Source organism: Ambystoma mexicanum, chromosome 10, assembly GCF_040938575.1.
Source record: "Ambystoma mexicanum isolate Mex_15411 chromosome 10, UKY_AmexF1_1, whole genome shotgun sequence".
Taxonomy (NCBI): Eukaryota; Metazoa; Chordata; class Amphibia; order Caudata; family Ambystomatidae; genus Ambystoma; species Ambystoma mexicanum.
Window position 1 is genome coordinate 1,194,773,647 of NC_090932.1, and position 144,179 is coordinate 1,194,917,825.

A 144,179-nucleotide genomic window follows, 5' to 3' on the forward strand; every position below is an offset into this window, starting at 1 on the left:
CTGTGTGTTAGTGTGTAGCGTCATATGTTAACCCACTTCCTTGGTCTCTAGTTTGTAGGTAATACTGTGATTGTACAGCTGCACACAAGAAAATGTCTTGGAACAGTTTGGGACTAGATGCTGTTTCATGTGCTTCCTTTTTACAAAAGTTGACAGCGGTAGAAAGTGTAGTTGGACCCACGGCACAATGTGTCTTTGTGGCTGCAAAGAAAGTAATACAACAAGAAACCTAATGGGGGTCACCTCGGATTGCTGGAGAATGGAGGAGCTGCTTTGGTAAGAAATGCGTCAATAAAATGTGAGCTGTAGATGTTTGTGTGCCGGTTGACCGCTGTGGGCACCTGTGCCATTATAACATTCAGTACACTGAGGGTGCATAGACATAGTAATTGTGTGAAAGGGTATACAAAGGGCAGAACAGGGAATGTAGCAGTGTACAAGTGCACAGAAGATGTGGTGCTTTAGTGTACGACTTGCGTTCAATGTTCGTCTTGCCTTGTATGTCTGCATTTGAAGGGGGTGGGGAAGAATGGCAACAAAAGAAAGTATGACAGTTGCAATTTACTGGGAATGGTGGAGACATGGCAGTGTAACAGCATTGTTTTTACTGCCGTCACAAAGGTGCATCTAATGTACAGAAGGAAAGTGAGTGGTAGAGTACATTTTTAAACATGCCTACCGTGGAACATGTTAATAAATGTTATTTGTAATACACATGTGATGTAAAGGTGTACTTACATAATTTTGGCAAATTCCATGCTTCTATTGGGTGGGCCTGAAATTGCAGTATACAGCGTATGGGATTGTTGCAGACTACCTTTGGGGCACATTGGCAGAGGAACTGCTGTGTAAGTTATGTATCTTTTTATGCTAGACTTCTATACAATATCTGACCTTGGAGCTAAACATGCTTCCCCCTCAAGGTTGTTTTATAATGAGCGTGTGTCCTGTTGAAGGAGAGGTATTTTAGGTTTCGATTTCTGGAGATGATGCAGGAAAAAAAGAAAGGAATCTGCCAGCAACGTGTTTCGATTGTAGCATGTATTTACGAATGTTGGCAGTGTCATTACGGTGAAGGTAGTGCAACGTACAAGTTGATATGATGGTGCCGTACAAATGGTGCAGTGAATGCACAGATGGCAAAATATATAAAATTATATGTGCAGTGTGTTACAAGGCAACGATGGGTGATGTCAGACTGTGTTCTCTGCTTCAGAGGACGTGGGTGGGTGGTCCATCGTACACAGTTTGGTGTCGTACTGCATGACCTTGTTTGGAGCTACTGTTCAAGAAAGAAAAGCAGTTATTGTGAACGTTTGTATAACATTGTAAGGCAGTTATGGGCTTTAAATGGTGTTTCCTTTACACAATAAAAAAGGGAAACAGAAGTTTAAAAAGTTAAGCAGTAAGGCAGTGGTTGCAACATGGCTGGGGAGCTGTGATCTGTGCACTGCAGTTACATATGGGTTGGATATGTTTCTTGGAAATGGTGTACATAACAATGAAAATGACCTAATGGCCTACACGGTGCCAGTGAAAAGCAAGAAGCCAAATGTTGCAGCAATTACGACGGTTACGTAAGATGTATTGATGTAAGCATGAAGTTGCATTGTTGCGATTGTGCAGATTGTAGGGTAGGTTACTGTTGTGTTGTTAATTCAGTGTGTGCACTTATGATAGGTTTAGGTGACCAGTGTATGTAGAAAACAGGTTATTTATTCTGTGGATGAAATAGCAGGCAATGTCAACTGTAGTGGCTAACGTGCAGATGGTTGTGTTATGTGTGGGGTTAGTGGTACATGGATAGATGTTTGTATGTATAGTTCTGCAGTGCAGCGGCAATAGTGTGCAGGGTGTACAATGTTTAGTGTGTGGTTGGAGGCCCTACAATGTAGAGGGTGTAGTGAAGCATGTAATGTAGGGCGTAGGCAAAAGCTGCATAGTGTAATATAGGTGTGCATTGTAAATGGTGATGATGGTATGTGTATAGCAGAAATAAGTGCACTTATTGCACTGTGGATATTGTAGAGAAGTATAATAGCAATCATTGCCGCCTTACTGTTTGTATTGAGGAAGACATGCACTGTGTTTTGTGTATGGAGTGTAAAATCTTGTGGTACTGATTGCTGCATTATCTGTGGGCAAAGAGAACAGAATATGTTAGCGCAGGTATTTCGTTATTTTGCAGTCCACTACATAGCATAAATGTCTTTATTTTGTGAACCCTCATAACTAGTACTTCCTAAGTACTATTCTTTGAACCAGTGTACTGTGCAATCAGTGCAGTTCCTGTGGTTCTTTGCATAATCATTGGGTATGTGGGGAAAAAAAATCAATGCTGGATTAAAAAAACCTTCGAAATATTGTTCCTGCTATGGTGCACAATGAATGATAGTGATGTTTGGAGTGGTTACAGCACTTTTTATGGTGTACTCTTGAAGTAGGAGAAAATGTAATGGGGTACAATATCTGGACTATAAATGTTGGCAGGATGGGTGGCGTTGTGTAGCAGGTGGTGATTTGTAAATGTTTACCTGCTTCATTTTTGTACCACTGTTTGATTATGCGTCTGGTTGCTGCTGCTGGTTTGCCAGTTTTATAACATTGTTCTGTGCTAGTGCAGAATTCTGACGGTAGTTATGTACCTGTTTTGCGTACTGTAACTGCTCATACTTTGGAAGTGTTTGACGCTATGTTTGTAGCACAGTAGTTGTTGAAGGTTCAGTTGGGTAGTTGTGATGCTGCAAATAGCATTTTTTGTTTGTTTGTTTGTTTATTTGATATATCGCAGAACCAAACCCGCAGGTAGCCGGGCGCACAGATTACATGGATACTTGAGAACTTATTTACTTTGTTACAATGGCAAGCAAGAAAAGGCAGTAGGACAGTTCAACAGCATTACAGTCTGAAAATACATACTGTTTAAGCCAGGTGTAAGAGGCATAAAGAGTTAAGTAGCAGTCACCATAGTTTTACAGTCCCGGTAGGGTCCAGTGAATTCCTAGATGCTAGTCGTAGTAGTCGGAGGTCAGTGGGGTCAGGTTAACAGTGGGCATAGTCAGGTGTTGTTACCCAGTGCAAGTAGTTAAAGTAAAAGAGGGTGGTCACGTTAGATGTCATTAGATCGTGTCCATGAGAGAACCTTACGCCTGAAGCTTAGGTAGGGTTGGTCCTTTCTGAGTTCTAAGGGGAGTTTGTTCCAGGTTTGGGCAGCTATGACTGGAAAGCTGGCACGGCCAGCTGTACTCTTTTTATATCTAGGCACCATCAAGGTATAAGAGTTAGTCATTCTTGTGAGATTCTCTTATTAATTCTGCTTGCTAGATACGGAGGAGCTGTATTATTGAGGCATTTAGATGTGAGTGAGAGAATTCTGAGGGTAATCCTGTCTTTGATTTTTAGCCAGTGGATGTTCTTTCTGGAGGTGGAGACATGTGCTCTGTTAGGAATGTTTAAGGCTACTCTCAGAGCGTTATTTTGGAGTGTTTGGAGTTTGTTAAGGATATACTTGTTAGATCCCGCATATAGGGCATTTCAATAGTCCAGTCTGGAAATGATAAGTGCATTCGCTAACATAATGCAACTGGCCTCTGTTAGGAATGGTCTGCATGCTCGGATCAATTTATAGGTATAGGCTGTGGATGAAGCTAAGGAGTTAATTTGTTTCTTAAAGGTGAGTGCTGAGTCCAGATAAACCCAGAGGGTTTTGACTGCAGGCATCACTTTAATGACATTGTTGTCAATGTTAAATGAGGAATAGTTTGGGTCAAGTTTTTTAATCGCTGCCTCTGTGCCGAGGAACAGAATCTCCGTTTTATCATCATTCAGACAGAGGCCATGGGATGCCATCCATGCCTGAATGATGAGATATATCTTGTTTACCAGAGCTGAGTCTTCCAAGAAGTTGCCCGAAAGGGGGATGAGGATCTGATTGTCATCTGCGTAGTTAGTGTAGATGACACCCAGTCTGTCCAACTTGTCAAACAAAGGTTTGGTAAAGATGTTGTACATAATGGGAGACAAACATGATCCCTGGGGGACACCGCAGGAGACTTGGATGGGATTGGCAGCTGCTAGGGGGGAGAAGACTCTCATTGTGCGGTTAGCAAGGAAGGATTGTACCCAGGTTATTGCATCACTTGAAAAATGGGCAGCGGAGCCAAGGTGGTTGCATAAGTCTGTATGATCAACCAGGTCGAAGGCTGCCGAAAGGCATGGAGGAGTAGCATAGCTGTTTTTCCATTATCCTTCAACTCGTCGATTTGAGTTTTAAGATCAATCAAGGCTGTTTTAGTGCTGTGAAGGGGGCGGAAGTCGGATTGTTGTGAGCCTAGAAGGTTGTTGGTTTCGAGGTAGTCCTGAATTTGCAGGTAGGCTACCCTGTCAATGATTTTGAGAAGGAGTGGGACAGTGGTGATGGGTCTGTAATTTGTTGGGATGGACGGGTCGAGAGTTTGTTTTTTTAGTAAAGGTAGGACCCAAGACTGTTTGAGGTATTGGGCACAAGGTTGGTCTTGAAGGAGGCGTTGATCAATTTGGAGATGAAGGGAGCTAGGTCTCTCGCTGCATCTTTTATAATTTGAGGAGGGCAATTGTCTCCTTTGCAATTGGAAGGCTTTAAGGAGAGTATATTTTTTTCTGTCTCTAGTATGGTTATTTGTTTGAAGCTAAATAGGTGAGGAGTGTTGTTGGGCTGGAATGTGGGTGGGCTGTACCTTAGGAGTAGGCTCCGTGGGAGATAGCAAGACAACTTTTTTGACAGCAATTCTGGTTTGAAGAGAGCTAATTTTACCTGCTGGGCATTTTGTATAATAGTGCGCCAGAGTTTGTTTTTGGGCGTGTTATCAATTTGCGGAATGGGTGATTCCATTTCCTGGAGGATGGAAAATAATTCCTTTGTGTCAGATTTGGCTTTAGCCATTCTGTCGTTGTATGTGTTCTTTTTAGTACTAATAATTTCCTTTTTGTACCATTTCATTTGGAAAGGGTGGCTAGCTTAATTTTGTTCTCCTCGGTGGGCGAGTGTCGCCAGATTGATTGCAGTTTTCTTTTTTGGGTTCTAAGGTCTTTCAGTTGAGGTATGAACCAATTGTTCAGGTGTGAGAGTTGTTTACATTTACAGATTTTGGTGGGGGCAAGTAGATCTAGTGCCTTTGTCATGGTGCTGTTATAGGTTTCCACAAGTAAGGCCGGGTCTGTGATATTGACTACATTGTTAAGAGTGGGGAGGAGGTGTGGAAGGAGTTGTTCTACTGTGATGTCTTTTTTACTTCTGGTGCGGAGTGGCGGGCCATAATTATAGGTTTAGGGTGGGTAAGGTCAAGTGAGGCAGAGAATGAGATTAGATGATGGTCTGTCCATATTTGAAGAGTTATGCTAGTGATATTGATTTTGCAGTTTAGGTCTGTAACCCAATCTAAAGTCCTCCCTTTAGAGTGTGTAGGGGTAGTGACTTTTTGCGTTAATCCATAATTGTGCAGTAGTGTGGCGACAGATGTGGCATGTATGTCATTACAGTCATTGAAGCCGAGGTTGAAGTCTCCTAATTATAGGATTTGCACGTGGTCTTTTGTGTTGTTAGTCAGGATGCTAGTTGGGTCGTCCTCGAAAGTTCCTAGGGGTCCAGGAGGTCTATAGATCACATAAATGGTAAGAGTGTGGTTGCATGAGAGTTGGAGTTTGGCGGTGAGAAGTTTACAGGACTGAAAAGGCATGGTGGTGGCTAGTCTAATGGGTAGGTTGGCTTTGTGGATAATAGCTAAGCCACCTCCTTTGGTATTAGGTCTGTCAACTCTTAGCATTTGGTAGCCATCTGGTAGTGCTAGCATAATAGCAGGGCCAGCTGCCTCATGGAGCCAGGTTTCAGTTATAAATAGCAGGTTAAGTTTTCATTAATTAGGGTGTCTAAAATCTCAGTGGCATGGGCAACCATGGATCTAGCATTGATGAGGGACCCAGTTAGCCGAAGGATACTGGTTGGCATGAAAGTGAGGTGTTTTGTCTTTTTAGTTAGAGTAGGTACGTGAGGTGGTAGCAGCTTAGTGGGCGAGGCACCTAGATAACACTTAGGGTGTTGAGAATATTTGTTTGATGGCTTAGTTAGGTTGGTATATCCCCTGAATGCATGGTAGGAAGATGGTTATATGATATATGATATATGATATATGATATGGCATTTGTAACGCGCCTATACACAAGTGTTTCAAGGCGCAATGAGGCAGGGAGGGGGGAACAAGGGGAAGACAGACAACGATCCTACTAGGCCAGGTGTCATTCAGACCGCGCAAGTGCAGGGGTAGGGTGAAGGGAAAAAGTGCAAGGGGAAGGGGGAGAGGGGGGGAGTGCAGTACAAATAAGTAGAATAGAGATAAAATAATAAATAAATAGGGCCAGCTGGTGGCAAGTGCAAGGTAAGTGCAGACAAGTGCGGGGGGGGCTGTAGGGATACAGAGACAGTCCCGCAGTGCAGGGGTTGCCAGGGAGGCAGTGCAAGTGAAGAGTGACTGGGCCCAGGACCGAGGTCGGTGAGAGTGGCCCAGTTGCAGAATCAGTGCAGTTTAGGTGAAGAATTTAGCAGGGGAGAGGGAGAGTGAAGAGGAAGGTTTTGAGGTGCTTCCGGAACCGGAGATGGTTCTCCTCAAGTTTCAGGGAGGCAGGAAGGCTGTTCCAGACGGAGGCCCCTGCCACGGAGAGAGATCTACCCCCAGCTTGTTCATGTAGATAGGACAGTCTAGCACTTAGTCTCATGTTTCTATCTTTAGGTGGGCAGGAGAGAACGAGTGCAAGTGCCAGGATAGAGAGGAGACGCAAAGCAGAATGTACTATGTACTTTTGGGAAGCTTTCATTATGGTCGTGGGCAAAGGGTAGCTGGGTTTGTATATGCAAATTAGGCTATGACCTGGTCTTGCAGGGCAAACGTGGTTTGGGCAGCGAGCTAGAAGTTAGGTAGGTTGGGCGCATGTAATAGTATTATGATTTATAGAGGCCTAGTCATGTGCAGGTTAGACCCGGTACTGGACATATTGCTGACTTGACAAGTACGGGTATGCTATAAGTTGCAAGGCAAGGTCGAGTGTAGTAACTGTTTCGGCTAAATGCACTGTGCAGGCAGGTGGGTGCCGATATGGTAATAGGGTCTATCTAAGTTTGACAGTCACAGAATAGGCTAAAACACTATGCAGGCAAGTAAGAGCCAATATGGACGCAGATTCTATCTAGGTTTGACTGTCACAGAATAGGCTAAAACAGTGTACAGGCAGGTAGAAACCAATATGGACGCAGAGTCTATCTAAGTTTGACAGACATAGGTTTGGCTAAAACACTATGCAGGCAAGTAAGAGCCAGTAAGGCCACAGGGACTGTCTAAGTTAGACAATCACAGATTAGACAAAAAAGAAAAAACATTGTGCAGGAATGTAGGAGCCAGTATGGTAGCAGGGTCTATCTGGGTTTGAATAATCATGGATTAGGCTAGAAATCAGTGTGCGAGCCGCAATGACTAAGGCGACTGTTAATACTGTTATTTCCTATGGGTGCTTTCTCAATAATACAGGAGCGGCAGCAATACATCTCAGGCATAGCATTGCATTGATATGCATGTCGGTGGTACCAGGGTGTAGGTATGCCAGTAGTTATTTGGCATGTATAAGGTGCATGCAGGATACAATGTGAGAGCTTAGCAGGCAATACAACCGTGAAATCAAGCAACAGTGTACACGTGCAAAAGTCCGGCACGTGGGCAGCAGAAAGAGTGACTTTCAAATAGTTCCTTGGAATGTGCGGACAACAATCTGATGGGATGGACAGCACAACAGAGATTCAGTGAGAAAGGAGGTATGAGCATGAAAGAGTGAGTAGAGAACGGAATCTAAATAGTCAATGTTAATCGTACTACTTGTACTCACGTGGCACGGGTTTATAGCAGCATGACTGGCCGACATTAGAAATTCCTGTGGATCTTCTTGTCGGTTTAAAGTGAATTTCACCATTCTAGCACTGTAGTCCATTTCGTGCCTTATTCCCGAGACACTGTAAATGGTGTCAGGATTACTTACTGCCTTTCTGTGAAGGACGAGCATTTGCATACACAACTGGTCTGCACCATTTAAATAAATGTTTTCAACAACTGCTGGTATTTGGAATAGAACATTGATTGTTACATTTGCATGGCAATTAACACCTGTTGTTTTGGAAAATTTGAATGGTCCAGGTATGTCTGTGTCTGAGCCCTTTGGTGGAAGGGTATGTGGTTTCTTTTCAGAGGCATTTTTTGTTGTGGGTGGAGTTGGGTATGGTTTATCCATTTTACTCCTTTTGTGTGTGCTTTTGGTAGTTGCTGTAGTATGAGTTTCTTTCAATTTCTTTGATGGTAGTGTGGCGAAATCATTCAGTACTTCTGATGGAATGAGCCTTCTTTTCAAACCTTTTGGTTTTTGAGGAATAAGGTAATTTTTTAGATGGGGTGTGTACAGTGCACGTAGTCTATTGTACTCTATGATGCGTGGAATTTCTGCACTGAGTGCAGTTGCATGAAAATCAACTTGATACAGTCCTTCCAGTGTATGTAGCCGTGACAGTGGTGCATAACTCATGCCTTCTTTGAAGAATGTGTTGCCACTATCAATCAATGCTTGATCTACGTTAGACCTTGCGATTTATGAATAGTTACTGCATAAGCTAGCAGGAGAGAAAACTGCTCTCTGCGTATATACATGTCTTTGAAAAGAAGGAATTTCGCAGTTATGCGTCCTATATTTTTGATTTCTGAAGGGTTATCAAACTTGATGTTTACAAACTGAATGCTGATGTCCCGTGTGTATGTCTGGAAGCTAACAACTGTACCAAGTGCTCCATTAACTAAACGTTGCTCTGCGTCAATATTACGCTTTACCATAACTCTACAGTTGACACATAAAGTAAAAATGTTCACCAAACCAGCTGTTTTGCAGATGGAGTTCTCCAAGGCTTGGGGTCATGCTATGCCTTGTTCATCATACCGTTTATGTCCAGTTTGTCTGTGGCATGAATTTGTACTAGCGATTGTTTTTCTTTTTGCAGCATTGTTGCATTAAATTGTGCACAGCTTGCTAGAGTTGGCATTAAGGCCATACAGCTGACATTTTTCTGAGCTAATTGTTCCATGACATCAGTAGCGCATGTGTTACACCTGTACAGCTCATGGATGTGTCTACTATTGTGGGTATACTGCACCTCCTTTGCTAGTACACCAATCCGTATGTTTTTTTAAATGTTGGCATAGGTGAGGTCTGCAGACTGACGGATGTTTTGAGTTGGTTCTCTTTATTTGAAATGTTGCCAAAGATTTGCATTCACAATGCTTCCAAGACTTTTATGGCACTGTTTGTGTCCTAAGGTTTTGAAGATAGGTTCACCTTTGACTGGTTCCAATTGAAGGAGATCTCTGAAAACAATGGGGGTCATTCCGAGGTTGGAGGTTAGGGATTACCGGCGCCTGTAAGGGCACTGATGGCGGTAATCCCTTACCTCCGTATTCCGAGTTCCCTTTGCGGGTCCCTCTTTACCTCCTGCTTTTAGCAGCAGTAAATTACGGCACCCGCAAAGTGACCTTGGAGTAAATTATGGCACCGTAATTTACGGTGCCGTAATGACCTCCTTCCCCATTCCCATTGAGCCCTATGGGGGCAGAAATGGGGATGGGGAAGTGCTATGGTGAATGGGGAATTACCGGTCCATCCAACCTTAGAATGGACCGGAAATTACTCCATTCACCATGCCGGTATTCCATGGAGTAAATAGCTTGGTTGCCAACCATGGATCTATTTACTCCATGGTGTAGTCCTAACTCGGAATGAGGGCCAATGACTTGTTTTCCTCCAAAGAGTTCTTTGTAGTCTGCTTTGAGTACCTCTTGCAATATGAGGTGAATCAAAGCCAACATTAGTTTGGAGACCATGCTCACCTTAGCCATTAGGAGCATTTTTATTTGTTTCAAAACCCTGCGTAGCTCCATAGCAGATTCTGCTGAAAGTTTATAGTATTCTAATTTGTTTGGTGTTCCACTGGAAGGAGTAGCAATCAGTGTACAGTGACTCCACCTATGTTGTAGGCAGCCAAACCTGTAGAGGCGGTTATGACCGCAGAAAGGTTGTTTTTTGTTAATTGTTGGAGGTATTTACTGATCATTTGTTTTAAGAATGTTTTACCTGATCCAGCTTCACCACTTACATACATCAGTAAAGGTTTGTAGTTGTCACAGGTGAAAGTTTTACTATCATGCTTTATACCATGTACAATGGTTTCAATTACTTCTACAAAAATGGTACGCTGTTCATTGTTTAGTTGGGATTTTAAGTACTTCCAACTCTTCTGTAGAGTGCTCATACTGAAGCATAGTGGTGGTTACCTCTGTCATGGCTAATTCTGCCTCATTCGCTATGAGTGGCTCCCCAAGTGCTTCTTGGCTGCCTGTTTGTGAAGGTTCACTGCTCTCAGAAGTGTCTACAGTTAGTTGTACTTGAGGTTCTTCTTCTTGTTGGTGTTCACTGTCCAATATGGTTTTATACCATGTAAAGGTTTCAGCTATAATTGTACTTTCAGTGTCTTTGACAGCATCTTCATAGGAGGTGTAGGTGACTAATACATCTTCTTCTTTTCTGCATGGTTTGAAAAGTTGCAGTAGAGCCATTTAGTACAGTACTTTGTGTTGAGGAGTTTTTAAGGACAACTTCATATGATTAATTAGGCTGCATTTGGTAAGTCTCACCAGGCTGCCTTCACAACTTACCACTCTGTATCTAGCTTTTTCTTCATTTGGTGTAATGTTGTTATTGTATGAGAGGTTTTGGGCTACATGGTACAAGCACAAGGCTTCTAAAGTACTACTTCTGTTTGGGTAGTATGTGTACAATAGGTTGTTCTTCAAAATGTCCTGGCTGTTGGGATCTCTTTTGGCTATTGTTTGTATGTCTTCCTACAATTTAAGTACTCTTCTTCTGAATGCAGCAGGCACAAGGATTAGCCACGCAATGTTGTCAGATTTCCCATATAAGGCATTGGGATTAAGTGGTCAGCAGCTTAGTAGCTGCCACATTCTCTATGGGACAGCATTTTAATGCCAAAGCTGTACAATTTTTGTGGCAGTGTTTTGTCAAAGGATATGTCATTTCAGAGGTCTTTGTAGGCAGTGACGTATCGTGCAACAGAAGTGGAGTTGTCTGCAAAGTACTGTATATCAACACTGGCGTTCCATAAGAGGGCAATAATTGCATTGTAATCATTGATGTACTTTGATGCTTTGCTCCTTTTTATGCACTATGTGTTTTTTAGGAGATTTTCCTTTCACACTGTGTCGAACCGAAGACATGAAGCTGTTTACTTGGCCTGTTTTTGAAATTGGTCTCGGGAAACCAAAGCAGCATTTGGTGTAGTATTTGCCTCTGTTCTTATATTTGCGTTGCCAGTACTTGCCACATTTGTTTCTTTGGAATTGTAAAATTTGTGCTCGTAGGTCACTATGGGTACTTTCCAAATGGATTTCGCAAGTGACATATTTGTGAATGAACTGAAAAACAGTTTCATCAATTTCCTCACCATATTTAGGAACATTTTTAATCCACAAAAGCATGTGGATGTGTCGTGCTCCTCTGGCTTGATATTCTTTTCTCCAAAAGAAGTATTCCACTTCTCAGAGGGGAGGAAGTGCTTTATTGCAAATGAAGTGCAGCATGCCAAGGAAGTGATGATGAAAGTAGCACGAAACATTTACTGGATCGAGTGAGAACAGCTCTCCTGGTGTTTTCATGTCTACACCTGTTTTGTTTTTGTTTGCTATGCATAGGAAAGTGTGCAAGTCTTCCCATGCATACTCAGCACACCTTAAAGTGACAAACCATGTAGGAGGGCCAAGGTTGCATAGCATACAACGTACAACTGCGTGTCGTCATAACCAGTACTCTTTCATACCACGCATGTTTGTCAAGAGATTTGTAACAGTAGACTGTAAAACTTCATCCTTCTCTTGCACCTTTTGAAGTAGTTGGGTAGCAGACATGTTTTGGAAATGGGAACCTGTTTTTAATGTGTGGGTAACTCCATAACATAGCATTGCTAGTTCACTTTCAAAGAGCAGATGGAATATGTACTCCACGTTCTGTCTAACTCTAAGGTCTTCAGAATAAATTTGTAAACAGTGGTATTCTGATGCTGTTATTTGTGTGCTTCTTTCATCATATCTTCCACCTTTTCCAGTGGGGAATAGTAGAGGAAAGGCTTGTGCTTCCACACTTTTTTCCCATATACTGATTGGAGCTCCTTTGGCTTACCGCATTTGATATGTTTCTAGTGCATTGTCTATGGTGTCTTTCGAGTGCAGTGAGTGAATTGTGTAGTGGTCTAAAATACTGGAGGCTGCACTAGGATCTAGCCATTTAAGTTGGCCACTTGTTGAGCAGTCCTGAATTATTTTGGTTGTTTCTCTCAGGTTTTCTTGAACGTTTATTTCCTTATAGTATTCATTGTTTTCTTTAAGGTACTGCAATGCCTCTCTAGGTTTGCCACAGTTTTTTGTCTTTTGTAGGTACACCATTTACCAGGATAATCAAAGATGTGTGTATTGGCCTTTGCACTCGTAGAGTGTCTACATTTACTTTGAGATCTAACAGTAAATAGACTACTTTACCACAAATGCCTTTCAGTAATTCGGTGGGAGGTAATTTTGCAGTTTTTGGATGAAGACGTTTTATTGCTTGAAATGGGTGCACTGTTTGTTTTATAATGCTCTCATGCAAATTAAGCTGCAGCACTGCGCTTAGCAGTGGAAATAGTTCCAAATGATTACTTATTGCTTGTGAAGGCCTTTAGTTATTGTCAAGTTTTGCAGTGCAGTATGTGCACAGTATGGAGGTGTTGGTAATGTCGTACTTGTTTTCTGTTAGAAGGTACAGAGCTAATTGAAACCATTGGGATTCCTCATTGCCTTCTGTTTTCTGCATTATATCTACTGTTTTGGTGCTCTTTTTATAAAAAGTTCTACGACAACACACACATACTTGGTTTGGCATTTCAGCAGAGGTGCTTTACAACTTTTGTATTTCTTTTCTGTATGTGTCATATAAAAAGTTGATAGCTGAACTGTTGTCAGTAAGTATTGTTGTCTGAAAATGTTGGAGTGTGTAAGTGCTCTTCAGTTCCACAGTATTTCCTTTGAATGTGCTCAATTTCATCGAGCACTTGTTTGGCTGTACCGTGTAAGAGAATATAATTTAAATGTTGGAGTGCTAAAGCTTGAGTTTTTGCATACTATATTTTGTAAACTAGATTTCTGACAGTTGAATGGTGGGCTGCTAACATTTTAATATGGTGAAAGGTGCTTTTGCAATCTGGTCCAGAAATACAGGCTAAGGAATGTCCTTGTATTCCAGTGTAGTTGCGCACTGGACAGGAGTCCATAGTTTGTAGCATTTTCATGTTTCTTTTGTCATTGCCTTTGACATACTGATTGAGGAATTGCTGCCCATTTTTAATTAAGCATTGGCGAACATTGCACATTGATGTGCAAGGTCATTTTTAGGTGAGGTGTGTTGGTTGGGTGGATTGGAGAGTGACATCTAAGTTTGATGGGGAAATATCTGAAAGCAGTGTTTCCTCTTCCATTATTGTATTGTGTATCTTTTATACCTTCGTCCACTGCGATGTAAGGCAATTTGGTTAGTTTTTTGTTGTTTGTATGATTCTTCATAGAAGTATGGCTCTGTGTTGGTGGTGTGACTCCACTCACCTGTACAGATATAGGCAAAGGTATCTAGGCTCACATAGCGTTTGTTTTGAAATAGTGCTTGCAAATTACCAATTAATGTTGTTAGTGGTTTCATTCTCTTCAAAATTACTATAAACAATTTCCAATTCACATTTATGGCACAAGAGCTTCCAGGATGACTTTTCTGTGTTAGGTTTTGAGGGTTGAGTGTGTTTTCTGCCCTCTACTTGTAAGGTTCTGAAGGATGCTGTGGTGGAACATTTTTTGTAAAATTACTTTTTTAGAATGCTTGCTTGTGATTATATCACCATTTGTACGTGCACTCTTAGCAGTAGTGTGTGTTGCACTGTATTTAGCGGTTTTCTTTACATTCTCACATTTTGCAAGATCGCCTAGGCTGTCTTTACTGGTAGATGCATCCTATTTTCTTAATGACTGATTTATCTCTTCTCCTTCACCTTTCTGTTCACGTTGAGATTGCAGTGGATGGCTAATTTCTTTGTTTGTAGGTTGCGTGGCTCTCTTTCTGCATTGCTTTCTATGGGATTTCCGTTTGGTAGGCATTGTGTTGTAGCTGTTGGCAAAGAAAGGGAAGTGTGGGTGTGCACATTTTCACATGTATATGTGTGCAATATGCGTCAGTGGGTGAATGGGAAGGTAAGCAGCTATTTAACTGCAAGTGTGTGGCTGTGCAGTGGTGTGTAAGGATAGGTTTGGGACACTATGTTAGTATGTAGGCATTATTCTAATGGTGGTGATATAACAAACACTTAGCACATGTAGAGGTGTGATCAGTAACAATGAAGTACATGCTGCTGGATGGGCACACATCTAGATGCTGCAGTACAACAATAGTGCACTCCTTTAGTAAGACATACAAGAGTATGCTGGTATTGTACTTTGTTGATTGGAGAGAGTAGGTTTATTGTAGGCTGTATTTTGATGTGCACATTCCAGTGGCTTTCCAGAGACATGTGGGTACTGTTCCTATATAAGAAGATGGTGAGAACATATGTTGGCTAATCACATAGTGGTTACATTTTTCAAAACTATAGCGGGATGTCTGGCAGGAACATGAAGTGTGTGTGTATAAATGGGAGGTGTACAATACAAAGGGTACTTGGGAGCATAAGCATGTTTGTTAAAGGAGTAGGTGGGCTATTTGGGAGTTTAGTGTATCACTTGTTATGAAAAATGTGTGTGTATTAGTGTAGGCCCATTTACTTGAAAAATGAAGTACTGGGCATTGTGGAAGGATGAGACAAAAGGTGCAGAAACATGTACAGAGTGCAAAGCACAATGTTTTGGGGCATCCATTTGCATGCATTTCTTTGCATATGTATGCTTAGTACATGAGTGCAGGCATTGCTTCTGGGTTTTAATGTCATTATGCACATTTACGAATGTTACTGTCGTGAATGTGGCAATAACTTTGTGTATTGTTTAACTGCTGTTGCTATGTATGACGTGCAGGTGGAAACTGTTGTTATGCTTGAAATGTATGAACTTTGCATAATTTGGTCGGAAAGGCTGCCTGATAGTTTTGTGTGCAATTTGTACAAATTTGCTAGGAGATGATTTAATGGGGGAACGCATTGTAAAAATGACAGAACAAAAGAACAGTAACCTTTTTCGTATATAAACCAATACCTGTTGTGGGCAAATGGAACCTTTGGCACCACCTACCACTGTAGGAGCGATTTAATGGTAGGTGATGGGAGACATAACAGTGCACATTTTGAGTATGTTATGGAGAGTGACTCCTAGGTACACTGTTGCTAGGCACGTATAACACAATTGGCACTGTACTGTAGAAAAAATAGTAAAACCTACTGGGTGTGGTGATGGGTAGCAATGCTGATGTTTGTGGATGCAGAACGCGTAGATTGTTGTACAGTACTTTCTCATGCAGATGCTTTTGATTTACAGGATATTTCACCTCTGCGTGCTTAACGGCTGTTACGCACTGTTCAATAGATCTGATAGCATTACATGCACAGTTCTTGAATGTAATTGGTGGATGCGTATGTAATACTTTAACAGAAGCCAGTCAGGGAGTGCTGCTGCAAGAGTACTTGAAAGGGAAGAAGGACTGGCCCTGCTCTACTGGGCCACGGTCCTAGCAGTAGTTGTAGAAATTGCACATGCTGCATGCTTTCCTTCGCAATGTGCTTGCTATGGAAGTGGGACTATGGTTGAGCGATTCACATATATGTCTGCTTTTGTGTTCCATGGTAGGATGTTCTTTTGTGCACATGACAACGTTAGTGCTTGTAGTGTGACGTTTGTCAGTGGTGGTGACATTTTTTTCCCCCTATTTCAATTAGTAATCTGTTGCACTATGTACAATGTATGCTGCAGACACACGTGTAGTAATTTACAGAGCACAACCCGAGAGCAACCCCTAACAAGGAATACACAAAAAGGTATTTCTTTACATGTCCCTTTAGCAAAATTAGAAATAAACACTTGGCACAACTTCTACAAAGACGCCCACTTTCTACGACGCTTAAAATGTCTTTGTGCAGCCCCATACACAGGGCAATATGGTGGCGAAAGCTGCGCCTTTTGGGGGTGCGCAAATGCTACATCCGGGTCTTTTGAGGGTGACTGCAATGGAAATGGGACTATTCAGGAGTTGGGATTGGTCAATATGAATTTGTGGATGTGATGTGTAGCAACAGATTGTGCCTGAACGTCTGTTTGTCAATAGGAGTGGACATGGCTATGGGGACAGGTGTGCTGTTTAGCAGGCAGACTATAAGGCTGTTGGGCGACCCATGGATACATTGGGTACAAGTTTATGCAGAATGTTGCGCACTAGCAGCATACCTTGGTTTCCATAATGTCGATGTGCACTGGTACAGAATACGTGGGATGCAGTGGGTCCATGTGGGTCCTCTTTGTGCCAGTTTGATGACACTTTCTCATACAGACATTATTATTGTTCATTGTGGAGGGAACAGTTTAGGGCCGGCATTTCACTGCAGTTTGCAATGATGGAGACATTTTGGCAACTCATGGAAATGTATCCAAAATCACACATCATTTTTTCTCGCATTGCCCAGAGACAGATGTGGCTGCATTCTTCCTTCTGTGAGCAACAAATGGAGAAAGCGTGATGCAATGTGAACAAGGCTGTTTGCGCTTTTTTGCGCGACATTGGCATGTTCTCCTTCCACAATGAAAACATTACGTTTCGTAGTAGGAACATTTTTCGTTCATATGGAGTTCCTCTGACTGATGCTGGCAATGAGATCTTTCTGCGTAATATCCATAATGCTGTGCAGCGCTTCCTGCAAGTGTAGGAAGCATTTTCCCTGTGGTTGTTCACCACTTTTAAAGTTGAAGATACAAACCGCACAAAAAGGCTCTTTTCAGAGCCACCACTTCTTTTTGCAAATACGTAAAATGCTTTTGACAGTATCTCGCCACCCATTGTTGCCATCTCTGTACACAGCGGCTACAGGCAGCGTCACCACCTGCATGCTTTCATTCAACTTCTATTTTTGAACAATAGAGGGTGGCTCTAAAAAGAGCCTTTTTGTTCCCCCACCTTCTGGCTGTGTAGCATTTTTCCTGTTGTCATAGGACTTGTCAGAAAATCCAGCAGTGGAAGGGAGATTTGTCAAAGGGTATCAACCTACTAGGGTAGGGGGCAGTGTTTGTCATGCTCATGGACTGAAGCTTCAAAAGCACTTTGCAAATGTTCTCCCCTACACAGTACTGTGTCGCAGTATATGCACAATACAGTGGCCTTTGAAAGGTAGGGGTCTGTTGCACTGCATATGTCCTCCAAGGCTGCTTGCGGGGTGCATTGGCCCACTGGAGTATCCCTAGTGGTGGCAGCAGGTGTGGAGTTTGCTGTAGAGGACAATAACCTACTGCCTGCTCAGAAGAGAACAACCCTCCGAATAGCTGCCTGATGGTTCGCTTTCAGGTACCGCCGCGTGGAGGTGGTGCCATAGCTTTACAAGCCAGGTTTCCCGTGACTGAGTACTATCACTTAGTGCACTGCACCTGGTTTGCACTAGATTTTGGCACATCTCCAACTGTCCTAAATAATTTCCACACCCAGGATTGATACTGGCTATAGGCGATGGGGATTCCTTCTACTTTATTCTGCTTTCCTTTTCAATGTCCCTCCACATTATGACACCTGTCCCCTTGATCAGGACTTTCAGAAGGAGGTGTTGGTGGTGAGGGTGTGGATGATCCTGAGTCAGAGGTAGTAGCAGAAGCTCTGGTGGCCCATTACTTGGAGAAGTAGTTTGCAGGCACACAATTGGTGAGAAAGCAAGTTCTACCCAAACCAATGTGCGTGTGCTCTTCTCTAGAAAGCCAAACAGAGCACTTGTGGGGTGTGCCCTTGTATAGGGCTGATGTGGAGCATGTGACACCACAAAGTGGCATTAACCTTTTCCCTACAATATCTACATGTAGGAGTAAGAGTGGAGGATCTCTGTAAGGGTGCACTATCGTTGTAACACTCCATACATTGCAGAAAAATGTCCTCTTTCGATGTGTACGGATCTGGGTCGTGTCCGCCAAACAAGGGACAATGCACACCGTTGATCCGTTACCATGGTGAGATCGCCATTGTTCCCCATGTGGGACGTAAATTGGCCTTTATACTTTGTGGCCATGTGCATACTTCTCCTACCGATACTCTTGCCATCCCCAGACTACTTAACATATGGCACATGTACATTGCACATTTCTACCTACACTTGCTTTGAGCACGACACAGTAGGTAAAATGTTTACATGCAAAAATATTTGCAGGACGTGGGTGCATGCTTGCAGCTAGCACAATTACATCACACATGTATTAGCATATGTTCAGCAGGGACAGTTTTATCAGGCGTCACAGGACGATATACGGATGTATGCATGTGTGCAGTTATACCACAGATAAATGGATGCTCCTGCAACTATTTACAGGTGGTTGTGTGCATGCAAACATGCGGCCCGTAGTGGCGTCCTACGGATGCTTTTATTGTGATTGCGCATAGGGCACCAAGGTGCGGCATTTGTCCACCTCCTCCATTTTACTCACATGCAATCATCCCCTCTAGTGCTGTGCCCTTCACACTTACAATGGCTATGTTAAACGGAAAAAAAAAACGGACATACACAATCAGTACAAATTAACATATCAATCTTTATTAGCACACATTCATAGTGACTATTCTGAAAGGGAAGGGTGACAAGAAACAGATACATATATTGAGGATTTTCCCATTACAACAAGCTGCTGGTGATGGGAAGAAGGGATTGAGGTTTCATTTCAGCGTCTCTCATAACACTCAATTTGCGAGGAACAGGGGCTGGGAATGGGGAAGGCGGACATGTGCAAGTTGGGAAGTGATATCTTATTTTCCCCGTTATATGTTCTTCTACAAAATTTCTCAAGGCTGCAAATTGGAGGAGCAACTGATCGATTTTGGCATCCAGGCAGTCAACTTGAATATGCCCATATTTTAATTCAGTTTCGGTGGCCGTATGTTTCTGTCTGTGGAAAAGGTGCAGCTTCTGGTGTACTGCTTTTCATTCCGGTATGTTCTGTTAAAAGACAACAAATGTGGTTAATTCACATGAAGTATTACATTGTGATTGTGTTCATCTTGCCACTGTGTTCCCTACCTATGGGGTTACTATGCTCACTCATTTGCTCATGCGGGAAATTCTCCACCAGCCATTCAAGGGTGCTTGCCCTTGCAGTAACCCTTTCCCTTTTCACAGTGCAGCGGATAACAATGAGCTTATCGCCATCACTCATTTCTTCATGTGGGAAATTCTCCTCCAGCTAATTTAGGCTGGAAGCCATTGCTGTGCACAAACAAAAAACATCATGCTTTGCTACTATTGTACACTACCGGACCTGTGCAATTACAACATAAACTTTCGTATACTTACCAGTATCTGACGTTCTGTTCTCAGTAGTTGTCGTCTGCTCCTCTGCCTCTTCGTTTGATTGTGCAGCAGGTGTGCGGTAATATTGATGAGGCAAACGTCACTTCTCTTGGTGCTTTCTATTATGCTGCATACCTTATGCCTTTGTGCAATTAGTTGCGAAAGTACAGATTTTGTACAGCTCCGGTATTTTCACTTCCCATTCACGCACTTGCTGCTGTTTGTATATGTTTTTTGTCTTTGCTGCATGTTACCACTTATTATGACCACACCTTCCTTTCTGGGCATGTTGGACTCCACCCGATCTCCGCAAAATGGACGCAGTGTTCTCAACCTTTGTGCCTATTACTATAGAGCCACCGGCTTCAATATGTCGTACAGTACATCCTTACAAACTATCCTGTAAAAAATGAATGCAATTCAGTGAAAGACACATTATTACAGGGATGCTATGGTGCACTTGTGCAACTCAAACCCTACCACCTTTCCTCAAAAAAATATAATATACGAACATTATGGTTAAAGTGCCCTACTAAAAACCTATGAAATTCACTAACAAAAAACGTTGTTAAAGGGACGTTATGGTTAGGTTGCACTACTAAAAAAACTATGAAAAACATTGCTACAGGGACTTTATGGTTACAGGTAAAACCTAAAAACCCCAGAAATTCGCAAGTTATGGTAAGGTACGCAACCATAACTCACGCTACTACTGTGCACTGCAAGGACTAACACCCACTACATCAAAGATGACATCACAAATGTCATTAATGACATCACTGATGACAACACATGTGTATTTAGTTTTCATGCAAAGCCTGCACAAGGGATTGACATTGTAAAGTTGGCAGAAAACTATCAGAGATCATTGGAAGAACTATCATGACATAAATAGTTCATTATCCAATGCATTGCTATAAACAACATTGCATTACAGAGTTATTTCCATTACATGAACCAACTCATGTGGAAACGTAGACATTGTCTGCAGCATGCATCATACAGGTGCAACATTCAAAATCTTCCCATGTTGGATAGTAAAATGATGAATGCTTTCGTTTCAGAGTTTTGTGTACTGTGAAACATGTAATATGTAGCTAAGAATGCCTGGCTTACTACATAATTGTACTACTATACACAAAACATAAAGAGACCACAACACATACAAATATGAGCATAAACAGGGAAAGTAAAGTAAGCAAAAAAAGTAGCAGTACTACCAGAAAGTGTTCATAACCTAACTGATTATCTTTATGCACAGAAATGATTGCTGTGTTTCAGGCTGGCTTCTTCCCCTATGCATATGTATCACATGATGTGCCTGAACCCTATGGAAAATAGTGTAAGAACATATGAGAAGGGTAGGGTCTGCAAACATAGTACCTTTTGCATTCTTACTTCCTGACTGTCAGTGAAGAAAACCACCTGGCCTACATATGTCAGTGAACAGAAAAAGAGGGAGCCAGACATGTGATGTCATCGGTGATATCATCGTTTTTTTTTTTATTACTGTACTTTCCCTGTATATGCTCATATTTCTATACATTGTACTCACACTACTTTTCTTAGGGTCCAATCACATCATGTGATACACATACATAGAATAAGTAGCAGCTTTGAAACAGAGCAATTATTTCTCAGCATAAAGATAATCAGTTAGGTTATGAACTCTTTCTGCTACTACTTCTGCTTTTTTGCATGCTTCACTTTCCCTGTACATAGTCATATTTGTATGTGTTGTTGTCTCTTTGTGTTTTGTCTGTAATAATGCAATTATGTAGTAAGTGGGTTTCATTAGCTACTTATTACACGTTTCACAGTACACAAATCTCTAATAAGAAAGCAGTTATCATTTTACTATTCAAAATGGCAAGATTATGAATATTGCACCTTCATCATGTATGCTGCACACAACGCCTATGTGTGTGCATGAGTAGCTTAGTATACTGGATAGAACTTCATAATAGAAAGCTATTTATATCAATGCATTGCTTAATGCACTAATTAGCTCATGATATTTATTCCAATGATCCTTGGCACTTTTTTGTCAACATTATAATAAGAATCCCTTGTACAGAATTTTCATGAAGAGTAAATGTACATGTGATGTCATCAGTGATGTCATCAATGACATTTGTGATGTCATCTTTGATGTCCTGGGTGTTAGTCTTAGCAGTCCACGGTGGTGGCGCGAGTTATGGTTACTTAGCTTACCATAACTGGCAAATTTCAGGGGGTTTTCGGTTTTACTTGGAATCATAAGGTCCCTTTAAAAAAAGTTTTTTTAATGAATTTCATAGGTTTTTAGTAGCGCAACTTAACCATAACGTCCCTTTAACAAAGTTTTTTTACTGAACATACATTTTCATAGTGTGAATTTGATAGATGTTTACTAGGATTCCCTTACTTTATATACATGTAACATAGAACATACTGAACCCCCAGCTAGTGATTTTGATGTCTGCGGACTGTGCGTATATCCGCGGATGGACGTGGACAGCAACAACATTACCCAAAAACTCAGGGGGTATCTTAAAATGTTATATCATGCCATATTGCCATGGCACAAGTTCAAAAACCAGCACACAAACACATTATCTGCCTGATTCATGGAATAATGTGCGTGAAAAACGCAGATTTGCGCGCCTTTCTGCCCGAAAATCCCTATACTTCAAACAGGGATTTTCGGGCGGAAAGGCACGCAAATCTGTGTTTTTCACACAAATAATTCCATGAATCAGGCACTATATGTAGTAATAAATAAGAAGTGGAACCTATATATCTAACACATCAACCATCCATTTAAATACCATATGTACTAACATGGAATATACCAAAGCAACAAAGATATGCTTCCGACATAATTACCTCACAGAAACTGTACAACTAGGAGTAACAGCAGATCTACAGACACGTAATAACACAATTAACCAGAAGCTAGTAAGTAAACTTAATTTTTCTTATTTATTTAAAAAATGTCTGTATTAGATACAATAAAAGTAATGTCCAGTACTTTAGAGTGGCTTGAGGAGAATTTCCCACATGAGGAAATGTCTGAAGATAGTGATACTAATGGTAGACACTTCTCTATATAATCAAATTAATAAGCATTACTTCATGTGCACTTAACATGTATATATATTTTTTTAACAGACCATACAAACATTGAAAATAGTACACCGAAAGATACATTGAAAAAGACTCTCTAGCACTTGGAAGAAAAAATGGACATGCTCATGGCAAATTTCAACCATTTGAAAATGTTTGTGGAAGAACACCTAAAAGAAAAAAAATAAATACAATTTTCCCACATGTACCTGTCCCCCCTCTCCATATCCCAGTCAATTATCCCCAAACCCTCTCCACCAAGAAAAACGTTTTGTTGAGACTTCCATCCCTTCATCTCCTCCTATGCATCCTCTTGAAACACCCAATTCCCCTGTGTTTGTGTCAGTTTCTGCTTCCCCTTCTCTTTCATAAATTGTACATCTATATACATTTTTAAAAGGCAGTTGGGCTGTCTGCGGACATCGCGGGTGTCCGGGATGTCCGTAATTAGCCAAAATGGGGGTGTCCTAAGGACACTGTACCTGTCCGTACTGTCCGCAGGCAAGTTGAAACTGTCCTAAGAACACGCGCGGTGTCCGGGATGTCCATAAATAAACAAAATGGGGGTGTCATAACGACACTATGCCTGTCCGTACTGTCCGCAGGCAAGTTGAAACTGTTCTAAGAACACGCACAGTGTCTGGGATGTCCGTAAATAAACAAAATGGGGGTGTCCTAAGGACACTATGCCTGTCCGTAATGTCCGTAGTCAAGTTGAAACTGTTCTAAGAACACACGCGATGTCCAGGATGTCCACAATTAAACAAAAATGGGTTGTCCTAAGGACACTACACTATACCTGTCCATACTGTCCGCAGGAAAGTTGAAACTGTTCTAAGAACACACGCGGTGTCCGGGATGTCCGCAATTTAACAAAATGGGGGTGTCCTGAGGATACTATACCTGTCCATACTGCCTGAAGAACATCTACGCACATGCGCACTGCACTCATAATTTCTACAAACATTGCGCCTGTCTGTAACTGTTTGTCTCACTTGTGTCACACTTTTAATTGGTTTCAGGACCTGAACACGTCCGTAGAACACCCGCGCACATGCGGACAACCATTCCCATGTATTTGGTGTCCTGCGGACAACCGTTCCCTTCGCGGACATGGTCGCGATGCCATCATGTGACCGCACCCACGCTGAGCATGTGTCCAGAACTGCGGACACTGTCTGGGTCCCCGAACATTTTAAAAGTACATTTTCAGGCAATCCACAGTATTTTATAGTAAAAATTCACCATAGCACATGTCCCAGACAATGACCCTGACTTTCTACATACTTCTTGGAACTTTTTGAGCCTGTTTTTGGGTGTTCGATTTATCGAACAGCATTTTATAGTAAAAATTCACCATAGCACATGTCCCAGACAATGACCCTGACTTTCTACATACTTTTTGGAACTTTTTGAGCCTTTTTTTGGGTGTTTGATCTGTCCACGGAGTGTGCACTTGCACCCCTATAAAAGGCTACAACCCAGAGCTCATCTTCATTCTGTCTTTCTACTATTGGAGATTGACCTGCTTTTGCTGCCTTTGCTGTTGCATCTTCAAACCAGATGGCATCCATGGCTGCTGTACTTCCACCTGGTGCTACATCTGCCTCAGCACCACCCCCAACCCCTCCACCACCACCACCTCCCCAAGGGCCTGAAGAGGGAAACAGGCGTGAGGATGTAGAGGAGGAGGATGAAGAGGATGACGAGGGTGAGGTAGTGGAAGTCCCTACTACCAGCACTTGCGTGGAGTCTTAGGTGTGGCAGTTATTTACCATTCATGGTAACGTACCCAAGGCGCGTGCAAACAAAGTCACCTGCAACCAGTGCAAAATGGTGCGACACCTAATGGCGTTCCATGGTGGGGCCGTTCGCAAGCTTGTACCTTGTGAGGAACGTAGTAGGTTGAGTTCCTCTGCTACATCCTCCGTTTCCGCTCCTCTCACCACAAGAGACACTCCTGTGGGAGAGCGCATCCCTCCAGCTGCCTCACAGGCCATTCACAATGCTGATGACCATTACCTTTCTAGGGGCACAGTTTTGTGTATGTACTGTGACGCAGTACTCTGCAAGGGGGAGAGACTTCTAAGTGCTTTCGAGACTACGGTCTCGGAGCATGAGAAGACCTGCCCACTACCTAAATATGGCCCACCCTACATCTTCCTCTCTCCACCTGCCCTTTCTTATCCCCTTGGTTGGTGTCCCCCCTTACCCTCCTTTCCCCTCCTCTCCTAGTGTGTTGTGTGTAAAAAAACAAAAAAAATATAAAACAACAAAAATCCCAAAATAAAAAGGCTCTTTTCAGAGCTGACTTTCACAGTCTAAAAATAGAAGTGGTAAATAAATGTAGCAGGGCCCTGTGCATTTCTTAGAAGTCCACGGACAGTTCGCGGACATCTAAAATTTTGGGGTGCTGCCCTATCAAAACCATTGCACTTCTCTCTGGGAGGAAGTGGTAGCTCTGAAAAGAGCCTTTTGGTGGTGTTTTTTTATATTTCAAACATTTGAAATAGTCAACACCTACTGCAAAATGGATGGCTGTAATTCCACAAAATGTCGCAATGCATTTTGTACATTTCTCAGAAAAATCTGATTACCAGCATAAGTAAGATGAACTCCATCTCTGCGAAAAATATATATGCGACGAAACATAATATTTTCATTGTGGAAAGAGGACATGCCAACATCTCTTAGAAAGGCACAAACAGCCTTATTAACATTCCGCCTTGCTTTCCCCATTTGTGGACCAAATGAAGAAGAACACAGCCACATTTGTCTCTGCGCAATACGAGAAAATATTACTTGGGAATTTGGAAACATGTCCATGACCTTCCCAAGTCCTTCTTTCATCGCAAATTGCAAAGAAATTCCTGACACTTGTCCTAAACTGTTCCCTCCACAATAAATTATAATTATGTCTGGATGAAGCTCTGTCTACAAACTAGCACAGAGAGGTACCAAGTCCAGCCACTTCATTCCACACACTCCATGCCAGTGCACTTCCACATGAGGGAATCCAAGATCTGCAGCTACTCCACAGCGTTCTGCATGCACCCCCAACCAATGTATCCATGAGTCTCCCAAAATCCAGACAATCTGTTTTCTGAAACACGCAGCCATAGCTAACTGTTCTTCTCTCAGGAAAAATACTTTCTGACAAACTCTCTCCTTACACAACACAGCCACTAAACTTTACTGACCAATCAGTTGCTCTGCTCACTCTCATTTGCATTCCCCTCCACCCCAAAATCCCCGTATGTAATACGGCATGTCCGTGGACATATCGAAAATCTGAGCATGCAGAATGTAAATTTAAATAGTGTGCCCCATTTCTCCTTTAAGGTTGGCTCTGAAAAGAGTAGTTTCTTTGTTTTTTTTTTGCAGATGCTTGATAAAAACCTGTTATTTTGTATTTTCTTTTCCTTATTTTACTCCTAAAATATTCACATAACCTTCTCCAAAGCAACCCTTACATTCCAAAACAGAATTGCATTTCCCAAAAAAGATAAGGAAAAACCATCTTCTTCAAAATTAACAGCATTACTGGAATAAATGCTCTCATTATTACAGAAGAACATACCAGCTCTAAGCATGAAAGCACACATGCCTTGGTTGATTGCACACCTAGCAATGTTTTGCTGAGGACAAAAAACAGAACAATTGTGCCATATTGCCCTAGGTACTAAGCCAGAAAAAATTACTTTGCAATTTGGAAGGATGTTCATTACTGCTTGAACCAAGTGTTCCAAATCTTCCAACAAAGTAGGGGAACTTACATAGCCCAAATGAAAAACTCCATAAGGCAAAACTACCACATGGGGACTGTTCATCCTGCTTATATCTTTGTAAACGTGTACAACTCCCTGTACATTGCAATCAGGCACAGTGCTCCACACCACCTCCACTCCTTTAACATCAAAATTATTTGCCACATGCCTGCATTGAGCATACTGCTGTAAACCATGCACAAACATATCTCTAAGCACCAACACCCTGACTTTCTCCACCTCTGCCATCTTCACTACACTCAGTCTCTTTCAACACAAATCCACAACCTCAACATCTGATTGGCTGATGCCTACAGTCCCTTTCCATGCTACATTTGCTGGAAAACCCCGGGTGTGGCATGCCCTGTCCGTGGACAGCCGCGGTGTCCTCAGACCGCGTAACTCTTAGGCAGCCTTCTACCCTTTCCACATCACTTTCTGTGCCACTCCCTCATTGGATACAGCTAACCAGTCACACAACCATCCACCAATCACATCCAAGACCTCTACATCTAACTCCATCATCAGAGTTCAGCACTTCACATGTACTGTTGATCACTCTAAGTACAAGTCTCATATCATTGGAAAGCACCTACTACAAAAACTACTCTACAAGTCTCCAAGATTTCTACTTGCAGCTGCATGCATATCCACATGCATGCAAATAAACTACAGGTATGCATATTTTCTGCACATTACATGTACAACTCTTATAAATGCATATAAACAGAGTCACTGCCACTTAACCTGTATAGCCTGTAAAATGAACTGTCTGCTATCAATTATTTTTTTACTCCCGGCACATCCATGCACTTTATGGCCATAACTCATGTGCTACTGATGTTATGGAACAATTAGCGCCTAAAAATGTCAATTGTATGTCCTTAATGCCAACTCTTGCAAGCTGTTCAAAATTCAATGAAACAATGTTGAAAAAAGAAATGCAACCAATAATTGAAATTTGCTCCACAGACAAACTGGACGTACATGGTATGACACTACCATTGTGTCAACAAGCCACAACAAGACTAAATACCTTAGAAAATTCTATCTCCAACACAGCTGGTTTAGAGAAAATATTAAAATTATCATTAAACTGTAGAGTAATGCTTAAACGTAACCTTGACGTAGTGCAAGGACTAGTTAATGGAGCACTGGGTACAGTTGTTGACTTTTAAACATACCCACATGACAACAACATTCAGTTTGTCAATATTCTCTTTGACAACATTTCAGAAGTGAAAATGATAAGGTGCTCAACAGCTCGATTCCATCTCTTCAAAGACATGTATGTACGCAGAGAACAATTTTCTCTAACTCTAGCATACGCAGTCACCATTCATAAATCACAAGGTCTTACCCTAGACAAAGCATTGATAGATATTGGTAACACAGTCTTTAAAGAAGGCATGAGCTACGTAGCACTATCACGCTTACGTACACTTGACGGACTATTTCTAATCAACTTTGATGCAAGTAAACGCTGATATTCCTTGCTTTTTAGAATACAATAGAGTACGTTCACTACACACCCCATCTAAAAACATATCCTGTTCCACAAAAAGGAAAACGTTGTAAAAGAAAATTAATTCAAACAGAAATGCAACAGGATCTCAATGCAAATCCTCCAAATAGAGGAAAAGAAGCTAATACTTCATCAATTACCACAACCAAAGAAGAACCTATTGCTCAAAGTAACTCAGGTACTTCTTCAAAGAAGCAACACACACTCTGAAAAAATGACTTGGAAACAGAAGTATCTGGGCCATTCAAATTTTCAAATATAACTGGTGTAAGTTGCTACATAAATGTAGCAATGAATATTCTATTTCAATTCCCAACAATTGTTGACAACATTTACTTACACAGTACAGACCAATTGTGTTTGCACATGTTAGTACTCCATAGAAACGCAACAAACAATCCTGACAACATGTATAGTGTTCATGGAATAAACCAAGAATTTGACTACTGTGCTGGAATGGTGAAATGCACTATAAACACACAAGAAGTTCCACAAGAATTTCTAATGTACTTACTACATGTACAGGTAAACAAAAACATACCTATGAATGAAATCTTCCAGATTTAATACATGTGGAAACATACATGCACTCTCTGCAACAATGTGACACAGGAACAAAACCCTAATGAGCGCTTCGTGTATGTATCCATACCTAATTGTGAATCCATTCCATTTCAGCAACTTGTACAAAATGCAAACCATGGTAGATTATGTACTATCTGCAATTCAGATAATCGCTCCACCTTACTAATACAAACACATAGTAAATACGTAATACTAATGCTTCTACGTTACAATGCAGATGAAACCAAAAACAACGGCAAGCTGACTGGATTCACACATGGTCAAGTATCACTTGGTAATAAAAACCCTCACAACAATAGGTATAATCTACCACGCAGGAGCCACAACCAATGCAGGTCACTACACTGCATATATTAAAAAGAAATGTGGATGGTTTGAATGTAATGATATTACCATTACTCTAAAGCAGAGATTACCAGCAAATCTTACAAAAGCTTTTTAATCTTCTTAAAACCAACATTTAATAACTAATCTGTACGTAAACATTAACAAAACTTCAATTAAAAAACGATAAACTGTTAGAATACGCCAACTGGTATCTAACTGCCCCAAGATTCTATAACAACCAAACAGATAAATGAATAACTCTAAATTATAACAAGAAATAAACAGTTAGAATACACCAACAGGTATCTAACTGCCCCAAGATTTTGCAACAACCATACAGATAAATCAATACCATTAAATTATAACCAAAAATAGACAAAATACGCCAACAGGTATCTAACTGCTCCAAGAATCTGCAACAAGCCAACAGATAGAACATTAGCCAGAAACAACAAGTGAACACTGAAAACAAACAAATAAATAGACTGGGTCATAACAAAAAAAGTTTTTTTTTAATCTGACATGGATTTCTTTTTCCCCACAGACCCAATGATTTGAAAAACAAACACAGAAACTGAGCAAATTGCACAGTACACTGGTTTGTAATCTACTAAATATGAGGGTCAAAATGAATAAAGAATATCTATTATTCAATGTTATAAGTCCTCACAAACTACCAATACTAACATGATCTTTTCTTTTATCACAGAAATTGACAAATAATATATGTACTCCACTTACCAAACCAAACAGTAAGTATATTACAATAAATACAACTCACAAATACTGCTCCATAACACAACCATTGAAACAAACAGTGCATATAACTTCAGTCTTGGGTGCATGGCCACAACCACCGCAGCATATCACACCCATGATGGTTTATAACTTTGGTACTTATAACCTTCGGCCATGTACCCAAGACTCTAGGCCCTGACCACAACCACCGCATGCACCCAAGACTCTAGACTCTGACCACAACCACCGCATGCACCCAAGACTCTAGGCCCTGGCCACAACCACCGCAGCATATCACACCCATAGATCACACCCATAGAATCAAACATTTTAAATATGCCTAATGGGTATTTTTTATGTCCGCAGACACCGCAAGTGTTCTTAGAAAGGTATTGTGTCCTTAGAACACCCCCATTTTGCCTGATTACGGACATCCCGAACACCATGTGTGTCCTTAGAACAGTTTCAACTTGCCTGCCGACAGTACAGACAGATATAATGTCCTTAGGACACCCCCATTTTTGTTTAATTACAGACATCCCAGACACCGCACGTATTCTTAGAACAGTTCCAACTTGCCTGCGCACAACACGGACAAGTATGCAAAATGTTTACTTCCATGGATATTTCATACTGCAGTGCTTGTTACCAAACTCTACAATCTTAATGACATTATGTAGCTAAAACTTCACATACAAACTATACAAATCAATCACTGCATAAACTGTACATTTGCAAATATTTAATACATATTTGATTCTATGGGTGTGATCTATGGGTGTGATATGCTTCAGTGGTTGTGGCCAGGGCCTAGAGTCTTGGGTGCATGGCATATGGCCTATGGCCTTCGCCCATGCACGCAAGACTCTAGGCCCTGGCCACAACCACCGCAGCATATCACACCCATAGATCAAACCCATAGAATCAAACATTTTTACTATGCCATATGGGCATTTTTTATGTCCGCAGACACCGTGCGTGTTCTTAGAACAGTTTCAACTTGCCTGCGGACAGTACGGACAGGTATAGTGTCCTTAGGACACCTCCATTTTTGTTTAATTGCAGACATCCCGAACACAGTGCATGTTCTTAGAACGGTTTCAACTTGCCTGCGGACAGTACGGACAGGTATAGTGTTCTTAGGACACCCCCATTTTTGTTTGATGGCAGACATCCCTGACACCACGCATGTTCTTAGAACGGTTTCAACTTGCCTGCGGACAAAACGGACAGATATAGTGTCCTTAGGACACCTCCATTTTTGTTTAATTGCGGACATCCCAGACACCACGCGTGTTCTTAGAACAGTTTCAACTTGCCTTCGGACAGTACGGACAGGTATAGTGTCCTTAGGACACCCCTATTTTTGTTTGATTGCGGACATCCCGGACACCGCGCGTGTTCCTAGAACAGTTTCAACTTGCCTGTGGACAGTACGGACAGGTATAGTGTCCTTAGGACAGCCCCATTTGGATCGATATGGGCATTAAGGACAACGTGGCTGTCCGCGGACACAACGAACACAACAGAGTGTGCTTGCCACCTAAATAAATACAACATTTGACCCATCTCTTACTTCCCCACCCTCCCCACACAGTTTTACATGCCAACACACTTACCAAAATTGTCTTTCTTCCCCGTTTGTCACCGAGCTATCCGCATATGTCCACGGATCCAAGATGGCGGGCACATCGAAACAATCTGCTCTTCACCATCCAATCAGCGAACATGTTGCATGTCCGCGGACATGACACAAGCCAATTAGCCAATCAGGACACTGGCCGCAGAGCGAACAGGGAAATATATATATATATATATATATATATATATATATATATATATATATATATATATATATTACACAGCCACAGTAGTGGCTGTGTAGTTATGGTTAAATTGCTGTTTCCATAGGAAGAGCACTTTTTGGGCGGCATATAACTCTGCTCCCCCTGGATGAATCCTCACCAAACTTTGCAAAAAAAGTATTCATCTAGGGGGGTTGCATTGGTGATATCATCTTTAATGTCCTGGGTGTTAGTGTTAGCAGTGCACAGTGGTGCTGACAGTTATGGCTGCTTAGCCTACCATAACTGTCGAATTTCTGTTTTTTTTTTATTTTCCTTTGAACCATAATGTCACGTTTATGAAGGTTTTTTTTAGTGAATTTCACTGAAACTCTTTTTCTATCTTTTATTAGAGAACTAACCTCCTTAACTTCCAGCCTGGAGGTGAGAGTGGAGTAAGGTGAAAAGTGCAGGGACCTGGAAGGGAAGGAAGAAAGGGGGTGCCATGCCATGCCCTCCAACCCAAATATGGAAGGGAAGGCTGGATTTTCCACTCCCGAAAGAAGGAAGAAAAAGGGGTGCCATGCCATACCCCCAACCCAAAGACGGAAGGGGACTCTGGAGTGCCCACTCCCTAAAGAAGGGAAATTATGCCTAAGGAAACCTCACCCTGCCCTGCTCTTCCCCAACAAATAGTCATGGAAGAACAGGGGGGGCATGTGGGGTGCATTTAAAAGCCCCAAACAGAAGTCCCTTTCACATGAATGGCAGGAATGTAAACACTGAAAAAGAAAAGGCCTGGAATTTATTTTGCTTTTCAAGTAAAGTTAAAGAGCCATGTGGAAAGGGGCCAATCTGTTATTACCAATGAACAAACAGAAGTTTAATTGACAAAAGAAGGAGGAATCAAAGATCCCTCCCACTTCCAGCCTGGATGCCACATCTCCATCTAATGACCCCCCCCACAATAAGATGTGTTGCTGAAGGTGTTGAAATCCCAGTGTCCTCCAGACTTGCTGGCTTTGAATGCAGAGGCTTGAAATGAAATTCACCCTGGGCTTAAGCACAACTAATATGTGTGAAAATAGGGGCACCCACTTCAAAGCGCAAACTACCAACTTCAAAGAGACTCATAAAAAACCTCTGGTCACAGGCTGGCCCAGGGAGATAGATGGCTGGCATGGATGATGCAGACCTCCCATTTACTGAACATGAACATTAACAATTAATTTAAAAGGATTATTATCATTTAGGCCTTTTTCACAGCAACCATACTGTGGATTGATTTCATTTTTGTACCATTTGTCATGTAATTTCCAGGCGTTTTGGCGATATAAAATGCATCTACCCGTGACTCTGGGAAATGTAATGGCCAGTTAGACGAGGTTTCTGGCTGGTATGAACATTTTCCAAATGTAAGAGTTGGTGAAAAGGTGGAAAATGAAATTACGGATATTCTTAATAATTTACATCTTCATAACTGTTTGTCACAATCCCTGTCACACGCACACGCAAGCCTGTACTGGCCCGGAACCTTGCTGTCCCTATGGCACGCCCCCGCCCTCCATCCCGTTCTCCATTCCCACTCCGGGACTCACGTGGACTCACTGGCAACTCGCGTGCACGGGCGCTCCTTGTCCATAACAGAGCTCCTGCCAGACTACGGCCATTTCTGCACTGGCAGCTACCTTGGTGCCTGGGATCGCGAAGGACTAACATCGGGCTTCCGCGTCGCAGGACTGTAAGGTCACGTGATGCGCTTGTCCACTCACGTGATCCAGTAGCACACCACGTGACCAGAAGCGCGAGTATTTAAACACAGGAAGCCCGGGTACTCGATGCTTCACAGCTGTGCTTTGCATCCTATTTGGTGTCACGTATCGCTTTGGACTTCTGGCTACTCTTGGAATCGACCCTGCCTGTTCTACGGACTCCTCTTGGATCAACCCTCTGGCTTTGTTACTTTGGACGTGTTTTAGCTTTTGATCGCAGACTGTTATTTGGATTGCCTCCCGGATTCTCCATCTTGCATCTGGTTCCTTTTGGACTTCCTGTTTCATAGCTCCATAGCTGACTACCACGCTACCATCATCAGCTGGAAAGTGGACTACCACTCCCTCGGGAGTACAACGGTCCACGTGGGTCCCGGATCTCTCTCTTAGGTTCATTACCTCCTCCTTGACCCCCCTTGGTAAGACCTTTTGCATTGTTTATGGCACTGTGGTTACTGTTAGTTGCGTGTTACTTAACCTGTGTTTTCTTGCAGCAGCTTGGGGTCCCAGAGGTTTGCGGTCCCGGATTTGAACATCTCTGCATGTGGCCTCAACGGTTGCACAGAGAGTGACTTTGGGTTCTCTCTGTGCGGCATTTGGGGACGGAGGCCTCTTCTGCCTACACGACACTCAAGTCTCAACACAGTTGAGCTTTTTATGGAAATGGCAGAAATGCCCAACATGGCCATGCTACTTCATACGGATTTTGTGGTTGGTTTATCTAATTCTCCATGATCAGCTAAAACATAAAATATGTTTGGTATGGCAGTTGCTAGTAAAATTATGAAGTTGTGATACATAACTAGTTTTTGCCAAAAAGTTGAACGCAGAACAAAAGGGCGATTACAAATAGCAATTGCCATATGTTGCTCCAAACCCCTAGACCAATCCTGACTTGGAGGCAGGGTTGGGAGGAGAGAGAGGAGTAACTGTCCAATCCTAGTGGCAGGGATTATTGCAGGGTACTTCCCCAAGATTGTAAAATTGGTCATGTCATTTATGCTTTATAAGGGGGACTGCACTAGGACAGGGGACAGACACACAAAAAACGGGTGACAGAAAAAGGTGAAAGACTGGAAGGCTGCTGAAACTTACCATCTGACAGCTGTAAGGAGACACCAGAGGAGATTGCTGAGAGTGCATCTGGGTGGAGCTGTCCATTTCTAGGAAGGCCTCAAAGCTGATTGGGTCCTTTGGTGGAGAGCGAGAGGCCATCTTTGAGAGTGGAGTGACCAGACCCCTGCCCTATCTTTCCAGAGTGTCCTGAGATGCAACTGGCTTTCCTGAACCTTAAACAGAGGCTTGCTATGTAAGTAGAACTAAGCCCAGGAAAAAGAAAAGCTGGGGGTGGCTGCTTGCATTGAATCTTTTCCCTTTACAGTGGGGCGGGGGGGGCAAAACTGTGTAGATCCTTAGCCTATGTTACCAAAAATATTAATGGAATTAATTACTAATTTGGCCGAACACTACGGGGTGAATTGTGTTGAATTTTGAAATTAACAAAGCTCACATCCCTGTGTGCGCTGAAAACTATAGCCTATAATTTAATTGGGTAATCCTTGTTGTCCAGCTGACTCCAACGTCTTTAAGGAAGAGGGGTATCTTTGTTCTTAAATCAGTCCAACCTTTTATCCAGCTTTCCCAACGCAGACCTTTCAGTAAGGGGGGGTCTGAAATCCAAAATTCCCCAAAGCATTCACATTTTTCTGTCTGACTTCCCAACATAGACCAAAACACGGGCGGGGGGGTCTGAAAAACAAAGTGATAAATCACCCTGTTTGTTTTAAACCAAAGGTTTGGGTGAAATTATATGATTGATCAGTGTAATTATTTTGTGAAGTGAAATTTGCAGAAAGTAAGAATTGTGTGTGTTCTTTTTGGCTCAATTTTGTGATTTATTTATGCTGAGAGAAGTTGATTGTGTTTTGCCATGGATAACGTGGTGTGTTCGATAGTTTTGTGCTAATTTCTATTACTGTTAATGTAAATAAATACCAATATACATCAAATACACTGGCCTCGTTCTTGCTCATTGTTAGCTCAGGAGAAAAGGATCAAAGGGGCATGATATGTGTCTGAGATAGGGCTAAAAAAAGAATCTGTTAAACAGTTTGTTGAATAACCACTTGAGTGGGCAGGGATGGAACTCCCTGTGTTGAGGGTGGCTTCTCAATAAACTGTTACAGATGCCTTGATGTGGAAATGGCCTAAGGGGTCCTTTGGAGGTTCATGCCCCAATTCACTGGATTCCGACACTCTCATTCCATCTCTGCAGCAGCCTGGAGGTCACGTTCTGGTTAATGATACACTGTTGGGACCAGAAATATTTGTTCATGATCCAAAGGTAAACTTGATTGTCTCTGTTTTCGAAGCCTTGTGTAGTCTTGTTTCTAAGTATAGGGGCAACTTTTGATCCCATTCCAACAAGTCATGTTTAGTTGTCCAGAGGCTGAGCAATGTGGTCTCAAACAGTGGAGTCTCTACAGACGGGTGAGCATATCTTCTATGTTCTCATTTTGGAATAGGCATTGCTACTCCTTTTATTATTGGTGACATTTCAGAAACAGTCCTACTTCACTTTGTAACACTCACAATGGGTCCCTCTAGCTTGGCTGTACAGTCCCTAAGAAAACGGTGGGTGATCAAAGATCTTGGAAACAAAGGAATCGTCTGGAAGGAATTTAGAGAGAAAGAACTAGAAAAGCATTCTAGTTCGCGGTATGCTCACGTATGGCTCTCTTACAGAGCTGCGGTTGGTTGTACTGTTAAATCCTGCTCATATTCAACATCTCAAAAAATGAAAACTTATTGTAGCATATTGTAACATTTTTCCATTTTTTTATTGCTTGAAAGGCAAAAGTGCATCCAGAAAATCAGTGCGACTATTGTGGTTTGTAAAAATGCATTTCAGACCGAGTCCATCATCAGGGCTATGGCACTGATAAGGCGGCCGAGTAGCCACAATTTGCATATTTATCTGACGATGCGTTCTGTACTCTCTTGGATCACTTGACCTTTTGTCGGGAGTAGTCGTCAAGCGCCGTATGGAAAACTACCTTTGACTACATCGATTCTAATTATAGATATATCTACTAATAAACTAACGCTCAGCGGTGCCCACCCTCAATCACCTTGTTATGTGGATGAAAAATATATTTATTGACAGTTCTTTGTCAGTTTTTCAATGTTCTCTTTCCTTTCAAGAGGTTTCCATATTCCCTTTCGGGGCTTGAGTCTGGTTCATATGATATTCAGTTTCCCACTTTGAGTCCTTACATCCATTGATTTTAAATTATTTCTGTCGACAATTGTCCTTTTTTGTAGTTTTACATTGGAAGTTGGATACCGATCAGTGTTTTGCTTCATTTTATTTTTTTTGGCTATAAGGTGATGCGTTACCACAACTTATCAGCAGGTACTAATGCGTAGGAGTACAGCTAGGGAGAGATGGCCTATGAGGAGGCACACAATGCTTGTAGGTATTGTTTGGTTATTTACCCACCCATTGACTGCACATGGTCATTTAAATCCCTATATTGCCATTCCCACCTAAAACCTACTCCTCCCCACCCAAAACATGCCCTCCTGGGATCTCTTTGAGCTAACTTTATCAAACCTCAAACTCTGCTTTCAAAGTGGCTTCAAGGTTTTTTTTAAAGCAGTTTTCTGAGAGCTGATGGTTTCATTGGTGATTTAAACACACAACTGATTTAATTGAAACATCTTAACCAGGTCTTCCTTTAGCCACTTGATTTATAAGCATTATATGTGTCCTTCAATGGAATCATGTTTAAAGCAAGCATTAACAAAGCCAACAGTTTCGATTTTGGAATAGGTACTATACAGGCATTTGCCAGGCACTACTATTAAATGCTCAGGTGCATGCACCATTTTCAAAGTTCTACCATTAATGGACAGTAAGTACCATTAGGACAATTCCTGGCAAATACCTTTCCCATATCTACAGACAATCCCAAACTGTTGGCATTGCCAATACGTATTCATTCTACAGCAAGATTCTGATACATCCTGATGCTTCTTGGTCAGTACAAGCACATGGTTTGCCTCAGATTCATCTCAGTCAAATGGGTGTTTCCAATATTTTATTGTTTATCTTTGGATACTAGGTGGTGCATAAAGCGCTACCTATGAGTTGAAACTATTGTCATGAGAAATAAACGTAGTAGAGAGAGAAGACCTGTGAGGCGAAAACACAGACTGTGGGCGTTGTTTGGTTATTTACCCACACATTGAGTGCCCATAGCCAAACAAATGCCTATGGCCTTTCCCACCAACCACCTGCCCCTCCACACCCAAAACACATCCCACTAGGATCTCTTTGACTCTAAAAAAACCTTTATAAACGTGACATTATGGTTCAAAGTAAAATCGAAAAAAAACCAGAAATTCGACAGTTATGGTAGGCTAAGCAACCATAACTGTCAGCACCAATGTGCACTGCTAACACTAACACCCAGGACATTAAAGATGATATCACAAATGCCACCCCCCTAGATGAATACTTTTTTTGCAAAGTTTGGTGAGGATTCGTCCAGGGGCCTTTTCTATTTGTAATCTAGTTCTGTGCTTTGTGAGACATCTTTTAAAAGATCATCAGTTAATTGCAGCTATAAGCAAGCTAAACCAGATCCAGGGGCCTTTTCTATTTGTAATCTAGTTCTGTGCTTTGTGAGACATCTTTTAAAAGATCATCAGTTAATTACAGCTATAAGCAAGCTAAACCAGATACAGGGGGCTTTTCTATTTGTAATCTAGTTCTGTGCTTTGTGAGACATCTTTTAAAATATCATCAGTTAATTGCAGCTATAAGCAAGCTAAACCTGATCCTGGTGTAATAAAATTCTCTTAAAGTTTGCCTTCAACCACTTAATTTATAAAAGAGCTGGGTTAAGTGGTTGGAGTCACACTGTCATGGAGCTGGGAAGGGCTAACCTACTGCCCATCTGGACTCTAATCCCGCCCTTGCATGTGCCCGGTAGCTCTGAAGGGTACTGCAACCCCCACAACCACCGCCCCCCTTGTTTGATGTCTGTTCATCGATATGAGAACATGAAGAGTTCTGTGTTCTTTCTTTGATGAAATGCCTCCAACAAAGTTCTGCATCTATTTAAAAAATGTGTTTACTTGTTAGCAAACGTAATGAATTATGTCAAATATTTGTCTCGCTCCCTAGAATAGTGGGTTGAGCTCTTGCTACAGGCAGAGTATTGAGCTATAGCTCGGGCTTGCGCTACAGGAGGCTCTGCTTTGCCTTCCACTCGCATCGAGTATGACTGAAGTAGGATATTACGAGGAACACGTCGGGGTGTGCTGTCGCTCTCTACGTGGTGCAGCAGTATACAGATTGATCAGTTTGTGCCAGGTGTCCAAAGTCGCACTGCGGGATACCGGGTCAAACCAGGGCTACACTAAATGATACTGTTTGCAGTCACTTGTGAGCTTCTTTACTCTGTGGAAAGTGCCGAAATTATTGTGTATGCACAGAACGAGGCACAGTCAAAGGGGACCCCCCACTGCCACCTGCACAGAAACTGCTTTACTAAGAGCCAGGACCTAAACCAACACATTTAAATTCAAGTTGTGGATTGTTGCACTCACCTCTAAACGCACCATCCCTCCCAACACCTGGAAACGCTCTGATCAGTTCATCGAATAATCCTGGTATGTATGTACAGTTTACGGAGGAGACTTAAACATTTCAAAGCAGGATGTGATAGGGGGTGCAGGTGTGCAATAGAATAAGAAACTGAATAGAGGAAGGGCGGAAGCCATTGATAGAGGATGAATTGGTGATGAGCAAGAGGAAATCTGAGCAAGGAAGGGTGAGAGTGTAAGAAACCAGCACAGAGAGAGATAGTGACAATGCATATAGAGACAGCGCAGAGAGACAGCATAGAAAGAGCCAGCATAATAGTGATGCTCGCCCTGCCCCATTGGCCTCCTAGCACGCTTCTCCACCGACAGGCACATAGGAGGTAGATTGTGGTCCATTAAGCTACACAGTGCCCCTCTCACTTTGCATGCCTCTTTTTGCTGTGACAGCTAAGTGGCAGTTGGATTCCGGCATACCCTGTCTAGCCTCAAGTGTGGGGTTCCACGACTAACTGGCCAAGAATGCCTGCTATAAACTAAGCAATGGAGGGTGAGGGGCTCCAGTGGCCCATCTATTGTCCTGTTAAACACCCCCATCCCCCACTTCACCCAGGTATAGTTGTGTGCTATGCATATGGCGACCGACAGTCATTTGGAACCATGCCCTTCCGATGTACTGCCGAGGAAGACCCTGTATTATTGCCGTGTCAAGAACCACTGGTTTGCCCTTGCCCACCCTGATCACAAAATGTGGCTCCAATTGATGAATTTGAAGATCTACATTAATAATTTAAGACTTTACTTCCAAAACAAAGCCATCTGACGATATGTAAATCCTTACAAGAATATGTTAAGAATATCCAAGTGGCATATAATTCCATATCCTCAATGTTAAACTATACGCCCCAGAATGCAACATAATGTCAACTTGACAATCTAGTTAACCCTTAGTACTTTGTGATTTAAGAAATGTGATCAACGAAGTTGTGCAATAAATGGAGATTCATATGCAGATTCTTTCTCCCGAACTTCCAGTTCCTTTTTCTTCTGTGGACATTGATGCACGAGAGACAGTGATCCGTCTTTGTGTGGTCCCCACCACCCATTTCCCATGTGCCACAGTCCCCCCTCCCCTCTTCATTACCCTCCCCCGTAGTGATGCTTCCTCACACCGTGGCATCATGGCCTGGCCCCACAGAGCATGGCTCATTGTGGCAGAAACTGGGTCTATAACTATCCTTGTGGCTATGGTGCCTGCCCACCAATGCTGGCCATTCCTGTCCACCCCGCAGTATGGAAACCAGGCATGCAGCAGGGCACATGATGGGGAAGCCAGGTGGGGGCCTAGGTGGGCCCTGGAGGGGAGACAATGTCCATAGGGTGTGTGACAGTTGAGAGGAGCTCTATACTAGCCCGCCAACTGAGGATACTGTAATAAAGCAGAGACCCCTGACATCTCCCCCATGCAGGCTGGCCCGTGTCTGAGGCGAGTGTTATCATGTTACCTGTCTTCCAATGTCTTAGCGCTGCAATCAGCTATTATCTCAGCCGTGGACATGCTCCCCGTCCTCGCTGTCTCCCTGTGCCACCTCATAGAGAGGTGAGCCATTTTGATAAGCCGTGCCAAACCCCCTTGCCCGATTGCTAGACAAGTCCGATCTATGAAAGTCTAGTCAAAACAGGTTCACTCCTGGTCGACTTCTGCAACCACTCCTTTGCCATTGGAGTATTCCATTCCCCCCTGAGCACTCCCTTTTGCACCCTCTTCTTAAGAAACCCTCTGCCGACCCGCCCTGCGCGGCTAACTATTGCCCAATCTCCATCACTCCTTTCCTGGGAAAACTCCTGGAAAAGCTGGCCATCTTCCAGCTTAATCTTCACACTTACTGGCCGATTCATGGATTTAATATGCGCTGACATTTTCAGCGAAAGCGTGCGAAAGCGTGCGAATCGCAGTGCCAGTGCGAAAATCGCAGCGAAACCCGTGCACAGCGATTCATGGAAGTCTGTGCGTGAAGAAATTCCAGGATGTGCGCCAAAATTCTGCGTGGCGCACGCTGGCGCACACGTCTCCAAACAGCGTGCGCTAAACGCACAGCGAAATCGCATATAGCGCGGCGCACACAACAAAAGTAGGAGGAACAGGGGGCGTGACACGCGGAATGGGAACAACTCATGAAAATGTGGGCGTCACGGGGGAAGTACAGGAGACAAGTGCGCGGAACGCCCACACGCACGTTCAAAACACGTATTCATGGAATCGAACGGGGCTAACGCGTTAATCCGGAAACACGTACGCCAGCAGGAAGCAGGCGTACGTGGACCCGCGCAGCATAAAAGTGCACACAAACAACAAACAAGCACAGACGCCAGGATGAATATACCGTTCCTAGCAGCAGTGGTCGTGGGATACTGCAGGAGGAGGAGGAGGATAGTCAGGCCCAGAATTTTTACACCCAGAACCAGCCTTTTTGGGATGCCTAATGACCAGGTGTATGGGAGGTACAGGTTTCCACCTCACATAATACTCGACCAGGTCAGTGAGTGGGAGGATGACCTCACATCACCCACCCTGTGCTCCCAAGCACTCAGCCCCCTGCATAAGGTCCTCAATGTACTGCACTTCTTGACCACTGGATCATTTCAACGGACACCTGCTATAGTGGGGGGGGGGTGTCACAGGCCACGCAGTCACGCTGCCTACACCAGGTCTTGGCCATCATGACTGCACGCCCATCACTCCGCAGGCACATATACCTGCCCAGAACACCTGCAGAAAGGCAGGCTGTCGTCCAGGATTTTTACGGGGTGGCATACTTCCCCAAAGTGCTAGGTGCCATTGACTGCACCCATGTGGCCCTACGTTCCCCCAGGGCATCAGAGCACATCTACAGAAACCGCAAGCACTGGCATTCCATCAACGTCCAGGTAGTGTTTGATGCCAAGGGAATCACCACCTCAGTATATGCCAACTATCCAGGTTCCACCCATGACAGTTTTATTTACAGAATGTCAAGCCTAAACCGGGACCTAGAAGCTGGGCGGCATGGCGATATATGGCTGCTCGGTGAGTATAAATGCCACAGCACATGCATGCATGTCAGATACTGAGCAATGTCACCACCCCACTAATGATACCCATCACCACCTCCCCAGGGGACAGTGCCTACCCTCTGAGCACCCACATGATGATGCCAATTCGAAACCCCAACACGCCACCCGAGGTAAGATACAACACAGCCCACATTGCAACCCGGGGCATAGTGGAGCGCACATTCGGAGTGCTCAAGTCACGCTTTCACTCCCTTGACCGTTCTGGCGGGCAGCTGTTATACGCTCCCCCAGTAGTGTGCAGGATCATAGTGGCAGCATGTGTCCTGCACAACATTGCAACACTCCGGGGTCTGCCCGTGGACATGGTGGTGCCCCCACATCCCCAACCACAAGCACGGCCACTGCGCAGGGGAGGGGAAAGGGCACCGGGTGAGGCAGCCCGTACACAGCTGGTGGATAATTACTTCACCGAAAATCACACCCCTGTGGAGTGCACACAGCCCTGGCACGTACCAGATGACAATCAGACAATCAATGATGATGACATAAGGGACAGTCAACTGTCACAACCATATCAGCCTGAGATTGGTCACCTGGAAGTGTTACATTGTGTGCCCCACCTACACAAACAGCACCAATGCTGTTTAATCAAAAGACACACTTCTATGCTGCAAAAATCATTACCCCCTTGCAAAATTCAACATGACAACAGTGCCATGTCACCCAACCCCTCCCCAGCACCGCCACCCAGAACACCATGGCATGTCATGCTATGTGAGAGCAAACAAATCAATCCCCAAAACATCACACAAGTGTCAAAGTACAGTGTCCTCAATGGAAACTGTCCACACACAATATGCTCCCAGTAATGTAGAACTAACAACACATGACCAAATACTTACCAATAATACAATGCAGCTACACAACCTCAAACATAGCATAAACATGGCAGTACTAAGTTAAAGTAGTGGTAGTCTTACAACCTCATCATGCCAGCACATCGGCCACTTCCAACTGTACGGTGCTGCTGCCACGCAAATGTCCAAGTGCACTGCTTACAACATGAACTCCATCTCCAAAGTAGACGGCCTTGTGAAGACATGAGGAATTAACCTGCAAATTAGGCGAAAGACATGGATGCACAAGCACATAGCAATACACATGCAGTGTACAATTCAACAACAATATCCACTAGGAATGTATACACAGTATTGACTACAGACTGCCCACACAGCTCATGGGAGTCCTACGTCATCGTGTAAGTCAATGTCACTTGGGCACACCCTTTGCAAGCCCATGGAAACGGGAAGCAGGAGGGGTGTGTGCCTCACGAACCCAAGCATCTAACCCAAACTCAGGACAAGCCTGCATGTGCCCAGCCGGAATACAGTGGATGCCCACGGGAGCCACACAAGGCAACACACTGCAAAAAAAAAAAAAATCAAAAATGCCCATGTGGGGGCCAGTGGGGGGAGGCCACCCAGGAGGTCCGAGGACAGGGTGCACACCAACACCCACCTGTGTGGATGTTGGGAAAAAAAAACACCTCCATGGGCTCATGGCCTGCACGGATATGCAAATGTGAGAGAACTGCTGCTGTCGCTATCATCACCCTCTGCTGCTGCCACAGGAGGTGGTGCTGCCACAGGAGGTGGTGGTGCAATGGGAGGCAGCCCACGCAAAGCCCTGGTATGGTCCTCCATGGCAGCAAGCATGCGGGTGTGGAAGGTCTCGTTTTAGAGGATTATAGTGCAGAGATCCCCATGCAGCACCTGACGTGATGCACGGATTTCCTCCCGAGTTGCCTGCTTCTCAACTGAGAGCAAACGTGTGAGCCGCTCCAGCTGCTATTCTGTCCTCAAGTTAGTGGAAACGTCAAGGTCAACAAGAGTCTCCCTGAGGTGATCGAGTTCTACCCTCAGGGCTTCCCTGTGGCCCTGGGACTCTATTGATATCGATTGGCGTAGATTCTCCAGTGCCGCCCGTATGTCCCTGTTGGACGCCAACATGTCCTCCCTGTGTGATTGGCAAATGGAGTCTGTTGCCTGCTGTAGTAGGTCCATCTGCCTTTCAGGGGGGACAATGGAAGTGGCCCCCCTCTCCATTGCTTGAGCCATCATCTCAACTGATGCTGCCTGTTGGGTTGCCATACCGTAAATGGATTGTTCCCATGCGGTATTGCCTGGTGGCGTACGGCCACCTCGTCTGCAGGCACCACACCTGTTTGGGGCAAGGTGATCTGCGCCTTGCTGTGCCGGCACTGCCTGAAGCTGCAGGACTGCATTTCCCCTCTGATCTGCTGGCCCAGGAACAGGATCAGATGTTGTGGAGTGTGACCCTGCATCCGTAACCACCAAAGGCGGACTTACCAACACTGACATCCCCATAGAGGGTTCTACCCCTGGTACAGGTGGATTGGACAGAACAGAATCCCTGCCAAAAACACTTACCTGCGACGCCACAAAGGTCTCATCATCTGAATCAGCACCTGAATAGAGGTCTGGGGAGGTGCACCGAGAGGCACCACTCGACAGAATGTTCTGCTGCAAGATTGGGTTCTCACCCACCACCACACCACGTCCCCCACTGGTGCCCGGTCATGCCTGAGATTCCTCCTGGGTCTGGTCCATCTCCTCAACCTCAACAGCATCAAGTGCATCATCCCCTGGAAAAACATGAAAGACAAAAAATGGAAACAGGCATTAGCACACAAATAGGCCTGACAAGCTAAATAACCAATACATGATTTACACGATTTACACATGTCCCACATGACTATAACCCTCCCATGCATGCACTGTCACTGAGTTTGAATGGGGCCCAAAAGGCAGACACTGATGACACCTACATGGAAAAGCAACACGTGTGCTGCATGCTGGGTAGCACTGCCATCACACATTGGGCTGTGAGTGGCATGTCCAATACACATACATGACACATGCCATCAAACAGATGGCATGTACCATAGCCATGGTACATTCCACAAGTACATCCATATGTCAGTGAATGAATACTGTCAGCCATCCATGTGAGATGGACATAATGAGATGAAAAATGCTACATAGTGTGACAAAATAGGCATGTGCCACACGCTGCAACACATCCAGTGTACAAAAATACAGTGATTGCAGGCCGATGTAAATATCAATGATTTGTCACTTCAACATGACAGGAAACAACTATCATGTTCCACATTCAAACAGGCCCCATAAATTCCTGTGATCAGGCCAATACTCAATTAGCCTGAATGGTCAAATCATTCATCTAACAAGGTAACACATGTGGTCCAATGTGGGGTTCATCAATGACAGAAGCATGTCACAAATGTGACATAGGGCTGAGGAATGCGTAGCCAAAGTGGGAGAATTGAAACAATCAGCCTGAACGAACACTGAAAAATACAAACAATGTTGTTGCAAGATGCCACTTCAAGGGCAACTACCGTAATGTTCAGCCAACTTACTAATGTGGGCAGAAAGGATACTGTCACACCCAAATCCAAGGCCGCTGAATGTTTTGGATGAAGCACATGGGTGACCCATACCACTCAGGCACACACACCCTCACCTGGCACTCAAAACCTGTCACCCAAACAACATACACATGCATTACACACACACGCATGGGCACTCACCGGACAATGCTTCGTATTTAGGTAGTCCTCCCACACCTTGGATCTGTTCCTCTGTGACGAAGGCCCCAGCAACAGACTCATGTTCAGTGAGTTCGTTGTCCTCTTGTGGAGACCCACCGCCAGTCACCAGAGTAGCTGCATGATTTGAGGCCAGCTTGTTCTTTGTTCTGCGTTTCAGGTCATTCCACCGCTTGTAGCAATCATCAGCTGAGCGCCTCACAAATCCAAGGGCACTTATGCGGTCGGCGATGGTCTGCCAGGGTGCTTTACGATGACCAGGTGTGGTCTTGCACCCTGCAGTCACCACCATTTCGTGGCTATGTGCCGACACAGCCCACAAGTGCATCAAGTTCCGGATCATTGAAGCAAGGCTTCCTTGAGGTACCGGAGTGTGAAGCCGTGTCTGGGGTCTCAGCCTGTCGTGCCAGAGCACCCTTCTTCCTCTGCTTTAAAGGTGGAGCAGAGCCAGAGTGGCTTACGCTGCTCTGGTCAGTAGGGGCAGAATTACCGGTGGACTGGGTAGTAGGAGTGTGGGAATGCACAATGACCATAGGTCTTGATTCAGGCATTGGTTGCAGGGTAATGTTGGCAGGGGGAACGTCAGTTTGATGGACTGGGACTGACACTGTCCTGGCTGGGAGAGTCAGAGCTGGGGCGGATGGAGCTGCAGCTGCCCCTGCGGTTTCCCCACCCTGCATACTTGGGGCAGAAGATGACATAGCTGCCCCAGATCCACGTGGATTGGTGACAACAACTTGCACCGCCACACGTGGCCTAGACGTGGCCTAGACTTGCTGACCTGGAAGTCAGCCAGGGAGTCATCCTGTGCCAGGTCAGGTGCCACAATGGGCTGGTCCAACAGGGGTTGAGCTTGGATGGTGTCAGCCACGTTTCCCTCAACCATGGGGGTCGGGCATGGGTGTTCCTGTTTGTTCGTCCACACATCGGGACATAGGGGCACCCTGCAAATCCCGGCCACATACCCTACCACTCCTAACACGCCCACCTTTTGAGGGTCGGCCACCTTTGCCTCCCTTACTGCTTGGTCGCCTTCCAGCCATGGCACTGATGTTGTGCGTATGGGAGTTGCAGTAAACTATTGTCCTGGGCAATTGGGGGTCAAAGGGGTAGGGTACCAGGTGGAATCCGTACCCTAGTGCTCTAACAAGGCTGTCTGTGATCCCTGGGGGAAGATGACGGGTCATGCAACGCACAGGGACCCAAAAATCAAAAATAAACGTGCACGCAACCACTCGTAGACCACGTGCGTGAAAAAATTAACCCGCACTACCCTGTGACACCCAGAAACACAGAAATAAGCGTATGCATAATACACGCAGCCTACAATGACCTCTGAAGGGGAACGCGACACACGGGGCAAGCACAGTTGATAAGTACGTGCGGAACTCACGTCTGCCTGGAAAAAGAACGTGAAAAATACGCGCGTGTGCGCGTTGGCAACACCCCCGCCAAAAGAAGAATTGTACGCTGTTTGAGGAGACAGGACAAAAGGAGAAGTGAAACAGGCCCAACAAAAAATCAGAAAAGAGCAGTCAGAGGTAACAGGGAGTACGAACTAGAAACGCTGTGAAGTAATCGCGTGTGAACAAACAAGAAGTACAGATTTCACCCACTCGCTCTCCACGAAAAGCACGTACAAGGAAATGGCGTCCTACATGCAGCTTTTAAACCGGCCCACACGTACACGTCAGAGACGCGTGTACGCGGGCGCTTTCATCCAATTACACGCGATGAGACTCGGACGTGCAGTTTTTCCACGTGTGCTCTGTCATCACATGCTATGCTGGAAATGCCCGCGCACGTAATGTAACGTACGTGCCTATGCGCTAAGGGCCTTTGGTCCAATGGAATCATGTGTCTGTGCTGACGCGCTTACACGCTAAGGCCCTTTCCTCGAATTACACGCTGATGTGGAAGATTTCACGTGCCAAATCACTCTGTATCAAGCTGGCCACGCGAAAACACACGGAAGACCACGCTCCTGCCCTGAAGGCCATTTTCCTGCCCCCCCAGAGCCCCGAGCACGCTCACACCTGCCATCTGCTGCTGCCTGACTGCCTGCTGCCCACGTGCCCTGCTATTTGCTGTCTGCACATCAGCCAGGGGTGCAGTTGCTGTGACCACCCCTGCTGGAATTGAAGACTCCCAACTGGGATACCATCGCTCCACAGCCCAGCCCCAGGACCCAGTTGCCCACCCAGACCTGCCCACCCAGACCTGCCTCTGGGGTTGCCATGTCGGGCACACCACCATCTGAGACCACTGGCAACCCCCAGCCAGAGAGGCAGAGGGACACCAGCTTCACTGCCACCGAAGTTGGTGTCCTGGTGGAGCAAGTCCTGGGGCAGTATGATGCCCTCTTCGGAAGTTTGCGCGCTGACAAGGAAGGACGGACGAGGATCTGGACGGACATCGTGACTGCCATCAACGCGGAGGGGGTGGCAGTCCGCAAATTCAAACATGTCAAGAAGTGCTGGGAGGACTTCAGGTCCAGGACCCTCAACAAGCCTCTTGAAGGCAGCGGATGCTAAGGGGCGCTGGGGCCACCTGTCGGAACATCACATGAGGGTCCTGGAATGCATATCCCTAGCACTCCACGTCCAGGTCCTTGAGAGGCAGACCCGTCTGGAGTCGAGCGATAAGTGTACATGCATACTGATTGTAAACTGTGCGTGTGGTGGTGTGCCAGTAGTGTGCTAGTTGCACATGTAGTTTTGTAGGGCCATGTATGGATGTGTATGTACAGGGCCGTGAGGCTAACACATGCAAGTCCTCTCATGTGTGAGACACATGGATGGTGCATGTGTGTGTAAGCTTGCATGCCAAATGTAGATGTGTGGGCACACATGTTTGAATGACTGTATATGTAAGTTGGCACGGTTGTGGTGTCACAGATGGATGTCGGTTGCAGCTGCATGTATCTGCACCATGTACATGTGCATGTGTGTGTATTTCACAAGGGTGCAACAGTGATGCAACATGGATTCTTGGGACACTGATATGTAGAAGACTGATTGCCAGATGTGACATGGATGCCAATCTCATCACTGCGACAGTTGGTGGAGGTGTACACATGCATGTAAGTGTGGTGGCGTGTGTGCATGTCTAGTGCACTCCCTGTGTTTCATGTGATGTCTGACTCACCTTTGGCTGCTCATGCTGTTGTATGTGTATGGATGGTGCTGAATGTTGCCATATGGCTGTGGAATTGCTCATGTGTGTGAGTTGACATGCCATGTGTGTTGGGGATTGTGATGCCATGTCTGAAGTTTGACACTGCCACTCATGTGCAACTGGCATGTGTGTATCAGTCCATTGTACAGTGTCCTGATGCCTGTCTCCTATCTCTCCCTGTCTGCAGCCTCAACTGATGAAGAGGGCGGAGAGGGTGCTGTGGAGCACAGCGGCGGGGATCACACCACCAGCCAGAGACGCAAGGCCCGGCTCCCCTCCCAGGTTGCGATCTCCTCAAGGAGTGAGGAGTCCGGTGCCGCGTCCCAGGCTGCAGGTGCAGAGGGTAGGTCCAAGAGGCGGAGGTCAGAATTGGACTCCTCGCAAGCAGAAGGCGCAGCTGAGACCACACAGGGTGCGACGAAGGAAGATGGCACTGAGTCATCCAGGTTGGTGGGGGGTTTGGTGGAGGAGGAGGCCGCGCAAGGGACAGAGACTGGGTCTGGAGGTGGGGATTCCACTGGTGCCAGTGGTGCAGTGCAGGGGCAGGGACAGGAGGCAGCACAGGCCGCCGCGGAGGTGCCTGTGTGTAATCCTTTCCCCGATCCTGTGACTGCAACATCCCGCACCAGCTGGGATGCCTACATCCAGACCCGTTTTCACGGAGGGGATCCGCTTACAACAACTGGCCTTCCTCTCAATGCGGACGTGGCTATCCGGGACTGGGTTCAGCCTGTTCTGGGTGGGGTGGTGTTGTGTCAACGGGACATGCAAGGTGACCTGCAGTCTTTTCATGGGGAGACTGCACGTCATCTCGAATGGCTTGTTGACCATGTCAGCCTACTGGGACAGGTCACCCAGGACGATTCCTCCGTTTGCTGAAACTTGCTTTGACCCCCTCCTCACCTGAACCCCCTATGCGCCAGTCGTCCTCTGTGCCATCTTCCCACCCATGTATCACCTGGGTTCCCTGTGGAGCTGCCTCTGACCGTGCGGCCAGGCTGGTGGAGGACACATCCCTGCCACAGTCGGGAGTCGGACGTCCAGCAGGGATGGCCACCTCAACAACTGCACCCCAGCCGGAGGAGGATGTGCAGGCAGCAGGAGCCAGGGCACGGGCACAGGTACAGCAGCATCAGCAACAAGGTGGGAGCCATGATGGCTCAGGGCCTTCGACATCGGAGGGGCAGGCATCGGCCGGAGGGAAGGAGGACCCAGGATGGGAAGTGTCTTCCGTGTGGCAGCGGTTAGGCCATGCTATAGATGCGGAGCGGCAGCGGGCGGAAGAGGCACAGTTCAAGATGGTCAGGGCGGAGAACTCAGGCCCGCTTCATGCAAAGGGCTCTGAGGCGGGCCGGGTGCCTCGAGGCAATTCGCTGGTACCTGGAGGTCCGGATGTCATCGTCCCTGCAAACCCTCAGGGCCTTGGAAGAGGACCGCCTCCGGGACATCGAGCAGGAGTTCGATGATGCCCTGGCCCGGAAAATCAGGAAGTGAGCCATCAGACTAGCCCGCTGCCATTGGATAGAGTTAATTCATTTTAGGTTCCCTTTTGGTTTTCATTTCATTTGGGGCGCTTGGACAATGCCCCACCTTTTTGTATATAGTTGTTCATTAGGTAGGGTTGTTGTAGGTTTCCTTTCAATGGTTGGGCTCATGGGCCCTGGATTTGTACTTTTTATATAGTTCTACACTGGATTTCACTTCATTTAAGTTTCTTTTTTACCATGGATCAATGGATGTGTCTTATTTTTACACTTTGGATTTGGTTGGACGGACAAACTCTTTAGACCCATTTGCTTTTGAATTAATTTAGATTCTGCTTTCACATATAATTTTTGAATATTTTTGACATGCAGCTTTTTCTTCATTATTTCCATTATTGTGTGATTTTTTAAATTCATTTGGTTAATTATTGAATACACATTTATTATATACTTTACTGTAGTGGTCTTATATCATTTGTTTTGTGCATGTCACAATGTTGATCTTTTCACAGTCATGTGTCACCATTGCGTGGGTTTGAGGGACATTGATTCATGGCCATGCTGGTTATGTATTTTCTATCATGACTTTGGGAATTCAATGTGGGGTGTTTGGACTGGGGTGGGATTTGGGTGGCCATGAGGGGCATGGGTCTGGAGTGTGATGACCTGTCGAGGGGGACATGTGTGGGGGCCTGCTGGCAGGTACCCCTGACTGCTGGGGGGTGGGGGTGCAGGGGGACATGTGTGGGAGCCTGCTGGCAGGTGCCTCTGATTGCTGTGGGGTGGGGGCGCAGGGGGACATGTGTGGGGGCCTGCTGGCAGGTGCCCCTGACTGCTGGGGGTGGGGTGCAGGGGGACATGAGTGGGGGCCTGCTGGCAGGTGCCCCTGACTGCTGGGGGTGGGGGTGCAGGGGGACATGTGTGGGGGCCTGCTGGCAGGTGCCCCTGACTGCTGGGGGGTGGGGGTGCAAGGGACATGCGTGGGACATAAGTGGGGGCCTGCTGGCAGGTACCGCTGACAGCTGGGGGGTGGGGGTGCAGGGGGACATGTGTGGGGGCCTGCTGGCAGGTGCCCCTGACTGCTGGGGGGTGGGGGTGCAGGGGGACATGTGTGGGGGCCTGCTGGCAGGTGCCCCTGACTGCTTGGGTGTGGGGGTGCAGGGGGACATGTGTGGGACATGAGTGGGGGCCTGCTGGCAGGTGCCCCTGACTGCTGGGGGTGAGGGTGCAGGGGGACATGTGTGGGGGCCTGCTGGCAGGTGCCTCTGACAGCTGTGGGGTGGGGGTGCAGGGGGACATGTGTGGGGGCCTGCTGGCAGGTGCCCCTGACTGCTGGGGGGTGGGGGTGCAGGGGGACATGTGTGGGGGCCTGCTGGCAGGTGCCCCTGACTGCTGGGGGTGGGGGTGGAGGGGAACATGAGTGGGGGGCCTGCTGGCAGGTGCCCCTGACTGCTGGGGGGTGGGGGTGCAGGGAGACATGTGTGGGGGCCTGCTGGCAGGTGCCCCTGACTGCTGGGGGGTGGGGGTGCAGGGGGACATGAGTGGGGGCCTGCTGGCAGGTGCCCCTGACTGCTGTGGGGTGGGGATGCAGGGGGACATGTGTGGGACTTGAGTGGGGGCCTGCAGGCAGGTGCCCCTGACTGCTGAGGGGTGCAGGGGGACATGTGTGGGGGCCTGCTGGCAGGTGCCCCTGACTGCTGGGGGGTGGGGGTGCAGGGGAACATGTGTGGGACATGAGTGGGGGCCTGCTGGCAGGTGCCCCTGACTTCTGGGGGGTGGGGGTGCAGGGGGACATGTGTGGGGGCCTGCTGGCAGGTACCTCTGACTGCTGTGGGGTGGGGGTGCAGGGGGACATGTGTGGGGGCCTGCTGGCAGGTGCCCCTGACTGCTGGGGGTGGGGGTGCAAGCTGACATGTGGCTTGGCTGGGGGCATGCCCATGGTGGATGGGCTGCCTGCGGGACATGACCAGGGGTGGGGGGTAGTCCCCTGTGGTGTGGGCTGCCTGCAAGTGCCGTGGAGGGTGTAGAGGGAACCCCTGGGAGGACCCACACTGCCAATTCACGTGTAGGACTCACTGCGCACCCCTCAAATTCACATACCCCGCTCTGACAGCAAAATCGCGTGTGAAACTTCCCGCGAACCCCAGAAATACATGTACCCTGCTCAAATCTCATGTGAAACTTCCCGCGAACCCCAGTTATACACATACCCCACTCTCACAGGCCCTTTCACGTGTGATACTTCCCGCGAAACCCCGTAATACACGTACCCTGCTGAAATCGCGTGTGAAACTTCAGGCGAACCCCAGTTATACACGTACCCCACTCGCACAGGCCCTTTCGCATGTGAAACTTCCCGCGTAAACCCCGTAATACATGTACCCTGCTGAAATCGCGTGTGAAACTTCCCGAGAACGCCAGTTATACACGTACCCCACTCGCACTGGCCCTTTCGCGTGTGAAACTTCCTGTGAACCCCCAAAATACACGTACCCTGCTGAAATCGCGTGTGAAACTTCCCGCAAACCCCAGTTATACATGTACCCCACTCGCACAGGCCCTTTCGCGTGTGAAACTTCCCGCGAACCCCAGTTATACATGTACCCCACTCGCACAGGCCCTTTCACGTGTGAAATTTCATGCAAACCCCAGTAATACACGTTCCCCGCTTGGCGTTTGCTGTTTTGCAGCCCTGTAAACTGGTCCAGGGTTAGCACAGGCCTTTGCGCTGGATTGGGGATTTTGATGGCTTTTCCCTGCGCTAGGGGCCTTCTTGGGGGCGTAACTGGCATTGCTGCAGGGTCGCTGCGCCACTCTGCGCCACGGCTGGTTTTGGAGGCGAACATCCATTAATACGCTGTGCGCGGAAATCGATTTTAGCGCACGCGGCTGGCGCAGACATTGGCAGCGCGCACACTGTCGCCAGCCGGGTGTGCCACTTTTTTGCGAAATTCTATGAATTACCCTGTAAATCTGTTGGTTGTCTTCATGACCATCAGTCTGGCTCCAGAGCTGCAGAAGCATGGAAATTGCTCTCCTGAACTTCCATGAATACCTGCTCTCCAACCTTGGTTCCAACATCCCCTGTGTCCTCATCTTACTTGATCTCTCTTCTGCCTTTGACGCGGTCAACCATGCCACCCTGCTTAACTGTCTCTGTAATAACCGGGGTATCACTGATCAGGCTCTGGCTTGGCTGACTCCTTTCCTCTCTGATCAACCCCCCCAGGTCCAACCTGGTTCCTTCCTCTCCTCTATCTCTATCTCTACCTGTGGTGTTCCCCAGGGGTCTGATCTCTCTCCCTGGCTGTTGAACCAATACCTGGTACTTCTTGCCCACCACATTGCCGCTCTCTACCCCAACTTTCACATAGCCCATTTTCAGGCTCCTTTCAGCCATCTCTTCTCCTTCTCTCATCTCTGACTGTCTGTCTGCTATTCAGGAGTGGTGTGCCAAAAACCTTGGGGGCATCTTTGACATCACTGACATCTCTAAGAAGTCACACTACCAGCTGCACCTTCTCAGAGGTATTCTTCCTTTCCTCTCCTTCCCCCAGAAGCTCACTGTCTCCAGAGCTCTAGTTATCTCTAGGCTGGACTACTGTAACAGCCTCTTCCTAAATCTGCCTGCCTCTACTCTCCACCCCCTGAAACTGATCCAAAACAGGACTCTGAGAGTTGTCCTTGGCCTTAAACCCAGGGATTGTATCGCTCTAGGACTGAAATCTCTGCACTGGCTCCCAGTGGCTGCGAAGATTACGTTCAAAACGCTCTGCATGTCCACAAGGCCTTCTGGGGCCTGGGGCCTCAATACCTTCAACTCTTCCTTCCTAAATATCTTCCTTCTTAAACTCTTCGCTCATTCGCCTCCAACTCCCTCAACCAGTTGGGGGTAGATCTCTTTCTTCGGCTGGCTTCCCTCGGGAACAGCCTCCCTGCCTCTCTGAAAATTGAGGAGAAACATTTCCGGTTCTTGAAGCACCTCAAGACCTTCCTCTTTGCTTCCTCTTTGCTTCTGCTTTCTCTCCTCCTCTCCCCTGCTGATCACCTGGCTGAAACTGAAACTGTACTGGTTACCTGGCTACCCTCTATTCTCAGGCCCAGGTCCCCTCCCTGCCAGTTGCACACCCGCACTGCCCTCCTGGCAACCCTTGCACTTGGGGCTGTTTCTGTATCCCTCCAGTCCTCTACCAGCAATTTACACCTGATGTCTGCACTTACCCTTGCACCTGCCAGCAGCGGGCCGAACTTCTTATTATTATCTTATTGTTCTTATTTATTGTTTTTATTTAATTACTTCTATCCTATGTACTGCAATTCCCCTCCCCATTCCCCCTCGCAGTTTCCCCCTTCCCCCCATCCCCTGCACATGCACAATCTCAATGTAACCTGGCCTATTAAGATTTTTGTCTCTGTCTTCCCTCTGTTCCCTAGCTTGCCTCGTCGTGCCTTGAAACACGTGTGTATAGGCTTGTTATAGATGCCATATATCATATCATATCTCAGCAAAAAGGCACCATGTATTTTGCAACTTAAGCCACCAATGTTCCACCTACTATTGTTCCATCTTGTCACAGTACTTACACTCTCATTTCCCAACGTTTGCAAGGACAGGATCACCTTGAGGACTCTTGATATTAATCACGAAGTGCTGCAGTCAAGGGAAGTTCTTTTGCCCATGAATTTGGAAGGGGCAACTTTTTGAAAGAAAACGTTGGAAAGATTTCTTGCAATGGGTAACCGAGCACCTCAAAAGCAAGTACTGTGAAGAGGAAGAGTAGGATCAGTAGAAGTGAAGATTACAGTTAAGTGAACAAGGCAGTCCCTGCTTTGGTATTTGACTGGCGTGCCCGTTTGCGTGAATCTGTACCTTCTACGCTCTCCTCCTATAACTTCAGCATGTAATGCTGTTCCTGCTTTTTATATTGGCATATGATAATGTTGCCTGAAATTTATCGACAGCAAAAACACTGAATCAATTACAATGAGTCGAGATGTTTCTTGCCAATGAAAAGCAGTGAAAAAGTAATGACTGGAGCTCGTTTTCATGGACAGGCAAGGGACGTAGGATAGAAATGCAAACAAGTAACAAAATGGAATCGAGAGCAAAAGAGATACAAATAAATGTAAAACGCCAGCTAGTGCGTTCGGGTGGCAGTGCAGCACAGGGAGCAGGAGGGGTAGGAGCTGCAAGGGAAAGAGGATTGAGGACTTCTCCCTCAATTAAAAACATATAGGCAAACACCCCCACCCTACCCGAACACGCAATTGACACACATGTATACAAAATAAATATTCTTTCAACCGATTGAAAAATACCTAGAACTGCGTAAGGAGAAACAGTAGCATAGAACAAGGAGGGAACAGCACTGAAGCATGAATCTGTGCAGATATATGGTTGGGTGTAGTCAGGAAGTGGTGTGATTGTGAGCAGAGGTGATGTGGTGGTGAGATTGTGAGCAGAAGGTGAGGTGGTTTGGTGTGCGATGAACTAACTGACCGTGGCCAGTGGTGTCATGCCCCAGAGAGGTTGGAAGAGCAGGATGAAGAAGAATTTGTACATTCCTTCTATTTTGACAGCAAGACGCCTGGCCTGGTGCTGCAATGAGATTTGGGTGTGGAAGGTAAAATAGTGTAGAAAGGCCACAAAGCTGGGAACTTTTTCAAAAAGGACCAAAGAATATTAAATTAAATCATGGTGCAGACTATTGTGTTTGTCTAGTTTGGTTAAGGCTAGGGTGGTGTTTAGGTTCTATGAGGTGACATTTGTGGATCGATCCTGAAGATGTTCAGGAGCTGGAAGAGGATGCAGATTGTGGACGCTAAGCTTATGGCTGAGGCCTGCGCTATAATCACAGAAGGGTGGAAGGGTACAGGGTAGTATGTGTGTGCAGTGTGTGCAGTGAAGGATGGAAAGCATATTGTAACCCCCTGAACATCAGTTCATCTGTATAAAAAACAAACAATGAACGACTCGCCCCCCTATGCGTGTGCAGCATGAGGGACCCTTCAAACATAAACAGAGTGGTAAAGCATGCAAAGCAGCACAAGCAGAGTGCTGTTAGGAGCATCGGAGAGAGTCAGACCCTCAACTAGAATCGTCGAGCATGGCGCTCTGCTCTGCGGCGTATCATTGACAGAATGGGCAACGCACTGATGACCATTGCAGAAGTCCGGGACTTCTTTCACACAGGATCCCGTTACCAGTGGGGTGCCGCACCATCAATGACCACCACGGCTTGGCTAACTGCTTGGTGAGTGCCCATCCTCACTGCAGCCTCCTGGTCGCTTGCCTAAATTGTCTGGTGCTCCTCCCCAGCAAGGAAGGGGAGCCCTGTATGACTATTGTCAGGTTCACCCATTCGCAAGGTGGTCCTGTTCTGAACCCTGCCACTGGCGTAACAGGGACCCATGCAGCCCCTGAGTTGTGGGGGGCCCCCGCCAGCACATGTCCTGAAGCGGGCCCCAATTGAAAAAAAAATGTTTTTTTCAACAAAAAAAAAGTTTCATTTTAAATTCACTCTGCATTAATTAAGAAATTATTTCTGTAATAGAAATCATTCCTTTATGAAGGCAGAGTGAATACAAAAATAAACTTTCTTTTTGAAGGTTGACGGCTCCCCCCAACCCATGAGATGGAAGACCATAGGCTGTGTAAGTGATTTCAATTCGGCACACACCCAAGTAAACGCCTAACATGTAGTGCACAACTGAAATCCTTATTTTTTTTTTTTTTAAAGTTCTTTATTCTGAACGGTATACCACTCATGTCACACCCTTCTCCTGGAACCCCCCAGGTCAAACAGATCCAGGAATCAGGCTGGTTTGCAAAGGTAAATATTTATTAATGTATTTAAAATTTAATCACAATATGTCTTAAGAGGTATACAGCAGTCACCAATGGGGTGAGGTAACACTGAATAATCTCTTTAATACACAAGGAGTAAGTAGTGAGCAAAACAATTCAGCACAGAAATACTTTTGTGTGGGTTCAGATAAGATAGCACTGTGGTTAGAGGTTCCCCCTGCACACCCCTCAAACCCCAATAGGCAATGTAAAGAGATAGGGGGTGAGAGCAGGTATTCAGGAATGGCAGAATTCAAACTGAATATCAATCCCACTTTCCCCCTTTCAAACACAAGAGAAAACGAAATTGACTGTCAAGCTGTCAGAATGGCTTTTAAAGCTATCTTTAGGATGGACTGGGCAAAAACACCACATATGGTCAAAATTGCTGAACTTGTTATAAATTCTTAAGGGAGCTGCTTCGGATAGTTGCCCACAAACACAAGCAATGATTTAATCACAAGAAAACATTTGAAATCTTAAAATTCAAGTCGGAAGCAATTAAAAGCTGTTTTACATGTGTAAAAATGTCCCAAAACGAAAATTCGCTGCAAACCTTTCACTGCACGATATTCGCGATAACGGGAGAATTGCATTGATTTGGAATGCAATTTTGGGTGCGATGGAAATCTGTGGATGTTAGGTACAAGAAGAATGTTAGATTCATGATGTTAGCTACAAGAAGAAAACAAATACCCCACAATAACAAAGTCAGTTGATCAGGATGACTGCCTGCTAAGGAAACTCGCCTTCTTCAGATTTTAACAATACTAGTTCGGAGAAAAATAGGATGGTTTGGAGAGAGGTTTTGGACAATGCAAAGATACTCCTAAGAAAACAGGTTCTGAATCCAAGATAGGATGGGTCTAAGATAGGGATAAGACTATAATAATAATAATATCTTTAATGTGTTTTAGTTTAAATAATAAACTTTACACATATACATTTTAATAACATTCAAACTAAAATATACAGTATAATGCAATAAAACGATTAAACATTATCCAAAACAATAAAAAATATTTTAAGAATCTACAAATAGATCAATACAGTACAATTATACTTGAGTGTAGTTCATTCCTTATCTCTTATGTTATTAACAATTTAAGATACACATAATGTGCTTTCAAATCCAGTGAACATATCATATTAAATAGAAGGGTCTGGCCTCCTTAAAACAGACTCCATTTCCCTATGAAACCCGAGTCTAGCCGAAGACTAACTTTCCTCATATAGATATGTCTAGTTTGTCTTCCACTCTTAGCCAAATACAGTATAATGCGGTTAGCAAACATATACTATTAGTGTTAACACAGTAGTTCCAAAACAACATGCTCCCTATGGTTTCACAATTGTGCACATACTTTCCCAGGTAATATTTTATGTCATCGTACATAACCTGGCATTCAGTGAGGACATGCTTGGTTGTCTCGAGGATTTCCTGGTTCTTACAGAGACGGCAATAGCGTTGTACTCTGGGGATCTTATCTATTACACCCTTGGTCGTCATTGTGGGGAGGTATTCTATTCTCAGTAATAATATAAACCTTCTGAGCCTATGAGACGGACAGATCATCAGATATTTCTGTGGTTTCTTAAACGTAAATAACCTGTTTTGCACAAATGAATACCTTTTTAATTTACGAAGATGTTCGTAGTTCTCAAGCCAGTCCCAGAGCTCTACCCGTCTCCCCATGCAAGCCTGCATAGCCTCCGTGTAGATCCATTCACGTTGTTTCCAACAGATTTCACTGAGCAATTGTTCCATTTCTTTTTTAAATTCACTAATGGTATGATCTTCATTATTCCTCAGGGCAAATGTCGTTAATAGGGCATTGCCCGTATCATTCATCATTTTTAGGTAAATCCCGGCTCTCTTCCTTAGTATCTGTGCTTTTAATGATATTAGTCCCAGCTCTAGTCTTAGCAGAGACATAGGGATACATGCCGGAAGTCCCAATATCTTTCTCCAAAACTTTCCCTCGATGATTTGTAGCCAATTTAAGTCCATCTTAGTCAGGGATTCCAGGCCATAGATCATCATGGGCGCTAATACTTGTATATATAGATGCCGAGTACCCCATAAGGTAAAACCGCCCTGTTTAGTTGTAACATTTTTAAATAGAGCCGTAATTTGTGCTGCTCTTATTTTTCGATTGCGTTTACATATATAATAGTCACCTCTGGGTTCAAATTCTATCCCCAGATATTTATATTCCGGCACATAGGAGATTACGACACTATCGATGCGGAGCGAGACACGAGCGGATCTCTTACTTGTGTATCTCATCACGTGTGTTTTCTCAACATTGATAGTAAGCCCATTTTGTTCAGAGTAATCCCAGAGGGCTGTGGCTGATCTACGTAGGCCACTGATTGTGTGATCAAAGATCACCAAATCATCAGCATATGCAAGCACAGAGCAGGGGGTTTTGCCAATACTAGGTGGGCAGTTCTTAACCAGGGCAATAGTCGCAGGGATGTCGTGTACGTATAGATTAAATACTAAGGGGGCAGTCACACATCCCTGTTTTACCCCTCTATTCTGTTCAACTTCATTCGACATATGGCCTCTGTGATCTAATTTTAGTTTCACCTTGGTGTTCTGATGTAGAAGTCTAAGGTAGTATAATAGGTCATCAGGGCAACCGAGTTTTTGTAGTTTCAGCCAGAGTTTTTCTCGGGGAATGGAATCAAATGCTGCTTTAAAATCTATATATAGTGCATATAGGGGAGGTTGTCCACTTTGTAGGGCTCTAGTACGCATATAGTCCATAACTAAAAGATTATGGGAAGTAGAATAATCTTGCCTAAAGCCACATTGGAATTTGCATAGGATATTATCCCGCTCAACCCAAAGCTGAAGTTTTTTCAGTAAGAGAGAGGCGAATATTTTACTAGTGCTATCCAGCATAGAAAGTAATCTATAATTGTTGGGGTCCATACGGTTGCCTTTTTTATATATAGGTATTAAAATGGCCGATTGCCAAGAGCAAGGGACTTTCCCTTCCCTCAGAATCTTCGAAAACAGTATATTCATTAAAGTGGCCCAAAAATCCGGGTTACTCTTAATTACGACATTAGCCAGCCCGTTTGGTCCAGGTGCCCTGGAAGATTTCAGCAATTTAATTGTAGTAAGTATGGAATCAAAGGAGATATCTATCGTGGGCTCAGTTGGTATATTGCCCAGTGGGATTGTCTCCACGTTTCTGCGCACAAGATTGCGAATTTCTAGAAACCTGGTCCATTCATCACTGGAAATGGGATTAACTATTTGCCGAGTTTTGTTCCCTCTGTCTTCATTAAGAAGTGCCCATATGCTTCGAGTTTTACGAGCGCAGATAGTCTGCACTAACCTTTGCCAGGATTTATGTCTGTCGAAGCTTTTTTTTGCCTTGATAATGGCCCTGTATTTATTCTTCAATTTCTTAGATATAATATTATAGTTGTTCCAGGTTGAGCTAGAGAGCTTAGCTCTTCTTAATTGAGCCCTCAGAGTTCTTTTAGCATCACGGATGAATCTATCGTAAGTGGGCAATTTTTCCTATTCACTTATCATAGTTCTAACCGGAGTAGTAGCATACTTGTCTGAGAACAGGTGGATCCAATTCTCGACTCCATCAATGGACATCATCTTAAGTTCTTCCAGATTGGGATAGCAGTTTTTATGTATGGCTTCATCAGCACGTAACACATTCTTATCTGACCATCGAATACATGTCCCGGCATGATGAACTTTTAGGTCACCGATATAACTCAACTGAGTATGTGCTACATGGAAGTCAAAAAAACATGCCATAATAGCATGGTCACTCCAATTGTTTGGAATTACTATCATATCGTCCACATGGTGCATCATACTAGATGAAACAAAAATATAATCCAGGGTACTGCACACAGAGCCATTACTCCATGTATGTCTACCAGGATAATCACTTTTAGTACGGCCATTTACCATCACAAAGTCCCAATTAAAGAAAAAGTGCTCCCAATCTAGACCTTCACCCTCTATTTTATTATGTTTCATAACACATTTTTCATACAGCTTTGGGTTGGCCATTTTCCACTCTCCCCCCAACATATGGGTGTTAAAGTCTCCAACTACGCAGATATCTACATTCCCTTCAATGGTTGACCAGCTGGCTAATAGCTCGTGTAACGCTTCCTGTAGGGACTCTCGACATGCTGCCCCCGGTGGATTGTATAAACACACAACCAAATACTTTACAATAGGCTTCCTATCTTTATATACTATCTTGACGGCCACCATTTGATCATCTTGCCTCCCATCAATCCTCGTTGACCCTAGCCAATTAGCAACACCAATCCATAGCCCCCCAAAGGGCCGTCCTCTTACACCTCGTTTAGCATAAACCTGATATCCCTTATGCCCGTCCAAAAATAAGGGGTTCATTGCAAATGTTTCTTGTAGACAAATACAGTTATAGCGAGATAATTGGGCAATTGAACCCGCTTCATTTAAGAGATGGGAAAAACCCCTGCAATTCCATGATGCCAGCGTTAATTTTCAGTGGTCATATTCAACTTTAGATAGAGCCTCCGTCAACCATTTCAGTACAGATTGGATCTCGGTCTTGTCCATCTTTTTTCCAATTTGCAGATTGGGACAGGCATTTGCTAGACTGTCTGTAACATTTTCAGTCTTTGGACCACAGGGCTCATTGTATTTCAGTTCAGCATCAACCTCAATGTCTACTGTTTTCAATTCTTTTTTATATGTCCTTAATAATTGGGCAGTAGATATGAATTTACAATGCAGAGCTGAAACCTTAGGATATGATCCTGTCAAGGGCTCAAGAAATTGAAAGTCTTCTGATTGCAATACTCTCAATTAAGGAACAGAGAACAGTCTCTTCAAACATTCAGAGCGTGAGAGCCAGGCGCTTTTATCAGTTTGGTATAAATTTTTGATAATGCAAGTGCGATTTCCCCATACTACATCTTTCTCTTTTATAGTATCTGTATCGATAAGAGCTGAATTGTGGGGACTACCATGTTCACTCGCTATCTTAAGCGCCTTCTCTGTGATAACATCGTCATCAGGTATGGTTTCAGTTAATGAATTTTCGAGATCCATTGCCCCGTCGGGGACTTCTGCGTTCTCTGCAATCAGCCAACTCGTTAAGCGGCCATTTCCTATAGTCCTTCGTTTCTTCGCCCGGGCGGCTCTTTTTTTTGCTTTTTTAGAGCGATGGGTAGGCTTATCCGTCACTGATGTCGGAGACCCGTGGCTACTTGATCTAATCCCACTGGTTGGTTGCTTGCTTAGCCACTCTATGTTGCTTGCGAGTAGATGGTGTATTTGCTGTTATAGCAATATTGGGATCAGGGAGTTGGCTTTCGTGCAATTCATTTGCTATTAAGATGGCTTCAGATAGATTGCCATCTGCCTCTTCAACCAGATTCCGTCTCTGCTCGTTGACACTCATCAATGTATTTGTGTTTGCCAATATGCGTCCCGACATCTGCAATAATATTTTTAGTGCAAACTGCAGGGATGCCACAGAAGCTTGTAATTCGGCAATTCCTGGCAAGTCAGAGTAATTCCTGCTGGCCTTCTCTGTTTCCCTGTCCATGGATGTATCTATGGCCAGGTTAGGTGATGTAGATAGTCTCTCCAGTGTCCCAGCTTGATGAAATATTTTATCACTGACTTTGGTCTGACTCTCTGTCACAGGAAGGTCAGTGATCTCCAAGGGGACTACTGTCTGAGGAGTCATGCCCCTCTGTATGTTTAAGCATAGGTCCAATAGGGAGTTATTGTCGATATCTTCAAAATTAATCGAACTACCAAGATTAGAAGTGTTGATCACTGGTTCCAAAGGTGTCTCGAGGGCTGTAGAATTGACATTGACTGGTAAGTTTAAGGGAAAAAAGCCTGTAATCTTTCCTTGGTCTATGGGAATTGCCTTCTTGCTTTTGTTCCTCTTATTTTTGGATTCTTCCATTATGGGCATCATAGCTGGTTCCTGATGTTTCTTCCTTAAATTGTATTTGGATATGGCAGATTTTTTAGAGGGAGCCATTCACACTATTCTGGAGTCCACAGGCTAAATTAATCCAATTACTTAATTAATGGGAAAATCCCCCCCAACTCCTTTGGAATCAATGGCTTAGGTTGCCATTAAAGTCTCCCTAATCCAGCAAATTTAAAGGGAGAAGGTCACAGATGGTATAGATGACAGTGGTGACTGGTGAACCCGAAGTGCTCGCTTTTATTAAAATCAGGCAGGCCACCCCCACTACTAAAATCAGAAAGAGGTAGCAAGCCGCGATCAAAGAGGTATCCGATTCACACTTTAACACCACCAACTCTTGGGTACACCCGGAAATTCCCCCCAAGAGCTTGATGGAAGTGCGCCAGAAATCGGTTCAAGGCGCCTCCAGTGATTGATGGCCGGGTTCGCCAGCAATCACTGCACACCTTCGCCGCTCACGGTGCACGGTCACTGTATCGCAGTATATTCGCCAATAGCAATAGCAATGTTGCGTTGCGCGCCAGCGAGGGTTTACTTACAGGACCGAAGACCGACCTGACCGCCTCCCTCAGGTACTGAGCGGCTCGTGAGCATTACCAGTAGCGAGTCCGATATCGAGGGACCGCCTCTTCTTCCTCCGGCTCACGGCGGCCGTCCTCGACCACACCTCGCCACGCCGTAGCAGTTAGATGGAAAGGGGGGCCAAAAGGAGAGATAGCACAAGTCACTGCGCACGAGTACACTCTGTCAATCGTGCCACAGAGCCACGGAGCCACACAGCTCGGCTCAGCTCGCTCGCCCAACCTGCATCCACTTCCGAGGTGAGTTAACAGAGTAAAGGACCCTGCCTCAAGCCGCGCCTCACGTGAATCACAAGACGCACTACACGTCTCCTCCGGGAGGCCGCTTCCGAAGCTCGTCCTTCACTGACAAGTGAACAAAGATAAGATAAGACTATGCAAAGTACATATGCCAGTGACACAATTCTTCCTATTTATACTCACTGGATACATTTTTAAATGGGACCGTCAGTTCTGGTCAGCGGATTGGATCTAATTTAGGAAAGACGGCTGGGCACATCAGACTGGCCAGGGTCAGCAAGATGTTCTAGTCACAGCACGGCACAGGACTGGACAGGGTCAGCAAGGCACTCTGGTCACAGCATGGCATAGGACTGGATCAGATCTGCCCTTCTTGGTTCTGAGGCTATTTCACTTCAGCAGGCAAGCAGTAACAGCACAGCCCGGCTGTATTATGTTGCTTCCCCTTAGGCTTGTGGGGTTCTGTTCTGGAATTTGAGGCCTAGCTGAGAATGGTTCAGCTATGCAATAGGCCCTTTGCTTTTGCCAAGTTTCTGGAGTCTGGAGCAAGGAAGATTTAGAGTTCAGCAGCAGGGTGTTCCGCCAGCATCAGGATAGTATATGAATCTGTCTGTCCTTATGAGTGGTGAGCTGTCTCTATTTATGCTATGAAATGACATCATAAAGGGGTGTGTGGGCCAGTTTAGCCTAAGCTTGCCCCTTTGAAAGGTGATTGGGTCAGAGTCTACTCTCTGCCTTGATAGGAGGAGAGAAACAGAGTGTCATCTTTATGGTGCAATTTTATGAGGCTGAGAATCCACCCCTAGCCCCTGGAACACAAAATCTACTTTTGGCAAAATACATATTTCCACATGTGCAACCTCTATAAAAATCACATATACAGATTACATATTTTACATAGCAGCTATTCCTCAAAACCTGGTAGCTGTGGCATCATGTCTCTGCTTTTCACAGAATTGTGTCCTTTTCACTAGGAACACAATGTCCAATTTTTAAGCAATTTTCTACAAGTGGGCGTGTTTAACATGGGAATAAGTGTATAAAGTTTCAAAATTCTAGCGGAAATACATTTTGCGTAAAATCACATTTCTTGCCATTGCTGTCCAGAACATGTCACACAGTTCTGGCGCCTCTTCACCCATGCAGCCAGCAATTACATTAACAAATCTGTTATTTTTATATTTTTTCACAATTTTGACTAGTAAGTTATCAGTCTTTTTTTAAATATGTTCTTTGTCCATGTTAAGCAACAAATGGTTGTTTGGCTCCACCCCTTGGTCTCTCCCTGGAAGCCCAGGAGCCATCCCCCATGTTTGTTCCTTGCAGAGGCCATTTACGACTGTCTTCACACTTTGAATTTCCTGAGCTGCAGCTTGTCATTGTTCATTTTGCCTCTCTAGACCAGATTCTTTCCTACCCTGTAATTAACACTTCTCTGTGATTTCCTGCTGGGGGGAAAGACCTTCCTTTTGTGAGAAAAACCTGTTATTCAAGTTCTGCAGCTTCAACCAGGTTTAAATTAATTGTTAAATTATGTGGCCATTTCCTTAGCACAAAACAAACTTGTATCAGATACAGCTAGAATTCTCATTCAAGATTTTAAACCATGGGATCAAACAATTACAATATGGGTTACTATCAGTAACAGGCCTCTTAGATTGCAAACATTTGATTTTCAGTTTATACATGTTAAAATTTAATCGGGCAGGCCCCTGACAGCTGTCATCACAGTAGCCTCTGCTGCACAGAGATTTTTGACAGATCCACAGGCAGGCCACGTTTGCTGTGAAAATCTCTCTATGCTTTCAGCCTTTCAGGACCTTGTAAGTTCACAATGATTTCATAACTAAGTGAAATGTAGCACCCAGTAAGAATTTTGAATATTTTAGAAGGTGTTTTGTACCGGCATTCTGAAGTTTCAGCAGCTAATAAAAAGAGGTTTAAAGCAATATTGGAGTTTCATTTAGCAAAGCACTGCTTTTTCCTCTGCACTCCACTTTCAATTGCTGTGGAGCCCAGTGATGCATTTCAGTAGTGAGAGCTCTGTTCCACCACCGACAACATGCGTGGCAGATTGGGCAGCCATCATTTTGTGCATGGAAAAGTGTGATTTTCAGGGGTTTTGGCACACACAAGGGTTTTGCGGCCATTTTGCTGTTTCTGGCACCATCATAACAGAGTGATGCAGCATAGCAGTGCAAAAGTGGGTCAATACATACCACAGCTGGAGGTCATGGGGTGGGGGAGCCCTATGACTTCAAAAATAAATAGTTTATTTTTGAAGTCACTCTGCCTTCATAAAGAAATTATTTCCGTTATGGTTCGGTCCTTAACTGAATAAATTCTTAATGAAGTTAGAGTGACTTCAAAAAGAAACAATGGGGCTCATTCCGACCACGCTGGCCCGGAAACAACGGTGCTGGTGATCTTACCGGGACTGTTGTTTCTGGACCGGCATATTACAGGTCTACCTGCTGGGGCCACTGTGCCTGATATGTCTGACCCTGCCAGGCACAGCAGCCACGGTAGGCAGACCCATCACAGAAGCACTGGCACCGTTAACAATGGTGCCAGTGCTTCCATGTCCCCAATCCCATGGAGTTGTATGGGACTCCACGGGAATGCAGATTACCGAAATTACCAGCGCCTGACTTCCGGCCGCTGGACTTGGAAGAGCCTGGTGGCACCGGGAAGTCAGGCACCGGTAATTTTTTTACGGGTTTGGTGGCAGTAAAGTAATAGGTCTCCCCTCAACCCCATGGCGTGTGCGTGTGTTAGTGTATGGTGAAAGGGTGAACACTTAAATGTATAGGTGGTTACCTGTGTGAATGTATGGTGAAAGGGGGCACACAGATGTATGGGTCGCTGGGTGTGCGTGTCTGCGTGTACTGTGAAATGTTGCACACTTAAATGTATGGGTGGCTGCCTCGGTGTCCCTGTATGGTGAAAGGGTGCACACTTAAATGTACGGGTGGCTGCCTAAGAGTGCCTTTATTGCGAAAGGTTGCACATTTAAATGTACGGATGGCTGCCTGGGTGTGCCTGTGTGGTGAAAGAGTGAACACTTAAATGTATGGATGGCTGGGTGTGTATATGGTGAATGGTGTGTGTGCTTGTGTACAGGGGCAAAACAAAACATACATTTCAGGGGGCTAACCCTTCAAATATTGGGAGAGGCGCTAACTTCACGGGTGGTTGGGAGGGGCAAACTTATTTGTGTGGGGGCATCTAACTTCTTTATGCGTTTTAATGAGACTATTCTAGTGCAGCTGCAATGTTTCAAGCAGTTAACTCTCTCATTTAAGTCTCCTATTCCCCCTCTTCCCTCCCAATCACTCCCCTGGCATGCAGGTACTAGACCCACATCGCAATTTCAATTGCCTACAAAATGTGACATTTGAATGCAGGTACTAGCAGTGAAATGTTTTGCGTTGGTAATTGCTAGGCCCTTATTAACAGCAAAACCCAGGTGCCGTTAAACAGCTGTATCCTGTGCTGTCCGGCAACTGCTCTGAAGGTCAGTCAGGTCGAGTCAACATAGCCCAAAATGTCACTGGGTGGGAGTGCTGAAGCCCATTCAACTCAATGGTGTTGAGCCACTACTTGTGTTTAATGCTTTGATTACTCCTAGCCATATTCTTCCTCGTCCCAGTACTTATGTATGAGGCAGTACTGGGATGAGGTAGAGGTACATGGAGGTAATGCCTGACTTAGCTACCTGTAATCTTCGTGACTCCTAGTCCCACTCTTCCTCATCCCAGTACTTACCTATGAGACAAGGAGCCTCATACGTAAGCTCCGGGACAAGGAAGAGGGACGTGGAGGTAATTCTTGGCCAAGGAGCTGATTTTGGAGGTTGAGGAAGGGGGTGGGAGGGAGAGGGGATGTGTGGGGGGCGGGATTGTGCGATAAATCATAATGGTTGTCCATGTCCAGGCTAAGCAGGCATGATGTGTGGTATAAGTGGCTAGAGAGGCATTTTGGTGCAGCCAGTCTAGTCATTCCTCAGTATGACTTTCTTTTAACTCGGAATTTCTGATAAAGCAGTCTTGCTAAGTGTAATTACCTGGCTAGATTGGCATTTGGGTGCTGCCAGTCTAGCCATTTCTTACTGAAGCATTGTATATTTTTCTAGGCATCTGTAATATAATGATATGATAAAAGTCATGTATAATGCGCGTGTACATATACATGCACGACAAGACAAGAGAGGGAAGATAGAGAAGGACAAGACAAACAAGCTTACTAGGCCTTGTGTCATTGTGAGAATGAGAGGTGCAATAGGAAAGGGAGGGGGAAGTGCAAGGGAGAGGGGAGGGAAAAACATGGCTGCAATGCTCTGAGTAACTGCAGCCAGGGCAGCTCGGCTATGGGTAGTGCAAGGTGAACAAGGGGCTACAGTTACAGCCCCTAAGTGCATGGTAGGCACGGAGACAGTGCAAGGGTGACCGATTAAGAAAGAGCCTGGACTCAGAGTCTCTGAGGGTATCCAAGCAACTGGTCAGGCAGCAGACAGGTAGGTCAGCAGGGGAGGGAGAGAGAAAGAAAGCAGAGGAGAAAAGGAAAGTTTTGAGCTGCTTCCGAAATGTCAGATAGTCTGGCTCAAGTTTGAAGGGGCAGGGAGGCCATTCCAGAGGGAAGCACCAGCAGAGGAGAGAGATCTACCCCCTAATCTCTGCCTGGAGAAGCGTCTAACCCTTTGAGAGTTGGAGGTAGCTGAGCGAAGGGCTTGAGAGGGAAGGTATTTTGGAAGAGAGCGTTGGGTGTAGTGTGGGACCCCGCCCCAGAAAGCCTTGTGGACGATGCAAAGGGTCTTGAACTTGATGCTTGCAGCCACCGGGAGCCAGTGGAGACATTTCAGGGCTGGCGAGATATGATCCCTGGGCTTGAGGCCAAGGATAAGTCTTGCAGCCTTGTTATGGATTAGTTGCAGATGACAGAGAGTAGAGGAAGGCAGAATGAGAAAGGGGCTGTTGCAGTAGTCCAGCCTAGAGAGAACCGGGGCTCTGGAGACATTGAGCTTCTGGTGGAAAGTGAGAAAGGGAAGAGTCCCTTTGAGGAGGAGCAACTGGTAGTGGAACATCTTGGTGACATCCGAGATGTGAGGAGAGAAGGAGAGAGTGGCATAGAAGATGACACCAAGGTTTTTTGCCTCACAGGAAGTTGAAGGAAGAGGGCCTAAGGCAGACGGCCAGAGTGAGAGAGGGAAAGCTGGTGCCAGGGCCCCAATGAGAAGGATCTCTGTTTTACTGGAATTAAGGCAGAGATCGTTGGAGGCGCACCAATCCTGAATCGTGGATAGACAGTCAAGAATGAGCGAGAGAGGAGAGGAGGCTGACGGGATCCTGAAGGAAAGCTGAGTCATCCACATAACACTGAATGTTAGAGGAGAAGGTAGAGATCAGGTGGGCCAAAGGGGCAAAGTAGAGGTTGAAAAACCAGGGTGAGAATATAGAGCCATGGGGAATGCCACAGGTAGAGAGAGGTGGCAGAGAGATTGGGACCAGGTTGGACCTGGGGGAGGGTGGGCGGTGGTTCAAGAGGAAGGAGGCCAGTCACTCCAGGGCCTGATCCGTGATGCCCAGGTTCTCACAGAGTCGATTGATTAGGATGGTTCTGTTGACTGTGTCGAAAGCAGAGGAAAGAAGTAGGGTGAGGACAGAAGGAATGCTGGAATCAAGGTTAGAGAGCAGATCTTCATGGGTGTTCAGGAGAGCAGTTTCCATGCCTCTAGCATCTCTGAAGCCAGCTGGATGGTCATGGAGACAACCAACAGATTCAGTGTGAAGAGTAAGCTGGGAGATGGCAAGCTTTTCTAAGAGTTTGCCCAAGAAAGGGTGATGGAGATTGGGCAATAGTTTGCCTGGCAGGAAGGATCAACAGATGGCTTCTTGAGGAGTGAGTACACATGAGAGTGCTTAAGGGGAGAGGGAAACATTCCAGTGGCTAAAGAGTGATTACAAAAATCGGCCAAAGCTGGAGCGGGGTGTCAATATGGTCCTTGATGGTTCTGGAGGAACAGGGGAGCACCTGTTTGGATGACGCTTTCATAGATCAGTCTTGTCTAGAAACCTTGTCAGTTGTTGTCAGAGAGAAAGAGGAAAAGGGAGGGGGAGAGGTAGAGATGGCCAAAGGGGGGTCGAGAGAGGAAGAGGGAGAGGAAGAGGAGATAGAGGACAGGATGTCCTGAGATTTAGCTGGGAAGTGAGAGGCCAGAGCCGTACAGAGGGCCTTGGGTGGAACAGGAGAGGTAGAGACTGCAACAGTTGTCACCAGTTCCTTGCAGATTTTAAAGAATTTGGCCATGTTGGTAGAGGCCATGGAGACGCAGGCTTTGATGTGTGCTCTCTTCTTGATGAGTGTTATTGCTTTGACTGGCATTTTGGTGCAACCAGTCTAGGCATGTCTAAAAGTGGCCTGGCATTCTTTACTGTAATGTTATTACATGTCTATACTGGTCTACATTGTGCAGCCAGTTGGACATGTTTTCATTGTGGCATGGCATTTTTAATAGCAAAGCATTAATGTTCCTGTGCACTTTTGGTGACTTGCATGTACTAGATTGGTGTTACCCTACAAAACAATTGCAAACACTGTGACTTTATAGCCATTTTTTTCTCAGAAAGCATGCTGTATATTGCATTAAAATACATGCTTATATCTTTCTCGTAGTGCAGTGTGCGGCATACCCCTTCAGCAGCACGTTAATGTATATTGCGCAAGCTTGACAATTTAGACCGGCCCAGAATGTGGCACAACCCGTGATTTGTTGCCGAGTTAGGGGGGGCCCTCAGCATGGCTCACAGGGGGGCCCCCACATTTCGTGTTACGCCTCTGCCCCTGGCTACTTCTGGTAGACGTGGCCAGAGTGCAAAGTCTCGGCTTGGGCCCCCACTGTTGCTGCAATTAATGGTGGGTCACTTCTTGCACGTGTGGCCTGGCCAGGACTCCTGCAAGGAATCCCTATGCTACTCCTAATGCGCCGGGCTGCCTCTGGCATACGCAGCCCGGCTAAAAATACCTTTGAAGGCACTCCAAACTGTTGCCATGCCTGCAACTTCTAAAGGTGCAGGAGCATCCTGAAAGACCTTCTGCAGCACAGGAGATCATTGAGACAGGCCTGGCCAGGCTGCCTCCCAAGTAAGGATTTGCTTTATAGTTTTCATAATATAAATGCACTTTATAAGGACTCTTTATACATTCTTAAAGTGCATGTTTTTAGTTTCTTGAATATAACTGGTTAGTGCTTATAGTTATATTGTATTGAAGTGTGTAATATGTTATGCCCTTTTTAATCCAAAAATAGAAAACTGCTGGTTTAGTGGTGCTGAGTCAAGTTATATTACAGGGTCTGCGGTAGCAACCCTGCAGTTATGGTTAACTTGCTCAACCCATAGGAGGAGCCGTTACTGGTCGGCTTATAACTTTGGCACTTTTCGACAACTTTGCATGAATCTTTGTAAATAAAGTATATGGCCAACTTTGAATGATTATGCAAAGTTTCATACAGTTTTGTAAAGGGGGGTAAGGTATGGGGGGCACAAAACCTTTGAAATACGGATAGACATACATTGAAAAAGATTTTACTCATGCCTACAACCCAAACCGATGGACAGATTTGCACCCTATTTGCATGAGGAGCGGCAGCCTGGTCTCAAAAGTGTGCTTTTGCAAGTTTGGTTTAAATCCGTCGAGTCGTTTCTTAAAACATGGGAAAAAAGTAGGTTGAAAATGAATTGTGATATCTGCGTTCGGTCCACAGACTCATTTCCTGGATCAGTGTCCGCAGATGCCTCTGGAGCAATCAGCGGGTGGCCTGGTGTTTGCGGACAAAAACCACGCATTCTCTTTGCTTATTGAAAAACATAAGCTGTGTCGGTCCCCATATTAGAACCATGGTCCACGTCCTTTGCAGACGGTGCAGCAAGAAGAAACAGTGAAAAATATATTTTGGTTACTTCTCGGGCTGAAAGAGTGTGTAGGAAGGGTGGGGGAGTGGAAACATTTAAGATGGAGGCAAATAAGTGGCAAATGGCTGTGTGAGTGCTGCAGAGTCAACAGTCTTTTTTACTGTCCACAGCTGTATTAGGAGCTGCAGACACTGACATGTGTCCATGGACATGTAATGGTCTCCATATTCGATCTGCAGACCACAGCCTTTATCCACAGACAGCGCAGCAAGAACAATCTGTAGAAAATATATATGGGATTATTTTTGGCTGGGAAGGATTGTGGAGTGGAAAAAAGTTAAGAAGAATGCTCTTTCTGAACAGTTTTACGGAACAAATAACTTGTAATTGATTTGAGCAGGTGGAATATGGTGGTAATATATGGCATCTGAATGCAGTGGTTAAAAAAAAGAGAATATTGTTAGGAAGATGTTTATATGGATGTGTGGCTGTAAGAAAGTAGCCAATCACGGAGTCTTACAGAGATGAAGTTAAAAAGAATAGAAGCACTGCCCTGTATGATGACGTCCACGGACACCGGGGTAGTCGCGGACCAACACTTGCTCTCCGGGTCCTTTGACCAAGTGCAGTTTCTGTGGACATTTTTAACGTGTGCGGACAATAGTAGTAGCAAATGGGATTAGTCAAGTATTATGATGGTGTAATGTGAGTGTTTGTGATATGGTTGAATTCTATTGTTGTGGCTGTGGCAAATGCGGCCTTGCCACCAAGAATCTGGATGGCGGCCAAGGCCACAGAACGTGCATAGTAAATTTGGGTACTATAGGCAGGTATGCAATATATGTAATATGGTGTAAGAGTATTATTGAAGTGTATACCGTATTTATACAATGGTTGAAGGGTATTGTTGTGGCCATGGTTAGTGTCAAGGTTTTGTGGGGATGGCCGCAGAATATAACCCTAAGAATCTGGACACTTTGTTTTATTTTATTTTTTTATTAAAATGTTTTAGTTATATAACAAACTTTTCATTGTGCAATTCACTTAATTAGTTTATAAACTAAAACATTGTACTGTCAATTATTTCATTCAATTTAAATTTCCTTTCATTTCAATCTACAGTTCAATGTTCCTCCTAGTGCCTTCAAGAGTGATTATTAGTTTACATTGCTCCCTTTTGGTGGGGAATGTTTTTACTTTTCATAATTGCTTGCCATAATTGAATTGTTCTGTAGCTCATTATTTTGTAATTTATTGTAATTTCCTTGGACAATGTGTGTCCATCGTTCGTAGGAATCCATTGGTCTCACATATTGGGGCATCATGTTTGCGAATATTTCTCGTTTCTCATTTACCACTGGGCATTCCATGATGAGATGAATAATATTTTCTTTCTGATCTCATTGCTTGCAAAATCTACAAATGGCTTGTTCTGTGCTTATTTGCCTGGTAGTCATCAGATATTCTCAGGTCAGAAGTACATTTAATCTCAACCTTAGGCAAGTGTCTCTGATATGCCGGTCTGGAAAAAGAGGTAAGTGCGAGGGAAGCTGATTCAATCCTCTTGTTTACAACTCAGGCTGTATGTTTAGTTGGTATTTAGATTTTTCTGTTGATGTATGAATCTAGTCATCACGTTGGACTTTCAACTTTGCTTTGGCGGGGCGATTGATTAGTAACTCAGGAGTTATTTCTGAGTTCTCCATTAGTTGTCTACAGGTTTCCACCCATCTGGTTGTTGTTGTGTCATTTGGAGCAGCTGGCTTTTCACGCAGGATGTCAATTGGCAGAATCTTGTCCCTGGTGAGTATTTTTCTATATAGGTTTAAATGCCCCTAGAGGGCCCTTACGTCTATGGAAACAAGGCGAGTCACCACACACGATAGATACGCCAGACACAAAGTTGTATTCCCAAAGCTAGGGTTTATTGCAAAGCAAAGGTCTCAGTTGGCCAACTCGGTCTCACGCTCCGCGACGTGTATCTCTAGACCTCGAGGGACGCAAGAGAGTGAATTACGTACATCAGTTACATATATACAAAATGCATATCAAACAATCAGCTACGTCATGTTTAACACTCCCCTTTATTGGGTTTCTTTGAACTTGGTGTGATGGTGGACACTTTCGACAACTATGACACCTTCAAATATCTATTCTAGTAACAATTTGTAATTTGTGAGTGCGGAGGCATCTTTCAGTTGTTGAACGGAACACAGTGTTTCTGTTCTTGGAAGCGAGCTGCATACGGGGGAAGAGTTGCATTCCAGACCTTGCTATCTATGAGGTGCTATATGTGTCCTGGGAGCCGACACGCTCTAACCGGGCTCAGCAAAGGGGGGCTGTCCGAAGTGCATAATTCAAGCCTTTAGCTGCTTTATTCTAACATATTCTGCCATATAACAAGACTGGCTGGCAGCTGCGAAATGATTAAATGCCCTGCAGCTCTGCTTCAAGGCTACATTCTGGAGGGAGTCGGGCATTCTTCCTGGCGCTGCCTACGTTGTGTTTCAACAAACTGTTGTTATCCTCGCAGCCCTGCGGCCTTGTCCTTTCACGTGCAGACAACAATGTTTTACAGTCGAGCAGTGTAAGCAGAAAATGTACTGCGAAGCAATAAGAGCAGAAAGCAATGAGCAATGGTTAGGAAACAAAATGGCTATTCTTGTTACATCAAAATGGCCGTTAATTGGCAAACTCAGAAACCTGTATTCTGTCATATCGTGCATGAGATGGTTGGCTCAAGGCCATCAAAATACGTTTGCGGTCACATATGAGAGGTATCCATTTTTCTAGACTGACACCAGGTAACTATTGTTTGTAACTGTTGTAGGGCCAACTCATATTTTATTCGTGAGATCGGGTAAGCCGCTGGCAATGATAAGATTTTCCTTCAGAAGGTGGCTTTCAGTTGGGACCAAATTTGGGGAGAAATGTTCAGCGCTGTTTCGCTTCCATACGTCAAGATGGCTACAACTTTTGGTCAATAGAAGATAAACAAAGGCTTAAATGAAAATTTCCCATATTTGTAATGAATTGCAAGCCCTTGACATGCTAGGGATAAGGCTTTTGTTTTAGGTGTTCTGTCCCTCTTGTGTCAATTTCTGACTGATTCACCGACACGCCTAAGTATTTCACTGTGGTTTCAGGTTTCTTTTCTTCTTTTATGAATATTGCTAGAGATTTTTTCCTTGGGTTGGGTTGGTGTGTTAGCGCCATCACTTCTGTTTTTTTATTGTTGATTCTTAAGTTATTTCATTCTGTGTATTGTACAAATGCTGTTACTCTCTTCTGTAGGCCAATTTATATCTTCTCCAGAAAGACAATGTCATCTGCAAATAGCATGTAAGGGATTCTGATTTTGTTCAGTTTTGGAGGGTCTCCGGTTGAGGCGGCTACATCACTTTTTCTTAGGTCTGATATGTACAGAACAAACAGTATAGCGGCCAGGGGGCACCCCTGTTTAAGACTGTTCTTTGCTGTGATTTCTGTTGACATAGCTCCTTGTTGTGATAGATGCACCTTTATAGTTGTTTGTGAGTATAGTGCAATTATGGGATCCAGTATGTCTTTTGGTTAATTCCATGATCTCAATTTATCCCATAACTTATGTCGATTTACAGAGTCGAAAGCTTGTTGTAGGTCCACGAATATCGTGTAAGAGTGAGTTTTCAATGTAAATGCTTTGCGTTTTAACATGTTCAGCATTATCAAATTCATATTTGTGGCAACATTCTTTGTAAATCCAGTTTGTCGTTGGTCAAAAAGATTGTTCTGAGATGCCTAATTGGTCAAATATTTTGAAAGGCTCCCGCAAATATTTTTCCTAATGGGTCTAGCAAGGCAATATGTTGATAGTTGGTGGGTATATTTCTATTGCCTTGCTTATGGATAGGAATTTGCAATGTTGAAAAGTTGAAAGCAAATGTCTGCCCACTGTTCTGGTTTTTTTTCTGAGTTGCTTTGCTTAGTTCATCTAGGCCAGGAGCTCTTGAACTGTTAAGATGTATAATTTGATTTAAGATGTCATTTCGGTCCCAGATTAATTCCCATGATGATGGGGGTGGGTGTTCATCTTCTTTTCATGTTTTATTTAGGTTGCAGTACAAGGTTGAGAAGTGAGCTATCCATGTTTCTTCTGTTACACCAGAAATCAATTTTATGGTGTGATCTCATTATCGTTGATTAGTTTCCATAGGTCTTCGGTGTTTCTTTGATTAAGTGCTTTACACATCTTTTCCGCAGCATTTTGAATTATCTGTGCTTGGTTGTTTTTAACCCAGTTTCTGTATTGTTGTTTTAGCTGGTGTATAGATCTTAACTGATGTTCTAGGTTCGTGGTTTTTGCAGCTTTTACGTTCATTCTCAGCTCTTTTTGTCTTTTGTTTAATCTGAGTGTTATACGCATGAAGATGTTTTGCTTTATACGGTTGCGTGACTCCCTTGTCATACCTGAATGGTATAAGTAGCCATGGATAATCCAGTTTTGCTTTGTCAGTGATTTTTATATCAAGGAATGAGGCCTTTAGTGATGTTATTTGTGAGTCAGAAATGTGCAGGTTCCAGTTGCTGTATTTGTATCATTGGGGTTCTCTCATGCATCGACTTCCAATGCATTGCAACTTTGTGGTGATCACTTCATTGTGACTGAATCACTTCTATCTTTTCAATTTTAGAAGTCATTTTCTCAGATATATAAATATAGTCCAGAAGGGCAAATGGTCCATTGCCAATCCATGTTGGTTTAATTTTCTTATCATGTGTACCCAGACATATTTCGGTTCTTCATTTCAGTTTTCCATATTCTCGCTTTCGATGTTAAGTTTCCTTCTGATATTTCCAATCTGTCTGTATTGAATAAGTGGATGTTTAAATCACCACATATTATAACTTCTAGATGGTAAGGAGTCATCTGTAGCTCGTCAATCTGTGTTAACCTTATGTCAATGAAGGACATTCCTTGGATTGCGGCAATGCTCCAAAAGAGATTTATTAGGGTGATTCCTTCATCGTTTCTTACTTGGTTAGTGTGAGTTTTTGATGGAAATTTAGATGAAGGGGTTCGTGTTATATGATTCGACAATTTTAATATTTGCTTCAGCTTTGATGAAAATTAGTAGTCCTGCTGAAGGGCGACCCTTTAGTCTTTTTATTGCAGGATTAATGAAAGTAGTATATCCATCGCAAGTTGTTTGAAGTTTTATCCACGTCTCCTGTAAACATATAATGTCAAAAGTCTGTAGGTAACAGTTGTTACTTTTAAATAGGTGTGATGAACCCCTCGTATTCCATGAGAACAGCGATAGAGAACCACTTGATGTCGATTCTAATTGTTAATATTGCTGATTCCATCATGTAGCCTCTCTTCTGCGATCTTCTCTAGCTGCATGTTTAGCTTCTGTTTTTCTTTCTTTGCTTTCTTCTGGACACTGGCTATGTGCTCAATAATTTGTGGTCAGTCATTATAATCACAGTAAGATGCTAAGGTTGAAGGGTATTATTTAAAAGTAAACAGTATTTATAATCCTGCCAGAAATGTGCACACTGTATTAGTTTGTTTTCAGTGAGTATGACTAAAGCAATATGGCCATAGTAAATGATAGTGGGAAAGAAATGGTGCATTCGGCCAATCTTGATCTTGATCCAATCACAGTTCTACCATCCATAAGACCGATCTTTAATAAGGAAAAACATTTAAAAATATACTTCTACTGACTTCAAATGACTTTGCTTCCAATGAAGCACAAACAATTAGATGGGGTTCCCAAAGAGTTATCAGATTCAGCATTATGTTCGAATTGATCCACCTTGGCCCTATATGAATAAAGCACATATTGCTCACTAACCTTGGTCACCCTTCCTTTAGAACCTTATGCAGTGCAGATCTGTGGGTCTCGAAGAAATAATTAGACCTTCTTACCAGGTTATCATCCATGCTTGTTCTCCAATTAAAGCACGGCATTAAGGAGCCTCCCAACCTGGAGGTTATTGCCCCTTTCCCCGCACCCCCCTCTTCTTTCCCAGCGTAGTTAATAGATGTGTTCATCTCCTGAAGCATTGAATAATGTGATTCATGCACACATGGGCCTCTGATATACTGCCCTTTTCTCTGCAGAATCGAACTGTGCACACTAAAGAAGATGGATAGACTTGACTCCAAAGGGTGACTGGCTATCGTGATTTATTACATCACTATGGGATCAATATACGACAGATCAATTGAAAAAAAGGTAGTGAGCCTTTTCTCTATATGACGAGGTTATTAAACAGCTGTCATGAACGGATATATGGACATATGATTAGAACTATTGTTCCATGTGATTTGAACCCACAGGAAGTGATACCAGCCTGAAGAAGTGGCACCATTAACAAAAATCTGTCCCTGTTCCATCTACTGAATAAGGTCAGTGGTAAAAACCTACCAGCACCTAGCGGCTCTATAAAATAAGATGAGCATGACCAACTACAAATAGATTTTTTGTCTTTTTAATATTGTAGATTGTTTAAACAGTGTGGGGTTAAAAGATTAAAGATCTTTGTCAAAACCATCTATTCTCTGTCCTGTCGAAGGCCTGGTGGAATCAATGGGGAGACCAGCTTGAATATGGTCTACCCCATATGATTAGGCCTAAACACAGTGCGTCAACACAACATCTGTACAAACATCCATCTAAAAATTAAAACCAAAAGGGGTGACGGAGAGTCAGCACTTCTCAGAGACAATGAAAGGTTGATAAAAGAAAGGGGCACAAGAAGGGATAGGTACACTGAGAGACAATTGTCAGAACATCAGTGAATATGCTGTAATTAAAATAGGCCTTAGTTGGTGTCTAACTTAGTAAATAACTAAGTCTGTGATCTTTTGCCTTTCTTTGAACCTTTTGCTCTGTGTAAGAAGTTCAAGATAAAAAATGAACGTCTAGAATTATGTACGCTGGAGAATCAAGATCTCTGTTTTGTATACTAACCCAGTGTGAATGAAAATAATTGTGAAATGTCTATCTGTTAATCACAATATGTTATATGTTTTTTTAAAGGGAAAGAAATGTGCTCAAAACACAGGAACCTTGATGTGAAATGAATAAAATGTTGGTTTCCTGTTCAAAAACATGAAGCGTTGAGTTTGATCATTAGGTCTTAACAGCAGTGTTAACTCCATGATGCTGGTATGCGTTTAACAAAATGTGCTTTTAAAATACAGGAGTAGGAGGTAGTTTGCGATTCCTATCGAACACGTTAGATGTAGCCTTTACATTACAGACCCCCGAGAACAAAACATTGATTGGTATGGTCTGCAGTATATATAAATTACTTACAGTTGTACATATATATTTACTTTTTTGACCCTCATAAATAGCACATTTTATTTACTATGTGTGGTACAACATGTGTGCTTGGTACACTGTTGTTGTATTAGCATGTAGTAATCATTGGGAAACTCACTGGGTTGGTTACTAAGTTACTAAATTACGTTAAGTTAAGATACTAAGTTATCCACTGTTTTTAGACATTTGTCTAAAATCCCCAGGCCAGTGCATTCTAGCCTCTGCAGGAAAGTACTAGAACCCCCCTGCAGTGTGACTTTCAGATCTTCATACATGGACTGATCTTTAGGAGCCCAAATAGACTGATATATTGCCACAAGTTTCCAGTCTAGACTTGAGCCAAGTGAACTCAAGCCCAGGTCATATTGAAGACTGGCTATGGGGAGTGATTGCAGAAGATGTAAATCTTTACACCAAAGCCTTCCCTTGAGTCTTGCCCAATTGATGTTCCAAGCCTGAGATTAGACATCCATGCCATAAAGGAGAGTTGGTATCACTTTGCCTTTATAAAAGATAATCAGGGCATGATCGAAAATGTACAGTACATGCCAGATACACAGCCTCCTTAATCTGCGTTATCGCTTGTCCATTTATAGACCAGTTAAATCCCACTGCTTTCTTCAAATGGATTTAAGAAGCAAATTATGTTGGCCTTTGCTGGATTTATAAGTAGAAAGCCGCTTGTCTGTTGAATACAGACCCTTTCTTATGCAATTTAAACCTAAAAACACTGGTCTCAGTCATTTGAATTTTGAACGTACATACTGTTTTGATCTGGAAGTACTGAGACAAAAGCGCCAGATGCGATGTGAGATTCGCAAGAATAAACAACTAAATATACAACTAAGAACATTAAGAAATCGCGTTGTGGAACAAAAATACAAAAATTAGTTAAAAGGACACAAACATCTAATGCTGCAACACGACGCTGAGGAAATGCTGAGAATCTTGAAAAATAAAAACAGTGGATAATTTTGGCGCGTTATCAATAACACTGAGGCACCTCAAACGGCATTGCAAAACTGTCTGGTAACCGACGGCACACTTTGCGGAACCATATGGTAAAGAGAAAGACATCTTAATACCACCTGCCTTAAATGAAACATCTTGGGCATTAACCTTTTCAAAAGATGATATTGCGGAGATAATATCAAAGGCAAAAAGTTCCAGGGCTCCAGGCTGTTACAGACCCACAAATTTTACTATTAAACAACACCCAGAACTTTGGGCTGAAGTGTGTTTGGAACTATTCGAAAAGATAAACGCACAACGTCAGACACCAAAGTCATGGAAATCCACAGTAATCGTACCAATTTCCAAAAAAGGTAACAGAGCATGTCCTAAAAACTACCGCCCAGTAGCACTACTGGATGTTCTGGGTAAAATATACACAGTGGTGCTACAAAAGAAATTGGTCGAGTGGTCTACAAAAACTAATCGTGTTGATGTAAAACAAGCCGGTTTTGTCAAAAAAGTAGGATGCTCACTAAATCTTTTGACTCTCAACTTGATTACAATGGAGGCTTTACGTACAAACACAAAAGTCTATCTTGCATTTATCGACTTTTCTTATGCCTTCGACACAATTGATCGCAAAATTATATGGCAAAAGCTGCAATCCTGGGGTTGCCCCAACGGATTGCTGAACACGATCAGAGAATTACACACGGAGACCTTGATTAGAATCCGTCTTGACCAGTCTGGTACTTTGCAGAAATTAAAACCTACAAAGAAGTGAAACAAGGATGCCCTTTGCAGCAATATTTAGTCTATTCATATCAAACATTGGAGCCGTCATAGATGCTGTGAGATCGTCTCCTCCAAGGTTATATATATCACACCTCAGCTGGCTCCTATACGCAGATGACCTTATCCTGTTGGATGTAACACCAACAGGCCTGCGGAGAAAGCTTGACGCTGTTCAAAATTATGTAAATTTGAATCACTTGAAGATCAGCATCACGAAATGTGAGATCCTGCTGCTGAAGAATTTAAGCACTGTAAGAAGCAGCGTAGACAAAAAGGCTGCATGGAAGTTGGGGTAAGAATCACTGCGCACATCAAGCAGTGTAAAATACTTGGGTATGTTAATAAGCGCAAGCATACATGATGGCCCATGGACACTCGAAACTAAGAGAAAGTGTCGGCAACTGGCTAGCCAAGCGTTTGTCCTGCATAAAAGATTTGGAAAGATCTCCTTAAAGCCGGTGTTGAATTTTTACCAACAAAAAGTGACTCCGATTTTATTATATGGAGCCGAAAATGCATTGGGCTGTTTACATGCGCTCTGGCCAACACTAAAAAACATCTATTGGTCAAAAGTACTGGGTCTACCAAAAGGCGTGTCGAGGGCATGCATAAGATGCGAGTTAGCACTAATATTGCTACACACCAGAATTAGTTGGAATTTGCTGTCCTTATATCGCAAAACTAGAGTTCGTAAGAAAATTCGGCAATTCCAAATTTTTCATGGCAGAAATTCAGACAGAAATGACATTTTTTTGATGTGGGTTAATCAATGTGAAAACTTGCTAGTGGAGTTTGACATTGAGTTGGAAATGTAACATGAAAATCCTAATGCCGCTAAGTTAAAAATCTCGCGGGCGGACAGAGAAGAGACCTGTTCCAAGAGAGCTGCAAACAAATTGATGGTCAACACACCGGTTGAAGCTAGGGGATTTAATGAACTCCAAAGATATGTACATTTGTTTCCGGATTGTTTATGCTTTTCGTCTGAATGCCTTTAAGACCAAAGAGCGCCTTTGTGTATGGTCAAGCAGCACAGACATTAACACATCTTGTAGATTTTGCACATTAGAAATGGAGACCCTTAAACATCTGGTGTTGTTTTGTTGCAAATTGCGGTCCTTGACATCAACTCATTTGAGACCTTGGAGTGAAAAACATCCCTCCGTGTGTGCTGACGAATGGTGGCAGAAAATGTTCAACGGCACGGACATGAAATTGCTAATTCCTTTAACGTCCCTGTTAGCGGACATGGAAAGTTTGTTGAAATTAGACCCAACACAGTCCAAAGGAATTACCAATCATGTGGTCGCAGGAGTATGAAGGGGGAGGAAGGATTGTGTCAAGGATTGACTTGTCTTGTGTCTTGTTATTTTGTTATTTTAAAGGTTTGTGTTGAAACTATTAAGTTAAAATAAAAAATAATAATAAGTAGAAAATTAGCATCTGCATATTTCCCTAAAACAGTGAGTAGATGTTGAATTTCCTGTGGGGTATAATCCAAAAGCAGAATATCATCTGCATATGCTATCCATGTAGATTTTAGCGTGCCCACCTTGGGTGTTGCAAATGCATGTATACCAGGGGCCTGGTCTAACTCTGCTAAATAGAGTAAGAAGGAATGCAACTCTGCCTCTCCCCCCTTTCCGTCTTTATTGGGTTAGTTATATGGCCCAATTCATCTAATCTTTTCTTATCAATTCATTTTTAATGCAGATGGACTATAATGGCAAGTAATGTCTCTGGGATCCTCCATTGTTTCAATTTTCTCCATAGGAGCCCCCTGTCCACAGTATCGAAAGCCTTGGAGAGGATGATAAGTGCTCCATACACCGCTTGGCCACCCTTTGTACAGGATTTCCCTCTAATGGTATTCACAATAGGCCTGTTCAGGGCTGTAGGTATTCCTCATCTAAAACCTATCTGGGATTTTTTAGAATGCCCCTGGACTCTATCCACTCCTCTAGCTCGCTTAGGACCATTGCAAACAACTTGTTGTCCGACGATAATTTGCCAGATCAGCCCTATTGCCCTTCTTGTATATTGGGACTATAATAGCTGTTCTCCACCTCAACGGAATGCAGCGGGACTCAATCACTGCTTTAAACACAGTACTGAAACCCATAGGTCTATATGAGACTTGAAGATGTTATTTGAAACGTCATTCAGACCTGCCACTCTTGAGGTCTTTTTTATGAGGAAAACTATGTCATTTCCTGCCATAATTAGTTCCCATGGTCCTTTTTCAAATCTCTCCTGTGTTGAACCTACAGAACTTTCATAGAGTTCTCAGAAGTGTTCACACCAGGCATGTTCTGTAACTACATTCCCTTGCAAGTTCTCATCTTGGGTTACCAGGGACAAGACATTTTGAGAGTTATTTGTGACCAGAGTTTCCAGCATCTTTTTCTTTGGTCTTTGAAAGACCGATGTGATCTAGCCCATTTCCAATACCTTTTACTCAAGGTCTTGCTTATCACCAAAATGTAATTTTTTAATAAGAGACTCTTACCTAAAGTACAAATAGATTTTCTAAGGTCTCTTTTGTTTTGCCAGGATTCTTAATCAAAGGCATATTTATGGTTCTGAGTATTAATTACCTTAATGTTTTAGGGCTGAACTTGATTCAAATGAAATCCATAAAGTTATTCAGCACACACATTATACCAAGCTCATTAGCTGGCATTAAATATTGACCTATTCAGATTTTTGTTTAGCCTATGGCCTCCCCCTTAAATTTAGACATACAATTGCCCCACGTGTTAACCAACAGTGCTTGTTTTAAAAATTGTTCAGCCCTTGTTACTTCAAGCTCAAATCGTGCAGTGATCATATTATGGTCTGTTACTGGTAATTTCAATTTCAATACATCAACACCAATCAAACATCTCTCTGGACAGTATCAGGTAGTCAATGGTAGATGTTAAATTCCCCTTTTTCCATGCAGCCATTTGCTGTATGTCCCCTTAATGTTCCCGTTTGCTAGCCACAGGTCCCAATTTCTAAAGTACTCCAGCCACCTTCTCCCATTATTTTGTGAGATAGAGTTATTATCTACCTGGAGATTTTTAACAGTTTACATGTATGCCCCCTGCTATTACAATTCCCACACGATCAGTACCCATTGCGGCTTCCAACAGTATTTCCGAGAGATTTTCCAAAAAAGTTGCCAAGATGGAACAGGCAGCATTGCAGCATAAAATTACGATCAAAAGAAACCTCTTCACCCCCTTCACATACTCAACAACAGCCGATACAATTCCTTAAATGTTATCTGACCTCACTACAGCATTCGCAAAGCATGAATTACGAATAGGTACTAATAGATCACCAGACGGGCACCCACAATTACTTTTTACAGCGTTCTGAGTCAGAATGGTGAACCCATCTATTTCTTAACTTGAGGTCAGCCAGGTTTCTTGAAGTAATATCAAGTAATAAATGCCAAATATATAATTTCTACGAATGGTGTTAGTAAAGCTTCTGTAAACCTGCATGTTCCATCTCAATAGCACTGACTAAAGCACAATTGCATTCTCCCCAAGTTTTTGTAAGTCCTGGGCAATTATCTCAGGTAGAATTGACCATACTTTGTTCTTATGATCACCTACTTCCCCACTCAGATTCCCGTCCCTCTCTCTTTTCTTTTGAGATTCATACTTTCCTGTGGCCTTTTCCTTATTTCCACCCTTACTGTTTTCCAATCCATTTTCACCATCTTCTCCTCAACCCAAGCCTCTTCCCTTTGGCTTAGGGTCTAGAAAATCATCACCCAGGTTCTGAAAATTGATGTTCGCATCCAAAAATGCATCCAACCAAACCTCGACTTCAGACCTACGTCCACAATATTAATAATGTCATCAAATGGGAAGTGGGCGTAGTCAGTGTCTGATGATGACAGGAGATATAAGTCTGGAATTTCCTTAGTGATCTTTAAGATTGTATTCCTATTCAGGACCATGTGGCTGCCATTCATATTGAGCTGTTCAATCCACAATCTTGGGATAGCAAAGGGCTTTTTACTGTCCAATAGTAATTTTTTAGAGCTCAGGTTAGTATCCTTTGAAATCTTACTTCCTTTGGTTTGTGCTCCTCTAATTGCCCAGACCCTCCCATATTTGTAGAGGGTGCAAGTCTGGGTACTGTCACCAGATTTGTGGAACAACATTCCAGTGCACAGAGGCCACCCGTTTGCTTTTGCCTGGAGGTCACTGTTTTTAGTTCCCCCTTCTGCTTTAACAGGTTTTTCTCACTCAGAAAGATTGGTTCCCATTTCCCATGGGCACTTTTCTTTGCTGTCAATGTATTGTCAATTGCACACACAGTTGATGGTCCATTCTGACTTCTGTTCACCTCATTCATTACCTGCTGCTGTGCAATTAGCAATACTTCTGAGATTGTACCACCTGAGAATTGGCAGTCCTCTGTTGGCCGTCATCTTTTGTTATTGGCATGTTCTTATTAATATCACTCAAAATTCTGCTAAGATTTACCACTGGAACAATATGTTCTCTCACTTGACCATCGGATCGGTTTTGTACGTTTTGACTATCCTCCCTCCACACTGCAGTTCAGTGAGAGAATTTCCCTGAACTTGAGCACTCAAGTTTTTATTTATTTTGTTCTAGGAGGTTGTATCCACACTTGGCAATTCTACACCCAAACTAATATCTCTCAAATTGTTTCTGGAGTTATGGTTTTGCTTCTTTATGCCCTTTTTGTTTCTTTGATTATTCTTTCATTCTTGGCATTTCTCTCCCTTTCCTTTAGGTTTTTCATTCCTAAGTGACAAACATATTTCCTCAGGTGTCCCCCTCCTCCTTGACAACTAGCTCTCCCATGCCTTGTTTCACAAATTCAGCCACAACCGAATTACACGCTTCCTTTCCATCGGTGCAGTCTTGAAGCATCCCCTCTTTACCACCAATTATGATTTTCACTGACAGGCTTCCAATTGCTTCCCTCAAAAAAACCTTTGATTTTTACAGCTGGCTATGCTCCTTTCTCAAACTTTCCCCTATCAGTGATCTTTGACTTTCTCCCAGAGCTATTACACTCACGGCCTTTGACTTGACTGGTACAAGGTTGTTCAGAACTCTAACGGGTGTCTCAACACACTCTTCCTCTGATCAATACTGTGATTTTTTAAAAAAATGTGTTCCTCTAAGGTAACTTTGAAATTAACAGCAGTCCGCCCAGTGCTTGAGAATACCACTATTCAGAATGGACTCCCTAACCACTGCAGAGATCTGTCCGATGCAGCCCCAGACCAACTAAGGTCTTTTGAGAGCGTTGGAAAGCGTTAGGAGGCCATATGAACCAATGATCCCCCTAAAGCACTTTCATAGTGTGTCCTCTCTTGGTACTCAATGCCCTTCACCCCAATCACCAAACATGAAACACGCTTCTGCACATCGATGCACTCCATGCCACTTCTTGTGTTTTATTTATTTGTGCTGACTCTGCCGCTCAAAAGGACTGCCTCCAGGGAAATGAGGAATAAGGAAGGCTCCAAAAGTGTGTCCACCAAAGCACAGAAACACACTGCTGCACACAGCTGTTACATTCAATCCAACCATTTATTTTTTTCACATATGAAGTATAGTGGCCTGAAGTGATTTGGGCACCAGTGTGGTGTATTATGCCTACTGTTGTAAAGGTTTTCTTGCCAAGAAATACTTGGCCGTGTGTAAAGCTAGTGAGATTACAGTCATTTTCTGTGCCATCTGCCCTGTACCTTAAAAACATTACTATCACATAATGGCCATGTGAATCTATTTCTATGCTGGAGCAATTGTCTGAATTGCAAAAAGAGCATAATATGTCAAGATTTGCATTTTGCAGAAGCTGGTGAAATGGAATGGATTCACAATTTGGTATGAATACATACACAAATCGTTCATTAGGGATGTGTTCTTGCAAAACGTGGTTGCAGAGAGTGCATGTGTGGAAGATTTCATTTATACATATGTTTTTGTTTTTGTTTCTAGTACTTGCAGTAAGTACATAAGGACTTCTTGTGGATCTTCCTGTATGTTTATGGTGAATTTAATCATTCCTATCCAGTGGTCCAATTCGTGCCTTATACATGAGACACTGTAGGTGCTGGAGGATTATTTGGGGCATTTCTATAAAGGACAAGCATTTGTAAACACAACTGGTCTGAGCCATTTCAGTACATTTTCTCAACAATTGGTGGCAATTGGAAGAGAAGATTGCTTGCAGCATTTGCATACCAATTTTCTCCAGTTATGTTCTGGAATTTAAATGGACCAGAAAGTTTTGCCTCTGAATCCTTTGATGGACCTGCAGTTGATTTTGGATGAGATAGATGTGTCTCTGTCTCTTTTGATGCATCTTTTGATGGAGCTGCCGTTGCTTTTGGAACAGAGAGTTGTATGTTTGTATAATGTCAAGGACCTGCAGTTTGTTTTTGGGTGGGATTGCAGGGATGTCTGCTTTAGCTTCTGTTTTTATTAGTTCTCTTTTTAAAGGTTTCCTTTTTTGAGGTACAGGGTACATATCTAGATGGGAGTGTACAATGCACATAACTTGTATTCTAGGATGTAAGGAATGTCAGCATTGACTTTATTTGCATCAAAGTTAACTAGGAATAGACCATTGAGTATACAGAGACGTAAAAATGCTACGTAACTAACACCTTCTTTTAAGAATGTGCTGCCAATGTCGATCAGTGTATGGGCCAGAGTTAGACCTTGCGACTTGTGAATAGTGACAGCATATGCAAAAGACAGAGAGAATTGTACTCTGTGTACATACATTTCTTTGAAAAGAAGTAAACCTGCTATTGTGCACCCTATTCTTTTAACTTCACCAAGTTTATTAAAGTGGATGTTGACAAACTGAATGTTGTTCTTGTGTGGAAATTTTTTGGAACTGTACCAATTGCTCCATTGACTAAACCTTGTTCTATGTCATGGTTATGTTTTAGAACTACTATGCAGTTTAGACACAGAGTTAATCGTTTCTCTAATCCAGCTGTGTTGGACATAACATTTTACTAAGCTATTTAATTGTGCTGTTGCTTGTTGACACATAGGGAGTGTCATGCTATGCACTTATAGTTTGTCTGTGGAGCTGATATGCACTATGGGTTAACATTGGATGATTGAATTGGCTACAGCTTTCACGTTTTGGCACTAAGCACATGCATTTTAGATTTCACTGAGTAAATTGTCCCATGACATCAGGGGTAGATGTCTTTTGTCCATATAGCTCATGGATTACTAAAGTTGTTAAGGTGGAATTTGCATCTTTAGTAGGAAGACCAGTTCTAGCATTTTTTAAAATGTTAGCATAGGTTAGATCTGCAGACTGACAATTGTTTTGAGTTAGTTCTCTGTAGTGAAAATGCCACCACAGATTTACATTCCCAATGCTGCTGAGTGTATTATGACATTCTTTGTGTCCTAATATTTTGAATAGCAGCGGGCTCTGAAAGCACCAGTCATATCCTCCACAAATATGCTAAAACCACCAAAGATGCACTCCATGGAGCGATCTATCATCCTGAGAGACCTAAAAATACAACACCGAATGAAAATCTGTTTGAGACTCAGGTATGTATACCTCGCACTCGTCTGTCTACACATGTCGCAGTCACGGCTCCCCATCCATGCGTTCTAGAATGCAGCTATGGCTATGAAATCTGGTCTAGTAGCTTGTATAGCTGTCCACTCTGAAACTCCTGACATCCCTCAACACTTCTGCCACTAGTATACAGTGCAAAACCTATAAAAATAAATTCAATCTAGCTAGGCACACATCGAATCTCTGAACCAGCACCCACCCATGTGCCTGCCTCTGGGTTGCTTACTGGGGCCCAGTCAACCCTCCTAAGTCCTAACCTGACAGAATGCACACACGCATATTAAACTTAAATCTTAGAAGCTCATATATATGGACTTTGGTCCCCGATTGCGTTCCAACCACAAAGCGCATTGAGGCCATACAAGTGGGGAAAGGGCGCTATGTAAAGGATGATTACAATTACAATATGGGTTGGCTTTTTACTGGTGTTAACTGTGGAAGGTCTCCAAAGACAATAATGTGTTTTACTCCAAACAGTTCTTCGTAGTCAATTTTTAGGACTTACTGCATTCTCAGATGAATTAAAGCAAGCATGAAGTTGGAAGCCATGCTCACTTCATCAATTAGGACTTTCATTTGTGACAGAATACTGCTGTTAGATATAAAGCTAATTGGAACCATTTGGATTCCTCACTACCTTGTGTTTTGTGAGCTGTATTTACTATGTTTGTACTCATTTTATAAAAAGTTCTGCAACAACAGATGCATACTTTGTCCAGTATTTCAGCAGATGTGTTTTGAAAAGTTGCTATTTTATTTTTGTATGTGTTTGTAAGGAGGTTGATGTTGGTGAGGTGTACATTTATGTTTCCTAAAGTAACTGAATTTTCTAAGTAAATTGATGTTCCAAAATATTTGTTCTGTTGTTTTCTATTTCTCTAAGGAGTTCTTCAGCTGTTCCATTTAGGAGAATGTTATTAAATGTGTTGAGTTCTAAAACAGGACGTTTTGCATAGTTTGATCTATGGACAAGATTTTGCATGTCAGAATGGTGTGTTGCTGACATTTTGATGTTTTCTAATGTGCCTTTACACGTAGTTCCCGAAATGCGGGCTAATGAATGTCCTCACAGTCCAGTGTGGATGCGTACTGGGTAGGAGTCTATGGTTTGTAAAGTTTTAATTCTACTTTTGTCTTTTAGTTTGAAATAGTGATTGAGGAATTGTCATAAACATTTGAAAGACTGGTGACGTATCTAACATATTGATCTTCAGATCCACTTGTACACTGGACAACTTGTTTGGACACAAGGAACATTTGGTTGATAGTTTGTTGGGGAAAATGTTTCTATAAGGGTTTCTTTTGCCATAATGGTGTGGGCTACCACTTTAGTATTAAGTGTTAGCTTATGTGAGCAGGTATATGTAAGGGAATATGCTGTTCTTTTAAAAATGTATGTTTTAACAGCTTTTTATTCAAAGGCTAAAAATACATAGGTGCATTAGGAGCCCTACTATTTGTACCTTTTTTACAAATAAGGAAAACACACTTGCAAATGATTTGTAAAATTTTCCTAAGTGGCCCTAGTGAGCAAAAACTGTGAGTACAATATGTTGGCACTAGATGTAATATGGTAGAAGTGCATGTACAATAGCGTAGCATTATAAGTAGGTAAAGTTGCTGCATTTTAGAAATGGCTATTTTTAATACCATCTGAGTAAAAGACTGACAATGCATATGTATATAACTAGCAGTAACATTTTGCTCATTCTACTTTATGAAGAATACACTGTTTGAACCATTTTATGGTAGAATTAACTGCTACCTCGAGTGAGTAGGCGGAAAATGTTGCCAATATATGAGATGTGATACCAGTGGTTAAAAGGAGCCTACATATATGTAGGTGCTAATACATATATAACAATGTTGTGAAAGAAATTACATTTGAAAATACAAGCATACCTGTACTATGTACTTATGTACTTATGTAGTTATTGTTAAATCTGCAAATAGAAATCTGGAAATGTTTTCATAGGAGGTTATGAATTACAGGACACATGTACTCTCAGAGTTGAAATGTGCATCTGAAGTGTTGAACTGAGTTGACAGGGTTAAATCTAGAGTTTCTGGATGTTATTGTTGGATTGATATGTGACTGTTTGAAAATAGCCAATGAGAGAGTGTTAAACAGATAAAAGTGAAAAGGGTACAATGGTTGTCCATGACATCTGCGGTAGTTCGCAGACCCGCGCGTGCCATCCAGGTCCTTTAATGATGCCCTGCACGGAAAGAGGACTGCGGGGAAGGTGGACATTCGTGGCTACCTGCGGATGTCAGGGGATTAGCCAATCAGGTTTCCTCTGGTTGAAGTGTAGAGTAGCACAGGATAGGAAGTGTTTAATTTCTTGTGTGAAGTGCTGGAAACATGGCTATGAACAAGAAAACTGTTTGAATCTTAGGAGATTTGTGGATTCATTGGGTGAAAGTATATGTAGAGTACCTTGGTATCTTTGGAAATCTAGGATTTTTAGGAGTGGAGGTGTTATGTTATGAGTTTGTGGAATGAACTGGAGTCCATTATTACCCTTGTGTGAAAATATGGTGCGTTTCAAACATCCAGATATTATTATATTACATTGTGGAGGTAATAGTTTTAGGATATGTTACTGGAATATCCTTGCAGTTTGCTATGAACAATACCTTAAGAAAGCTAATGGAACTGTTTCCAGCTGCAGAGATTATTTTTTCACGGATTACACAAAGGTAAATATGGAAAAGATCAAACCTGTTTTGTCCACAAATTGAAAAAGCCAGGCGGCGTGTTAATAAAGCTGTATGTGTTTTTTTACAAGATGGTGAGAATAGAACATGAGGGAGTGCATTTAACAGACATTGGGAAATTAGATTTTTATGTGGAACATCAAGAATACTTTGAAGTCATTTTTGTAAAAGTTATGAAAAACAAATAAGTTAAATGGGTACACCATTTGTTAGTAGACATAGTACATAAAAACGAAAAAAAGGTTCTATTAAGAGCCAACATTGTAGTTAGAAAAAAAGTAAAATGAGGTTTAACCCTCCACCCCTTAAATTTTCCTTAAAGTCCATTGACAGTTTTACAGTCTGTGGACTGCATGATTGCAGGGAAGGGGGTAAATCATTTTTTATTATAGTGCAATATGAGTGGAAAGTGTGATAGCCGTAGAAAATGGCTAACCACCTCCTACACATTACACTTTATGTTTATATTTTCTATGGCAGAGAAAAGGAGTTGGGACAGAAATGTTTCACTGCCACCTTTTGTTTTCTTTGCTATGCAAATTCTCTACATTTTCCATTAATGTACAATGTAATGCTAATGAAAATGTTAGATATTCCTATAGAGTCTTACTACATTAAGTATAAATACAATTGAATCTTGTTTTTTCTTAGGCAAATTGTATCTATTAATTGTATCTTCCTATTTATTGTATTAATGTTCACTGTGATTCTCATTTAAATGTGCCTAAAGTTCTATATTTAACTATGTGCACAATAAATAATAAATAAATAAATATCAAGTAGATGGGGTCTACAAGATTATTGTTTTAATCAATCAATGTTTTAACTTTGAAAGGTGGTTCCCCATGGAACCCTTTTTTGTATTTATGATTTTTTTGGGCAGATGGAGGGAGGGAAAAAAGGTGGGAGGAAGGAAAGGAAGGGGTGCCAACCCCCATAAGGGGGAACAGGTGGACAAAGGAAGATGTAGGAACTGCTAAGAAATTACGGTAGGGGGTAATCCGTCTCATGCGCCTTCATTGCCACCTCAAAGGCACTTCAGATTCCCTCCCCACTACAGATGATTGCGTCACAGTAGATAAAAAGTACTGTTGACTGCAACAGGTATGGGTCAACAGTATCCTGTATGTCATGTGAGACAGCAGGAGGAATCCTCTGCCCCACTGCTGTGATTCCCAAGTGGTGACAGGAGTGGTTGAGTAGGGTGTAGTGGAGGATAACCTACTCCCTGAGAAGGGGATCGCTGTTCTTAGGACAGCCAAGTGGAAGGTGCATGTGTGGTGGTGCATCCAGGTAGTGCCAAAGAAGTACTGCCCCTTTCAGCCATGACTGAGTACAATGTTGCACTCAGTGCAGCACACGCGGGCACCCCTCGCACGGTGGCGAAAAACCTCCACACCTACAAATCCTTCTGTTCATTCGACTAGTGGTACTGTAAAGGAAGAAGGGTCCTTTCGACCCCCCCTGTACATTCGGTATGGAATTAATCTTATGCTCATCCAATCACGGAAGACGTCCCCACGTACTATCCTTTAAAGACAGAGAGTAGGAGCCATTGGATGACACACAAAGGCTCCATTTTATACTTCCCCAAACTACATCTTTTTACTAGTCCGCACAATTATTTCCAAAAGCCATCCATCCCACTGTCCAGTGCCACGCACAGCCAGCCCAGCCACCCCACCACCTCCTCCTCTGTCTGCATTGCACAAGCTCTTTTCTCACGGAAGCCCAGGTGCGAATTGTTGAAAACAGATACAGTATTCTTTCTCTTCCTCTGAGCTCACTGCCCTGTGTGTGATCGGAGCAGAACCACCGCCTGTGTGCCCATCCATCTCCACAAACCTGTCTATGGTCTCTCAACCCCCACCTTGAGAAGCCACAGTCCCCCAACCTCTCTTGATGCAGATACACATTTAACCCCCATTGTATGAACAGGCCAACCACCCACCTCAGATCTAATACCCCACCGTTGTATTTCACTAGTAAACCGAACACATGTTAGCTTATATCATGAGGCATCAAACAGAGCAAAATGTCCACGGTGGACACCTGGGCCTGGGCATCAGAGTTTAACAACCCCCAAGGTTCAAAGAGCAAAATCAAACAGATATCGAACAAAATGAACTCCACAGCATCCCCATGACTGTACACTTTTTCCAATCGTTATTTGTTGCATGCCTTCAGTTCCTGTTTTGCTAAAATATATTAGTTAGCTATCTTTCATCATGTGTGTCTGACCACCCCATGGAGATGAGCCCACCTGACCCATGTGGTGCTCAATGAACACCCAAGCCTCGAGCCAACTGTCTCTTATGTATTCCTACTGTTTCTGCAAGTTGAGCCTATGACATTCAAGTATTATGTACTTATATCGAAATGTCAGCCGTGACGAGTTTCCATCTTATAATGTGATGCTCGTGTAATGTTTGGCAGAGCGCTCTCAGAGCAGCAGAGTTCTCATCTTTTATCTGTTATAAAATGTTGTTCAACTTGTAATCTATCTCTTGGTCTCATTCCCTTCTTGGGTGTGTCCATTTATTTCTACTTTGGGATTTATTTTGGGGGATGAGTCCATTCATTTGGTGACCCCTTTGATGTGATTTGATTGCTCCAAATGTCCCTGTACTGCGGCAAGATCTGGGGTGCCCCCATCAAGACCACCCCCATCTACGGCTGACCAAGGGGAAACAGAAGGGATGAAATTACTATGGATGGAATGTGTAAAACGAAGCACTACTTTTTCCATGGCCATTAGGTTTTTTTTTTATATTGACAAGTAAAGGTGATGAAATAAGAGGAAATACGGCAACCTAGCTCCGAAAGTGGGTGAAAGGCTGTACTCACTGCATGGTACTGTCGCGACCAGTGCTGATAACACGAGGAAAAGGAAAAAGTAGGAGCCATATATATTTAGTGGGCTCAGGAAAATAGTAGTTTTGACTTCTCTTTAGTATTCACAAGAGGTCAGAGTGAGGTGAGTGGGTAATGTGAGTGAGGGGGAAATATGACACTCTGAAGCAGGGTTGAGGTTTTGAAGGGTTATCCTAAAATCCATGTTTTATGTTGTCAGTAAGGCGCATTGGTGTGTCCTGGTAAACTGTCCATTGGTGTATGTCTCAATATGATTATTCTTTTTGTGCAATGACTAAGACAGTATAAGAAATAAGTAATATGCTTTAAAGTGTAATTTGAAGAAAACTGTTGTTATGTTACCAGAAGGTTGAAGTGTTATTACACAGAGAGGCACCATGGGGGCAGACACGCCACTCTTACACATTTGCAAACACCTCCCCCTCTATAGCAAAAAAACAAAGAAATACCATGGGCAATGGTTAACAGAGATTAAAGGGGATGGGTCATCTCAGATCTGGCCAGAAGAAGGATCGTTTGATAACACTGCATTGGACCTTGTAGCAACATATTTAATGGTTAAATATAAAGGGAAACAGCTTCAAAATAGAAGAGAAGTGCTGGATTTGTGGAGGATGTTTGAATACACACCCCCCAGAGCCGGTAAGGAGAAGGGAGGGAACAATATGATTACAACCGAGGTGGAGTGGGAAGAAAAGAGCAAGGAGGGAGGAGAACCAAAAAGGTTATACCCATTACTGACAAAGCCTCTGAAGGATATTGTGACCCATTATTTCTGCCCCAGCACAGTGCACCAACTGCCTCAGCAGCAGCTCTCCCTCTGCCCTATGATCCCGAGGGCCCATATGGTCCGACAGGTACGCCCCAATTCCCGTAAAACCCACAAAACAGGATGTAGGAGCCATAGCTCCTACAGTAGTACTCAAGCAGAATTAACCTGATTAAGGACACTGTGTGAAAATACACTATCATCGACAGGGGGAGGGCAGTCACAATTGCCACCCCCGTTAAGAAACTCCTCTGTGATACCCGAGGATGAATAGAAGTCCGGGGACTTCCTCTTCCAGATAGACAGCACTCCGATTAGAACAGTATGGGTGGAACGGGAGGGTTACCCGGTAAGTACAGGGTATGGCAGCATGGCATCCAATAGAGAAGAAGAATGTTGGAGTGATATTGACGAGTTTGAGGAAGGGGCCATAGGAGGGGGCCCGCAAGTGAAATGGAAAACACCACAGGTGGGAGGAGAAGAGGAAGGATGGCAGGGAAGGCTACGGAATAGGTTGGGAAGGATAGCATTAGCAAATAAAAAAGGAGTGAAGGTAAGTAAAAGCAGAGGGAAGATGAATTTGCAGATGCCCCTCATTTACAAGGGAACGTGAAGACCTCATTATGTACCCTGGGCATTGATGGACAAAAAGCAATTTGCTAAAAGCGCTCCCCCCACTCTCAGAGATTGCGGGGCAATGGATATATGCCTTTGAGAAAAACAAAGCAGGGGTCCCACTGGCCATAGGGGGCATCAAAAGCCATCTACTATCAGCAGTGTGTAGTGAAGGAGCCAAGTACACCCACCACAACCACCTTGCCGATATTGCCTGTATGTTGGTAACCAGAATATATGAAATACACGGAACAGCTGAACCAACAAAGGGCAGAGTATGGACTCTGTGCGGTACCAGTTAAAGTATCAATACCTTAGACAATATGTGGGGCAAGATACCCATTTAGAAAACCAAACCTGCATTCAAGGAAATATGATGGCAATTTGAATTAAATCACTGAAGAAGCAGAGCAAATAAATGGACAAGACGAATGGTGATGTCACACAGAGTTGAACTGACGTACACAGAAGAGATGCAGAGACTGGAGAATGCAGATATTCTATAAGGCATCAAGAAAAGATTAAGGATAAGTGACATCTTAGGATCAACGTGAAGACGCTTATGCCATAGAAACAGATGAAGATATCAAGCTAGTTTATACGTGTACAGATGCAAAAGAAATGCAAGCAGACAAAGTAATCTTGAGGCTCGCTTATAGTGAATAGATTGTGGGAAGCGCCAATATATACATATATGCATATGGACAAGTAAAAGATGGATGTTTACACTATGCATTATAGCAGTGCTGGACTTTAGCAAGAAGGCAGAGAAAGCCTAATTTCTAGTGTGTCACAATTAGAAAGCAAATTGAATTACAAAGTGAATCTCAGCAGACGAGGCTGGGTTACCCAAAGAAGCCAAGGTTTTATCAAACTGGAGTAGGTTGACATTGGATGCACAATCGTGTGAAATAACAAAACTCCTGTTCAGAAGGCATGAACATAACAAGGAAGACATCAGAGGTCTATTAAAGAATAGTATTAAATGCGTTAAAGGCTCGACTTTATCGTCTCTAGTCACATGGAAGCATGAAGTTGGACGAATGAGATGGTCACACCTACGCACGAGGGCCAAGGGTGTTCTTTTACTCCCTGAATTTCTCAGAGCTAAGAACTCTCCCAAGGCCGAGTTTCAAAGCCTAATTGACAGTAGACCACTGAGGTGATGATGGATTGATATGCTAATTGGTGGGGAACAATGATTAAGGCAAGCTCACCATCACCTGGATGGCCAGTCTACGTGCTGCTAGACATAGATGGAAAAGTACTGACGGAGGTTAGAGTACCAACCAATTGTAGAGGACTGTGTAATTAGGGGTCGTATAGTTGTGTAAACCAATGGGACGTTGTGAATTTAGTGACGTTTGTAGTGGTCATTTTTATGAGAGGGCTTATTTGCCCCACCTGATGTTAAGTAACCAATCAAATATTCACACCTTTTTATACTAGTATGGATAGCATACTTAGAAGTTCACCCAGAGCCAATCACCCATACTCATAGGTTTTTGTAATTTGCCACTTAGGATGACGTTAGTAAACACATAGCTTAACGTCATTGATGATGAGTTTTGTGTATATTCTCTCAGGCTTTTCTAGAATGAATAAGAGGATCGAGTGAATTCGTTAATGTTCATTATGCTCCCTGTTTTAGATAATTGATATTAAAACAGTTTCCTTTTTGCCAACTACCTGAGTCTTCTTGATTATTAATGTATGAATACAAATCTGCATCCCCCTCCATCTCCAGGGTAATTGCTACTCATCTGAAGGGGCTGATCTATCCAGTTCAAAAGTGATGGGTAATCTAGAGTGTGAAACAAAAATAGTGGGATTTGGAGGTTCTAAGTGTTCATGATTCAGATGAATTTCCGATAGAAATGTCATCAAACTACTTATTTTAATTATGTTCTAGCAAATATTGGTGTGGTTGTTCAGGAAAAGGGTCACAGTCACATGTAGGGCAATGGAAATAAATACTACGGATTACATGATTCTTTACATAATTAGATAGTTCAGGAATTTGATTTTTTCATTCCGACATTTGAGTACATCATTTATCAGGGTTATCATTAATGAGACCATTTGTGATGTCATCTTTGATGTCCTTGGTGTTAGTCTTAGCAGTGCATGGTGGTGGCGCAAGTTATGGTTGCATAGCTTACCATAACTGGACAATTCTTGGGGTTTTTGATTTTACTTGTAACCCTAATGTCCCTTTAACAAAGATTTGTCACTGAATTTGATAGATTTTATTAATGGGTAAATTAACCATAACATCCTTTCAATGTCCCTTGTCTTCTGACAATTGCAAATAGATCCATCCCCCACTATAATACAATCAAGCATAAAACAGTGCAGCGTTATCCATATCTAGTCACTCCCACTCTATTTGGCTGAATTCAAAAAGAACATCAACAGGTGTTTGCCCTGCAGAGGGCACTCTGCTTGGGGGTTAACTCATTTGCTGGAGAGAGCTGCACAACAGGTAAAGTGCCAGTGCAGTAGTGACCATGCTCATAAGCGACTCTGATTCTTTCAAGGGCTCGGTAGTCCCTTATGTTTCATTTTAGCTCTAAGCTTTTTTTGTCACTTCAGAGTCAAGCAAAAGTCTTTTGACATCACAAACTCTGCTCTACCTCGGACAAAATATTTAATAATGCCATTCTAGGGGATGTACACAAGAAAGCAATGTGGAAGGAAACAATTGTTTTCTAAATAAAAGTGAATACCCAAATTCAGAGTTAAGGCTAGATGAGGGTCTGTTTGTCTATTTTAGTTAGAGCAGTGCAAGGTGGGTAGTAGAGGTACTATGTGTTTCCAATGCCGAACTTGGCATTACAATCAAGTGCCCCAAATGTGGAGGTTGTTATGTTTTGTAACAAAACATAAGATCACTATTTCAGTAGTATATTTGAGGAAATGTGTGTCACATGGTGTAGTATGACACACATTTTGCCAGTAACATGGCTTGAAAAGCCTTGCAGAACAGTTCACTTTGAAAACTTGCAGGGGTCTGTTTGGCCAGACCATCAGGCAAGGCATAATTGTGGCATACACCAGTCTAAGCCCACAGGTGCATACTCAGCTTGTCATTGTACTATTGAGGGAATAAACATAGCACAGTCTTGGGGCCTCCTCTGGGTTGCAGTGTTCTGGATCACACTGTTCGGTTGGTTCATTGTTAGGACAGTTTTTCTGAAGTCCAACTAAGGGCTTAGTAAATCCATTCAACTGAGGCAGTACACGACTCCACTCTTATTATAAGGCTGTACTGCCTGAGTATATGGTAGTGTAGACAGAGCAGCCAGGCTTATTTTAGGAGGGAGAGAGGGCTGTATAATCAGTACAAGTGAAATTGTAATACAAATGATCCAAAGAAACATAAAAACTATGTATGAAAATATAAAGGATTTATTTAAATACAAGTAGGCCCAGATAAATCTAGCGGTTAAGTAAGTACTAACACATTATATGATATCACAGTATAAAACACACCCCTATACTTGAAAGTACACAGACCCAAGTATAGACCTTATTTGGACAGTAGTTCAAGGGAAGTCAAAACATTTTCATACACATTCAGTATAGGGCAAGCCTATTCTTAGGAAGTAAAAACCAATGGTTACTTTTTACAATTACATTCAGTAATGCAAGGCCAGTAGACCCTTCCAGTTGTATGATGATTCTCAGTACAAATCACTTAATCAGTCAACTGAACAATATACCTTTGATGAATAGTGAAACACGTATTCTAGGTGCAGTAAAAAACCTATAACTACCTTTGTTATAACACACAGTTATACTAGGTGAGTAAAACCTAAGGGTGTAATATACAATTACAGCTGCTTTTGAAATCAGGGAACACCAGATTGAGGTAAGCAGTAACTCTTTTAACTTATTTTGGATGGCACACAGCTACCACAAGGTAAGTCAAGCCCACATACTTTGTTAACCTCACAAGGAAGGGGGAAGTAAAACCTGATGTCACACTTTACTGAATGACTCAAAGTTATTCTAGGTAGGCAACAACCTAATACAGACTTATTAAGGACAGGCTAGCAGCAAGTTAGGGTAAGCAAGACCCAGTTGGGGAAAACTCATACAATTATCCTTAAGGGACTAATCTGGTGGTACCAACACTTTACTTTTGGAAAGAGGCACAACCTAACCACAGAAGAGTAAAATACCCTTCACATCTACTTTCTATTAGACTGGAAAAACAGTGGCTAAGGAAGAAAAGAGGTTAACCATACTTTTAAGAACAGTGCATCACACATTCAAGATCAGTAAGAACTTTTGTAACTGTTCACTCTTAGAATTACAGTTACCAACCAACTCTTTCCAAGTAAGTAACTTTTAAACACTTATTTTCTTTTCTAGGCAGAAGTTCCAATCCCTTCAAAGTCTTTCCCTTATTCTTGGAGCATGAGTGTTCTTAGTGGCACAAGGGGGGTCACTAGGACTAGTGACCAGCAGGCAGTGTCAGAATAGGTTCTTTAGTAGCATAAGTCAGAGTTCCTTAGGAAAACTGGGCAAACAGGTAGGTATTTCACTTTAGAGTTAGAAGAAGGTCCAGGGGGCTTTGCAGAAGACACCCTAGCACGATTCTAGCAGTGGGACTGGGTGCACTGGATGAGGGACCTCCCAATCACAGAAAACACCACTTAACTACACAGAAATCCTAACAGTCTTAAGGTAAGTACATACCCAAGCCAACACAGTACCTCAGCATTGAAGAAGATTTTGCAGCAGGAGAACTTCAGGGTCTGCAGCCAAATACCCAGTCAATGGATTGCTTGCTGTGGAGACTGAAAACAAGACCTCAGAAGGTACTTTGTAGAAGGGATCGATGAAGAAGGCTCTAGGCAAGGTTTCCCTCATGGCTGAATGCAGTTCTTGCGGATTTGGTGCCTTTTCAAGGAGCACAGAATAAGACAGAAAATCGCGGTTGAATTCTCGTTGTTTTAAAGATCCAGCACTCTTGTGAGGGGACTTTTGAGATTCCGTTTGTGTCTCTGGAGACCTACCAGATGCCCACGAATTTTCAGTGAGATTAAAAATTTGGAAGACCATGCACCACACAATGGCTTGAGGTCCCAGGGTATTGAGGTTTTGCAACAACTCAAGGTTGCAGCAATACGTAGCATGGCTCAAAATGCAGGTCTTCTTGATTCTAGTGGATCTCACCAGGCTCTGGGTTTGGGTCATCGTTTTGAAGTCCCGAGGTAGATTGGAAGGAAGGGCTGCAGCAGGCTTGGGTTACATAGCAGGCTCTTTGGTCGCTGGAAATCATTCCCACTGCTTTTCCATTGTCATCCTCTTTGGTTTAAGTTCCAGTGGTCGACATATCTTCAGCTTTCAGGTTTGCAGTATTTATCAGGAATTTCAGCCTAACTGAATTAGTCTCCCCAACTGCTCATGGTGACTTGCCCAAATATTGAAATAGCCTGTTGTTATTCTTGCATACTGTGAACTTGTATACTGTGAACTAGCCTTTGGTTAGGCGGCATGACTAGGCTAGTCCAAAGCCACATAAACTACCCTCTTTCATCACTTGGATGCCACAATGCTAAATTGACCAAGAGCCCTGTATATGTGTCTTTACAACTTGCATGATGCCCATATGTAAAATGTGTCAATTGTTCCTAATTACATGATGCCCATTTGCAAAATCTATGTGCCTCACTCACACGCTATCAATACAGTGTTTATGTATATTGCTACAACCATTGTCTAACGTACAACTGTATACTAGCCTATAACTTGTATAATACAATTTTACACTATGTACCCTACACTGTCTAATTTAGTCTACCTGGGCGCCTTACTCACACTAATGATACTCTACACAATGTCTACACCAACTAGTATAGCAGATATATTGTATAACCTTACCCTGCCTCCTAAACCATTTATGTACAAGCCCAGCTTACCTTTACAAATGACTCCTTGTAACATTATTCTGAGAAACCACAGACTTCGGGCACGATTACCTAGAATAATTGATCCACTTATCAGATACGAGACTACCTCTAACCCCCAAAGGAAAGTATCTCACAAACACCTTCCAAGGCCCTTACTAACAGCAGCAACATCAAGCCCCACAAAAAAAACAGGACTTACACCCGCTCAGTTGCACCATACAGTACCACCACACATCCTACTGATAAGCCCTCACCTAACTTTAAAGGAGCACTAATAAATGCACAATCTTTAGATCTTTAGTCGCTCATGCCACAGAAATAGCCGAAGTTATCTTAACAGAAGACTACGACTTCATCGCTGTCATAGAATCTTGGCTTCACGAGGCAGCAGGCCCTGCACTAACCCTAGCCATACTAAATGACTACACCATTCTTAGAGCTGATCGATGAGTGCTCGAGGCGGTGGACTAGCTATCATTTGCCAAAGCTAATCTTTCTATGGGAATATCACCCTCGCCTAATATCAAATCATGTGAAGTTATGTCAATTAAAATACCCACAGCCAACTCGCAAACTTCGAATACCCACAGCCATCTCGCAAACTTTGAATACCCACCTTATATACAGACCCCCTGGCCCTATTAATACATGTATTGAAACCTTTCCACGATTCTGTTGGACAACCTAAAGTTTACATCCCAAACCTTATTGTTAGGAGACCTCAACATAGGATTTAATAATACTAATGACCAATACACCACTGCAGAATCCAACATCCTGACAGAACTCGGTTTCACCCAGAGAGTGAACCAACCTACCCATACCAATGGGAGAACTCTCGATTGGGTTCCAGATCACAATTGTAATGTCTCCATCACCTCCATCTCACCCCAAATCTGGACGGGCCACTACCTGATATCTTTTACACTAATAACTAAAAGACCCACCCTACAGTCACCTTTGGCCCCTCCCACACTTAATAGAAATAAGAAAAATATCACAACAAACTACTACCATGTATTTTGCCGACCCTCAACTCCCTACCCGACAACATGTATCCTAGCCTCCTAGTTGAAGAACATAACAAAGTTATGAACAAAACTCTTGATAGTATCACCCCTCAAAAACTTAGAAATAGTAAACCTAAAAGCCACTTGAACAACTGGTTTACTCCTCACTTAAAAAACTTAAGACTAGACAAAAGGAAATGCAAAACTGCCTGGAAACCTCATCCTGTCACGGAAAACAAATCAAAGCTAATCAAGATTTCATCACAATACAAGAAAGACATCCTCTTGGCTAAACAAGAAACTTACAACAACAGAATCACACAAGCAAATTCTAGTATGAAGGAGCTCTTTACTATTTTAAAAGAATTAGAAACTCCTATCATATCCCAACACCACTGTGTCAAAGACAAAACATGGTGTTCTGATATCCATCATGCGCTACCCAACAAAGTATCTAACCTTCAAAATGAAATATCACTAAAGAAAGTGTCACTAACTCCTTCAATACCATCTAACAAAATGGCACCGCCTAAAATCAAACATGTCACCCAATTTCACTTCTCCAAAGTATCGTCTCTATCTTAGAGGTTGTGAAAGTTATATTGGGTCTCAAACCATCCAACTATAAGGGTGATCAATGCCCAGCACAATTTATCAAAGATGCCGCTAGGGATCTAGCACCCTGCATTACCAAGCTTATTAATGTCTCTTTTACATCTGGCATGATACCTAGCAACCTTAAGGAATCCTGGGTACTCCCACTCCTTAAGAAGCAAACGTTAGACCCCCCTATTCCGACAAACTATTGGCCCATCACCACTGTGCCATTCCTGTTGAAAATTCTAGACAAGGTTGCATATATCCTAATCCAGAACTTTCTAGAACTTAACCAACGATTAGGCTCCCGTCAATCTGGTTTCCAGCCATTAAATGGCACAGAAACAGCACTCATTGATCTTAAAGCCCAAATAGACAAATTAAGAGACAATGGTAAACTTGCATTACTCCTTCTCCTTGACCTGTCAGCGGCTTTTGATTTAGTGGATCATAATGCCTTATGTAGCCACTTGGACTCTGCTGCCCATTTCTCCAGCGAGGCAATAGCTAGCATGGATACAATCATTCGTCAGTGACCAAACCATGAAGGTTTTCTCTCCTTCTGCAGCTGCGGACCCCATCCCCATTACCTGCGGGGTGCCCCAGGGTTCTTGTGTCTCTCCAACCCTGTATAATATTTTCACTAAGTCCCTGTTTGATGATTTGAATCATCTGGGTATCACCCACACTAATTATGCAGACGATACCCAGATCCTCCTACCACTTACTGGGGACTACAGCACGGATTTAGCATTGGTGAATAGAATACACAGTATTGTTCAGGCATGGATGACCATGCATGGCCTCTGTCTGAACAATGACAAAACAGAACTTCTCATCCTGGGATCTGCATCTCTTCTCACTAGACTTGGCACGGAATATTTTTCGTTCATCATCAATGGGAATCTTATTAAGGTTGCGAAGGAAGTAAAAACTTTAGGTTTTTACTTAGATTCCACCCTAACATTCAATAAACAGGTAAACACTCTCGGCTCCTCTACAGCATACACATGCAAATTAATTAGAGCCGGTAAACAATTGCTTTCTTCCAACAGCTGTATGATCCTAGCCAGAGTCCTCATTATTTCCAAATTAGATTACTGCAACGCTTTATACATTGGAGCCAACAAATATATTATTAACAAAATACAGATACTCCAAAACAACGTCCTTAGAGCTGCACTCAGTATTTCTAGGAAAGAACACATATTTCTGACACTAGAAGGAAGTACAAGTGACTATCCACACATGAGAAAATCAGACTAAAAACAGCATCCCTTATCCATAAATGCCTAAACAACAAAGCGCCACGATATCTAATAGAAATATTTTCTAGAAAATGATCTACTAGACCCACGAGACTAGTGAATTCCAATTGCCTCCAGGTGCCTCGTTTTAAACTATCTACTATTGGGGGTACCAGTTTCCCAGTCAAAGCAGCTCAACTGTGGAACTCACTACCTACAACACTCAGAATGGACCAAACCTTTACTAAATTTAGGCAAAATCTGATTATTTGGCACTTAGAGAATGAGGACAAATAAAATTGCAGAACCTGACCATACCTGTGAATAACTGTACATCTTGCTATATATAGACTGTCTGTATTTATTTAGCATTGCCTACTGTATGTACATATAATGCATATTTGCTAGACTAGATGTTTGTTTTTTTTCTGATACTTTTGTAACCAATATAACCTGTGTACCAAGCTGTATGACTTCTTACTGCCCGCGCCCTGATACCCTTGGGTCTGGCATGCTCAATAAATAAATAACAAACAAACAAAACTGCACAACCTTTGCATTCTCTCCCTGCATTTTCCAAGAAGGGGTGGTCTGGTTGTCCAATCAGGACAGCCAGCCCCCCCACTGGGATTTGTCCCCATTCAAGCAAGGTGTAAGAAAAAGGACTGGGGAGTTTTGGACTCCTCTCTCACTTGCTGCTCTTACAGACAGACTGGAGCCTGGGCGGGGAGTCCATGGGACTCCCGCCGAAGACGAAAATCACACAAAGGAATTTCCCGTCCTGAAAGTCAGGGGAAGGAACAAGAAATGACAAGAAACAATAAAATGGCAAAAAAAGAAGACAAGGGCCATTTTGGTAAAAATGGACACCCTTAGGTCCCTTTACTGCAGCTGTGAACACATCCAAATCAATACAAGGTATCACTGCCACCAGACATTGAAGGTGAATTTGTCACTCTAACAGAATTGTTACAGTTTTAGTGTGAAAGGGGATGCATTGTATCTCCCCAGCACTCCACATAAGGTGGGGTGTGCTGGTTTCACTTAACAAAATGTAAAAGCGATCCAAAGAGCCTTTCTACCCTTGGGAACTGTAGTTCACTCAAGGTTAGCACAAGAAAGTTAAAAGGGGACCCCCTAGGGCAACCCAGTAACAACAGGCACTTATTGCCAATAAGTTGTTAAAGATGATAACTTTAAAAAGACACTTTGGAGAGTCTTAAAAATGACATCCATAAAAAGAGTTAAAGATTATGTGAGTGTGGAAAAAGATTCCAACTCACTGTGGTATTAATGAAAAATATCCCACTATTAAAGCAAAACATTCTGGGGTTGAACCAGGAAAGGAAGATTTGTCAGTTCTGTGCAAATCTTACCTAACATTCAAGACACTCATTAAAATCATAAGTACACGTGAGAGATAGATAAAGAGAGAGGTATATATAAGTGTGAATTCTCAATTTAACTTCAGGTAGGCCAATATTCGTATTGCGACAATATGAGAGGCGAGACTAGCTATTACAATTCATACAGTGAAGAATCCCTGAGTACTCTTTTGTGATGGGAATACCTCATAGTGAAAGTATCTAAAATCATGAGAACAGGAAATTTACAAGACATGACATAGCCTCTGCTTTTGGGGACCAACTATGACAGTAAAACAACTAAACATAAATAAACATCCAGTAGTCCTATCTGAAGCAAAACCTATGTTACCTGGCTCAATGATGCCTTACCACTAGCAGAGGCAGGATTTGGTGCCTGATGGCAGAGGATCCTGCAGGGGAACTTCATTATACATTATTCAAGTTTGCTGGTGCTTGGTGATTTATTTCTTTGGAAGTCCCATTCATTGTTCCCTTATGTTAGTGCTAGTGACCAAGCATTCCGAGGAGGCCTGGACCAAAAGAGTTGAGTTTGAGGGCCCTCTCTCACCAAGAACACGTTTTAAATGATGGGTAGAAATGGTCCAGTTCACAGCACAATTTATAGGAAAGCTGAGTAAAAAGCAATAGATTTTACAAGCTGTTCTATAGGGTTACACATGAACATAAACTAATAGACAGCACACAGGAGCTTGGCACAACATTTGCATGATGAATATGACAGCATTATTTAACAGCAATACCACATTTAACACACTTCATAATAGTGGTCACAATTTAGGCCTCTGCTGCCACTGTAAAACACATGTTCATGTTGTTTCTGTCTGCAGTGTATGGCCATATTGCCCAGCAAAACCCTTTATATGTGCCAGTATTTACACTATAAAACACTCTCATAATTTTGCCCTTAATATAAGCCTGTAAAATTTGTTTTCATGCCATTTATGTGCAAATGTATGCCAGTATTGCCACGGTAAAACACTCTCAGGATGATGCTCATACTATGTGCCAGCACTATCATTCTGTGTAAAGTTCCACAATGCATGTGCCAATAAATGCCAACATGATCCTTCATAACATCTATTCCTGCTAGCTGTTCCCAAATATATACTATTATTACAACTGCATAACACGTTCATGATGAGGCCCATGATATATATTAGCACTCCTGTAAATCACAAGTTCATGATGTCTCAATCCACAATATATTCAAGCATGACCCTTTAAAAGACTTGTACAAACAGACTGTTCACAAGTATATGCCAGTATTGCCACTGAAAAGCTCACATGATGGTGGCCTCAATTGATTCCACAATGTATGAACCCTAACCACTTTGCTGAAGGTTAGTTCTTTAGGACTCCCAAATGATGTGTTGCCCTGTCAACACATGGAAATCACAAGGACCTCTAATCTCCTTACCCTAAGCAACTGCAAGAGAAACAATAACACCCAACACAATGAACAGCTGCTATGTCACAGAGCTGGCTCTTATGAAGGATAAAAACAAACCCTTGAATATAAGTGGTGGAAGATTTGTATGCAGGAAGACAAGTTAAAGTGCTTGAGGAATGACAGAAGTTACATAATTGAAGCAAAGAAGAAAATTTACTTATATAATTGCATAATGTAGGTGTCTAATATGTCTGCCAGAGTATCAAGAACATATCTGGCTTCCCAAGATGTGGCTGATAACCTGATTGCTTTCTTTCAGGAGAAGTTAATGATAATCCAAACAAATATTTCTAAGCACCAACTTGGTGGCACCCCTGCCCCTCACATCTACTTCAGTCTCCACTTGCGTCTCCTCTGAATATGGGAATATGTTTAAAGATCATCAAAACTGCGAAGTAGATGAAGGCCGCATCCAAACAGCATATTCATACTGACCAGGTGTGTTATAAGGACAAATGTACTTGAGCAATGAAATTCCAATAATGTATTGCAAACATTAGTTTCTTTGCAGGTGTTGCAACCCACAATGTGTTAATAATGCAAACTATTCCATATTAAAACGAGATCTGGGATAACAAAATGAGGTGATAGCACTATTGTTTTGAATCAAATGCTTGTTTTAGTGCAGTTCCTACAAAAAATGTCATTCCTTACAACCCAGTCATACAATAATTGTGCCTGCTTCTAATCTACCTTCTAGTCATCAATTGATCCCTAGTTAACAACAAAATCATCATCTAATCCTACAATAATATCAGTTTTCCAGTAGCAAACATGCATTTTAGATTCCCAAGATTTACCTAACATGTGTGCTCTTCAGGTCCTAAACAATATGAGAATAATAGATCAAAAGAACCAAAAAAAACGATTTCTTTAAGTATACGTTCTTAGAATCTTGACAACTTCTAATTTACGAGTCAAGTATGGAATTGATGCTTTTGCAAAGACCTTTTCAATCTAGTATGTCCCATATATTCAAAATACCTGTCAACTTAACCACCACCAACAACTAATTGTGATTCAGTTAAAAAATCCCAAAGCAAATTCCATACATTGACATCTTGTTATAACAAAAACAATACCAATGATTTACAATGAGTTAATTTACCATTGCTAAAATGTGAAATTGTTTTACTTCTTATATGATAGTTTTCATTGTAAGCAATTACATCCAGTTATTAAACAATACTTTGAATCATCTGCCCATGCAAAGATGCATTCCCTCTGATCCTTTTGTGGATCTGTAAAAGCCTGTATTGAGCATAAATGAGCTACTTGAATAAAGTTCTCTCAATCAGAATGCACAATTAAGTAATCTATGGGCACTTCATTAAATATTAGAAATGCTCATAATATTAATGCACTGTAAGATTGCCTCTGCATTTTAGTGCAAATGTTTAGATTGTTAATATGACATCTGTTCCGAGAATGTCCCCCTTTTTTATTTCTTGGAACATAAAACAAAATAGTGTAGTAATCATTGTGCTGCCATATGGTTTATCTATTTTTAAAAAGTACAGGTTTATTCTAATGACAATAATCCATGATAAACACCCTAGTCTCGTACGTACACACTGTACTATTAACGGGCCCGCTGGTATGGAAACTATCTAAGGACTTTTTTAGACCACTTGTAATACATTTGAAATAAAGTTCTATACCCAAGGGTGTTGAAACTAACTAAAGACTTTTACTACACCATACGTAATACATTTGAAATAAGGTTCGGCCATTTTGAACACATCAACAAAGGACTATAGTTTTGCTGCCTTTAATAAACAGTTTTATTTAAAGTGAATAAAAAAATACAAGAACACGGCATTACTTTATATGTGTTAATAGATCATCTCTTTGTAACCACATGAATGAAGTCATCCAAACTGTTTCCCCTTGCCCAGCAACCACTATTAGAGAGAATATTGCACCCAGCTTGGGTATATTAGTCAGGTTCTATAAAGTGTCTTTGATTTAAAGCAAGGCACTTCCTGTGGTGTAGTGAGTTATCCATCTGAAGAGATTGTCCCAGGGTTGCACTTTACAAAAATCTTGCACACCTACATATTTTTTTTACAACTCTTGAGTATGAAAATCCCTCCATAATTTGGTTTTAGGTTACATCTTTCCCCAAATCGCTGTAAGATTAAGTGATCCACTGAGCTATTGAAAAAAATCCTGACTAATTAAAATACGAACAATGGAAACCGAACTTGTTGTGCGCCAGAATTCAAACTACGGTTGGCAAAATGCATTACCATTGCATTCTGAGATTCACTCTAACTACTGTCCTATGAGTTAGTGCTACTGATCGCAATTAATTTTTTTCATTATAGTTCAGAATTCTAGAAGTAGTGCAAATAAGGTACACCATAGAGTGTTCTACTTGTAGGAAATGACAGTCCATAACTGATGTCAAGCTACTTCTGAAACCAAAATAGCAAGAATCTGTTTTTTCAGTGGCATTTTTTCTCAAAATAGTGTTTAGTTATTAGATCGCATTATTTCAGTCAGCAATTATTTATTTGGAACAACTCTGTTTAACTTTCAGACCCCTGAAGACTGAAAAAAGACATACATTTACCCTAAACCCACCATCCTCTTTGTATCTGTACCTGAAACACAAGGTCCTCCTGACTTAGTTGTATTGGTATCCACCTGGTAGTGATTGTCACAGAATCCCAGGAGACTAATGCTTTTGTTTTGCAGTTTGAGGGCATATGTGTCTTTGAAGAAGGCATTCTGTTTGGCATAGCTCTTCTTCAGACCTCGATTCTGTTTCCAGCAGAATTTCAATGTGGCTCACTGATTCTGCAGTGCCTCACCTTTTTTCCATCAAATTTGGCTTGTTCAATGCAAAGGCATAGCTGCCAGCTACCATTCATTACACTCAGCTACAAGCTAAATCTGAAGTCTATGTCCCTGGCACACTTGCAGCAGCATATTAGTGAGGTTGGATGCCCTTAAACTGGAAAATTGTATGGTCTTGTCGGAATGATGATTAATCGCTAGGAGGGCCCTTTTGCTACCTGCTGTCCTATTCTTTCAAGCAAGTCTCATTACAATGGCAAATCTGCACAGTATTCACCTTACCAATTATTACTTCCGAAAATGTTCTGCTATTTAAGGGGAATAGCAGAGGGCATTCAAACTATTTTCGATATTTCAACTGTCTGATCATCATAAAAATGGTAAAGCCATTATACACTTTCTGACTGTCAATGTGCCTTTGCCTCACCTGCGTAACAGAATGAGATAAGCTGTTTGTCTGTGTGTATGAATTTGCGTGTACATGTTTCAAAAAGTGAAATGATACTGCCCATCAGGTTTTCTCAACTTGCCTGTTTTTCAATTATTTGGGTTTAAAATGTGCAGACTTGAACCTGTGCAAGTAAAGATGCGCATTGTGTGTCACGGAGGTGATGCGTTGGATGCTGAGACGTAGCTGGGGAAATGCCTTCACATGGTAGGGATGCTATTTTTCCTTTTTGTTTTATCGAAGGGTTGCACAGTTGTAGATTTATGCTGTTGTAGGTTTCAAAATTGCACACAGAAGCTGGAGAGGTGGTTTATGTTAATATTGCGGCTACATTTGCATCTCCACTCAACTTTTGAAAGCACCTTGCTTGGCCAGCTTTACAATAGCATTAACTATTTACAGTGCATCAAATCAGTATAAAGGAGTAGGAATACTAGACCTCTTAACTGATAACTTTCTCATCCATTTATCAGCTGACTTATTTTTAGTGGAAAACAATCATGAGTAGCAATAGTTGTTTTTATAGTGAAGAACATAGTTTGGTTTATATTTGCTCTTAGTTCCAACAACCTTATTGACCCAGCCCAAAAAGGCTTCAGACCCCTCCAAGGAACTGAGTCCTCTCTTGTGTAGGTTTGGGATGACTTAACCATACTCACACAGGCTACATTCCTTTGGAATCAAGGACTCTGCTCTAAAATGGATCTCTTCCTTTGTCTCGAATTGCTCGCAAATCATGCCCCTCCCCCTTTCTCCTCCCTCTTGCACCGTGCCAAAAGGGGTCCAGCAGGGAGATTCCCTGTCTCCCCTCCTCTTCAATATCTACCTTAGCCCTCTCTGTGCACTCATTCGATCTCATAACCTCATCTTTTACAACTATGCAGAAAACACCCAGATCATCCTCAAAATCCCCAAATCACCAACCTCCACCCACCGGGACTTCTCCTGCGGCCTTTCTGATATTAACTACTGGATGACAATCAACCACCTCCTTCTCAACCCCTGCAAAACAGAAAGCCTAGTAGGCGGCATATCTGCTCTCCTTCACCAACTGATCCCCTGGCCACATTCCCTAAGACTCCCACCCGGCAACATCCAGTTCTGTGAAAAAATGCAGATGCACTTTGGACTGTAATCTATCCTTCTCCCATCACATGAACTCTGTGTCCAGAACCTGCTTCTTCCACCTGAACACCCTCAGGCGAATCTTCCTGTACCTCACTTACCCACACTGATTCTCTGCTATCATTGCCATCATACTCCCTTTACCTATGCGCTGACCTTTCCAGCTCAGGAAACTCCAAAGAATCCAAAAGGCTACTTACCATCACCTCATTGGTCATTCAACTAGAGAACATATTAACAGCGCACTCAGTCCTGCACTGGCTCCCTATCAGTCGACAGACTACCTTGAAAGCCTAATGCATCACTCACTGTGCCGCCACAACATAGGACCCACATTCCGGCAGGATAAACTCATATGCTATCAACCCACCAGGAATGTCAGATCTGGTTCTACCCTTCTTCTCATTATCCCCCATTGCTACTCCGCCAGATTGGGAGGATCCACTTTCTCCATCCAAGCCCCTGTCATCTGGAAATCGCTTCCTCTCCACATCTGGCCCATTGATAACCACCTCTCTTTCAGAAAGACCCTAAAAACTTGGCTATTCCCTACAATAACCTGAAATCCTCTTATTCACCCCATTTCCATCACCACAGCCTCATTCACAAGCACCAGCCTCAATCTCATCGAAACACAAACAAGTCACCCTTGCAGCGGATGCCAGCTGTTGTCATGGCAGCCCCCCTACACACATCAAACACTGACAACCTCTTATATACAAATCCACAGGCAGATGCTGGCCGCTGTTGTGATGGCCAGCCCTACTAACTCAAACCCTCAGACCACTCTTTGAAAACAATGACACATCAGTCCTCTGGGCCACCATCGCTCTGACTGGTGCGCTCAGGCTACCGGGATACAACACTCGGCAGTCTGTTGGTAGCCTGTACGTTACCAAAGAAAGGTGTCATGGTAGCCGAACAGGGCACACAATAGACATTGGGTTCCCATTCGTACACCCATCTCAGCTGCACAACTAGAGGACCCATACTGATAGCTCTTCTCATGTCAAATTTGTAAGAGGATTGCCAAAAAGCACTCATAATGTTCATGAAAATGGGAAGCACAAGTTCATGGGCGACAACCTGTCTGTTACAACTATAAAAAGTATTAAGCCAGTATGTCCAGCTCCAATCTAGAGCTAATGTAGTGTAGTAGGGCAGTTACTTCAAGCTGGCCCCCCGCCTTCCACAGAAAAAACAAAGTTACAAGGTGAGAAAGGACACATTTGAAACTGCACTTTGAAGTCTCCTGAAAATGCAGCTGTCATAAATGTTAAGATAGTTCGCTCTACACAATTAGGAGCCAGATAGGACCTAGCATGAAGGCATTAGCATGCGCACGTAGCGTGCTTTAAAATAGATTAGTTTAGGTGACAGGAAGGCATGTGCAGAAGTAAGGGACTCACTACACAAGTAGATTCGAAGATTGCAAGTAGATCAAGGATGACATATAACAGGCATGCATTAGGAAAACACGTGAAAAGCAGTGCCATTTATAACTGCACAAGCACAGTAGATAATAAGGTCCTGTAATTGTAATTGGTTATTTATAACACACTTAATACCCTCAGGTTTCCCAGCATGGACCAGGGGATCAAACCTGTGTTGCTCATCATCCTCTCAATTCCAAGGCGAGCTCATTACCAATGCGCTATCCTCCCAGCCCTGCAGCTTTAAGAGTGCCTCACAGCAAGCACGCTATTGAAACAAAAATAGTTAATTAAGGAAAATCTGTAGTGCTGGACAATGGCTGCTTCATTGGAATGTTCAAGGCCAAGGGAACTGTAAAGGAGGGTGTTCATAAAGAAACAAGATATCAGTGTCTCGGACAGTGGCCGTTCAACCATTGAGGTGAAGTAGTTATAATAACACAGCAGATGGATTTCAATTCCATGGGACAAGGAGTTGCCTGCAAAATATCTTGGTAGCTCACAGATTAATGTCTCTGCAATCGGCTAGGCATAACGCTCATGCACGGATGCGCAAAATCACAAATAAATGCTGCAGCGAAAATATTGAAGATGGTCAAAGCAGCATGACTCATCAAAATAGTTATTCATAATGTGCTGAGGCAGGATGGGGCGTCTACTGATGCAAGACAGGGCAAGCTGGAACTTGGCAATTGAGCGAAGGTAAAACTCTTTGACACTCATGGCAGAGATAACATGGGTTGTGTTATTTAATTAAGAACTGAGAGCAACATGCTTGATCTTCTCCCCATCCACATCCATGATTTTGTATACCCCCAGATGTTCAAGGACAGTGTTACTGCATATTAACCGATAACCATATGTCCTTCACTGCAGAAGTAATTTAGAACCTTCCAATAATATTAGAGCATGATGATGTAGCACATATTATGGGATGTTTTATGGGTGGGATCTTAGATAAGAGTTATCCAATCATTATTGTTGGACATATAGAATTATATACGTAGTTTATCAGAGGGAACCAATGACCAGGAGCCATAGGTTTAAATTACGCAGTGATCATAATGACATCAGAATGACGATGCAAATTGCTGTTTCCTGTGGAAATGTTGGAGAAAATCTTGGGTGAGAGATTGGCTGTTGATCTTATTTTACCCCCAAATGTACATTGCTAATAAAGATTTGTTTCCTTGCATTTTGCATACCACAATCGACTTTGTATCGTCTCTTTTATTGACAAATACCAGATAGACGGCTCTGCTGATTGTGGGCCCCTGTTTCATCTGGTCGCATGGGATGGTTTGGATGTTTGTGGACTTTGCGGGGGCCCCCTCCATCCCTCCTTCTGGAAAGCAGATCAGTCAGGAGAGTGGTATTTTTGTGCACAACTTAACAGGAGGTCAGCAGGAGCCAGCTTTGGAGTGAAGTCCTTCTTGGCCTTCCACAGCCGCTGGAAGCAGAGGAGGATCTGGCGATTGAGGAGACCCCCAATGCAATAATCCTCAAATTGTTGTGGGGTAACATTGGCGGTTGGGACATTTATTGTGTGGTATTTATGAAACAGAGAAGATGATACATAATATCCCTTGACAAGCTCTTGGAAGGCTGCGCATCAGGGCCCCTCAAGGCCCCTCAGTGAACAGCCTCTTTTGGGGGGAGTAAAAGAGATAGAGAAATAAGGATATCCCGCTGAGAAGATAGCTATGTTTTGTTTAAACTGTGTTAATTGTTAATTGCCGGCATTGTTTGTGTGTTTTGAGGTAGGTCCTGCAGATGAGTTATTCTTTGTGTATTGTGATTCTAGCAGATAGTATTAATTGATAAAGGTTGATGGAGTAAGTATGAACATTAGGTTGTGAGCAAATTTTGTTGTTGTGACGCAGAGGTAGAATTTATATTTGAAGTGGGAAGGGGTTGTGAGTGTGAGAGAATTGTGAAGACATTTTTGTCCCAATTTTTTGGTAAGCTCAAAAGTATTTGTATTTTTTATTTTGTGTAAGTGCCATTCTGCGCACTGCTTAAATGTTGTCACCATGTCAGACCCCGCAATAACCCAACTATGTAAATCATTCCGTAGATATAGTAACAACATTATTAAGTACCATAGTAAGTGGATTAAAGAAACTGCTAGCAAGATGTATATGCCATGGCAAAGAGAAGGCACTCACTTGAAAGATGTACTCTAACACATGAGCACACACTTACATGTGGTACACAAGGACAAGAAGGTATATTAGGGCTCTGGAAGGCCTTTGAGGAAGAGACAGAGCGGCCTAATAAATAATGGATGCTTAATGTGTGTGAGGGAGAGCATGAGCAGCACACAGCGCCGCTGTCTCCTTGCTCTCAGGAGAGTGCTCGCTAACACAGCCAACAGCCCTGCCTTTCCCAGCTGAGGTAGGCATTTACATACAGTCCATAGCACCGCCTCCTTATGAGGTGAGCACACCACCCCTGATTATTCCAGGAATATACCCGCTACATGAAACAGCTGTAGGGTAATTAATCCCAAATATGAATCCCCTGATGAGGAAAGTGATGATAGTAGGAGGGCAAAATTGGTCAAAAGAAAGCGTCATTAGTGCCAATGTAGAATGAAGCACAGTGCAGCTCAGATGCACAGTTACGGGATGAGGAATTGTATGAAGGACTATATAGCTAAGAAAAGCAGCTTAGAAAAGCTGAGGAGGAGCTCTGGAAAGTGAGAGGTATGCAAATAGATGGCCAAGGGGTGAGAGGTGTACCTATAGGTAATGAAGGTAGTGGTGCTTGACCCAGAGAAGTGGGTAGGAGGAAAGATATTGCTAAATCTGGATCGGGAAAGGCACAGACAATAATTACATGACAGTAGTGGAGTATGAAGAAATGAAGGAAGCAGCTAGGGAGAAATTCAGGAGAGAGACAGAGGAAGAGAGAGCGTAAAGTACACAGAGGGAGAAATAGAGAGAATGGAGAAAATCAGCAGAGAAGATGCAGAGGGACAAACAGGAAATGCAAAGGAGGAAAAGGAACATAGGAGAAAGGGATGAATATGTAAAGAGAATAAATGAGAAGAACAGGAAAAGAATACGAGAAAAGGATGATTTTGACCAAATGAGAAAGAAAATGAGCCAAAGGGTGAGTAGAAACACGAGGCCAGAAATGTTGGGAGAAGGAAGTGGGAGAATAACCCCAGAACTCAGGGGTAGAGATGTGTTGCCAGAGAAAATGAGTTGAACATATGTAAGGGAGTCTGTTAAAGGAGTGAGTTTTGATCTCATACTTGAGGATGACGGGAGTGGAGAAAGTGACAGAGAAACAGATTGGGTAGGCATTGATGATGAAGAGGGGGAGAGGAGGCGGCCTAAGCCCCACAAATGGATACCACAGGACCGCTGTATGAGAGTCAGCAGATTTGCTGGGGAGAAGTTTAAGTCTATATCCACCCCTCACATCTGTATTCCCTATAAATGAAGACCATACATCACCATATTTGTTAAGAAATTTGCCATAATTCCAGTGGCACCATGTAGCCGCGACAGTGAGGAGGAGAACATGTGCATCATCACCTACATGCAAGAAAGGGATATCAGAATTCCCTCTGCTCCACAAGGGATTAGGGCAGCCCCACTACACTTCATGGAATCAGACCGACAAAAATACCTTGATGGATAAACTGCCATCACTCACAGCAGCTGCAGGCAAGTGGATCTGCAAGCTAGAACAAGAGACAGTTGGTACAGCATTAGCTATAGGGGACATGAAAGGCTTATTTTCATCTATATTGGGTGATCAGGCAGAAGACGTGTGGAAGCGAGCAGGCTATTTTGCAGTAACAGAACAAAACACCACCAAATTTGACGGGTCACCATTCAGTAATTGCAGAGCAAATCTGTGGAAGGCACCGAGGGTTCTATTTCCTGATCAATTTGACATGAGTACCATAATGACTAGGAAGATGGGGCCTATTGATCACCCCGGTGCTTATATCCAAGACATTAAAGAACATTGGCGTTTGGAAACTAAAGACCATTGGGATAAATATATAGCAGTGTTTTATCATATTTTATGTCAGGGCCTTCCCAAAGAAGTACAGAGACAGTTAAAAAAGTTTGTGGGGATTGAAATGAGACAGTGGCCAGAGATATAATTGACTATTGTCCACCACTGTAGGTTAAAGCAGGAGAAGGATCAAAAGAAAATAGAGGAATGGCATAAGGAAGAGGCAACATTGATGCAGAAGAAATTATCCAAATGGGCATAGATGGAGCGGTAGTGATGGATACAGGAGATGGGAATAATGGACAGGGAGCTGTTATGCCACAGCAGGCCATTGGTGGTCATTTTGCAGGAAGAGGGGCAAATAGTTTTTACCCCGAAGGAGGAGGATGATTTGTTCATAGAGGAAGAAGATTTGTGTTTGGAGCACCCGAAGGAGGGTTTGGTGGGGGACAGGCATACTTCGAAGGACATGGGGGCCGCAGAGCAGTATACTGGACATGTGGGAAAATAGGACATGTTTCATGAGTGTGCAGAAGTAGAGGAGCAATGCAGCAAGGTGCACTGCAGTATGGGCCAAGAGGGGGGCTGCATATCCAGCACCATATGGTGCATCACAGCAAGATCATGGTTATTATGATTACATACAATATGCACCATATCAGACACAAGCACAGCAGGTGCAACAATTCAGCAGCCCCAAGGACCACAGTTGCATCCATAGATAGCACCAAACCAAACATGGAATGCAGTGCAAGCACAACAAGCAGTTACACAGTGTAATACCAATATTCTGCCAAAGACATCACAGACAGGAGGAGAAACAGTGGTTGGGGGGAACCCTTTTTACAGGGACAAGACTGAAAATGTACCCCCAATAGGACAGCCCACAGAATAACTTGATGTGCCCTATCCTATCAGTAACCAGAGACCCTGAACAGGAACCGAGGGTGGAGGTATCTATAGGCAAACAGACTCTTTCTTTCTTAGTTGACACTGCAGCGACAGCATCCGGTGTCAGAGAGGGTAGATTTCCGAAGTCGTGAATATTCATGGACACTCAAGGCTTTTCTGGGGCTACACATTTTGGTTCCTTTCACTGATAGTTTTCCTGTGACAGTAGGAGAGCAGACGGTAGCTATCCCATTCCTGTACTCCAGGAAAACACCTGTTAACATGTTGGGAAGAGACCTTATGGCCAAACTTAATATGTCAATATCTTTCACAGAGGACGGTATAATATGCTCTACACCAGGCATATATTTCCTGACAGCAAAGGAATACATATGAGCATTTTATGGGCAAAGGGCACAGAGGGGAGTACCACTTGATCCTGAAATATTTTTCTATGGAGTACAAGTGATGTTAGCATGGCTCCCCTGTATTGAGGGGCAGCTATTGAGACTACCCACATAACTCAAGTGGAACTGGTTACAAATGAGCTACAGATGGCTGCAGTGAGGGAGGACAGAGTGATTATACATGCCACTGATGAGGAAGGTGTGAGTTAGCGCACAGTAATAGCACTTGATGCAGCATACAGACTGACTGAGCTGACAGATGATGAGTTCTTTCAAGACAGTGACTGGACTGTGATGATGAGGTATTGTTTAAGATAAGCATACCATGCCAATTGAGAATATAGTATACAGAGGTGCCACAACAAATAATGCTAGCTAAAAAGGTACCATCATTTGTGGAAGAAGATTTGGCAGAGGTACCCAGCACACTATGGACGACCAGTCCATATGATGTGGGGTTGTTAAAAGGGATTGGGGACCCACAAGTGAATGGTGTAGTGGAGCACCTCAATTGCCTCCTGAAGGACCAGGTAGCAAGACTGCATGACACACTGCTAAGGGACTGGCTGTACTGTCTTCCACTAGCTCTTTTTGCCCTACACAATCAGCCAGGCTCAGACCATCACCTGATTCCTCATGAGCTGGTGAACAGTCGCAGGATGCATGCGCCCATTACCGCACCCACATGCGCACAGACAGATGCCCAACATACTTTGACTATGTTAGGAAATGACTTATATGACTATTTGATGTCCATGACTAAATCTCGCTCTTTCATTTCTCTACAGGTAAAGGAAAGGCAGGGCGGTATCGCAAAAGGCACAGAAGATGACAAAACAGAATTGAACACTGCCTCAGTTATCCCTCTTCTCTGACATTTGTGGGAGACATTGACCCACTCATCAGAATTCCCATCCATAACCAAGCTGCACTTCAGCAGTTAACAGCAAAATAGCTGTGCTGGCTCCTTTGAGCACCACTGTGTTTTGCAGTAACAAATGATAACTGCCCTGTCTATCCAAGCACCTATTGGGCAAGTTGGAACAGGGAGCACATGAAGAAAGGCCGCCAGTGTGTTTGCTTGTGTGCACTAAAGAAGCGAAGTGAAAAGCAGCACTACTCCGCTGCTTGCTAAAAAGTTCCCATTGAAAAGGGAATATCTTACATTGCAAAAGATGTGGCCCTGATACTCTTTTCATCTGTTCTACATTACTCTGCTTTTATCAGTGAGGCTCTGCCATCATCATCCATATTCAGATTCTGCTCCAGCAGAAGAGAGCCTTATTCTTGAATGGCAGGCTGTGTCAGACCAAGTCTGGGAAATCAACAGAAGCTTTACTTTCAACCGCACAGGAAAACACTTGACTTTTGGGCTACACAATGTCAAAAATCACTACTTCAAAGGTAACCCTAGCTCTAAGAGTATATGTCAATTTCAGTGGACCTGTGTCTTAAACAGATTGATGTATAAGTGAAACTGACTAGGGCTGCAAAACAAAGTTTGGAATCGAGATGAGAGAGAAAAAACTAATTTTAAAGGGAAATCCCGGCAGCGTTCACCACATGTCAAAATGTGTTTTTTCAAACCAAGACAAATGCCTGTTTTAAAAGTACAATGTTGAATAAAGCCCTTTCCTTGCCTAGGAATGTCAGAGGGGTGTTGTGTGAAAACCTATATGGGATGTTTTGTTTAAACAGACATGATTCTGATGCAGAAAAATAAATTAACTAAGTAAAGCCATTAGTTGCATTGTGGAACTAGCCAAACAGGTTTTCTGCTTGGGGGATTGCTAGCAACAGGAGAGGCCTTCCCCCCAAAAGAAGCCACACTAGATTCTGGGACACCTACCTGTTAACTGCCACCCTTGAAAACTTTGAATGGACCAAGAGAAAGAAATATCACACGCTCGTCAGACTTCTGTGTGGGCTTCAGCTTGAGACAATCGATCTGGGACTTCTACGTGTGACTTTTGGAAGTGCCAACCACCAGTCACTGAAGCTGGGGAAACTCCAGGGCAGCCCTGGGCTGAACTGACATTTGGTGGTAGCCTGAAGAAAAAAATGGTCCCAGTGGAGGACAAAGACCACCAACTTTGAGACTTTTATCTCCACAATTGGACAACACAGAAATGTGAAAGTTTCACAATCTAGATGCAATTTTGGTGGCTTTAAATTAAGATGTGGTAGCCTTCACTGGCATATAAGGGACAGAAATGGCAGAGAATAGGATATTCTGAGGAAAGTGTATATAGTGCCACTTTGAAATTCAAGATTAACATGCCTTTATACATATGTACACATGTATAAAGTTATAGAATTTTAGGTCTGACATTTCTCACTGAAAATAATGAAAAATTATTAGACAGACGAAACGAACTTCTAGAAACGTGAGAATTGGACTGCCATGCTCTGTGTGAAATATGTAACCTGCCTATGTAATTTGCCAAAAGGCCACAACTGTACACATGTTAGGATTGATTTTTTGGCAAAAAGGACTGTGGGATGACTTTTCACCTCATAAAATACAACCTCATAAACTGAGTCTCCTCCTTGAGGAGGCAATTAACTTAGGCTGACCTATCTGGTTATTGGAGGTAGGTCTAGCTCAGTTCTGTCCATCAATACACCCCTTTTATATAAAGGGTGGGAGCTCACAGGGACAGGGACTCTCTCCTGAATTTCCAGCACCTGTGTATCCAGACATTCCAGATCCATCTTTGCAAGATTTCAGACTCTACTGCAAGGCCAAAGCATAGCTGACCCTATCCCAGCAAGGCCAACGCATAGCTGATCCTATCCCAGCAAGGCCAATTCTTCAGAAAACCCCACAAAAAGCCTAAATAGTAAAGGGGAAAAGCTGTGGAACCTTTTGGAGCATCCTGTGACCAGGCCAGCCTTTTCCTCACTACCTGCATGCCCGCTGTACCCTTGCCATCCAGTGACCAGACTTGCCCAGCTGCTTGATTATAGGAGTGGCTGCCGCTATCCTGTGACCAGAGCTTTTGAGTCCAGAACCGGTTAACTGTCCAAATCACCATACTCAAGTGCGGATTGTGAGTATTTCCCCATCCCATAGCCACACATAGCCTACACCATCTTGATACTTTTTCTTTGTTCCACTTTTTAAGTAATCCTATCCATACCCTGATTCCTTGTTTTAACTGTTAGAATTCTCTCTGCATCTTGTCATTGATCTCCAAGCGTTAGCACTACTTTTCTATTCATTTCTGTCTTGCATAGATCATAAGTCCTTAGTCATATTTGGAATAATCAAATTAATTCCCACATAAAGTTGAACGTGGGGTGAAAAGGTTGACGTCGCAAATCAATCTTGGAACGTATTGTGTCTTTCTTTAACAATATAGTCTAGATAATTTAGTTTAAGTAAAACTTGCCTTTCGTTTTTAAAACCAATTTTCTTTTCTTAACTGCTTTATTTTACATAAATCGAACCTCATTCCACCTTAAAAATCTCATTGAATTCTACAGCTATAGCCACTCTTTCACTTATTTATTGTCCCTATGATGTGCATCTATCACCCAATCTAGAAACTGCATTCCGATTCAGTGTATTTCACCCCTTTTTTTAAAGAAAAACGTTTTGATACTTAAAACTCAAATGTGTAAATTGCAACTTTTCAACTTGTGAATTGGACTGCACTATGTTTTCATTTCAAGTTGCTTTTTGAACTGTATGCCTTTTGTGATACCTTACCTTATAGTTGCTAGTGATATTACATCCCTGACACTGTGATAAAACATATGTATATCATTATTTAACCACACATATAATTAATTGTTTGTCAAATTCCAAGTGTCAATTTATGCCATTGCAAAGGGTTTTTGCCCCTTATTTTGTGATTGCTGCCCAACATAAAAATTGTGAGATTTTCTTTGAATTAAAATAAATAAATATTGTATTCCCACCAACTGGCCCGGTTCATGGTCCATTGTAACCCAGGGTATTTGTAAAAGAGAGTGTGAGACGGGTTGGGTATCGGCTGTATTCGAATTTGTAGAAAATATAGAAAAAGTATTCTAATTGAGCATTACATCCTAGGCTAAGGGCAAGAGTCCTGATCCGATGTGTGATGCCGGGTTAAAATCCTTCACACTATTTCCTGGGGACCTTGTGCTGTGCTGCAACCATGTGCAACATTGACATAACCCTAGGTTTACAGGTCCCCATGTTGTGATTTATTGTACTCCTACATCAGTAAAGTTGCAAAACCGGAAGTCATGGGTCCACCTTACAGACGTAAATCCATACAAGAGTGCCACCTCCCTGTCCAAATATCAGGATCCTACAGCCCGCCTCACTCATAATTGCAAGTAATAAGTAATCTATGCATATTTGTAAAACATGTTCCATGATCAGTATGCTCCTGATCTGTTCCTGATGCCCCAAGCAACATGCTGCAGAACACCTTTACAAGTGGGTGACACTATGGTTATAATGATCTTTCTGTTTTCCTTTTCCTTTTGTTGTTTTTATTTCCTATTTTATTTCACACTGAATTTGACTGATTGTGAAAATATATATGTGTCTTTATGTCCTAATGTTAGTAAAGAAGTACAAAAACAAGTACTTTTCCAGTTAGAGCTGGAAATGGTATTTTGTCAAGTTGTGGAGAAAGTAAGGACTAGGAGAGGAATTGCAGATGATGAATATTATACAAAAAGGTACTTTGATAACTCAATAAATATGGAAAGTAACTCGGCCAATGGAGAAGGTGGGGAGAGAGAGCTCAATTGAGTGCTGCTTCATTTTCTCACTTATCCCTTACGCCATGACAGCCTCTAGAGTATTTATACCTAAAGAGGTATCTGATCACAGTGCGCACTGCTTGGTACATCTCACAGTGTGCCAGACAAGGGGACAGTTTCAAGGACAATCCGCCATGGTAAAATATTTCACAGGATCAGAATTCCCACACACATACAACTTTATAAAAGAGGCACATATGATTGAGAATATGAGAACGAAAAGTAAAGTGCTTTAAGTATACATTATCAGGCCCAAATAGAGGAGATGTCCAAATAGTGTATCAACCAGTATTATTTTGAAGAGATGCACAGCGAAATGAGATACCTTATTGCTTCAACTGACCTCAATTCCAAATACAGGGGAACGTACACTCCTCAGGAGGATGGGTTGATGCAATAATGGGGTGCAGAGCAGAGGAAGTGCTGACTGCAACAGTAGAGGTGATATAAAATGCAGATAGAGTGTGCCATGAAGAATGGAAACACACTGACAAGTTTGTAACATGGGTGGATGACCACTACCTATAACCAAACTACAAGCACTGACATCATGCTTCAGAAATAATGGGTCAGTAAAGCTTGGTAACAATGAAGGATGCACACGTATTATGGATTTACCAGGTATGAAAGTTGGCACAGCTGTACTTATGGACCATTACTGGGCTTGTGGTATAAGATCTTACATGCAGCTACCACACAACTGGGGAGGTATATGTTCAATAGTATTACTGAATGCACCATCAGTGGTAATACCACAAAGTGAGGTTGACATTGGGACTTTTCCTTCAATGGCACACACCAGGAAGAAAAGAACCATTGGCTTAGAACGCACGAAAAGAAGACACTATTTTTCCAAGAAGTCCAATGCTGTATTCGATGAAATACCAGAGGAGAATAGGTTACTTGTTAAAACAACAACATTCTTCACATTGTTTCTAATGCTTGGCCTGCAAGCAGCAGCAAATGCACACTGGATCCAGATAACTAGATGGGAACTGTTACAAACTATTAATGCCACAGTCAAAGGCTTCAATGCCATTAAGGAGGAGTTGAAAGCGGTCAGATTGATGACCCTACAGAACAGATATGTTCTGTACCTCCTAACAGTTATGGATGGAGGAGTGTGCGCAATGATAGAGCCAGGTTTCTGTACATAAACCCGCACATGATGAGGAGAATGGGACCTTGACAGGGGCCATATACTCCTTGCAAGAGCGCCATAATAAAATGGAGAAGGAAGTGAATGACATTGCAGATGATAGCTGGTTCAGTGATCTATTGTCTTGGATGGCTACCTGGCTGACAGATGCAATGAAATTACTGTTGGCAATTGTGGCACTGGTCGTAATGCCTTTTTGCATTTTCAAAATAGCAATAAGCCAATGTAAAACAGCCGGCAACAAGGCACTCAATATGACAATAATGGTTAATGTGAGTGGCACAGTACATCACTACACTCAAACTGACAATGGCAAGTATTGTCCCATTTACCCATTGTGTCAGCCAGCTAGACAACCTGGGGCATTGTTTACATGTCCAACAGACCACAAATTCAATGAGCGCTAGATGAAATGTGACAAGAATGGCGACTACTGGCTTATGACACAAATTCCAGCAGAATATGCAGCACAAGGAGGTAATATAAGGAGTCCCCAAAATATGGCTGCCCAAGGATGGCTATAATCTGATGCGACCAAATGAAGGAATGGTCGATGAGTCAACCAGAAGGGGAATGTAGTGGGGCATTTATTGCAAGCTGCCCACCTGTCTTCACAGAATAAAATGAAGTTATAAGGTGCGAAAGGACACGTTTGAAACTGCACTTTGAAGTCTCCTGAGAATGCAGCTGTGAAAAAGATTAAGATAGTTGCTGCTACACAATTAGGAGTCAGATAGTGCCTAGCATGAAGGCATTTGCATTCACAAGTAATGTGCTTTAAGATAGAGTAGATTAGGTGACAAGAAGGCGTGTACAGAAGTAAGGACTCACTACACAAGTAGATTAGAATATTGCAGGTAGATAAAGGATGCTACATACTCATAGGAAGGGATGACATATGACAGGCATACGTCAGGACATCTTTAGATAGTAAAGTGAAGGTGTCCTGTAAGGATAAAACATGACAAGCAGTTCCATCTACAACTGCACAAGCAGAGTAGAGAATAAGGTCCTGCAGCTTTAAGAGTCCTTCACAGCAAGCACGCTATTGAAACAAAAATAGTTAATTCAGGAAAATATGTAGTGCTGGATGATGGCTGCCTCACAGGAACGCACAAGGCCAAGGGAACTTTAAAGGAGGGTGTTCATAAAGAAACAATATATCAGTGTCTCTTGCAGTGGCCATTCAACTATTGAAGTGAAGTAGTTATAATAACACAGCAGGTGGATTTCAAGTCCATGGGACAAGGAGTTGCCTGCAAAATATCTTGGTAGCGGACAGATTAATGTCTCTGCAATTGGCTAGGCGTATTGCAAACACACAGATGTAGCGAAATCACAAATAGATGCAGCGAAGAAAATATTATACATGGTCAAAACAGCATGACTCATAACAATAGTTATTCATAATGTGTCGAGGCAGGATGGGAGGGTCTAATGAGGCAAGACAGGGGAAGCCAGAACTTGCCAATTGAGCAAGAACAAACTCTTTGAAACTCAGAGACGTCATGCCGGAGATAACATGGGTTGTTTTATTTAATGAAAAACTGAAAGCCGCACGCTTGGTCATCTCCCCCTTGTGCATCCATAATTCTTTATAATACCACCGGCAGTTCAAGGACAGTGTCACCGGATGTTAACCGATAAGCATATGTCCTTTTCACCGCAGAAGCAATGAGGATGTAGCACATTTTATGGGATGTTTTTGGGTGGGATCTCAGATAAGAGTTATCCAATCATTATTGAGGGACATATAGAATTATATATGTAGCTTAGCAGAGGGAACCAATGACCAAGAGCAATAGGTTTTCATAAGTCAGTGATCATGATACCATCAGAATGACTATAGAACTGCTGTTTCCTTTTGAAATGTTGGAGAAAATCTTGAGTAACAGTTTGGCTGTTGGTCTTGTTTTTTCCCCCAGCTTTGCATTGCTAATAAAGCTCAGTTGTCTGCATTTTGCATACCACAATCCACTCTGTGTTGTCTCTTTTATTGGCAAATACCAGATAGAAGGCTGTGATGGTTTTGGGCCCCTGTTTCAGTAGCCTTACAGAGGACCTCAGCACCAATTACTTCAAAATCAATGGCACATTAGAAATGTGGACACCTGCACAGGTATGGCTCTAGAAGAGATAGGGATGGTCAGCACAGGTATTTCATTTATAAGATCTGTGAAGCTTAGATGGACTGAGGGATGAGCTAGGTGCTGCACCGAGATGGATCTTTGAGTGGACATTTTGGTGGCACCTTATAATTTTCATCCCGTCCATTGCACTAGAAGATATATAATGGTAATCTATCCATTGCAATCAGAAGATCTAAAAGTCAGTCACTGTGATTTGTAATGCTATATGCAGTTACCCTGTACACTTCACTAGAAGAGGCCCAATGTTAGTCTATCATGAAACTTAGAAGATATAGAGTAAGACTATAGGGGTATCCTGTCTATTGTCTAGAAAGTCTTATGAATCTGGATTATTGGGCAGCATGGACTCTACACTTAGAAGACTGTAAAGATGGCTGATCTTTTTACACTTAGGGAAGCCTGCCTATAGTGCCTCGATTTAGCTTATGAGTGTAGTTTGTCTTCTTCACAAAGACAAGCAAATGTCACAATGAGATCAAAGACAAGCTCCACCTGAGCTTAAGGTAGTTAAGCTATCCATTCACACACTTTAGAATGCAGCTATGACTATGAACAAAACTGGATACATAATGACTTTCGCCCTTACACCAGATTTGCCTCAACAACTCTACCATTATAATACAGTGAAAACATATGACAATCTTCAGTCCTGTTGGGCACACATCGATTCTCCTGCATTAGCTCTCTGTCATGACCTCCCTCAGCACCCGTTCACATGCCTGACCTCTTGGTTGCGTACTGGAGCCTAGCCAGCCCACCTAATTCCTACTCTTGGCCAAATGCACACATGACTTTAACTGATAATTTTCCATACCTGGACATTGGTTCCAGAGGGCTTTCCTACCTCAAAGGGCATTGAAGCCATACAAATGGGAAAAGGTGCTATATAAATGACAACTACAATACAATACGATATACGTAGCACCCACACCTCTAGATGATTCCCCAGGCCTTTAAAACAAATATTCAATAACTCCTGTCCTGAAAAAGCCATTAGATGATCTGGTCAATTATCTGCCAATTACGAACAGTACCGTCATAGGTAAAATAATATAGAAAACAGCCACTCAATATTTGTTATGCTACACTGAATCTAATAATTCAGTGCATGATCATCATCAATATGGCTACCAGCCAGCTAAAGCAACTGAATCTAACTTACTCTACATGAGAGACAAGCAGCTGCACTAACTTGACAAGGGACCTATGCAATTATCATCCTCATTGACTATGCAGAGGTGTCTAAAAACTTTATATCAAAGGTCAGGCCCTCTAATGGATTACTCCTTCCTCCTCAATAGGGACCAGCAAGCGAGGACTGGTCCATTCCTCACCAGGCTACTATCTTGATGTGGTGTTCCCCAAGGATCTGTGCTCTCACCATGGATTTACATTGCCCACATTGTTAAGGATTTCAAAGGCACAGTACACTCCAGACCAGGACTCTTTCTACTTTCCGGGGATGCAGCGTACAATTAAAACACTTTTATTTTATTTATAACAAATTCAGTTTAAGAAGGCACCCATCCCGTCTCACATACACCTTTACAAACACCACGGGTCACAATGGACCATAAACCAGGCCGGTGTGCAATAATACAATATTTATTTATCTTTAAATTCCAATGAAAATCACACAAATTTAATATAGGGCAGCAATCACCAGTGTGGTGATAATTACACTGTAATTTGATAGAATACAAGTTTGACCTTGCTACATAGAAGATATAATGCACCAGTGAATACAGGCAAGATTATATTTTTGGAAGGTATTTTCTGATAGCAACACAGTAGGTATTTCCTCCTGCACCACTCCCTCAAACCCCTGTTAACCTTTTTGTGTGGGTAGAAAGAAAGGAGTAGCAAGGAGTCAGGTATACTAGGCAACAGTCAGGTATACTAGGCAACAAACAGAATGGAAATCCAACCTTCCCCTTCTGAATGGGAAGCAGAATCAGATTGAAAACCTTTGAAAATTGAGCAAAATAGCACTAGGAATTACTAAATACTTGTTTTACATGTGCGGTTGAATGAATGAGGTAGAAATGAGTATAGCAGTATCAGAAATGTAAGAGCACCTCCAAACTACAAGACAATGTACTAACAATGGGCATACAGTTCGGAAAATCGACTTGGGTAGGCAAAACACAGTGCAGCCAAATCACACATGGAGAAAATTGCATTTGCTTATTTTCACGGGTTTAAAATGACAAAACAGCTTGAAAAATGGGTTAAACAGCCAAAATCGGAATGCGGTTTTGATGCTAAGGGACAAATGCACATCACAGGTATAATATGAAAGTGATAGGGTAACTCTGAATGGATGACAGGATGAGATTCTTAATGGGAAAGGAAACCTGGTTTATAAAATGGGAATAATGGTCCTGTGCTTGTTGTAGCGGCATAGGTGGGAGGCTTCCCCGGAGATGCGCTCGAAGATGTCATTGACAAACGAGTTCATGATGCCCGTGGCCTTGGCAGAGATGCCGGTGTCAGGGTGCACCTGCTTCATCACCTTGTAGATGTAAATGGCATAGCTTTCCTTCCTGCACCTCTTGCGCTTCTTCCTATCCTTTTTGGGCGGCTTGGAGAGCGCTTTCTTGGAGCCCTTCTTGGGCGCTGGGGCGGACTTGGCTGGCTCAGGCATGGTCTGCGGCGGGCGTTCGCGCTGTGAGGAGCGGGAGAAATGAGAATAATTTCATGGGACAACTCGGTTTGAAAAGGAAATTAGAAGTTTTACTGAGACTAGATTTTAGTGGCTAGAAAAGAAGAATGACAACCTTGAAAAGGGTTAAGCTGCAGTTTTAACCCCATCATGCCATGTATCTCTTTATCTTTGAATTAATTCATACATTCAAAATAGTACTAAGGACTTATACAACGGACTGAAATGATTGGAAAGAATGGCGCTAACACATGGAGATTACAGAACAGGATACACAGAGGATTCTGACAATTTTAAGAGTTTACTAGGATACTTATAGGATTTCTTAGGGATTGGATCTAATACAAGGTAACAAAGCAAGGGATGCAATTTGTGGTTGATGGGAAGGGAAATACTCACAACAAGCACTTGAATGGGGTAGCTGGAACAGAGGACCAGGTTTCTGGACAGCAAGGCAAGATCTGGTCACTTCAAACAGCGGCAGGCTCTCCTAGAAGGGGACAGCTGGGCCTAGTCTGGTCACTGGATACAGCAGTGGGTTCTCCTAGAGGGGGAGAGCTGGGCCTAGTCTGGTCGCTGGATAGCGAGGTGCATAAGCTGGGCTCTCCTTAAATTATTGGGATTTTTGTGGGGTTTTTCTAGATCAGTGGTTCTGTCTGGATAGGGTCAGCTAGCTATGGCCTGGCAGTGGAATCTGGAATCTTGCAGGGTGAATCTGAAATGTCTGGATCTCTGGATGCGCAGGAGCTGCAAAAGCCAGAAGAGAGTCCAGAGCTCCCTATGCCTCCCCTTTATATAAGGACCATGACATCAGAGGATTTTACTATGGGGCTGACTCAAGCTAGACACACCTCTTACCATCGGATAGGTCAGCTGTGGATGTCACCTCCTCCCTGGAAGCAGATTGGACTGAAGGAGGTGACTCAGTTTTATGGTGGGTGTTTTTTACAATGTGCTTTGTTCTACCAAAGTTACTTTTGCCAAAATCAGTTATGGCACAAAACACTCATATTTACAAATGTCATCATCAGGAAACGTATACGGGCAGACTACATATCTTAAACACACACACTGATCCAAATCCCAAGACAATGTGATGCTGTGTAGTCATTCTGGCAATCTTTTGCCATTTCCATGGAAAATAATTCACCCAAATTTCTACAATTTTATATATATCACTGGCCATGTTCTCATTAATTTTCAAAGTTGTACCAAGTATGTTTTCCGCAGAATTAATATTTTCCTGGGGTTTGCATCTCCAACATGCTAGAAAAACCTACAACGTCTTATTTTAATAGTACAAACATGACATTTAAATGGTCATAATTTCACATTAATATGTCTTTTGATTACTGAAATAAATGACATAAGCTGAATAGTCTCTGAAATCGACTGGGTGTTTGAGTTGAGGGGAGGTGTCACCAGGAATTCACACCTATGTACCGTGGCAGTCCATTGTCTCATGCTGGGGAAGTGCCGCTTCGTCTACGAGGGTGCTAGATTCTACCCCTAGGCCCATTCATAGTTTCCAGAGGGCTGGTCCTGTTCCCAGGAAAGGCCTGTCAAACCTGTTCTTCTGGCCTCACAGTAGTTTTATTTATTCATTTATTTGTCTTTCTCTTAACCAAAAGCAAGACTTTTGGGAATAAATATCCTATATATTTTAAAGAAAACCCACATCACATTTCTATACAAGCACAAAGCCTTAGTTTAACACTTCACTTTTAAAAAGGCATTTTCTTGTTTATCAAAAGCACCCAGAGTTTGCCTGTGTTATTGTGTTGCAAAAAGTAAAGCCTTTGCCATACGGCCTGGAGTGAAGTTCTCTGCTCTTTCACAGATTTTGCCTGACAAAACATGCCATTCAGTGAGGAATGCCCCATTTTGCTGGTGTGCACCTTGAATATGGGTGTACACAAATGTGTCTTACTGGAACCAAACTGGGTAATGTTGAAAAGATGAAAAGGGCATCAGTGCACAGTCATTTTAAATGCAGAATGTTTTCTTTTTCAGTGGGAAGTTTTGAGCTGGCAGCATAGCAGCGCTGCCTTTGAATTATTTTCTTTGGTGCACATAAGGAAAACACTGGCAGCCATTCTCGGGGTGTTCCATGTTCATCTCGCCCCATATGTGCTTGGCAAAGACAGCGCAGCCATTATTTTTGTAACTGCAAAGCGCAGTTTTAATGCAAGGGAATAGCGCTTAGCAGAGCCAGCAGTGCCGTTCTTCTTGTAACAGCTGAAATGCAGTTTGGTGATGTAGGGGAGTTCTGCTGGGCTGGTAAATGTACTCCACAACATCACGCTTCTCACAGATCTTGTGGCTTTCTTCTGCACTGCCTCCCGGGCATATGCTGATTATTTTCATATTGCTTTCCATCTGGGTAATCGTATTCAAATTGCTGTTTCTCTCTCTGCTTGGCCAATATTAACGACAACTACCTGTGCGTCAACTCCTTAAAATCTAAAATTATTTTCTCTGCTTCTCATATCCTCCCTGATTTACCACTCACATGGCCTCCACAAATGGATGCTGACCGTACCCTTATAGGAGCTGCTAAAACCCCTCATACTACCACTTGTTTTGCTTTGTGCATAGGCACGTTATATATGCCATATCATATCATGTACAGGACACTGCAATTGCAAGAAAATCCCACCTCCACATGGTAAAACCTATCCTGCCTCTGTTAAATATGTCACACAAAGGGGGGTGAAGGGCATGGCCAACTCTTTCTCTTTATTATTACAATAACCTGTACATGGGACCCCCTAAAGATTGATGCAAAAGTTGCAAGTAATTAGAAATAAGGCTCCTAGGATCACCCTGAGCCTGAACCTATAGAACCTATAGAATATAACACTCCAGTCCCTGAGTCCTTGCCTATTGGTTAGGCAGATTGCCTTTGACATCCTGTCCACTAGCCGTCATGCTTACTCGTGAACTAGGCAAATGTTGTTGCCATTGAAATTCTTCAAGCACAGCCACACCATAGCCTTGAGGTATGCTGAGTCATTCTCTCTCTCAAGGAGCGGTTGAAGAAAAAAGAAGTTTGGCAACAGATAGCTAGACTTTGCTGGAGTTGCTCCCCTTCCTGTCCTCGTGAGAACCGTGGATAACCTTCCACAGTTCCAGAAACAGCTGAAGGTACTCCTCTTTAAGTTTGCATTCAATTAAGTCTTGCCATAGATTACACTGATTATGGTTTTGATCTTATAGATCCTGTAGACTAGAAGATCCATCCACACTCCCATGTCTTCTAATCATGTTGATTGTTATCCAATTTTGCTTTTCCACATGTGTCTTTTGCATTGTATATATTGTTTTTATGCACCTATCCCCACCCCCAGCCATGTACTGAAATGTTCTTGGATGATGGCTTGACAATTCAGACTCCCCTGTCCTTCTTCATACCCTTATCCTTCCCGCTTTATATTTTTGGGACACCACAAAGCGACTCCATGTGTGGCTTGCACCTTATACAACAACAACATGTATATACATTAATATGCCAGCTCTCCCACTGTAAAATATATGCCCATGATGCGTTTGTGCACAATACATGGCACCATGGCCCCATAAAACACTTGAAGCTTCCTTTGGGTAAATATGTGTCTCTTTGCCACTATAAAACATTATCATGATGGTGTCCATAATATATGTAATTATACCACTGTAAGGCACATGTTCCTGATGCCACGTTACAAAATATGGTACAATGTAATTTCAAGGAAATACATTGTGTTAATTTCCTTCGTGGGAACCACTTCTAATTTTTACTAGGGGATCTCCCCCAACTCCCCTATCCCTCTTCACTACCACCCTGAATGTATGTTATTGCCTGCCTGCAAACAATGCTATGTTATTTCACATGCATGTATGTCATGAAACATGGGCACTGACATATAGTAGTCTTTAGTAGTGACAAAGGAATTGCCTATCCGATTTGATTTTTCTACCTGTCCTTTAACCAAATCCTATTTACCTTTTCTACCTATCCCTAAATAAAGCCAATTATAATTTTATACCTCTCCCTCAATTCAATCCTTGACCTTTTCTACATCTTCCTAATCTAAAGCCAGTTCGCTCGACTGCTCATGCAACCTTCAACCTCACCATCTACCTAGCAGGGTTATGCATGATAGCAAGGATGGTGTCCCTAATAGCACAGTCACATCTAGAAGAGATTTCCAAGCATACAGTCTTTTGTTGATTTTTATAGTGTTAGCCCAGCAAAGATAGTGGCCTCTGTTGATTGTTGTTGAAAGGAACGTGTTTTCTTTGGAAGTTGTCAACACATGTTTCATATTGCCTGATTAAGGACAGACACAATGGACCCTTGTCTGAGTCGCAGTTCTGTGACTGAAAAAACTCTTTTCGGAAAAGATTGTATGACTGCTGCCAGCTCTTCACCCAGTGACTGGGCTCTGTGACAAAGTGTTGAAAACGTTCATAACAAATAATTGCCACTCTGTAGGAGAGTTAACAGAGAGTAGTGGTCTGGTGAGGTACTTTCATTAAATCCCTTTCTCAGTCGACAGTATCTACTACAGGTAAAGATAGATGTATGGATTGTAATGGTCTGTCCAAATTGCAAAGGATTGCAACCTTCCCATGTGGTTGATGGCAGTGAATCCTAAGTTTGTGGTCCATTAACAGGCAAATATCTGCCCTTTATGACTGAGGGACCCATATGCCAATGATCTCTCGGTTTCCGAGGGAACCAGTTGTGTGACACAGGAGGGGAGGAGCAGAAGTGGCATCACTACTTGGATCCTGATGCACCCCCTGCTGCCCACTAGTTAGGAGAATGGTATTGAAAGACGCACCATGAGGAGCAAGCCCTTTGCCCCCTTTCACATTGAAACCTGAGTCTACCCCTGGAGGGAACGTATAGCTTGATTCGCTTGTATCTGTGTTTGATACCAGTAGCTGTGGCCTCAATTTAAGCGTATATTCATGAAAGACAATACATTCTTTTCAGGCTGGTTCAATGCTGCAATTTGAATGTTTGCATGCGTTTCTTAGAGGAAAAGCAAATATAGCAAGCGGTTGTTTGCAATACTTTCCAAAATAGATTATGATTTGCCAGTCATCTAAGTGGCCATTCATTGCCACCTGGCTATTGTGTTTTTGTTCCATTTAGAATGCATGGTTAAAAATAAAGACGTTTTTATTTCCTGTCAAAACAATTGCAGCCAGGTGTTCATCTAACTTGCGTAATGTCACTCAATTCAGCTGTCATTTGTTTGTCACAAACTAACTCAAGCTCAATTTCTGTTATTTACAGAAAATCTGTCTTTAGTCCTTAACTGCACTGTGCAGTTCTACAATAAGGACAATTGTAGGCAGTCACCTAGGTCCAACTATGAGGAGGCAACATGGGTTGCCATTTTAATACAAAAACAATCACATTTGTCAAGTCAAGGGGAGATCCAACATCACACCTCGGCTAAATGGTAAACATTCTTTTGCACTGGTCCCGTATCAGCCCTTACTGCATATCAAAGAGTGAATAAAGAGTGAATATTAAAGTAAACCACACTCTCTTGCTCTGCTACCCTCAGTTCCAGACTATGAACCAATGTTTGACATCTATTCAGCAGCCTTATAATCACCAATGGTGTAGTTGCTGTAATTACTGTTATAGACTGGAAGATGCCTATCTTGCTCTTGGATAGGAAACACTGTGGGCAAAATGCAGGAAAGGCAATAAGAATACCAGCAGCAGTATTTGACAGTTGCCTCTGGTAGCTTTGATGAAATTACCCTTTGAGAAGGGGAAAATAACATTCACCCCTGAAATTGTAATCAATCATGACTGGCTGTATTTTGACTGTCATCTGCAATATAGCCCTGGCAGTAATTGTGTAGCTGACAAAAAAGCAGAAAAACATGCTGCATAGTTTGAAGGCTCTTCTATTGTGGTATTTACATCTAGCAGTAATGCCATATCACCTGTGGTATTGTGTAGTTGGTATATTGTCCATGGCATAGCCATCCAGATAGAAAACCTCAGTGCAACAGACATTTACCTCCGGCTGTGGCTTTTCTGTCAAAAGACTGTGTGTTTGTCAGAAGAGGCTCACCATTAAACTATTTACTCGGTCATGGAGCCTCACCGATTAAATCACATTTCAGATTTTACAAGGTGTTACTTACAGATCGAAGCAAAATACTAACATCAATATGGTGGAAATGCAAACTCTGCTTCACTGCGTTGTGTGGAGATGTGCTTTGTGCTCTCACCCTCCATGCTGTCCTGTCCTGAACTGTGCTGGTTAGAGAACAAAATGCATCCAGTGATCTCTTTATCGAGGAATGTGCTGTGTCCATTGAGACTGCTGGTAGTGACATACTGTGAACTTGAACATGAAGTACTAACATGACAACCATGCGTGCAACATCACTGAGCTAACTGGGTTCCATTCCCCCCCACCCTGAAATGTTAGTTGAGGGGTGGGACTTGGGTGACGTCATTTCAGTGACATTTAAGCCGAGGTGGAAAAAAAACCAAGTTCTTGTTACACAGAGAGTGGCTGAATGCTTGAACATGATTGGCTAGAAGCTGAATGGCAGTATGACTGCCCAATCGTATTCAGAACCAGTCAACCAATCATTGTTAAAATGGAGACCCTTCTACATCATCAGCCTTGGCATCAGTGGACTCTGACACTGGAGACTGGACAAAGGAGGATGGACGCCTGAATGAAATTTCACAGCCATCTTCTAATACAGAAAGACAGACTGGAAGGCACACAGAGATGTGCTACAATCACTTTGTTTTATATGCTTTTTCCCAATGACATAATGCTTTAATATAAGCCTTCTTGTCTTTCATTGGTTGGCTTATTTGTCACTCACAATCTCACATTAGCTCATTTTGGCAAGCACCGGTTGACTGACACATATGCTGATTAGCTTACTTGAGACCCAGCCCGACCTAATTACTTATCCTTTATTGCCTGCAAAGAAACAGTCCTTATTTGGTTCTTGAGGTCCTGCCAAATTTACTTGGCAGCTCATACAGTGAAAATTTCCATCTGTTCTGTCTAATTGGTAGCCTTCCCATGCCTTTATCTGATTTACGATCAATCATTGTCTGCTTTCCCTGACAACATTTCTAAATATACCCTTCCAGACGTACCTATCTCACAGTGAACTGCTGCCAAAGAATATTCATCATCAGCATGATACAGCTCTTTTAACACCTGATCCTGAAGCCATTTTGTATTTTGGCATCAATTGTAGAATCTTTCTCAGTCTGTTCAGCCTAGACGTTTCGCTAGCAAAGATGAGTTGTTATTTATTTTTGAGCATAACTCATTTTCTATCCAGTTCTTAGATAATATTTGTATATATTCATGGTGTGCGTCTAATACCCGAGGCACCCTTAAATTCCTGAGTCATTCTGATGCCAAAAATATATGTCACCCTATATGCACTCTTTATCTTAAAAAAAGCACTACACTTCTGATTCATGCAATACTGGAACCATTTATCTGCACTCGGTTTGAGGGACCAGGGGTCTAGTACCCCTCTACAATTGCATAACAGGAACATGGTATCATCCAATGTCGAAACAAAATGCGGGTAGTGTAGACCTTTGCACAAAACAACATTGAAGGTCCGGTGCCAGTTACCATGCAAGGTGAAATCTGCCCAGCTGCCACTGCTCCCTACTAGACCACGCCACACTGGCCCCCACTAACCTGCAGCCTTGTGGCTTTTTTGGATAAGGTGAGTGCTTTAGGCTGTGTGATACCGTTGCCAAGCTGCTGCAATGCAGGGGAGTATAGTGTACTACATTTGAGGAGGAGCGGGAAGGAGTTATCTTCTTCCAAGGACCTTTGCAAAGAAGTTGCTGCATCCAATATCTCATGTGTTCTGCTGCCAGTGATCCAGGCAGCCAAAATGACTCTTAGGATACAAGACACAATAAATGATATTTCGATTTTCACTGCCACTCAAGGGAGCATCCTGTGCAGGTGACAGTTATGAGATGGGGAGATTATACACCTGCTTATGGTGCCAATTTGCAGATGACTGTAAGCGTATGTATGGGTTGATTGAAAAATAGGGTGGTTCAATGTGTGAATGAGGTTAAATGTGATGCTGTGCTTGTAGACGCATCAAATGAGCAGCTTGCATTAGTTGTTTGTTATGTTGAAGGCACAACATTATATGAACAATTTCTTGGGTTTGAAGAACAACAGGGTGGCACAGGAGTTGGTATTGGGAATAACATTCTGAAAACTTTAGAAACGTATGGCCTGAATCTAGACCATTAGCGTGGGCAAGCATAAGATGGCTGTGCTGCCATGAAGAGGAGGGTAAAGGTGCACAGGCATTAGTACTTGAGAGAGTTCCCAAGGTTTTCTTTGTCCACTGTGGAAGCCATACATTAAACCTTGTGACTGCAAGCACATGCATGTGATGTATGTGAAATAAGGAACTCTTTCTTACTACTTAAAGAAGTGTCCAGTTTTGTGCGTGGATCAGCAAAATGTGGTTCACTCTTGAAAAGGAATATTTCTTTTTTTGCCAGACCACAAGAAAACGATGATGAATAGGTTATGTGAGACCCAGTGGGTAGAAAAAAAAGCATTGGTTGTTTGCTTTGTCAATTTGTGTCCTGCTCTGATTGACGCACGGCTAGAGAACTTAACCTGGCAAGATCACACTGCTTCTTCAAAAGCTCAACAGTTTCTCACCATCATACTTTTCTTGAGGCACTGTACAGGCTTGCAAAATATTCTGGCATTCTTCTCCCTGTTTCAGCTTCACTCCAAAGCTCTAACAAAGACATGGCGGAGTGCCTGTAACAAATAGAAAACAGTCAAAGTGTAATCTAGGACAGTAGAGACAATGCTGGGACAATACTTCATGACATTTTTTGGAAGGCGTAACAAGTGCAAGCCCGTCTGCATCATCCATGGGGCTTTCTGGAGATTGGACCCTCCTACATTCAACTCCACATCCGACTCTCTCTCCCTAAATACCTCAATAATAGAGCACTTAATTCTTCTAGCTCCAACTCTCTGAAGATCAGACAGTTCTTGAAGCAGAGAGTGATATGATATGATATGACATTTATAATGCGCCTATACAGAAGTGTTTCTAGGCGCGATGGGGCAAGGGAGGGGGGCTAGATAAGGTGACATTGAGATCGCGCAAGTGCAGGGGAGGGAGGAAGTGAAGAAGTGCAGGTGGAAAAAGGGAAGGGGACAGTGCAGTACATAAGATAGCGGTAAAATTAAATAAAGATGAATAAATAAATTAAATAAATAAAGACAATGAATAAGAAGTGCGGCCAGCTGGTGGCAAGTGCAAGGGTAAGGCCAGCCATCAGGTGTCAAGTGCTGATAGGGGGCTGAAGGGATATAGAAACAGTCCCTGAGTGCAAGGGCTGCTAAGGGGACAGTGCAGGTGTGCAACTGGCGGGGAGAGGCCCTGGGCCCGAGATCAGAGGGTAGCCAGGTAAACCAGTGCAGTATCAGTTTAAACCAAGAGATCAGCAGGGGAGAAGAGGAGAGAAATCAGAAGCAAAGAGGAAGGGCTTGAAGTGCTTCAGAAACCGGAGATGGTTCTCCTCAAGTTTCAGAGAGGCAGGGAGGCTGTTCCAGATGGAGGCCACAGCAGAAGAAAAAGATCTACCACCAACTAATTTCTTGGAGAAGCGACTGACCCTGAGGGAGTTGAAGGTGGATGAGCGAAGAGCTCGACAAGGAAGATATTTAGGAAGAGAGAGTTGATGGTATTGAGGCCCCAGGCCCCAGAAGGCCTTATGGACAATGCAAAGGATTTTAAACTTGATCCTCGCTGCCACTGGGAGACAGTGCAGAGATATCAGTCCTGGAGAGATACAATCCCTGGGCTTGAGGCCAAGGACCAGTCTTGCAGTCCTCTTTTGGATGAGTTGCAGAGGGTGGAGAGTAGGGTCAGGCAGATTTAGAATGAGGCTGAGCAATAGTCCAGCCCAGTGATAACCAGAACTCTGGAGACAGTGAGCTTTTGGGGGAAGTAGAGGAAAGGAAGAATACCTCTGAGGAGGTGCAGCTGGTAGTGTGACTTCTTAGAGATGTCAGAGCTTTGAAGAGAGAAGGAGAGTGTAGAGTTGAAGATGACCCCAAGGCTTCTAGCCTCACAGGTGGGAGCAGGAAGAGGGCCAAGAGAGGACAGCCAGAGAGTGACAGGAAAGGAGGGAGCAGGTGTGCTGATGAGGAGAATCTTGGTCTTACTGGCATTAAGGCAGAAATCATTGGTGGCATACCACTACTGGATAGCATACAGTCAGAGATGAGAGAAGGAGAAGAGGTGGTGGAAGAGAGCCTGAAAATGAGTTCAGTGTCAGCCGCATTGCACTGAAAGTTGGGGCAGAGAGCGGAAATATGGTGGGCAAGAAGTGCCATGTATTATTGAACAGCCAGGGAGAGAGGTTAGACCCCTGGGGAACACCACAGGTAGAGATTGATATAGAGGAGAGGAAGGACCCAAGTTGGACCTGGGAGGGTCGATCGGAGAGGAAAGAGGTTAGCCAAGCCAGGGCCTGATCAATGATACCCAGGTTATCACAAAGATGGTTGAGCAGGATGGCATGGTTGACCATGTCAAAGGCAGAAGAGAGCTCAATTAAGATGAGGACACAGGGGGTGTTGGAATCAAAGTTGGAAAGCAGGTCTTCATGGATGTTCAGGAAAGCAGTTTCTGTGCTTCTGGCAGCTCTGAAGCCGGACCGACGGTCATGGAGAGAACCAAACGATTTAGTGGGAACATTAAGCTGTGAGATGGCCAGCTTTTCCAGGAGTTTTCCCACGAAAGGAGTGATGGAGATTGGGCGATAGCTGGCCAAGAAGGGTCGGCAGAGGGTTTTTTAAGAAGAGAGTGTACAACGGAGTGCTTCAGGGGGGAAGGGAAGACTTCAGTGGTGAACAAGTGGTTTCAGTAGTCAGCCAGAGCAGGAGCCAGGGTGTCAATGTGGTCCTTGATGGTTTTGGAGGAACAGGGGTGAACCTGTTTTGATGAGACTTTCATAGATCGGACTTGTCTGGAAACCTCGTCTGGGAAGAACAGAAGAAAGGCAGAGAAAGAGGGAGGAGAGATGGCCGAAGAAAGTCAGAGGAAGAGTAGGGAGTAGAGTGAAGAGGGGGAGAGGAAAAGAGAGAGGACTGGATGTCTTGAGTTTTATAGATGAAATCAGAAGCTAGGGCCGTGTAGAAGGCCTGGGAGGGTACAGGAGAGGTAGAGACTGCAGCAGGATTGGCCAGCTCCTTGCACATTTTAAAGAGTTTGGCTGAGTTGTTAGATGCTGCAGAGATGCGGGCTTAGATGAGGGCTCTCTTCATGGGCACAGAGAGCCGGTATTGCCTTTGAAGCAGGCGGTAGGCCAGCTTGTCAGAGGATGTAGCAGAAGTCTGCCATTTCATCTCAGCCGCCCTGAACTTACGTTTAAGGGTGACAAGTTTAGAATCATACCAAGAGTTGCACTTGGCTTTGGGCTTCATGCGGATCCTCATCATAGGGGCAAGAACATCAAGAGTATCAGATATAGCAGAGTGGAGAATGGAAAGGGCAGTGTCAGGGTGTGAGTCAGTCAAGAGGGGGGGAAGCAGCAGCGAAAGCCTCAACTGACACACGCTTCATGGGTCAGATAACCGAGAACGTAGGTGGCAGTGCTGGAGTTGGCTTGGCCTGAGAGGTGGAAAGGGTGAGCTGGGAGGAAAGGAGAAAGTGATCACTCCAGGAAAGAGGAGTGGTGAGAGGGATTGAAAGGGGAAAGTCTGAAGAGCTCAGAACATCCAGGGTGTACCCTGCAGAGTTAGTCGGGACAGAGGAGAGAATAGAGAGTGAGAGAGTATCACAGAGGTCGCGAAGGAGTCCAGAGGAAGGACAGGAAGCATCCAGGTGGATGTTAATGTCTCCAAGAAGGAGGAGTTGAGTGGTTAAGGCCAGGAGGGAAGAGGAGAAGTCCGCCCACTCAGAGAGGAAGAAGGAGATCTAACCAGGTGGCCGATAGAAGGTAGCCACAGTAAGGGGATGGCTAGGAGAGAGAGAGAGCCTGCAGATGAGGCATTCGAAAGATGAGTAGGCCTGCGTAGGAATGACAGAGGCAGCAATCCACACAGGGAGGATCAGGGCTACATCGCCTCTGGAACGCCCGGATCTGGATGCAGAGTGGATCTTGTAGCCATCCGGGAGGAGAGTGTCAAAGCTTGTGACAGAGCTGGCCGTGACTGAGGACATTGAGGTCAAGTTCCTCCAGGAGGAGGCAGATGCCAGAGGAGTGTTTAACACGTGAGCGAGAGTTTAGAGTTGCAATTTGGAGAAGGCTGCCGTCCAAGAAAGTCCTCTGGTAGGGGGAGGTGCAAATCAGAGGTACACCCAGCTGAGGTGTAGAAGGAGGAAGGAGGAGAGGGCAAGGTAGCCATGGAGGAGACACCAGGGGGATGCAAGGAAGCCAAGGAAGGGAGAGAGGGACAGCAGGAGAAGACAGTAAATTGATGAGGCACGGTAAGCGTCTATCAAAGAGGAGAAGGTTGACCTGAGGGCCTTGGACGAAGATGGTGCCATTCAGGTAAACATTAATGATTACCTTAGAGGAGTGGAAGGAGGCCAGGAGGGCCTCCCACCCAATGCTACCATTAATGGGAGAAGACGAGAAAGGAGAGAGCACAGAGTCCATAGGTCTGACAAGGTAACGTCAAAGAGGATGTCGGTGAAAGTTTGCCTGGAGGAGACACTGGTATATGTATCAGCGACTGGGAGGCCTGGGTTGGAGACCAGGATGTCCTTTTTAAACTTATTCCTACCAGATTTAGTGAGGAGAGCAGAATAGTCGATAGAGAAGCAGTTAGAAAAGATAAGGAGGTAGATTGCTCTCTTCTGCAGGATCCTTCCTCTGGAATGATCTCTGTACCCCTCTCAGGCTTGAGCCGGATCTCCCTAAATTCCTGAAGCTCCTCAAAACCTTCCTTTTCTCTTATTCCTTCCTGCTTCCCCTCCCCTGCTAACACCCATATTCTGCCACAGTGACTGGCTGACTAGTTCCCTCTGAGTTCTACAGGGAATCAGCCCCCCGCCTAGTCCATCACCCTCCTCACACTTAGCATGTTGACCGCACCCGCTTTAGCCATAACAATCCCTGGCACTTACCCTCCTGTCCTCCCCTTGGCACTTTGCTAGCACTGGTTGTCCCCATCCCCCGCCTTCACACCCCCTTTTACTCGCACTCTAACCTCTTTTCCCTGCACTTCCCCTTCCCACCCTAGCACTTCGCATTTTGCGAAGACCGGCACTCCCCCCTCTTGTGCTTCTTGTTACTGCACTTGCACCATCCAAATGTCACAAGGCCTATCAGGACCATTATTATTATGTACCTCTCTTGTTCCCCCCTTTTTGTCTTGTGGCATAGGTGCCTTAAAAAATATCCAATAAAATAAATAGGGTCAAAGGCCCTCATTCCCAGATTGGAGGTAGCCATGGCGCTATTTATGCCATGGCTGCCTCCAATACCGGGTCTGGCACTGGTCTGGTTGAATGGGGACTTACCAGGCGATTCCGACCTGTGCGGACCAGGTAAATCCCCATTCAACCAACCATTTACCATTCCCATTTGAGCCCCCATAGGGCTCAATGGGAATGGGGAAGGCGCAAATAACGGGCCTGCGAATATCAGGCCCGTTATTAGCGCCCTGGTCCCTTAGCGGGACCGGTAAAGGACATGTGGTCAGACCACACGTCCTTTACGGTTCCCACTAAGGGACCTCGGAATTGGCGGGTAACGGATTACCGGCACCGGTCTCCTTACCGGTGCCCGGTATCCCTTACCGCCCAACTCATAATGACCCCAAAACTCCACGTGCTAACTATAAAACCAGAGACCCTGAACCGTTCTATAGGCTTTCAATCTTTCCACCCATTGTTGATAATTCTACCATTTCTCTCCTTCATGCGCAAAACGTTAGCCATAATCTCCATCATCATGTCCAGGATAGACAACACCAACAGCCTGTACCTCTGAATAGTAGAGCATCTACTGCAAAAACTGCAATGTACACAAAATGCAGCAGCCAGACTTCTCCTCAAATTCTCAAGAAGGGACCGCACCACTCATGCGCTAAAGATTCTACATTGGCTGCCAGTCAAAGTACAAATCACATTCGAAACAATGTGCATAAGGCACAGAGCCACCCATGGCTAAGGAGCAGAATTCCTACAAGAGAAAATCACCATTTACCAACCGACCAGAACACTCAGATCCAGCAACAACATCTGCCTGGAACCTAAACCATACAGAAGGAAAAAACAATGGTGAATCAGCATTCTCCTACTTAGTCACAAAAATGTGGAACTACCTCCCGAGAGAAATACAAAACATAAAGGACCATCTAAAATTTAGAGAAATCCTGAAAACCTGGCTCTTCAACAGAGAACCGGACGAACACGAATGATCAACACCTCCCCTCTCCCCGATTGATAACACATAAGGCAAGACGGACAAAGTGTGTGGAGGTGAAGAAAAGTCAGAGTGGTAGTGAGTCCTGGGAAGACTCACTCCCATGGAGGGATCAACAGGAGGTTAAGGAGAGAGATAGGAGCTTCCTAGGTTGAACCAGAGACAGAGGACATTAGACCTAAAGGGGAAAGAGTAGCAACCCGACAAACTAATAACCCACAGGGACCAGGGAGCTTAAAGACACAGGGAAAAGTCCTCCCCCTTCAAGGTGCCCAGGGAGGCCTTAGCGGCTGCACACCAGAATATGCCAGGGCCAAAACAGGTCAGACATCCATTAGTCTGAACACAGGAGAAGGGGGAGAGGAGGAGGCTCCACCACTAAACAGGCCTGCAGATGACCCACAACTCTGCACAGACTACAGGAGGAAGACCCGCCACTAGCACACCACAGTGGGTGACACTGGCAGGGGGGCATACCATAGTGGCCAAAGCAGATGGGTACGATGGAGCACCACCACTAACCAACCGACTAATTAACTATTCCCTCTGCTTTCACCTCTCAAACTCAAAACACAACAACCATTCCTATACAGCACAACACACAGCATGCACTTTACTACACCTCAACAACAAAACAAACCACACATAGCCTCACACAACAGCACACAACTACCAACCAAAAAATCACATATACACTCAGCAAACGGTGTTAACCGAACTGAAGCTGCAAACAGAACATCACAGCTCTCTTGTGCTTTTTTTCCACTCAGTCCTACTAATGGACCCTACCCTCTTGCTTTTCAGA